Below are 122642 nucleotides of genomic sequence, written 5' to 3'. Positions count from 1 at the left end.
AATTAAAAACGGCTATAGCTGCTTTTGTTGGCAGTAATATTTTGTTTTATAATGAGGTAAAAGTTATTGATTGGAAATATATATACGAACATATACGCAAATTTATAAATGTACAGTTATGGAAAACATATTGCAATTAAACTTAGTCTTTTTTTTACTTTTTCGAATTTAGATGGAAAGTAGTTTTAATTTATTCAAACACCGAATGCAGAAAAAACTGCAAATATATTTAAACACTGTTTTCAAAGTTTCTGAAATTACTTTTCATTAAAAGTTATCATGCAGTTAGAAACGGAACGGGCGTTTTACATAAAAGTTTAATTAAACTTTACAAAAATGCTGCCAAACTCAAGACAGCTCGCAACCGTGCCAGCAACAGCATCAAGTGCGTTTCGGCGACCGATGGAAAATCAATGTGATTGCCTGCTAGAGCCCTTGTACGCGGAACTGCAAGTTTTGTGCTATATAGTGCCAATGTGAATGGTTCAATTTGGTTTCATGAAATTAAGTTAGCAGTAGTAGCGAAAGTTTTAACGACTATTAGTTTTTAGCATACCAGTACAAAAATTATGACCATATATGTCAGAAACACTTGTAATTATTGCATGTACCCAGCAAGTCGACATTTTTTACATAATTGGGCAAATGCTTTCGTTTAGCACTTTCTGCTCTGGAAATTTTCGTGTAATTGATGTTGTTTAACCGAAATCAAAGTTAGTAGCAGTATGCAGTTTAAGTGGTAGCCTATTGGATTTAATTGAATAAGCTTACTACATATTTAGTCCAAAACTGATTTCAATAATTTTGCATAGGTTTTTTTGCTAGTATTAGTAAGATATCTATGTCTGTAAAAATTTATTACAATTGGTTTATGACTTGAATGAAATAGTACAGTATATAGTTAGAGGTGACTTGGGTACAGTTTGTGGTGACTCAGTGCAATTCTGTGCATTATATCACCTGGTTATTACACCAGTTTTGTGCCCACATCATAAATCATGTTAGCATGTGATTAGTTTAGGTGTGTTTGATATACTCACATAAAAATTAACTTAATACGTTTCAATATGTAAAAAAGTACAAGATGATTTGCAACGTGACTAATATCTTGTAAACAATCGGTGTTACTACGAAAATGACGTTATTATTGACAATCATGAAAAAGTGTTTTTTTTTAAAAATGGTTTTTGAAGCTTTAATTTAGTTTTACAAACCCATGTGTTAATTTTAAATCAATAACTTGTTCGTTTCTGCATTTTTTGGTTTAACCCAGATGTTATATTTCATAACCCAGTTTTAAAATTCGTTTAAATATGCTGCATAAAAGTAACTGGACAGAAGTAACTACTGCCCCGTTCCAATCAACGACCAATTCAACTCAAGCGTTGAATGGAGATCCAGGCTTATGTATATTTGCTCAGGAAATTTCACTTGTGTTCAACGTGATTACTTTGATCGTTGGAATAATAATTATAAGTGGTAAGTACAATAATTCTAATAAATGAAAGTGTACAGGATTCAAAACAAAAGAGCAAGATGCCTAAATCAACTGTGTATTAAAACATTACAACTTAAAGCCAAACAGCTGGACCTAACTTTTTAAAATAACACAATAATATTTATAAGCGAACTGAACTGACTAAGCACATTTGAAATAAATCAAAGTTGCCTCCTAAAGTAGAAAAAAATCAAATAAATATGATTTAACAGACTTGCAATAAAAACAGGCAGTTCGACGGCAGATTTATTGCGAGCACAGCGCTAAAGATAAGGGAACAACAATCAAACAAACAAACAAAAAGACTTGATAAAAAAGTGTTAATTCCCAAAATCACAAAACCGATACGTGGCCAGGTTGTGCTCAATTAACTGTTTGAATTTTCTTTTAGGAAATATATTGGTGATTGCTGTTGTCCTTCGCTATCCCGCAAAAAAGTTTACTCCACTATATTGGTTTCTGGTGCATCTTGCAGTTGCAGACCTTAGTATCGGTTTGACCGTGTTCTTCTGGTATGGAATCGCCGAGATTTTACAGTTACCAGTCACTCTAACTGTGAAGGTACGTTTTAGTTAACTCTGCTGCAATGCTTTGCTTAATATTTGTTAAGTGTGACAGTTTTTATTTGTAAAGTAAACTTTGCGTGAATTTTCTTGCTAAGGGGCAAAACGGGGTACATTGTAAACCCATTGAATGACTTCTAAACAAAAGCAAAGCACAAAAAAATTATACATTGCGCGGAATTTACTACATTTGTATGCTGCCTAAATAGTATTGAATTTTCAATCGTATTCAAGTTTAAAAAGTCTTGAAAGGGATGAAACCTGCAAAAAATATACTTACATCATTTATATGGTGTTGAATTGCTATAAAAGTATGTCAGTTTTCCAAACAAGCACGTCATATCTCTGTAGTAAAGGTAGCAGGAAACTATAGACAATGCGTGGGAACTAAAAAGTGGAAAACACGCATTTACGTAGAATTATGCATGAAACAAGTAATACGTCATTGACAAAATCCCGCTGTGTTTCTATATATAAAGGTGTTTCCCCAAGGTTTGTCATAATATATATTTTGGGTTAAACAGTTTGTAACGTTTCGATTTTTACTCACTAAGCATTGTAACGTAACCTATTTGCATTGACAAATTACATTTATTTCTTTTTGCTCAATGTTGGTGTATTGTTACCTTACACAACTTTTTTTATAGTATAGCAGTAGCAAATTATGGTGCCCTATGGTATCTGCTTCAACGAGACAATCTTTGCAAGGACGTGAAAAGACATTGGGGGACGTTAAAAGTTTTTCGAACCTTTAATTTTTGACTTAAACGGGCTTCATTTTGGCCTGACTTTACTGTCGGCATTATTTGTGCCGCAATTTTATCAGTATTAGAACCTAATTGGGGCTTTATAAGATTAGGTTCAGGCCTTATGGGCCCACATACAACACATATGGGCCCACATACAACACATATGGGCCACCATACAACACATAAAATGGGCCCACAACAATTCTGTTGAAAACACGCATAGAAACGAATAATCAAAAGCAAAACAGTTTGCAGCAGTGAAATTTACTTGTTTTCAAGAGATTCTACTTGTAGATGTGTAATACCTCCTATTTGTAGACATGTAATCATAAATGACTCAACATAATTTTGTTTAGGTTTTTCTGTACGGGATAAGCATTGTGGCAGTAATGGCATCGTTCCAAGGATTAATGATGATTGCATTTGACCGTTACATGTTAATTCTCCACACTGTAAGGTAAGCACCACTGGATATCTAGTATGTTAGTGTTTTAGTTTTGTGATGTAATAAACTACAAGTCTTAAACATTATACAAATTAACTTATTCACTGTGCTCGTGTTGAAAATCGCCGGGCTAAAGTGTAATGATCAAAATTTTGTCAAATCTAAATCTTTCTTTCTAATCTTTCTTGAATTTTGTCAAATATTTACTATGTTAGTTTTAATGGGTATAATAGCCTTTTTATGACCTATAATTGGCCGCTGTAGCCAGTTTACATAAAGTTTTGTTGATCATTTCACGTTTGGCTGCTTCACGCAATCACATGTGATAGATACTGGCCACGTTTCCTTAAGCTTCTGGCGTTGACATTTTAGTCACAAGATTTTGTGTAAAATGGGGTTGGTCGGACCGAAAGTGCAAAATTGGGCTGTTGTCTCCCTAAAAAGGGTCAAACGTGTCTTTTTAAATCCCTGAAACAAACAACAAAATTCGAACTGCTAAATAAATTGCTGACCCTATAAAAATGAGTTTTGTTTTCATTTATGCAATAGTTCAACTTAATTGTATAAAAGTTAGGTTTAAAAATCTATCAGAACAAAATTGGTAAATTAAATTCTTGATTGTATCAATTAAATGCAGAACTGTTTTACCTAGCTTAACATAAAAGATAATGGTTGATTCCATTTTCCAAATTCGGACTTTTATACTATCAGCGCCGGTGTAGATATTAACTATAAAGAACACTAGACCAATATCTGTTAAAATCCGTTGTTTCGCAGATACAAATCGGTGATCACAAAACGACGAACCATTGCTGCAATTGTTTTCATGTGGGTTTTTCCCACAATTATCCAAGTTCTTGCACCAATGACAGGATGGTCATGTGTTGATCTATGCGACTGCAGGTATGAAAAACTAAAAAGACGGTCCACAGGTTACATAAAACAAATACAGCATATCGCCCAATCTTTTTATCATTACTGATTACCAGTAGATATGTATGGAATTAATAGTTTATTTTTCTTCTGTGCAAAGTATCTCTTTCAACCAAAAATAAAAAAGGGACAGGAATTTTGGTACTATAACCTAACCTATTCAGGAACGTAATTCAATTTTAAATCTTATCAAGGTAAAAACACGTTTTTTCCCGTGATAAACTTTTTGAAACGTGCTCTAATAATGTATATGAACACATATTGGCAACTTGCTTGTTATGTAACATTTTATGCAACGCGCAATTTCTTAGAATTTGATTTCCGGGTGTTTGTGCCAAAATGGTTCTTTTGAAATCCCCCAAGTATTAGCAACACATTCTTAGAGTTTAATAAAATTTCCAAGTGGAGTTTGATCCCAATTTCCCCCGAGTCAGTTAGATGAAATGACTTAGCGTTTTATTTTAAATGCGGTGTTGTCAACGCACGATAAACCGAAAAAGGAAATTGTTTTTGAGTTTCAATTAATTAACTTCTATTTCTTCTTTGTCTTGTGTGCAAAAACTCTTGCGTTATTCAGTCAGTTAAACGGAAGTGATTGCTATACCGTTTATAAACTTTGGTTTACTATTAAGAAACTACCATGTGGATAAATCCTGTGAAGCATAAACTATTGCAAAACATAGTACTTTATATGTGTTACTGTAATGTACAAAGCAAAAAATGTTAATTAAAAAATAAATTTGCTAAATTAACTAAAATAATTATTTGGCAACAAACAAAAACTCAATCTTTTTTCGATGCCCTATTGTCTGAGAGAAAAATGGGTATTATTTGCCAAGAAAATTTGACATAGATTGTGCAATGTCATAGTATTTATGCTTATAGATGTTTACCACTATTTGGAATAAAGACTTATGCAGTAATTTTTAAACAAAGCGTTTATTGTAATTCTAGAATCCACAACATCCGCCCGGATGACAAATACTGCTTCCATCCCTCTTGCTCCCAGATGCTCCCTCCAGTGAAAAAACTCCAGTTGTTTTTAGCCAGTCTCATCTCTTGTATTGCATTTGTTGTCACCGTCGCCCTTTACGCGGTCATGTTCTACGGAATTCACAAACAGTCCAAGAGAATGAGAAGCTCATTGGCCAGCAGCCGGAAATCATCATCTAGTGGAAGTCAGAATAACACTGTACTTACACCTACTACTCCAAGAGCAATGTCGCCGAATGTTGAAGGCGACACGCGACAAGCTGTAACTCCGTGTCGCGCGGCACCAGCAGCTGGATGGCGTGACAAGAAAAGCGACTCGCGGCATGTGTTTAAATTCGACGCTTTTAGCAACAGTTTAAGCCAGGAAAATTCCAATTCTGACGATGCCCCGCCAACTGAGAGCTCAAGCACTTCTGGAGATTTGGCCCCAACTTCTAACCCTAAACCTCCCCCGCCCACTCCAAAGACCCCAGGATTTAGTAACCCTGTTTTCTATCGTGCAAACGAACCCCCTACACCTACAACTCCACGTCCAAACATTTTAGATATCCCCAAAGCTAAACTCAGACCTAAAAAGCTGAATCTAAAGCAAAGTTCATCTAAACGCCGATCTATAACCCAAAACGTTATCAGCACTTTGCGAGGGTTATCAAGCAGAAAAAACAAACGAAACAGCGCCAACAGGCGGCGAGATGTACGGGTAATGAGGTCTATGTTCATAATTATGACCGTTTTTGTGGTGACAACTTGTCCACTTATGATGTTTATTCTTTATACATTTGTCAACAACGATCGGGAATTGAAAGAAATATTCAACGTTCTTTTGCAGGTACGGATAAAATGTAACAACACTTGTACTGCGACGGTAAAAGTGCATGCTGCAAGTACATCTTGAAAACAAAATGTCCAAAAATTAACAGTTTTGTAATTTTTTCTATTAAAAAACGGCCAATATGAATTGTATTGCTGCATGACTAAAACATCAACCTTATTTCTTTATGCAGATTACCACCCTTAATTCCCTTTTGAACCCATTCCTGTATTTCTCGCGAATTCCAGCGATGCGAAACAAGCTGAAAACGCTCCTGAACGCCCCCTACTGGCGCAACCAGTGGCGCGAAAGAGTGAGAAAACAAAGACCGAAATCCCCAAGACCTCCTCGGGAGCCGAGTGAAAGTTGGGAAAGTGGACAATCAGATTAAAGAGTATCTGTGCCTTGTGCAGTATTGCCCTGCAAGTCTTCGAAACAGACTTTGTAAATACGTTTAAAGAACCTACGAACGGTACTGAAACGTTGTTTAAAGGTTCTATTCAAATAAGGTCTGCGCATAGCATACTTATTTAAAACATATAAACAGTTAATGTTTTTTTGGCTTCACAACATTAGATTGGACATGAGAGTATGATTAGTTTTATCTGGCGTTTAAAATGGTTATGCAGTTTATTCTATTGCTTGACAATGACTGGAATACTCACAGTTAAACCAAAGCACCTTAATTGGTGCGTTTCTGCAATCTTGGTTGTAACTTTTGACACATGTGATGTAATTATATTTCAACGTCTAATTCGGCGAACTGCTCTTGTATTGTGTTTTGTTTTACAATTTTTAGTTGTCGTCTTCACTAATTTGTATTTACTACAATTACACTGAACGCAAAAACTAATGTGCTGTTTAGTGTATAAAAGCAAATTGTACAACCTATAAGTGCACAAAGTGGTTTATTTATTACAAATTAACGATTATAAATCACTCATAAAAAGCCGTTGCAATGCCTGAGAGTTCACAGTGAGTTATTATTTACATACAAAAGCAAAAGAAATTCCTTCAAAAAAATCAGTCATCTTTAAATTCCAAAACTCTTAAAACAAGAAACATTATCGAGGACTTTGACTTCTTTTCGATGCATTGGAACTCGGTCTTATACTGGATGAGCTTGAGTGTGGACGTCCGGAAGTGCTGATCATAGATCCGGACCTAGAAATGGGTGCTACAAATTTTTGGTCGTATTGGTCTCTTCCTTTGTAACCGTTCACATAACCGAACTGGGCGTCGATATATTCGAATTTCTCGTCAATTCCAAGTCCTTTGCCGTCTTCATCAAACCTGTTTACCACAAATTGACCTTTGTGTTAACTCAGACATCAAGTTAAACAACAGACATATTATGACAGAACAATATGCGTAAAAATCGCGCCATGGTTTAACCCAGAGTAACCTGGGGTTATTAATTGTTGTGGTGTAACTTTACAAATGTTTATTTTTTGTCTATTGGAGGTTCTTCTAACCATTTGTACATTTCTTGATGTGCTAACAGACGACAGTAACCACAATTAGCTTGTGACGCTTTTTAAGGATGGAAATAAGAAAATGGATGAAAGTAAGGAAAAATGAACGGATTTAATAGATATCATAGCTTTTCCAGGGCTCCAAAACTTGCTGTTTTGGAAACCAGATTTAAGTGAACTAGTTAATTAAATGTTTCTGTGGCGTTTTGTGCCTTGTAGTTGCCACGCCGGACATGCCCGAAGTTTTTGTGCTTCAAGCAAAACCCGCCTGCTGACATGAACAGGCTGCAAACGCAGTCAGTCACCATTGTATCTGAAGGATTTGTTAAAATGACAAGCCAGCAAAAAGTTCCGAAGATTGAATAAACTAATTGGCAACTACACTAAGCAAAGAGGTGAGCTATTCTATTCTGGTTCATCCTTATACATAAGCATACTTAAAAAAATAGCCGTTTGTGCATATTAGTTTAACTTTTTAATGATTTTACATTGTTCACAGAACACATATGTCTGTTGATGTTTGTTTATGCATGCATATGACCAAAGTCTTTGACTATTATTAGTTAGGTAGAAATAGTTATATTTTTCATGATGTGTTGATGGTCTGCTTTGGGGTTTAACCTGGCAATATTACTGACCAAAAAGCTAAAAACTAAGACTTGCTTTCATAGTTCAATGTATAAGCATGTATAGGTATGATCTGAATTAGGTTAGAACTTGAAGCATTTGTTGAAAAGTGTTATGTTTTTGAAATGTACGAAGTGTATTTGAACTTACCTCATTTTGTGAGCGGCTGGATACAAATTGTGATCAGTCATTCTGTCCACATTGCCAGTGCGCGAAACACCCTAAAAACAAACGTTTTTTTGCCATAGGCGTCACAAAATCAATTAGGCAACAGCAACAATGTGCATGTATGGCACCGTATTTATTAGATTGTAAGTCGCGGCTTATAAAGTTTTTACCCTACCGTTGGTACGGCTTGCAATCCAGGCCGGCTTTTATATCGAAGGCGGCTTACATTTTTATGTCATACTGATATTATTGCTTTTGTTTTATTTCTCGTTTTCTAAATTCTTTTGCATCTTAACCAACTACGCTCTGCTGCCTACGAATATTTGGGTGACTAACAATTGTTGAAAAATAGTTGCACTACGTAGCAACCATAAAGAAAGGCTTTTAAACAATAGTACCTTACGTCACAAAATACGGCTTACATGATATTTATCGACATTTAGGGCAAAAGTTTGTTTATTTGTTATGTAAAACTTGTCCATGCATAGTTTAGAGTAGGGGACGTGCACACGAACAAAAATTTAACACAGTGATATAAACTTACCGTTACGCCAACCAGCTCCGGAGCTTTCCCTATTACATTCTTGTAAACCACCTCCCGTCTTGATTTTTCGTCTTTCACTCGTTTGACCAACCGACGATCTGCTATCTCATTCAGACAATTGAGAAACATTTCAAACGTAATCAAGCGTTCGCCTTTTTGCCTACGTGAAAAAAATATCAAAGTGTTTGTTTGTACAGCATTCTCTTATCCTAAAAAGTTACAAAGTGGATAACGACCATAAACAAGCTATTATACCACATCGGATGATTAAACCACATTTTTGATGTGTTTCATTTGTTTGGTGCATTTGGGATTTGTGTAAGTTAGAACAGTGGTTTAAAGACTTATTTAATCAAGGTCAAACCCCTAATTTTTTTTACTACAAACAAAGCACAAATGACGTCATACTTGTGACGTGAAAAAATGACGTCTATGTCGCCAACCAGAACAGTCCGATTGTCAACAAAATCGCAATCCCGGCAAAGTTTCGCCCAGTTCTTGTTATTCATCTCCTTTCCTTCGCTGTTCACTTCACCGTACCTATAACGTAACAAAAGCTGCGTCATATTGACGTCATGACGTCATCAGTTGTTTATATAAAATTAAATTGAACCAAAATTGGACTTGCCAGTAATTGAAGCCTGTTTATTCGTGACGTCATTTTGTTGTATATTAGTGACGTCACGTATTTGAATGGTATGAAAATGTAACGCGTAAGTAGCGTCATTCTTGTCATGTGTGATGCTGTTACCTGGCGAATCGGTAGAAGGCGTTTTCCAGTGTTTCTATGATCGGGTCCGGTTTGGGTTTTTCTTTTTCCGGTTGCTCGACGCTAGAGGGCGGTCTAGGGGACGGAGATCTTTTCGGTCGCTTCGGTTTTTCATCAATGTTTTCGGTCACAATTCTAAAGCGCAGTGCAAGTCGCGATTGCATTTTGTTGCAAGACAATGAATATTACTTGCAGTAATTAGTTATTTCCTTGAGAAACATATTTTAGTCAAATGGTAACTTTTGAGCTTCTACTTACGTCGGTAAACGTTTTGGCTTTTCTGACTGTGTAGCAATATTGTTTCTTGATGTGGGTCGGCCTGTTATATTGAGAAATTGTGTGAATTTTTGTAAAAAATCAATTTTGGGTTTATACAATACTTTGTATTAATCTGAGCAAAAAAATTATAGCCAGTATATTTGTGTAAAACATCTACGTTTCGACAAGTGCTATTGTCATCATCAGGTCGTCAGAATTAAAAGCAACAAATAACATGCAACTAGGTGCCGCACAACGGTAAAAAAAGATTAAAACCGTGAATAGTGTACCTAACTTTTGTATTAAGTTTTTGACAATATGTGAGCTCGACTTACTTTCATCAGTTCCAACAGCCATCGAAGACATAGTTTTTCTCTTCGACTTTTTATTCTTTCTTGTGTTACTCTGAGTGCTGACGTTGGATCTTTTGGCGTCATCGTTGTCAGTGCCAACGCACACATCGACCATCTAAAGTTCAAACGAGTTTAAAATCACATAATATAACGTTTTTTTGGTTCGAATTTTTGGTACAGTATTGACAATCTTTCATTTAATAAATGAAGTAAAGTGGAACAGGTTGGCTTTAATTGCTTGTCGAAAATGGGACAATGCGTTTTAATGACTTCAGTACATCAATTCTTTCTATGTTGTGTGTACATACAAGCTTCCTGTGTACTTTAAAAGCCACTGTGAGCAAACTTGGATGTACACTGTTGTGTGGTAATTTTGCTCTCGTTTTAGGGCCGGGTTCGGCTTTAGATAAAATGAAAAATAAAACGTGTTTGATTCGGACCAGACTTTACATTCCCTCATTTGTGCGGCAATTTTACCAACTTTCGGGCATAAGACGGACTTTGTTCAAACAAAATCGGTTTAGGGCTTGTGCTTCCATGTTAGGGTCAGGCTGGGCACTTTTTTAAGCATCCTCACCACTCTCTTATGCACAATCTAGATTTTCTTGTCAACTGATAATTCCGACGTGGTGTGCTATTTCGAAAGCTCAAAACTCAGAGAAACATTTAATTCGAATATCTATAAGTTGTGTAAAATTAAAGTCGTATCCCAAACGCAAAAAAATCTCAGTTAAAAGATTCCCAACCAATGTAAGACATATCTCTCTACCTGAACTTGTTGTTGGTCTTGTATCGCATCAACACCCACGTCAGCGGTTCCCACACCAACACCGACGCTGATGCTCAGGTGTTCGTCATTGTTTGTTTGAGTCTCGTTTGTCACTGTGCGCAATATTATCAAGTCATAAATTGTGGAGTTTTATGACGGGCTACGTAAAGTTCAACTTCGAAACAAACTTTGCTCGCTATGGTTTATCACGTGTGCTGACGGAAATAGAGCTGTATTTACAACCTGCCCCGGACGAGCAGTTTATGATGTAGTTACAACCCTTATGGGTTACATGTAATTTGGTTGACATTCTGAAAAGGCCTAAAAATGAAACTAATTATATGGTTCAGTGAAGCGCAGGAGTGCAGAAGGGTTCACCGAACACAAGAAAACGTAAAAGTCGGTTGCAGTGTGGTTATGATTACACACCACCGTTTTGATACACTTTTGTTTTTAGAATTTTTTTATTACATTTGCGTCTTTAAAGGCAAACTTTTCATTTGGTCTCTGTAAATCGGCCCAAGTTACTCTTAACAGTTACATCAGACACAAACGTACATATCATTCAGCATGGGGGTTAAGGGTTCATTAGAGCGGGAAAGTTAAAGACCACTGGTCTAGTGTACAAAAAGTTTCGGCTTCGGCTTAATCGAAAATACGACAATATAAAAAGGTGATTATTTAACAATTCCTCACCATTTACTGTCGGTAAAGTTGAATGTGGTAGCGTAAAGTTTAATGGTTCCACATGACTGGTGTTCGTTGGCGACTGTTCCGATTCCGAATCTAGATCCGAATCAAAATCTCCCCCAACACCGGTAGTTACTTTGGCGGACCGCATCGCAAACGGACTTGGAATATTCCGTCTTTGCAACGTCGGGGTCACCAATGGTGAATACCTGGTCACTGTAGGAGATGAACGTTGTGTAACATAATCCAAAGCGCTGCGGTTTGTCAAAGGCGACCCTGATGATCCGGACTGAAAGGGTGATACATATGCTTTTGGTGTATTGGGATTTGAGTTTTTTCCTGAAAACGCTTGACTTGATGTGTTTGGTGTTTTGTAACCGGAATAGGTGGGAAATATAAGGGTTGACTGGTTTGCTGAATTGTTTTGGTTGTCGAAGGTGTTCACTGTTTCAGTTTCACGTATGGAGAAATCTTTTTCGCTGTAGACATGAAATAATAGGATTTGATTGGATAAATCAGTTTTGTCAGCATAAGGGCAGGTACAGGACATGACGTTCGAACATTGACAAACACAAAGTTTACATGGAAACAATGAGAATGGCGCCACAAATGAAGACAATCATTTGAATTATGACGTAAATTATTCGTTTCTCCTATTACACACTACAAAGAACATGTACTATTCAAATAGTATCTCCAAGATGCGAAAAAAACATATCGACTAAAGGTTTATGGCCTATGTTGACAATGCCCATTTGGTTTTCAACATAAATGATGCTATATTTGCACTTCACAATAGCGTTTTTAACAGTAAACAAACTAACGCACTGTTGGCATGTGGAAAAATATAGATTTTATCAGTCGATTTTACGACCACACAAAGCTTTTCAATGGTTGTTTACCTTTCTACCACGTTGGGTGGATCCAAGTGTCCTGTGTGCTCACCTACAGAGATAATACAAGATTGTTTGTCATCTTATCAGTAGAAACTATCTCCTAAACTTTAAACCTACTTTAAACCTATTGTCTAAAACCTGGTTCAAAATGCCAAATGAACCTTTGCTAAAACATCTTTTTACAAACGCATAGTTATCTGCATTTCCAATTAAGTATACGCTCAATTTTTAAACTTAAACACAGTCTTACAAAAGTAATAACTTATTTATGTAGTTATGTTTCTTCTTGAGTCTATACCCGAGCCGGTAACATTTTTGTCGTTATGCAATTGTTTGTGAAAGAAGTGATTACCCGTTGTTTTGCCAACTACTTCTGTTGCTACAAATCCATTGCTTTCCTTTACACCGCCATGTGTTGTGTCTTTTACAGCCACAACGCTCTTTTTGGAACAACAAACCCCCATGACCTATAACCTATGCAAGCTGTTATGTTTGGAAGATTTATTGATGACAATTACCTTTCTGCAATAAAGAGGTAGGTAATGTGATACGTCTTATTAACATAAGATAGCCCATGATTATAAAGGAGGTTAAATTAACCAAACAATATTATCTTTAATTGATACATCGACTGTTTGCCAACTCAATTGAAATGGTAATCACGTTAGGCTGCAAAAATTCTTGGTTTAAACAAAAATGTTTAAAATAACTAAGAAATTTAACAGTCGGAATAATAATTAGGGGGTACATTGGTTGTAACTTGTGTCTTTTCCTAGCGCTAAACTATGCCCTGAAAGAACTGTATTATATCTGCCAATGCAAACTTTTCTACCAATCACAATAAACAAACAAACAAATATGTATTCTAACTGACGTACACACATTGCAAAAACTTTTTGTAAGCTTCCTGCCGATTTAACCTAAAATTCTCGGTAATACCTAGCGAAGTATAAAATTCCGGCGGTCATTGAAGAAGCGCGGCAAAATAATATCGACCAAGTCGTGAATCAGTGCGTTCCAGAATACTGCGGCAAACAAACGCCTGTGTGACGTCACACTTAAAGGACGCCGTTTGTTGGTTGGTGGCAACCATTGCGTCATATCGCCAATATTTGGCCTCATTAAAGTGCTTTGGAGAATCACATCACATAAAAGCGGTTGTTTTTTTTCATAATGATCCTTTTCTAAATTATAGTTTTCAAGTCGATTTTGCAAACATAGGAAATGGATTATTTATGACGTTTATGACGCTACAATGACATTTGTCAAAAGAGAATGCGTTTTATGACTATTTTTGATGCGTTCATTTGTTTGTGGGAAGTGGAAATATAACTTTAGTGCGGAATTGATCACTGCGTCAGTTGACATAATATAGGTGTTCTTTATATCAGTGGTCAGCAACCGGCGGACCGCGACGAGAAGTTCGTTACCGGGCCGTATAGTTTTTAGGCATATACTTATAATTTTCTCGTGCATCCCGGGGATGATAAATTAATTTAGGCGTTTTTCTTGCTGAATATTAGAAGTTTTTTTAAAAGCCGGTCCGCGATAAAAAAATCTCACTTTCAAAAACGGTCCGCAGTGCAAAAAAGGTTGCCGACCCCTGCCTTATATGATCTGATGCTTTGGATATAGTTGACCAAAAGTTTGCTGTTTTTTGGGAAATTCTAAAACGTGACTGAAGCTGCAAAATCTATGAACATTGAACATAACTTATAATGGAAGGATCTCCCAGGGTTTTTCTGTATTGTTTGTTCGTGCTTTTGAATTGATATAATGTGGAAGTTTACGTAAAAAAGCAAGACCATTCAGATGACGGGATGTTATCCTAATTGAATTGAATTGAAAAATTTTCACAAGCAGAGCTGAAGGACAAATAAAAAATATTGGAAATTTTTTTCAATTGTCTGGAAAAAAAATTTTTGACGTTGACCTTAAGTTATGAGGAATTCAAAAGGAAGACTAAACATTGTGGTGCTACATAAGCGTTCCCACAGTCCGCTAACTATCAGCAAGTACAACTGTCGTCAACTACATCTACTATAGTCGTTTTCATCAACATTGTCAGTATGAACAAGCTGTACATAAGCTTACTAGTGGTGGCAACTTTGTTCTTGTCCGGCACAGAAGCTGGTTGGGGAAGTCATTTGGGTAGTTTTGTTCATAGCGCGTAAGTAAAAAGAAAACCTTGCTTGAATAAGATTTTTGTCTGAATTTAATACTTTTGCAGGTTAACAGGCGACGAATTACAAAGGGCCGGCCTGAATCGTAAGTAGATTTCTTTGAATAAATCAAAACCTTTTCCGGTAAAAAGCACATGTGTTTACTAAATAATAATTTTGATGTTTAAAGAATGTTTACTAAACGTACCACTTTGATCTGTAGCTATATTGGACGAAAAAATGCAAAAAGCGATGATTTTTGACATGTTGCTGGACGAGCTGTACAAACGTAACATGTAAAATGCTTGGTATGTCTTTTGATTTACTTTCTTTTTTCAGGAAAGCTTTATCGGGACTAAGTTGTGTATTTTTCAAAAAAACGACCCCAAAAGCAATTCCAAACAAATATTTTATTTGTGCAAATGAGTTTTTTGGTTGATTGTGAAAACACTGGTTTTATTAATGAATTATTTTAACATAGTCTACTTTGCCAAGTCTGGCACCAGTAATTTTTGTATAAAGGTGTTGGCGTTTGTAACTTTTTCCCTCAAAATTCCGATGTAAATTAAGCACATCCGCTGCAAAGTATCACTTTAAATGTAAACTATTGCTTAAACACTCGCTTATTTCTAGTTTCAGCAAAAATGGAATCGAAAACCGGAATCATGAACAGTATTTTCGTTTTCCACATTGCACGGAATAAATTCAGATAACAGCTATATTGTTGTGATTTTTCATTAGTTAACGGTTTAGGCCAGGGGTGCACGCACCCCCAAGGGGTGCGAGAACTGTTCCTAGGGGGTGCGGGGATGCTGAATCATTAAGTTTGGTTAGGTCTATTCAGTATAAATACAACAATCCAGGGGGTGCAAAAACTGGTTGGTGATTTGAAATAGGTGCAGCAAGGAAAAAGGTCAATAACCACTAGGCAGAAGAGCAAAACGTCAAAACAATCAATAAGCGTGGTAGTAAAAAAATGAACAAAATAACTTGAAGTGATAACATCCTGTTATCTGAATGGTCTTGCTTTTCAACGTAAATCCCCCAATAGATCAGTTCTGCAAAGATAATCACGAACACCCAATAGAGCAGTGGTTCCCAATCTTTTTGTCCTTAAACCTCAACGAAGTTTACGCTGAAAACCAAGACCACTTAGATCAGGGGTCGGCAATCTTTTTTGCACTGCGGACCGGTTATAAACCTAAAATTTTATCACAGACCGGCCTTCAAAAAAACTACAAATATTTAGCAATAAAAACGCAAAAATAGTGTTTCATCCCTGGAAGTACAATCAAAATATTAAAAGTATTCAACTTGAAAAAGTATACAGCCCGGTAGCAAACTCTTCGCGGACCGGCACACTAACAATGGTGAACGCTTGTGAACAAATCTTAATTAAGACGTTTGTGTACATCGGAGGTGTATAAGCGACCCGACCTGAATTGTTTGACAAAAATATTAGGCCCAAAAGGTTGGTAAAATTTCGGCACAAATAATGCAGAGTGTGAAGTCAGGCCCGAATCAAGTTCGTTTTATTTACACTTCAGACAAAACCTGACCCGAAATAACCGACCCCACTAACTCTGTTTTGCTTAATTCGGGCTATCTTCAAATTGTTTAGCCCATTTTATTGACTACCGGACTTACTGGTTCTTTCAACATCTTTGATTTGTGAACGTAAACACAACAACAATGTAGCTGCAATCTGAATTTATTCCGTTGATTGTGGAAAACGAAAACAACTATTTACAATTCCGATTTTCGATTCCAATATTGCTGAAACTAGAAACAATCGAGTATATTTAAAAGTAAGTATTAGTTCTATATTGACAAAAGTTGGTTGTTCGCATTTCAGAGGCGTTTATTTAAAACACACCAAACTGCGCTCAACTAAAACGTGATTCACAAACCATGTGTTCAGTGGTGGGATTCAGCCAGTTCGCACCGGTTCTATACAGAACCGTCTCACGAAATTTTATGAGATCAGCGAACCGGTTTGCATTACTCGTTACTGTCAATGGACTTTTTGTAAAAGAACCGGCTGAAAAATATGACTTTTGTGATAGAACCGACTGACAAAAAATCCCCCACCACTGCGTGTTGTTAAATATTTCAACCTATATGTTAAAACATGAACATGCTATGTTAAGTATTTCAAAGATCAAAATATTTTTTCAGTTTTAACTACTACCTGAAAAAGGAAATTAAATCAATAGACTTACCAAGAAATTTACGTGGTACGTTTGTACAGCTCGTCCAGTAACATGTCAAAAATCATCGCTTTTTGCATTGCTTCGTCCATTATAGCTACAGATGAAACACAGATTGTATTTTTTTTTCACCCAATGTTGTGTTTAGTGAACAATTTTTTAACTTCACTAATAATAGTCTTTACTTCAATAAAACAAATCGACTTACGATACATTTCATCTGATTTTCCTGACTCGCTGCCACCGCTTCCACCTTGCCTGAAAAAGTTAACAAAATCCACGAAAATCTTATTTTACAAATCTAATTTCATTCGATTTTTTTCTCTTTTTATTTCAAGCATAATTAAATCCATAACCAGCTGTTCTAAAATCTTTCATTTCAGAACAAATTTCTACTTACTTGCCATTTCTCAGTCTGCTAAAAAATCCCGCTTCTGTACTGGACAAAAACAAAGTTGCTACCACAAGTAGGCTGATGTAGAGCTTGTTCATACTGATAATTTTCACGAAGACGACTGGAGTAGATGTATATAACGATAGTTGTCTGCTGATATCTGACAGCTCGCTACAGAAACGCTTATATAGCACCACTCTGTTGGACTTCCTCTTGAATCTCTTGAAACTTTGGTTCAACAATAGGAATTGATTCTTTCAGACAATTGCCAGAAAAATTTAAGTGGCAAAAATTCAACAAAATTCCGTATTTGTCCTTGAACTATTTTTATTATAACCTCCTGTTATCTGAATGGTCCTGCTTTTCAAGGTAGATCACAATAGATCAATTCAAAAAACGTATGCACGAACACCCAATAGAACATCGATGAAAGAAGAAAACCCAGGCAAGTAATCCTTCCATTATATTCTTTCAAGTTCAGTTTCCAAGTTCATTGATTTTGCAGTCACGTTTTAGAATTTCCCCAAAAAACCTGCCAACTTTTAGTCGATCATATCCAAAGCTTTATCTAATTCAAAATACACCTAAATACTATAAAACCGATGCATTGATTTGTCCGCCAAATTACATTTTATTCTCATATCTTATAAGCAAATAAATACTTTAAATCAAACAAGGCCATAAAACGCGTTCTTTTTTGACAAATATCATTGTCGCGTCATAAAAAAATGGGCATCAACTTCCATTTTGCAAAATCTACCAGTTTAACAAGTTTGCAGGTTTTTTGGGAAATTCTAAAACGTGACTGCAAAATCAACTTGGAAACTTGAAAGAATATAATGGAAGGATTACTTCCCCGGGCTTTCTTCTTTCATCGATGTTCTATTGGGTGTTCGTGCATACGTTTTTTGAATTGATCTATTGTGATCTACGTTGAAAAGCAGGGTCATTCAGATAACAGGATGTTATAATAAAAGGAGTTCAAGGACAACTACGGAATTTTGTTGAATTTTTGCCACTTAAATTTTTCTGGCAATTGTCTGAACGAATTAATTCCTATTGTTTAACCAATGTTTCAAGAAATCCAAGAGGAAGTCTGAAAGAGTGGTGCTATATAAACGTTTCTGTAGCGAGCTGTTAGATATCAGCAGACAACTATCGGCATATACATCTACTCCAGTCGTCTTCGTGAAAATTATCAGTATGAACAAGCTCTACATCAGCCTACTTGTTGTAGCAACTTTGCTTTTGTCCAGTACAGAAGCGGGATTTTTTAGCAGACTGATAAATCACAAGTAAGTAGAAATTTGTTTTGAAATGATGTTTTAGAACCCTTGGTTATATGGATTTAATTGTGATTAAAATAAAAAGAGAAAAAAATCGAATGAAATTAGATTTGTAAAATAAGATTTTCGCGGATTTTGATCACTTTTCAGGCAAGGTGGAAGCGGTGGCAGCGAGCCAGGAAAATCAGATGAAATGTATCGTAAGTCGATTTGTTTCATTGAAATAAAAGCTGTAATTGGTGAAGTTAAAAAAGTTTACCAAACACAACATTTGGGTGAAAAAATAGAATCTGTGTTTCATCTGTAGCTATAATGGACGAAGCAATGGAAAAAGCGATGATTTTTGACATGTTACTGGACGAGCTGTACAAACGTACCATGTAAAATGCTTGGTAAGTCTATTGATTTAATTTCTTTTTTAGGAAAGAAATGAAACTAACAAGATTAATTTGATTTGACGCAGTATAACTTAGATGTTTAACAAAGCTTTATCGAAACTAAGTTGTGTATCTTTTAAACAAAAACAATTCCAAACAAATATTTTTATTTATGCAAATAAGTCTTTTAATTAGTTAATTCTGAAAACACTGGTTTTATTAATAGGTTATTTAAACATACTTTACCAAGTCTAGCACCGATATTTTTTTATTAAAGTGTTTGCGGAAGTAACATTTGCCCTCAAAGTTCCAACGTAAATTCAGCACATCAGTTGAAAAATATCACTTCACATAAGAACTATTGCTTAGGTTTAAACACTCGCTTATTTCTAGTTTCAGCAAAAATGGAATAGAAAACAGGAATCGTGAACAGTATTTTCGTTTTCCACATTGCACGGAATAAATTCAGATAACAGCTGCATTGTTGTGATGTTCATGTGTTTAGGCCAGATATGTCCAAGTTGCGGCCCCCGGTGTCATTTTAGAAGGCCCGCGGCTATTGTTTCAAATTTTGTTGCGTAGCCCCACCATAATTTTAATTAAGGTTTCGGGCTGTGATGACTTCACACAAAAGCTCCATGAATCTTACTTTGGAAAACAAAACCACGCTTTACAGCCGTATATTGGTGTTCTAATTCTTCGGTTAAAAACATAGCAAAAAAACGTTATTCCGTGGGCATCTTTACCTGGTAAAAATTCGCCCATTAAAAAAAGTATGGACACCCCTAGTTAAGGCAAAAAATGTCGAAAGAATCAATAAGCTTGGTAGTCAAAAAATGAACAAAAGATAACTCAAAGATGGTCGAAGGTAATCAAACTAGAGTTGTTAGTCGAGTCTGACTTTGGGGTTTGGGTTCAGGCTTTACTTTAAATCAATAAAAAATCCTGGCTGGATTCGGGCCTCACTTCACACTCTGCCTCATTTATGTCGCCATTTCACTAACTTTCGGGCCTAATGTGGGCTTCAGTTTTAAACAAATCGGTCCAGACTCGCTGTTACTTCTGACGCAAACAAACGTCTCGAGTTTCGGTTTCAAACGTTTTGCCATATTCAGTAAATATATATGTATAAAAAAAGCAGTTCTTCCACGAAAAAAACAAAGAAAATGACTGTTTTGCGTTTTTTTACACATGTTAAAAGCCAACGCGTACTTTTGAAAATGTATTTAGATCATATTTGCTATAGCGCGTTCAGCCATTGTGCAGAATAGTGGCCTTCACCTTTTTGCGCTCCATAACGTTTTCAACGTTGCGCAGCTATTTTGTCTTGGTAATATTGTTCAGTTGTATCGTTATGTTGTGTTCACTAAGCAAACTAAACTCAAATAAAATTTTTGTCACCATAGGCGCCGTTTAGGCGGTGGCGGGCGCGCCGCCACCTTGGGTTTTTAAAGCACGGTGGCGGCCCCCGTGGATATTTTGGTTAGTTTGTTGCTGTAACGTACGGAATATCGTCAAATCGGAAGACAATTTTGAACAATTTAGCTTTTAAACATACGTGCTGGCGATACAGCAGCAAAACGTGCCTCCAAACTGCAAACAGTTTTGGTTAGTGCCTAATTGTTTATGACGTCAAACAAACGTTGGGTCATTGTTGTGTGTAAATGTGTTGTAATAAATAGTTAACCTTGACAAAACATTTTCTTAAAATTGCTAAGCCAATGATAAACGTTACAGCAACGTGTTGAAAATGCCAACTTAAAATTATTTAAAACATCGATTGTGACGAACGTTGCATTCTATGGAAAGTTTGTGGCTTTCAATTTGAGTTCTTGTAGTTGCACGCATTAGTGACGTCATATTTTATGTCCGCCACCTTGCATTTTTGTAAAACTCGGCGCCTATGATTGTCACGCTTTCTGAAGATAACAAGGCAAAAACGTTGCAATTTTTTTGTCCATTTATTTCTATGCTCGGTGGGCAGGCAGTCCGCCGTCGAGCTGCCTGTTTTTTTTGCAAATTCGCTACAACCTCTTTGTAAGTAAAATTTACAAAATTGCTCACAAAAATTTCTATTTGTACAAAGATGTAAGACGCACTATATAAAATTAAAAAAGCATCGAACACAATAATTTTCGTTCAATTACAAACGTTTTAAATCTAAATGGAACAATATGTCTGTTTAAAAAGCATAATTTCACAAGTAACCAAAGCCACAACAGAACAAACAGCTTAAAATACAGTGGACCACTTCATATTGAACATTTCAGGTTGGCAAATAGGTTGTAAATTCAACGTGTATGTCTGCTTACTGATTGGAATAAGACAATAGTAAGATAAGGGCCTCTTTCTAATCGGTGTATATTTTAGCCCTAAACGCATTTATCTTTGATTAAAATATCTTATTGCAAGGTTGTCATTAGAGAGGAAATTTAATTGGCACAGGTAGATAACCAAAAAGGCAGGTTGCCTATAAACACACATGATCAAGCAAGCACATGGCACTCATTTACAAAAAAGCTAAAACAAATAAAGAATAAGTTGTTGGTTGCTGTGATACAAAGCTATTACTTTCCTTGGGAAATGGAACCAGTATGTTTCATGGCCAAGCCAAGTGCTCTCTGCAACATAAAACATGTTTTTAGATTTACCAAGCATATGCTGGTTGTTTGAATTCAAACATTTATTTAGCACATGTCAATTTCTGACCTAAAAGAGTCACTAAAGTAATATAAAACTCAAGTTGAAGTCAAATTAGTTGCATTAAAAAGCATTTACTATATACAACTCTTTGGATGGTGTTATTTAAGCAAATTTAGAGTTTATGTGGCTATACCAGCCTTAACTAGGGGTCATCTACCCCTGGCTTGCGTGTCTGGCTTGGCACACGGCATGATTTTTCATAGCACTCCAACCGATTTGCCTGTTTATGGTTATGTTGAAGTACAGTTTTTTAACATGCTATTGTCTTATAATCCAGCCTACACGCACAAAACACTCAGCTTTCTGCTTAATTAAGATCAACTGGCAAAAACCACTATGACCCACAAAAATATTGGCATGTAAAGCCATTGCCACGTGGAAATAAGTAAATCGGCAGGCGCCGCTTGAAAGGTTGCCAACCCTTGGGCCATACAATCTGGACAAAATACACAAACACAGTGGTTGTTTTTTCCTAAATACTTGAAGGCTCTATGTCTAGCTAAATATGTTTATACTCCTTAAGTAATTATACAAGTGTTTAAAATAGCAGGAGTAATTGGGTGTTTGAACTTACTGCTAATTGGGCATTCTGGTTTTGTTTTTTAGACTTTTCTGGAGGAGGTTCTTTCAATTCACTCCCCATCATTTCAATTTTCTGTTGGCATCGGTTTAACGAACTGGGTTGGTAGGTTTCGAGCTCATGATAGCTCAGATTAAGGCTGTTGATCTGAAAAGATTTTTATTTGTTAAAGGTTGCATTAAAACAGTGATCAGTTATCAGTTAAGTAGACTGCGTTTTACACATTTGTTTCATTTCACACGAGCAAACACTTTTTCCACTAGTAACACTTAAATTGCTTGAAATTCTTTGTACCCATTGTAATCAACAACTGACAAATACTAATAACAAAACACAAACCATCAATTACCATACTTAAATTTCCGAATTTACAAATACGCCCAAAAAGACTGTTTTTGACTAATTTTGACACAGTGTAGTGCCTTAAAATGTCAGCTTTCAACAAACTACTAAAACAAGTTTCCTACAATACGCTGGTTATGGATGCTCTTAACCAAAAAACATTCCAACTAACATTTGTAAAATGTTTTGCCTTTCGGTGTTGCCGAAGTGTAATGCAAAAAAAAATTAACTTACCCTTCCTCTCATAACTCGAATGCCTTCGCAAATTCGCTCAAGGGATTGTTCAGTAACTTTGCAGTAAAGAAGGTTGACTCTGTTGATCAAACGACCAACTCTCGATATGAACTGACCTAATGCATGAGAAGCACTGACAGTGGCTTGTACATCAACCAAGTCAATTTCATCAGCACAGTTTGCTGAGAAAAGGTCTTTGATGTCGCTTGAACATTCAAGCAAGTCGATCAAAACGTCCATCCAACCTATTAAAAAAAACCAATGTAAGCTGCAGGCAGTGCACACTGTTTTCACCTATAAGGTCTCATCAGTGCAGCTGGTGACAAGACATACGCAGTGTTGGCTAATGCAGCTATGTAACAGCACTCCAGTTTGTTGAGTAACAGACTGACAAACCATGCCTTACCATTACTGTTCGATGCCACAGCCCACAACTGAGTATAAATCACATAGGAAAGTTGTTCGTAATGGCCAAGAAACTGCAAGGTGATTTTAAAATATATAGGCTGTTGCTACCAGGCATAATATCAACAATATAATCGCCACAATAGCTCTGCAAAGTGATTTACAAATATATTGAGGTACCTAATTAGATTCATGTTACAATTCAATAAAAGTGATTATATTGGTATTTCAAAATAGCTTACGTGCATTTTGTCCCCTCTGTTTATCAATTGACACAGTCTCGAAAAAACCCAGCAGACAGTCACGAAAATGCCTTTGTTTCTCTGAAAATAGAACAAAGAATTTGTTAGTCAAGGCATGGGAAATTCAAACACCATTTAATTTTTTGTGATGACATTGCTGCATAACAAATTATACCCCACATCCCTATAATTTGGGTGGGTATATCATATGTAAGAAAACAAAGGGTGACCTAAAGTTAAAATTGATTGTTACAATGTGAATACGACGTCACCTTAGAATAAACAATACACACAATGGTATTTGGGTAATCCTTTCTGTTTTAATCGATTAAAAAAAAACTCAATAGGAATAAATTAAGTTAGTGTCATAACCTGACCTGTTTTGACCTTGCGTCCCTCACCGAGCAAAATCCCACACATAAACAGTCTGACCATTCCATAATAGTCAGTGGCCAGGTCTTTCATCACGGACTTAAACTCATCTAATGGCATGTACTTACAAATGTACAGGGCAGCAAACCACTCTTGGAATATATGATGAATAAATGTCATGATTTGTTTCCCATCAAACAGCCTACGTTTGGCAAAACCTGGATTACAAGCAATGGGCACTCCCAAATTGTGCATGACCTCCATATCAAGGCCCACTGCTTCAAAATGAGAAAGATGCAGTATAACTTCTTTTTCTTTCTGGGCAGTGTATGCCATTTTGCCAATTTGTTCAACAAGTGCCTCTATCGGTGGGCCAGTGTGGTCCAAGACGTAGCTAATATTCTTGGTGACTGATTCAAACACGCTTGTCACTGACATGACTTGTTTAAAACCGTCGTTCATTCCAACATAGGCAGTAATCTGCGCAATCAAGGGTGTGTTGCAAAGATCTACCAAATGAGGAGCAATGCCCTTTAAAACTGCCCACAACTGCTTATCTGCTCCATTCATGTAAAAGTAAAAAAATGTCTGAATTTCTGCAAAGGGAATCTGCTGAGAGAAAATTCTTGTATCTGGCATTAGTTCTTCAGGCATGGAAAAAGTGAAGTAGCACTCAGAGGTACAGACTAGCAGAGCATCGGGAAAAAACTTTTTGTAGCATAAATTTGTGATGATTTGCTGCATTGGAAGTTTGGCATAATAGGGAGCACTGATTGGTTTCACTTTGTCAATGGTTTTTCTGTCATAACCCTCAAGTACGATGGCAACTTTATCCTGATTGCGAAACACCCATTGAAATCCGTGTTCTCTTGTTTTCTCATCATACGTTTTTGCAACTTCGTCAATTATGAGCTGCTTTACTGAAAGATTCTGTGTGTAATCAAGGTGGAGAAGCCGCAAATGAAAAACCATCACTTTTCCTGTTATTACAGTTTGTGAAAGAGTGGACAACTTGCCAGTGCCAGGTGCACCAACTACAGCCAAAAACTTGTGTTGCTTAAGTGTTTTTACTTGGTCAATGTCATTTTTCGGGATTATTTTTGGTCTTTTCTGTGAGTCAGCTCTATTTTCATCATATTTTTCCATAATTTTGTTCTCAGCTTGGGCTCTTGCTTTGACTTTGTTGAACTGTTCGACAACCTCTTTTTCTCGTTCGGCCCTTTTCTTCATTAATCCGTCTAAATCACTTACTCCAAGACGTTGCATTTCTTCTTGCACATCTTGCAACATTCCAAGCAGGGCATTGTTACCTAAAAAGCATTACAATGTTTGGAAGGTTTTAACATGCAGAATAAAAGAATAGGAACATGAAAGTTTAGTGGTTTTAATTGGTGTTCATTTTTACAAAAAGATCCGGTTAACAGTCAAGTCCAAAAAGCGGGACAAAATTTCTGTGTAATTATTGTATGCTGTATCCCTCGTTTCAAGAAATAACTGAACAATGATATGTCTACAAAACTTTTTTGTGCCAACAGCAGTCATAAACTTTAACAGTACCACATATGTGGTTCTTAAATGCTTAACTTTACTTGTTAAAACTTACCACTACACCTTGCTGGCCCTTCAGATGTCCCAAGAGCATTCTGTAAAATAATAACAATATTTTTACAAACTTATTCTTAGCAAAGCAATCAAACCATCTCAATTTATGTTAATCTGCCTTTTCGAGGAGTGAACATTATTGAAAAACTGTTTACAAAATGCACTACTTCACACAAATTAAACCTTTTTTGATTCTTTCCCAAATTATAATGAACCAAATACACTAAAGACAGTAATTAGTTGTACATAAATCATTTCAAAAAAAAATACAAAAATATGTTATATTTTTTCTTTACCTCTCTTATTTCCATCTTTAGGCTTTTCTAAAGTTGCTAATTAACCGAAGTAAGGCTATACAAACAACTCAATTTGTTTCCTCGATTAGAAAATAGAATATTCAGCTTAACATTGAGCAGAAACAGAAATCTTGCCAAAATTCCGGAACTTGTTTTGTTTACTTTTCGACAAGGCCACTTAACAGCATGGAGAATGTTGAATGTTTACTTTAAAGCTGTACTTGCCTTGTAAATTTGAAACAGATTCTTCTCATCAAGTTGCAACACAAATCCTCTTTTTAACTTTAGATATACTTACATTTATTGTACTGGTATAATTTTATGCTAGGATTATTTAATCGCTGATTAGTTACCCCGACCACCTTCACAAGGTTGCAGGTTCGTATCCCGTCTTGACCACTGGTGTTGTACTTTTACGGGGTTCGAACCCAAAATGTGTGTTTTCCTGGGCAAAAAACTTTAATGAGTGGAACTTAATGGGCCACCAACAACACCAAGTCCAACTTTTTAAGAAGTATTAAACAGACTAAACCCTAACATCCTTGAGTTTTTTGTTTATTTTCGCTACGTTTCCACTGAACATATCTTTGCCACACAGCATGTAGGTAACGTTTATTGCAACAAAAATAACGAACCATGTTTGGTTTGTCAAACGTTGCAGGAAAAGAAATGCGTGACAAAAAACAAAATCAAATACAGTGTTTTTTATTTGCTTGTCGTCAAGACGTATAAAAGAGAAAAAACGAATGTGCTTACGGAACTGAAAATAGCAGCGTAAACATAACGGATCTTGATCAAGCAATTGTGTAGTCATATATTGCATTCAAGGCAAATTCGCACCCAAAACTGTTTTCTTAAAGTCTACAGTCTAGTAAAGTACACAATGGGCATACAAATTAGCTACGCATATATTACTTGGCAAGAGAAGATGTAAAAAACACTGTTTAACATCGTAACGAGCAACCTTTATTCAGTCAATCGACTTTTTAGCTGTTGAAATTTGTTGGCCTCAAAACTTTTCATCACGATTATTAGCACCAAGCTGGCTGTGTGGCCTGTATTACGCTTATTTAGTGGCGCACAATTCACAAAGGCACCAAGACAGCAAGGTAGTATCTTCAAGTTTGCGCAAACATTTGTGTCATGTCACGAGTTAACTAAGTTGTGAGTCCTGCATTCGTCGAGTATTTTATGAACGGAAAGCAGTTTCTCCAAACCAACCCGTAATTGATTTTGATCATTGTCGTTGTACACGCACTGTTGAACGAGTTCCGGGCGAAGACTGTAAACAAAAGGGTTTTGTTGAGTTCAAAATGACAAAAATAGCTACAACCAAGTTCATGGTGTTTAAAATGTGTCTTAGCATACACTCATGCGACTGCATTACAGATTTTCTTTTGCGGTGAAAATTGGCAAGTAATTGTAGTCTCCAAGATAGCCGAGTGGTTTCTAATCCTATCTTGGTCACTTGTATTTTCCCGCGTAAGACACTTTAAACAGCAATGTCAAAGCCACCATTATTTTAACTCTATCAGTTACAAAAAGTGTTAACAGACTGGCAATAAAATAGAAAGCCCCGAGGGCGGACTGATTATGAACACAACGCATTGAGGCAAACAAAACAAAAGCTCAGATTGAAAAAAAAAACATTCTGCTGGAACCAATCAGGCAACTCAATGCTAATCAGAAAAACAAAGAATCATTTTAAACTAATTACATACAAGTGTGTGAGCCTGTCCCTACTTTCTCCTTAACGCTAGATTGATATAAAAAATGATTTGCAATAATGTACAACTTACCATTCGACTTCTGTGCTGAGGGAAAATGCCTGACAAGTTGTCCACATGCTTTGTAATAAATCCAAACAGTGAGAAGGTGGCGGTTGGTGCCCCTGGCCATTACAGGCGTTGAGAATTCTGTAGCAAGGTAATAAAACAGTGTTGTAAATAAGTAGGACAACTGATTATCCTATCACATGATGTATGACTACATAAAGGTAGAGCCCAACGGTTGGTTAAGTTTTATTGTGCTGTTCACAAAATTGAACTCATTGCTGAGTCAGCAGCCCTTAGCACACGTAGTGATTTATAAGGCACACCAAACAATTTGCTAGTTTACATTCAAGTACTTTTTGATAAAATCTAAACCATTCATTACTTGATGTTTGTTTTTTGCTTATAGTTCAACCTATCTGCAAAATCTATCTGCATTTTGGTTGCAATTCAAATCAGCTGGCACAAACCACTATTACACAAAAGTTGGCACTGGAAGCCATTTTGACACAAGTAAATTGGCATGTGACATAAAAAAGTTAGGTGACATCAGCCAAAGAGTGTTCTGTTCACAGCCTAAACATTTATGCACAACTGCTAAATTTGATACAAAAACATACCTTTCCAAGGACAGATACAATCCTTCAATTAATTGCAAAAACAGAGGCAGCACTCCCATTGACATTTCCCTGCTTGGGATATCAACATCAATATTAGATGACATCATCTGTTCTTTAATCTCTGGAGGTGATTGGTTAAACAAACTTGATGTCATAAACGAGAGGCTTTTGAGAATGGCTACAGTATGACTGACAATACAAGTCCACACCTAAATGTTAAAAGGGGTTAATTTGATTCAATGCATAGTCAACAGCCCAGTTGATTGCATGATCCATTAAATTGCATGGGGAATTGTAAATCCAAATTCTAGCCATTTGTTAAATTTGATAACATTGTATTTATCTGTATATTAAAGCAGCAAAGTCATTACAAATTCACATCTAAACGACAGTTTCAGTAATGAATTAAAACCATCAATAGCATGGCTTAATCTGATGATCACTATTTGCCGCTTTCAACCAATATTCAGTTGGGTTAACTGTTTTAAAATTCATGCTGTATTTATTTGATTGTAATCCGCGGTTTTTCACCCTTCAGTTTGTGCGCTTACAGTCGAGGGTGGCTTTTTAGTATCATACCGATATTATTTCGACACCAATGCTTTTTGTTTTATTTCACATTCAAATACTTTTGCATGTTGTCTTTACACATCAACATACACTCTGTTGGGTATAATTAATTTTATGACTAACAATTGTTAACAAATAGTTGTACTCTGTAGCAACAGGAAGAAGTGTCATGAAATAATAGTTTCTATCATCACACCATGTGGCTTACACTATTTTTTGACACCTTAACATGCCGCTTACAATCGAGGACAGCTTATAATTGAGGGCGGTTTACAATCAAGCAAATACAGCATCTATGTAATCAACCATTTACGGTTCATTCAAAACAAAAATGTGTATACAAATCATATGTCAAACATATTTTCAAAACTAATAGGTATGACAATCTTATAACAATACCTGATCAAGCACTTGCCAAAACACTGTGTTGTTGATATCTTCACAATTTTCTGATGTCATATCACATGATGAAGGTATAGAGTCCACAGAACTCACAGTACTTGATACTTCATCTGTTAAAGCATTGTGAGATATCAAAAACTATACAAAACAATTCAAGAATTTTTTTCACCTTCGTATTGTGTAGCTTCTGTGCAAGGTTGAATAGTTGACAATATATCTGTGTCATTGTTTTTCTTTGGTTCACTCAGGTTCTACGCAGAAAAATAGTTCAATAGCCATGTTATGTATATTATCAGTGCCCATTATTATTAATATGAAGTATAAACTAAACTGTCAAAATTTCCTAAAGGTTAGAATAACAGCACAAAACATATGTCCTACCACTACAAACACAAAAAATGTTTTTTTACATATTTATACTTGGGCAAGGCTGTATTAGCAATTACTTTTATTTGCAGCAAGGTTGAATAAAGTTGTGTGCAAAATACTTTTTTCATGTGATATTAAACATAGTACCAATTCATTGCTTGTTGTAAAATAGTGAAATTGTAAGAGTCTACCTTTAATCGATCCTGCAGACACCTTAGAGAATGTTGAATTTTTTTATGAGGATTTCTTCGAGAAACTAATGCTGAAAGAAGTTGAACGGCTGAGGTAAGGAAGCTTGTTTCATGCTGGACTGATTGTGAGGTATCTGAAAATTAAAAATTAAAGTAATTTGTTGGTACTTTAAAAATAAAATTAATGAAGAAAATGATGCAAAATATAGTTGTCTTCTAGTAATACCAAATAGTAGTTAATAAAAATATACAAGTAAACTCTAAAAGTAAAACATTAAACACAAATTTAAAACTTAGTTTATTTTTGGTAATAAATGTAAGGTTTAAAAAAATATACCATATTTGGATTATGTTTATGGTGTGCAACCTCCGTACATATGTACACACTATTGTTAGGAATGTTACTGGCACAAAAATATGGTGTTAAAGCCATTAGAAATACAAATGTGAATGCCTTTTTTTTTTTTTTTGGTTGACAATGCTGCGGAATTGATTAACGCATCACAGTGCACAGATGCAAGACGATCAACTCCAATCATATTAAACACTGCGATCCAATGCTTTTTGATACAACGCAAAACATCTGAAACAAAAATACAACAATGACCTAATAATAATTTTTTAACAATGGCCTTATAAATTTTACATAGTTTTTAACAGACAAAATAACAATCATTCAGAAAACTTTTATTGGTAATTTTAATTTACATACAACAGTCAAAGTACTAAGCACTGTAATAACAAGCAATAATCGGTATGGTTTCTACAAGGTAAAAACCTATTTTTTATCAAACTGATGAACTAATTGATAAATTTTTCAAACAATATTTACGCTCCTACCCAAAAATGACCAAGGTGGTTTTATGTAGACAACTTCTTTCCATAGCTCTGCACCGAAAGCCATTTCCATTTCAGATTCAAGGACAGAAGACAAGGCAGTACATAGCATTTCCTTTGCTTGTGCTAATGTTGTTATCTCCGAACTATCATTGCTTGTATCATGAAAATCTTCTATTGTTTGTGATACAGGTTGTTTTTTTACATCTGAAGAGGTGTAAAATTTACCGTTTCGCTATCTTAGCTTATTTTGTATTATTGCTTACTGATATTTTTTGCTTGATCTACAAAGCATGAAGGGCTTTCTTGATTGTCAAAATGAGGATTTGGGTCTTTACAGATTGCAGATATGCCCTCTTTTAATGATTGAAAACATGAATATGTCCTAAAAAACAGAAGCATTACACAATTTCAACAATTAAACCACTAAACTTGTATTTTTTATGAAAAAAAATCAAATCTCCAAGCATATGTCCTTCATGGATAAAAAAGACAAGAATAAAAATTAGGGATATTGTTTGAAAACCTGAAATCGCTGACAAGAGCTTTATTGCATAGATTTTTGTCATGAGTATACAGAAACGTTGCATGTTGGCCTTTGAGACGCTTAAAAAAGTAGCAACATTGCAAAATTCTGTCATCATTGTTTTCTGGTGCTAAGCCCTCTAAATAAAAAAAATAACATTGTTATAAAAAACAAACAATAATGGTGAAATAAGTCATACCAACTATAGTAGCAGCTTCCATAATGGTCTGACCTCTAATGCCAAGCTTCTTGGATGAGAAGTGTCTACAAATATACAAACAAAATAAATATAGAGTAACAGTTATGTTTCTGATTATCAGTTAAGTATTTTTTTTACCTGTTTAACCATGCAACAGCTTTTCTAGCTTTTGGTAATGTGTTCTTGTTGCTTTTCAACCCATCTAGCTCCTGCAAAAAAAAAGAATGTTTCTGTTCACAATAATAACCAAAAAAAAAATCGCATATTTATGTAGTACCAACAGGATACATTTTGCACTTAAATTTAAGTTTTAACATGTAGGGGGGCGTTCAGTTCAGCAATAAGTCAAACGGGTCCAAAACTTACAGCATGTAACTTCCGATAGCAGTTTTTTATTTGCGCAAATTTAAATAAATTTTAACATCATTTTCTTCACCAAAATAAGGGAACAAACCAACTATAGAAATATCACAAAGACATTTGCAACTCACATACTTGCAATACACACACATAACAACATTTTCATTTTTGCTGCCTAGTGTAGTGTTCTGTACTAATCTGTACCGTTTAAAGCGTAGAATTAAAATTCATACAATACATACCTGGAGCACAACCCACGGTACAACAACAACTGCACGTCGAAAATGTCCTTCGGGCAGTGGATACCACTCAATAATATCATTGATATCTTGAAGGCCATTTTTATGCAGGAACACATTGGTATCCACAACAATAAAAATGATTGCTGATTGAGTTGGAAGACTTGAAACTGATTCGACTACAGCATCATCTAAATAACAACACTAATTGTGGGTTTCATGAGATTAAACAGAAATACAATGATAACACTAACCACTGCACATTGATATATCAGCCATTTCAACATCGTCTGAAATATTATGATTGATCTGAAACCAAAAAAGTGTATAATTGTTCTTGTAAATTATGGCAATCCAGAACTTTTGTATATTTTTTACCTTTTTAGGACTGGATTGTTCAGTTGGCATAGGAGCTTTAGGGGCTGGAGGTATGGGCTTGTTTTTTAAAACATTCAGCCTACTTTGTACCTGGGATTTTACTAAACTGAACTTAACCTTATCTTGCATTATTTTACCCTTCTTGATACTAGCTCCTTTGATGGCATAGGCTACACTGCTTAAATTGTTCACTTTATGGTCCCTTTTCTGACTTTTTGTAGGCACTTTGGGTGCTTTATTAATTGCAGTTTGTTTTTTGGAAGCAAGGTTGGGTCGCTTCGGTGAGGTCAGTGGCAAATTGTTCTTTGGTCCTTCGGCCTTTCTTTTGCTGCCTTTTGCACTGGTACAGGCAGTTTTAATTGATGGAATATTAATTTTTTTGCCTGACGTTGATGCTTGACCTACCAAACCTTTCTTTTTCGAAGGCTTTAAAAACTTTTCTGGCATCATTCTGTGTTTTGCAGCAACAATGGGAGTTTTTTTAACAGGTCCACATCCTAAAAACATAAAAGCAGTTTCAATTTGTTTATTTTTGGAGTAACACAAAATCCAGGTGATTCTACCTTTTGTAGGAACTTTGCCTGTAGTTTTTTCAGGTGATGGCTTCAATTTTGAAGCTGGTTTCAGTTTTGTTCTTGACTTACTTGATGAATCTACATGAACAAAATTTTTCTTCAAATAAAAACATTATTACACACTATTTTTTAAAATATTTTCCACTATGACTAAGATATATATTTTTAGTAAATTTTTGCATTACCTTCAGGATTTGGAAATGTCCATGATGACTTCCCACTAACAGTATTAAAGTAGAAAACACGATCCTTGTGTTTTGTAGAAAACTGAACAATCCAATTTTCGGGAAGATCTTTTTGTATTTTTCGTAACGCCTTGTCTTTTACAATGCCCTCCATGTCATTCTTCACTGATTTTTTCCCTTTGAGAACGTTTTTCTATTGGATGGCAACATACTTTCTAAACTGCAGCCGACTCAAGTCGTTGTTATTATTGATTATTGTGACGCAAACCAAGAAAGCTTTATTTTGGGGTATTCCCCTGTAAGCCATGTTTCACATAATTTTTATCAAACGTAAATATTACCTGATAAAAAGTAGTAAAACAACAAATGCTTTTCTGCATTAGCATTGTTTTTTTATTAAAAAGGGAGTAAACTTATATATGTCAAAAACAAGCGCTTTAAAAGGTTGTGGTGTATTTGACTTTTGCTGTTCAAAAAAAATTTTTTTTCAACTTAACTCAAATACCAAAACTAAACCCCAGTACTTATTTCAAAAGTAAAAAGGCAAATACCTTTTTAAAATAATTTGCTTTGAAAAATAAAAATGTTTCATAATAGGTGTGAAATAATGAAAAAAAGAGTTGTGTTGGAAAATATAAGCTGAAACATGTTTGTGGTAATCAGTTTGCTTTTTTCGCCTTCAATGCGAGCCGAATAAAATAAAATAATGCGCCACGCAATGACGCAAAGCGATTGACCGGTTTCTTATTTTCTACGTTGAAGTCGTTGAACTTGAAAGTTATGAGATGTGCTTTGTTACCGACCAGCAGAATGTGAGCCACTAAGTTTCCATATAAGTTTATCGACTGTTTCTTGTCGGAAAAGAGCAACAAAGATATTTGATAGAAGGTTCCAAGCTTTTCAAGTGAAAGAGCCAAAATCCGTGCAGTTTTTAAGAACAACAAAGAAAACAAGAAATCGGTACGATTTTAGTTTGTTGAACTTTCAAAAACTTGATGCTAATGATTTTCTATTTTAATCAAGTTAATATACTTTGTCAATAGTTAAAAACAATGTTTTTGTTGTTGACTAATTTGTTTGTTTGTTTTTACCTTCTGTGGGTGGGAAATGTGTGAATGCGTTTTGCTCACAATGAGTCTGCTGCTGAGCTACCTGTTTTTATTGCAAGCTATTTACTACAACCACTTTTTCACAAAAATGTTAAAAAGTGCTCATAAATAGTTAATTTGTATAGAGAGCCACTAATTGATATTTTCAAAAAGCATCAAACACGATAATGTTTGTTTCAATTAGAAACGATTTGAAATGAAATAAAAGTCTATTGTACCTTTTCTATTCAATTCGTTGGAAGATAGTTGGTGACTTTCATGTAGTTCAACCCGTTTAGTTTCACTGAGTTGGAGCAATGCTGCTCAAATTTTTTGCTTAGGGAAACAAAACTGACCAAGACAGATGTGAAACCCTCACTTTGTGAGCAGAAACCTCTTGGCCATCTTGGCAACGAATCTAAGAGCATTTCAAAAATTGCAATACAAATAAGTCTTCAATTTAACAATATGATTTGATCAAACATGTGCAAATATGACAGAGTGATAGTATGACATGTAAATTTTTGAAATGAAGAAAATAAATCCCAAAATTTTCTCCTTCTTTTTCGGAAATAGTTGTTTGCTGCGTTTAGACCCATATCAGAAAATAGGAAGGTATTTTTTATAGTTTTATAGTTCGTAGTTCTTTTCTAGCAACCAAGTAAAAAAATATGTAGCTTTACATAAAAATATTAATATACATTTTGAGTTCCTCAAAACTCTTAATTTTGTTCTTGTTGCAAGTTTTTATATTTATCGCAAGTACTAAATGTGCTACCAGTTTTTGTAATTTTCACACATCTTGTTTGTAACTATGTAATTGATCATGGATGTTTATTTAGAATTTTTTTGTAAGGGCTTGTAATTTACATTTTATAAATAGCACTTTAACTATTAAATATGTACTTTTACAGGTAAAAATGTTGGAAATCCCTCCATGGAAGGCAGAGTTGCTGGAGCGAAAAAAAGCAGCAAAAAAGAAGGCTGAGCAGGTTTGATATTTGTAACTTGTGTAAAATTTAGTAGATACAAATTTATTAAATGTACATTGAACTTAGTATATCTATATTAGTTTTGTTAACAAAAACCACCATTTAGTGCCTATTCTACATCACTTTATAGCGTCTGTATGTATGTCCTAATGTTCAGTAATACCATGCCCATAACAACTGGTTTAACAGTGTAATTTAAGAGTAATATGTACCTTCTGGGTCTCAAAGTTTGTAATATTAATACAAAGGTATCATTACAATCGCAACATATATGCTTTTATGTCCCACTACCAATTGACATGTATAAAAAGTTAGTTGGTAACCTGTTCAGCAGACTTACGGCCTAAATTATTCATCAAGTCTGGCAGGGAGTACACATTGGTGTGGTACACTTCATATTAGTCATCAAATATTTAGGTAGCCAGCATACGACCCGACCCGTTGGCCTACGTATTTGCTTCGACAACTGCACGATTTTGGAGCTTGTACTCATTTATTATCCGGTTGTTTGGCAACTTTACAGCTGTCAACAACTTCTGATATTAAACGTTGCTTCTGGGTTATTGCTGAATGGCCAGAGCGCTCGGCTTTGTACTTTACACGAACAATTACGTTCTGCGTTGTAACGGTGGCATATAAAAGCTTTCATATCTATCTATTGCAGTTTATCGGCACTCGTATAGTGCATCAATTGAATTTCGGGTCGACGGTACATTTTATCGGTATTATCTCTTTATCAAAGGTTTTTAATGCGATTAAACGGTCACGTCCATATGCTACATGCATTAGATATTTCCTATTACGGATTTAGTGACATTTCAAAATACCATACAGCATTTATTTAATAGGTCAACACTATTATTAACAGTATTAATATTTTTTTGCCGAAAATACTTTTGACATTTTTTAATTGCGCACTTTTTGCACATTATTAAACCACGCTAATTTTTTGCCTCGTACTAAATCCAACGTCAACTAAATAAAATTTGCAATAAAACGGTAACATGCTTTTGATATTTTCAACGGTGTAGTATGTGTGTATGTCCAGACACAAAATGTAAAGGTAACATATTGTCGGTGTAAATGTTTGAAACGCGAACAAAAAATATCACAAAAAGTGTGTACAATATTGTAAATGTTGCGTTTTGCTAAGTAATTCATTACAGTACTACATATCATGGTAACAATAACAGACTGGGCATGTAACGAAACAACGAGGCGTCCTTACTTGTAAGTGTACTTCAGTGATCGATTTTTCATAACCGGCTTCGACATATGCGTACAGCCCTCCGGCGATCGCTATGTTTTGACTACTTGTTGTTAGGATACGCGTTTAGATGGCCACTTGTGGTGCTATGGAGCAGGTTAGACGCCCTTTTACGTGATTGTTTTTGAGTCACAGTCATTTGTGCTATCCGTTGGCAGAAAACAATAACGCTTATGTGGCATTATTTATTGACGTTGTTGCAATTGCAGCACAAGCAAGTAACACATATTTGCTAACGTTGATGATATGCAGTGTTTGCATGCCATTGTACTTTACTATCTTATGTTCCTACCAACGTTTAACATTTTGGCATTGGGTGTTTAGTCCAAACGGAATTGTTCGATTATACGGTTTTTTTTTATCTTGTGTAGACTTGGACTAGATATTGGAAGCTTACTTTATTATGATGCAGTTTAATGCATATTATGTAGACACTTTCGGGCATTCTAGGTTACCTACGTTTCCCTTTAGAAAGAGAGGTTGGTTACCGCCCCTTTTTACCCTACCTGGAATGAAATAACTACGTTCGTTTTGACAAAATTATCAATGTTTTATTAGTTTCTGGAAAAAAAAAACGCTGTAATCAGGCGTTGGAAAAAAATGTCTTTCCTTCATAAACAAATAAAAAAATGAAAAAGTTGCAAGTGTAAGTATGAAGCGTTTCTGTAAAAGATACAAGTTGGTAGGGTATTGCCATAAACGGCGCAGAATATGTCAAGTCTGGTAATATCTACTTCCAATGGTACGCAGTACATTACATATTTCCACAAACAAATATATCGACTCGTAAAATATTGAACATATGACAACATAGTGATCATGTACGGCTATTTTTGTTCAATTCTTTCATTTATTTGCGAAAGTCGTAATGTATTTACCCAACGTTGCTAGTTTATTTCCGTTTGAACGCGTTGATTTCATATGATGTAGATATAGTCACAATTCTTGCTATGCGTATTTGCTTAGTTGTTTGTGCTTAAACAATCTCTCATAAGATTATATTGCCTTATGTAATGTTTGAGAAAATAACGTAGACTGGAGTAGGACAGCTTTAAAATGTGGACGTAAATGAAGCTTGTGTGATTTTTTGCTTCGAACGAACCTAAAACATGACAGTGAGTTTTTATAATTTACATTTTTGCATAATTTGTTGATTAGTTAGTACGTATCCGGTGGTGGGATTCAAATTTTTTGTCATCAGGTTCTATCACAAAAGTCATATTTTTCAGCCGGTTCTGTTACAAAAAGTCCATTGACAGTAACCAGTAATGCTAACCGGTTTGCTGATCTCATAAAATTTCATGAGACGGTTCTATAGAAAAGCTTTGTTTTTTTAACTTCTTAGTTTTGCTGCTTAGGTTTGAAATTCCAGCGATCGGCTCTAGAAAATTAGTACAAATATCTTACTATGTAGTGCTTACGTGAGACGGCAAATCATTATCAATCTTGCGTTGAATATCCATGGTCATATCATCGCTCCACTGAATATGAATGCAACTAAAATGCTTACACGTGAATAGAAACACTGCGATACTGCGTGGGTTGCTGGGGTGCGTCAGTAACAGGGACTTTTGTTTGAAATTTTTGCCATGACTGCATTAGTATTGATATAGGTGCTTTTGTATATTTGTTTTATCACTTTGTCAACGGCGGTTCCGTTGGTTACTATTTTGATTGTAGTTATTTGGGCCTTGATATTTCAACATGACTGAAGTTATTTTCAGAAACATTGCCCTTTCACACAAATTGTATTTAAACAAGGTTTCGTTGTTACTGTTGACGTTTTACACTTACCTTACACCCCCCAATGTATATGCAAATGTAAGTTTTTGTTGTGTATGTTGGCACAGTAATCTTCTTACACATAAAACAGCTTTCAGTTGGTCGTTTTGAGTATCAAATGGAGTTAAACATACTCACCTTATTAGCAATTTGAATAGTATTACTTGTAATATCGACTGAAACTACGTTAGACCACGTAATTTGTCCAACAGTTATCAGAGGTTAAACTTGTTTTTCTACTTCCTTGACATTAAGCTTGACACCAGATGAGCGAAGCGCTATTTTCCGTTCTTTAAATCTCTCGAAAGTCAAAAAGGGTTTGTTAATATACTGGCGCTTTTTGTGTTTTAAAACCGTTTTCATTTAAGTAAATCCTCCCTTAACTTTTTCGTTGTGGAGATTATGCAACCTTAAACCGTAACCTATTATTAAGTCAGTGGTGGTGGTCCATGATGACTTTTAGAGTAGTCCATAACACGCCTCCTATATATTTAATGTGAAGTTGGACAACCATTCAAACATTTATGTAACTCCACGAAAAATACGTTTCAAATAAACATATTTCAGATCAAAATTATTTATATCACAACACGAAATTCTGTTTTGAAGGTATGTGTTTATATAATGCCAAAATGCTTGTTGTATATGCTTCCTTCATACGTACTCCAAAATGGAATATTCCACGTTTTTGGGCTAGTGGTCCATAGCCTATGTTGAGAGCCACTGTTGTTAGATGTAGTCAACACTTCTTACTTCTTCGGTTTAAAGCTTGTCAGCAGATAACTGTAATCCGCGATTCGCCTTACCTTGGTCGGCACACCTTGGAAATCCCGCAAGAACACGAGGAAGCCTAACTTGTTACGTTTAATCGGAAACGCAAATAAGGAGAAACATGTGCCTGACTAAAGCACTAACATAGCTGAGAATGAACTTACGTTTCAATGTCTGACGCCGTAAGATAAGTTTAGGTTTGAATAGGCTAAATTTAAAAACCTATTTAAAAAAGTTGGTGGTGGGATTTTGCGCTGTCAACATTACAATGTATTTTTACGGAAACTTATAATTCCATTTTTATTCGTGTTCTAAAAATGCAAATAGGTGAATCTTTGTGTTCAAACCAGCGGGTGTAACTGATGTGGTACCTCATATCATTGATGATGGCATGAGCATTTGCCAGAACGTTTAAATAATAAAGCATGTCGCTTTTACGTCTATTTGGGCCGTTATTTTCATCATTAAACTTACTCAATATGGTAAATAGGTACAATGGCTGAAATGTTATCCCTATTGGTGCAATACACTTTAAATACAAAAGGTATTTTATGCACCATGGTTCTTAGTACCCCTTACTCAACAAGCCGACCCATAACGCAATTTAGACGTGGCTTTATGGTGCAATATACAAAAACTGAAGCTGTTTAATACCCCATGACCCCCTTATTCTTAGAACCTCTTGCTCAATCGAGGCGACCCATAACGCAATCTAGACGTGGCTTTGAGCCGTGAAACCACAGTAACAATGGAAAACAAACGGTGAACTGTAAAGCACCGTCACCCTTCAGCAGCTAGCAGCGATTCGGTTAAAATGTGTCGTTAGTCAGGTCTTCGCAACAGAACTAACCTGCTTTATTCATTGTGGGCGTTGTGGCCTGTTAGCAGGTTTAGAAAAACTTTGCTGCTCTGATTTAGCGTAGGCCGAACGGTGGTTACGTGTTGGGTAATGTTGTGAAGCGACCGACTCATCGATATAGCGTTTCCTTCCAGCTTCGGCCTGTTGTGTATGTATCTGTTCATTTCCTTATTGCTGAAGAACAGCAATTGTTTCTAAACTTCGTCTAACAAGGTGTCCTTAACCACCGCGCCGCTACAAATTCACTGTCGTTTTGAGGTATGTATTGTCTGCTAAGTGATAAGATACAGATTTGTAAACTGTGGTTTGAAGTAATAAACTTAGTTTTTAAATGTATGAATTTTTACGTGTTTTTGTTATTAAGTTGATGCTCAAAAATTGCCGTTTGTTTAAAACTTGTAGTTCAAGATGGCTGTTTTTACCCTGTTTTGTTTGTTATGCCTTTTTAACCGTAGTTAACTCATTGGAACACGGTATACGGATCTATTCAAGTTTAATGATAAAATAACGGCCTAAATAGACGTAAACATGCTTCATTGTTGAAACGTTTCGGCAAATGCTCATGTCATCATCAGTGATAAAGCATAACACAATGTGTTTTCATTGAGTAAGGCTAATTGATTTTATGTTCTTTTTAAAATGTAATTTTTATCAACAAACTGACCAAGTGCTTTTAATCTACAATTATTTACTTTTAACTGATATATTGTTCTAAAATAAATTTGTTACTTCAGACCCTAGACCGCTGTTATTGAGAGTTAAATGTCGCTTATAGCCGGCAGTTACAAGACCTGCGTTTCTCTCTTTTTGCTGTATATTCAAAACACTTGACTCTCTCTGCTGCAAAACAAGTTTTACTTCGTGCGAAAAATCGATTCAACTTGAGTCGTTGGTGTTTTGAAAGTTCTCGCGACGGCAGGTTAAAGACTTGGCCTCACGTTCAATTACAGTAGTTAGATGGCTCAGAACGCGTGTAGGCGATTTGATAGCTTTACTTTGAACAGCTTTACTTGTGTTTTGACGGTACAAGCCTCTGGGCATAACAGCTTGACCGCGATCTGCCGCTGTTTTGCTTTATTTCCTTGCCTAAGGTGGCGACAGTTGGCTTGGTCATAGTCTACCGTCGTGAACTAGTTGAAGAACAGCAACCTATCGAGTTAGAATAAAGGCTAATTTGGAAAATTTGGAGAGAAGTCAGGGGCCTAAATTACAGCCTTGCAAAAGAATGGTATGTATTGAAAAAATCCTTGTTTGGTTATTAGATGAGGTTCGGCTAAGTTTTCATAAGTATGTTGGTTATCCTGCCGAAGAGATTTGATTTTGAAATTTAGTAGTTGGTTGGGTCGTTCTCGTTGGCGGAGTTTTAGCTTGTTTTTTGTTTGACAACTACCAGTTTTTGGATTTTTGCTGCGAAACAAGTAATATTTAAAAAAAATATTTTACTAGTTTAGTTTAAAATTTGGCGAGAATGCGATAACAATAAATGTTTGGTCTTTAAATGGGCACTAGTTTTTAACAATTTTCTGAAATAATTGTTTTTTTTATCTTACTTTTAAACTTTAATATGAAGGTTTTAAAAGTTATGCAAGAGATACCTTTGATGATTTCTGTAGAAATATGTGTCTGTGATGTAGGCTACTAAGAGAACTTCAAATTTATAACACATCAATATCAGAAATAACTATAACATTGCCAGGTTCGATACGAAATTAACGATTTATTCGCAATAACCGCTAATTAAAATCTATTTCATTACGTGAAACGTATCTTAAGAATTGATTTTCAAAATTTGATCAAAGCCCTGGTAATTGTGACAACGCCTTTGGGACAACAGCTGCTTTGAAACGGGTTATAACTCCCACATAGATGCCATGCAGTGTGCCATAGCACAATGGTTCTTAGAAGGTAGGGATTGCATTATTGATGCTATGTTTTGCAAGAATTTACGAGAGTTTACACTTCATTGCTCAAAGGGGTGATTTTCTGGGACGAAATGCGGTTTCGTTCCTAAGAGCTTATTAAGCAAGAAAGCATTTTTTTCTGCTTGTACAGTGTAAGTTCCTATAAAGAGGCTTAGGTTATAGCAAATTTGGCGTTCGTATGCAGTGATGTGCAAATAACTTGATTAATTTCCAACTGTGTAAACTGCTAAAACATATCTTTGTCATAAACGTTTTCAATAAATTTGTGATTCATGACAAGGCGTTTAACAAAACATTTTTTTTTAGTTTATGATATAGTTATACGATACCAAAAGGTAAAGGCCCACTATTCGTTTTTGTAATGCACGTTTATAACGTACTCATAACATTTGTAAGCTGTTCGTTTTGTACAAAAGTTCTTTAGTTGTATGGAAGTGGCTACTGGCTACTTTATATTTGAACTATAGCCTAATATCTTCAAGTACTTTGGTAGTTTCTCAATAAACCATAACGTATAAAATAGAAAATCCGTAGAATTTTATGGATAACTTGTAGAGCAGGGATAAATTAATCGATGAAGTCTTGAAAGTAGCCGCCAATCGACGAAAGCAAATACTTTTCACTTCCTTTTCAAGTGCAGCGTAAGTACTTAATCCAAGTTCGGCGGGCCCGGCAATTCAGTGCAACAAGCTTCCATCGTAACTGCTATTGTTTCCGTTCATTCGGCAATACATGTTCAGCTTGTATCGACAGGTGCATGCGGCCAATTTCGTGTATTTTTATTGCAGCTACGTCACTGCTTACGTCACTGTCTGGTTTGTCACGTGGTAGTGCCATATAAAGGTCAAACACCGGTAGATGCCTTGAAATATGATTTGGTCAGGATTTAATAGGCTACTTGCCTATTTTTGTTTGTCGGCTATGAAACAATGTCAACCAAAGTTTTCAAGTTTTAAAATCCAAAACGTTTACTAATCGTATACAATCTGACGAAAATGTTAAACTTATTAGGTGACTATGGTGTTTCGTCCTGTTTTTACATTCACAATTATCAGTGGTGGGATTCAGCCGGTTCGCACCTGTTCTATAGAACCGTCTCACGAAATTTTATGAGATGAGCGAACCGGTTAGCATTACTGGTTACTGTCAATGGACTTTTTGTAACAGAATCGGCTGAAAAATATGACTTTTGTGATAGACCGGCTGAAAATGAATCCCACCATTGACAATTATGTCTAAAACTGTAAAAAAATATTTTAGGTTTCAAAACCAGGAGCGCAAGGGACAAAATATGTTTATATTTTTGCAAAACAGTCTACAAACAACACGTTCCTTGATCTTTTAATGAGTTGTTTACATGTACGAGCGATTGCAACAACAAACAATGTCATTAGAATATGACATTTCACACTATATGATGATCTCACTATACACATGACACATTGCCACGCCTATCTGATATGAACTTCGCAAGTTGTAAACTAAACAACGTTGTATTTTACCAAAGCAGGCCCAGAACCTTAAGTAGTGGCTAGTTCCTTATTGAAATAAAATTTACTACTAAAAATATGTTTCTTAGCTGAAATCTCAACAGCTGCCGTGCGTTCAGTTTTGTAATATTTGTTCACATCTGTCAAAAGGGCAAACAAACCATTTTGCGGTGTGTCTTCAGCTAAGCATGTGCAAACCAATGCTAAACATGTACGCAACCATATGGTGCGGGCGCGTGGCAAAATACAAAGCTTTCTCTTTCGTTTTTTATACACCTAATACGAAACAGCTGCTAGTGTCAAGGCCATATCGACAGCCATTGTCTTAGCAAGGTAGGTTTTTATTGTTTTTCTTAAACTGTTTTTCTAAATTGCGTTAAAATAATTCCGCGTGAAGTCATGGCAGTTTGAAGTGGACTCCTTTAAATTTGTTTTGAATAAATTTTCACAGGCAATTTCACCTTAATTGTTTAAAATTAGCTTACAGTGTGTTTTTGGGCTCAGCAGAATAGCACAGTAGGCGTAAAATGACAACAAAATTACTTTAATGGCGTCACTTTTACGGGGTGGCATTTGGGACGACAATTAACCCTACTTATAGCATTTAACGCTTTCGAGTCACACGAGTTTTGGAGTTATGCTTTTCCACTACTCAGTTTTCTGTGATAGTGCAAGCCCTTATCGAATAACAGAAGCTATATGTTTACGGCACAACACAAAATGTAATTCACTTGTGTTTTGTACTCGGTGTGGAATTAAGGTACAATGTCAGATTGGAAAGAAAAGCAAAGCTCATGTCCTACAGCTGTTCTTTTTACACCGGTGCGGAATATTTTAATTAATTTTTCTAGGTATTTGTGTTAAATTTAAATCATAAAGTAAACTGAGACCAGTTAAGCAAGCTGGCGTTTTTTTTTGCCCAAATTGTGCGGGTTTCTAAATCTAGTTGCGGATTTCGTTTTTCTTTGGCAAATTGCCTTTGAACTTTTTTTATCCATTTGAAACGCTTTTGAGCACTGATATGTATTTACAAAAGAGTCAAGGTAGAATACAGTATAATTGGACTTGACAAACTTTTTGGGTGGTTTTGAGGTTGGCAAAGACGGGGTTTTGGCGGTTTCCGACAATTTAAGCCGGGCAAATGTTTTGGGCTTTATAGCGGTTTTGAATTGGAGGTGCGGCCAATTTCGCTCGTATGCATTCTTACAAAATTCTTATGTCCGTGATTCTGTCAGCATTAACAACACATAAATAGCATTCTTAAATCGGCTATTGTTGTTAACAACCAGAAACAAAGAAAGTTGTATTCAATGTAAAAATCAACATAAGGTGCCTAGACAGAGACAGAAGTTAATTGTAGAGGCAGCTTGACGGCTTGCGTAATCTTCACATAATCACAGTCACAACTAAAGGCATCTTGACAGCTAGCGGGTTGTCTAACGAGGTGTCTCTGAAGACTAGCTTTCAATTAAAGTCGTTCCCTGCGCCAGGCCACAACAGGCGTCCACTTGGCGACTCACAGTTAGTGCGAATGATTCACTTTTAGCTGGCGGGGTAGAGGACGTCAATATGTAGATGATAAAAAGACCGTTTGCTTACCTTTGCGAGTTCAGTTACCTCGTGTTGTTGTGTCAAATTGATTGATGCTTATATGTGAGTGAGCGTGCTGTGCAAGTTTTTATGGTTATGGACTTGAATTACCTGTGACTGTTTCTGTTGTTGCTCGGTGCGTTTATGATTAAGAGGAGACTTTGACTGGCTTGAAGTGGGTGGTTTTTACTTGTTGTTTACCTATACTGGTTACTGGTTTCAAAGAGAAACTGGTGCAAATTGAGTGTAATTTCATACAAGGCTATCTTAAAACAATTTATTTAAATGTTTGAAAGTCGAAACAACAAGATATACAATCTTTGTGGGGCCACAAAATACGCAATCTACGCAATACGCAATCTACGCAAGTTATACGCAATCTACTAACAAAAACTAACTAAAATATTGACGGTTAGTGCTATTAGGGTCAGGGTGAGGGTTTGTGATACAATTAACTTTATAATTTAATTTCAGATGCCTTTCAGGTCTAATTTTCTCTATAAGTGTTAACATGCGGTACCATACAGTGTTTAGTACCACTCTCAACACATATGAGAATATTAAGCCCAAACTGGACATCTAAAACTAAATTATAGTGTTAATTTTATTATAAACCCTCACCCAGACCCTAAAAGCCCTAACCGTCAACATTTTTTAAAGGTTGCATACGTTTTATAAGTAGATTGCGTAGATTGCGTATTTTAGAGGAGCCCATCTTTGTGCATTGTTTTCATACGGGCCTGCTAGGCTGTTATGAGGGGCCTTTATTGGATAAAATATGCACTGAAAAGGATAAAAAAATGCTTTTAGGTATTTGACAATGGATTTTACTGTTTCAGATCCCGGAATGGAAACGAGAACTGCTCAAGAGGCTCCAAAACAAAGCGGAGTCTGCTAAACATAAAATGGAAGAAGATGAAAAACAGAAAGGACAAACTGTTTTAAATGAGCATATTATGAAAGTAAGTGCTTTGTCTTTCCATAGGCTTAATCTTAATCTATTTTTTTTATACATTTTAAGTCATTGATTCATTTCTAAACTTAGGCTGTTTGCCACTTTTATACATTTTTCCATTTCTATTTTTTCATTTTTAAAAACAAATTGTTTTTTTGTGGTCAACTGAGAGTATACAAGAGTACAAAAAGATGTGAAAAACAACATTCTTTATTGTTCAAACGTTCCGGCAAATGCTCATGCCATCATCAGTAATATTATTTTTCTTATTCCTAAAAAAATATTTTTGCAGGTGTCTGATAATATTTTTGTGAGACAAGAAAGACACCGAAAAATGTCAGCGAGCAGTAACATTTCTACGAAGTCTACAACCCCTTCTACTCCGTCACCCACCAAAGAATTTGCACCCACTGGTTTTCATGTTATCAAAAAGGAAAACATTGTTATCATTGAAAAGGATGCATCTGTTGAAGGGGTGGGTCATATTGTTTTAAAAAGGTTACTTTTGGATCTTTTTTGAATGGTCTGTGCAACTGTAATGTAATCTTAAGGATGGTGGTTCACATCCAGCTCTGATTCCCTATGTTTTCCAGAGTTAAAGGGTTTAAATGTTATAATTCAAAATGTTTTGAATGCTCCCAACAAACTGGAGTGCCGTTGGATGGCTACACTAGCCAATGCGGCCGATCTCTCGTTACCAGCTGCACTGATGAGACCTTATAGGTCGAAATTTATTGGCTCTATGCTTTTACATTCAAAATGTTTTGTTAGGCCACAATCATAAAAATAATTACATTTCCGGCCTATTGAAGGAATCAGCTGGTCACCAAGCATTTTTATGTGGCAAGGCACAGGCTAGAAAAATGAAAAATATAGCCTGTGGTGGGATTCGAACACACAACAGGAGTCTTTCCTGGCCTTCCATGGGCCTGGTGTACTATGATTTCTACACGAGTGTGTCATGATCACTGATCTGCATGGACGCTTTAGGGCTGATTCGTAGTTATAAATTAATGTTTAAGTCGGCCATGATAAAAATTTGATGTGTTTTGCTGACAGTACATACACCTTTAACTTAACAAATGGGTTTGGTGTTTCACTTTAGGATGGTGCTGAAAAAACTAAAGAAGAAGACAAGGAAATGCCTGAAAGTGGAATTGTGAATCGATTGAAGGACAAATTTGTGGAGGACAAACATGAAAAACCAGGTTATGTTCGTGCCCAGAGCTCTGACAATGTATTTGATGCAGGTAGGAAAGATTTTAAAAATATTTCAGTGGCTTTTACCAAATATTATTCATTTGTGTAAAAGCATTAAGCCATTTCATCGCAATTAAGCTGCAAATAGTCCAGACTGTTCAACTTATAGGGACTTATCGCTGCAGCTGGTGACAAGGTATTGTGTAGGCAAGTGTATATAGCCACCCTACAAACTGATTAGGCATGTCCTACCTAATCTATTCATCAGCTACATGGATAAGACTATATAGGTGGAAACAGTGTGCACTGCCTGGAGTTATCTTTGTGTCATGAAAAGAATTTAAAGTGTCCACTAACTTTTGTCCAGAACAATGGTATATGTTGTTTATATTTTTTGGTTGGGCCTGAAATCTATGCTTACAACTTTTTCACACAATTCCATTCTCACAGTTAGACAAGATAGCAAGCCCGTTGACAGCGAAAACATCGTCCCAGTAACTTCAACATCACCTTATCATCGGACATACTCTGTACCAACCAAACCTTCAACCACCCAACATGCACCAAAACTTGCTAAGACAGGGAAACCAAAGTCTCTGGACTTCTACACACCAAGATCATTCACTCCTCGTCACGAAATTCGCCATGTATCATCACCCACTAAAAAAGTAACAGCTCCTGTACTTCAGCCAAAGAACACATTCGAGGAGGCTGCAAACCAGAAAAGTGTTGACATATCAAGTTTACACTCGTCTGGATCTCCAAAGCGACAAGGCGCGCCAAAAATTGCAGCAAAAAGTAAACAAGTCCAGGCGCCTGTTACAAACGTTGGTTACTCTGTTGATTTGCATTCCAGCAGCCGGGAGCCATCAAATGATCTTCCTGTTAGTGATGTGGACCATATTCAAATCATGGAGACACAAACAGGACAAGAAGTGAATAAACTGGTAAATGATGCTTCAAAAGCAGAAGACACTGTTGAGACAACTAGTCCTTACAAGGTTAAGGAGTATAAACCTGTGACAAAAACACCATCATTTGACAAAGAAAATGTCCCAAGTGAAGACATTGCACCGATTGCCCCACCAAGGTCAAAAACCACATCTAGAGGCAACAGTAGTTACAGAAGTTCTGCCCCTATGAAGAGTCCTGCTACTGAAAGCTCAAAAGTGGATGTAAACCAGAATCAAAATGAATTCAAAATTATTGATCTTGGTCGAACATCGATTGACGAATCACAACTTAAGAGCAAAGGTGCCATCGCTGCCAATGAGATTATGAAGAATAATAAAACTATTAGGATTATCCCAAAAGCAAAATCATATAATGAAAATTCTTCAGTAAAACCTGCCGTGGAAATTAAAAATACCAGTATAGAACCAACATCTGATAAAACCAAAAGCGTTCCAGCTAAGAACGATCTTGCAAAGGAAACAAAAATAGTAGAAACACCACCAACAGTAGATGTGATAAAACCTGCAGTAACAAACAGTCAGCCAGTGCCTTCAAAGCGGGTTGAGAATAATAAAACACTACCCGTGTCATCAGTTGATGATGTCATCATCAAGGAGGTTACCTCACCAAAGAACAATTATGTAAGAAGCTCTGTCGCAAATGGCACTGTTTCAAAGCCACAATCTGCAAAATCAGAAACCACAAAAGTTCCCGCAGCGGAAGTAAAACTAAAAACTGCTGAAGTTCAACCAAAAAATAACTTTACTGTGAACAAATCTACTGCACCCTCAGTACAGGATCTGCTGGGGTCCCGTCGTGGGGGACCACGGGGTAAAATTACAGGGGGTAACAGTTTTGTTTTTGATCCAAGCAAGTTTAAAAAGTCGTCTGCTCCATCAATTTCTTCACAAACACCAAAGGTTAGTTGTGAATTAAACTATGTTTTGCACTGTATTTCACTTATAGTAAAAGTGATTATGTTAAAAAGCTGATAAATTTTCTGATACATCTAAGTAGCATCATATTTTTTTCTTTGAAAGTTAATAACTCGTGTTAAGACTGAAAAAAAAACAGTACCTAATATGACACATGTTTAATATGATTGTCAGTAAGCATGTAACCATAACAAAAACAATTTTATATTGAACTTTTTTCAATTTTAATATGGGTGCTCTTTCTTAAGGTAAATTGTACAAATTGTCTAAATATAAAAAAGCCACCGTTTTGTTCTTTTTGTTAAGTTTCTTGATCTGCTAATATATACTGTTACCTTTTTTACACAGAAATCAGATGCTATAAGCTTACCAAACACAATAGTGATTAAACCAAATCAAAATTCATCAAATGCTGGTGCAACTGTGGAAGATGGCAATGTGCAAACAAAAGGAAAACGTAAACTCACTGTCGACCAGATTCAAGTGATAGGAGGTTATGTCAAGTTGGAACATTGTTGTTTATCGAAAAAGAGACAGAAAAATGTGGTAGGAGTGTAAAAATATAGTTTACACTACAGACAAATAATGTTTGTGTACATTAGATTTTTTAGACTTAAGTTTTGTTAATTGTGATGATTTTAGGTTTGTACCGTTTTTGCACAAAACAAATGCATTTTTGTTTTGTTTTCAAACTAGGACAGACAATTTCGGTTAACTGCATATTTTGTTTTATTGCATACTTACTCTTAAACTGTAAACCACTATTTTACAAAAAAATCTGGCTAATTTAATGTTTCAGACAATATCAAGAAAATAATGATTGTCCATTCTATTAAACAGAACCATTAGTAAGACAATACCCTTGGATGTTTACTAAAGACTTATTTTTACATTTACATGGCAGAATATTTTTCTACATTACATAACAGTCTGTTTGATTCTGTTTGTTTTCTATGTAGTCAACACATGTGGTCTTCAAGCAAGAGAAATTAGAATCAGTGTACGAGTATCCGTCAGAAAGATCCCTCCTACGTGAAGATCATGAGTTGTCCATGAAACCACAGTCGACTCTGAATAAGCTGCCTGGCTCTGGAAGTAAGTTGGTTCAATTTGTTTCATATATGACAAAGTTTTTTTATGGTTGGTCAATTATGGTTGATCATTGCAACAGCTGTATAAACTGTTGCTGTAAGGCATAATATATTAAGTAAATGATGCTCTTCTGGCAAATATATTGTTTTTACCAACGTTTTAAGCCTCAGTAACTGTTGGGCTTATTAGATTTTGATTTAAATAGAAGGCATTAAAAACCACTATGTATGCACCTTGTATTTGTGGCCTACAATTTGTCTATATTTACGTCCAGTGTTTTTTTAAGGTGTTTTGGGTCTCCAGCGGTTTCCCAAAATTTGCCAGTAGCCTAATAAATAATTCATTTAAGCAAATATGGCTATTTTTTGGTATTTAAATGAAACACTTGCGGTCTCTTAAAACTACTTAGCGGTCACCCAAACCAAACCTTAAAAAAAACCTGTTTATGTCAACTTAAAATTCATTTTTTTTTCTTCACAAAAAGATTGCTTACTTTCAATTAGAAAAAAAATAGTTGTAAAATAGTGTTTCTTCAGACAATAAACATTTGTCAGTAAAGTTCGACAACGAAACCTAGTGTAAAAAGATCTCCAACGTTTTCATTAGTCTCCTCAAACCCTGTATTTGATTTAAACAGAAGACAGTCAACTCGGAAAATACACTCCCAAGTATTTGCTCTCGATGAAAGAAAACTTAAAAGTTGACGATGATGATGACTCAGCAGAAAAACCTGCTGTATCGACAGTCAATGGTTTGTCTGATGCTACTCCGCTGGATGACGCAGCAACTTTTAGTTCCAACGACTCATCAGATATTTTGTTTTAGTTCCCCCTTGTATTTTCATGTTTTGCTGAGATACACATTTTTTTATTAGTTCGCTGATCAGTTTGTAGACATTTAGTATTTACTAGTTACTGGATAATTCTTGTACTGATTAAATGATATTGTGCAACTATACTTATTTTACTTTTCGTTAGTTACTTATTTTACTTGGTGATTATCAAACTTTTGAAGACCTTTGTTTGTTTGTTGTGCTAGGAGCATAATCTTTTTCAATCCTTCTGTTGTTTATATTTACGCAGCCATTATAAGTTTACTGACAAGTTTTTACATGGTAAATGATATCCATTGTGATTGGTCTGACTATTTTCAAACTTAAATCCCTAAAGACAGATTCAAAGCAAGAGTTATCTCTTCTAGCACTACCTAGTGGTTCACTAATGACGCAAATCATAACCATCTTTCCTTTTGATCAATCATAGTTAAGATACGAATGCAGTTCATTAGAACATCTAAATTTATTTGCACATTCCACAAACCTGAAAAACCTTATTAGACCCAATGTACAGCCATTTTACGTCGCAAACAGTCTGTACTATATTCAGATACATCATAGGATCTGTTTTTAAGATATCTATGTGCATTTTAGCCATGAGGTTCAGTGTTACCATGTTTAATCTGCATTTTTCTTGTGCCCTTAATCAGAAGCAATTGTTTTCGATGCACTGTGCTCATATGAGAATGATGACCTTCTGTGTTCTTCCTTCACGTGCATATCTCATATCACCAACCTTGTGAATAGCTAATTCATATGATGTGATATCTTCCGTAACTGAATGTCTATCATCAGTTATGCAGATTACTCATCTTTTTTAAGCCGTTATAACTTGTCATGTTTTTTTACACCTGTATACATTGTTACACTATTAAGAAACATCTCGCAAAAAGTGTACAAAATTGTTTGTACCAAATTTTAAGCAACTTTTATAAAATAACAAGTCTATGGTTCTGTAACAATAAGTCACATATATGCTTGCTCATTCAGTTTCTTTAAAGTGCAGAATTCATATTTTCAATCTGTAGCAAGCTTGATAGCCAGTGGTGGGATTCATCAGATTTGACCGGTTCTATAGAACCATCTCACAAAGTTTTCAGCGAACCGGTTAGCATTACTGGTTACTGTCAAAGGACTTTTTGTAACAGGCTGGAAAATATGACTTTTGTGATAGAACCCGCTGACAAAAAAATTGAATCCCACCACTGTTTATAGCTATATGAATGCTGACCTAGCAATTGTGAGTTTCTAAATCGTAGATTCTGTGTAAGAATGCATCATGTTAGCGTGGAAATACCACATACAATTGTGCAATCTGTCAAACATAATCAACTTTTTTGTTTGTGAAATAAAATTAGTTTGCCGCTAACATTGTGCATCATGCTTCATGAAATTTGTCAGTAAAACTGCATATGCAATACAGACCAATCTGGTTAATCAGAAATCCATTTAATTGCATCAAAAATCCCAACCAAAGCCATAGGTAATTGCAAAAAAAAGCTTTGCTTATGCATTTAACTGGATTCTTCTGTACTCAAGTAACTTAAAAACACCAATGCACGGACTACAATAAAAATGGCAGTTTAATTTTCAACCCTTCACCGAAGCGCAGAACAAATGTATACACAAAGTTTAACTTACAATGCAATATCATAGCAGTTAGTTATAATATCGCTTAAATTGAGTTTATTTTGCTTGGTGAAAGAACACATAGCAACACAATTGCACTAAGACAGCCACCAAGTTGGAATTAGCTGTCCATTGTTAAAATGTTATGGAGGGCACAATTGGTAGGAGAGTAAGTTTGGTGCACTGTAAATAAATCACGAGTGAGGGGTAAGCGTTGCTGGGACCAGGCAAGGGGAACACTAAAGCCAACCACCCATGTTAGGGAAAGAGGGCAGAACAAGGACATGATATTGATTGCAAATACACAAAATAAAAACAAACTTAGTACTTTTTAATCAGAATTAAAAAATGGCTTATGAATTAAAACAGTTTAGACTGAAACTAATGTCGCGTTGGGTTGTATGTAACATACAGCTAGAAAATTTTAACCACATTTTCAAGGTTGTCACTTAGTTCCAAAGTTTCCTTATGACTTTTTCTAAAACCTTTTTCCCATTGCCGGACAGTTGAAGTCCACTGATCCACAGTATTTTCACCATTTTTATCACTCTGTCCATTCTTGCAAGGTGATTTAAGGCAAATGAGGACTTCATTAAGATCTGGGCTGCATTTTTTGTGGTAGATATCGGTAAAAACTTCACAGATTCTTTCTGTCACATTGTTTTTGGTATTCTGATCGCGTGACAACATGTTCAAAAGGAGACAACCTGTTAAAATAATACAAATTTATTTGGTTTTTCAAATTTCTATGTCCAGGAATCGCACTTTTACCAACGTTTGGAAGAGCTTTATAAATTGCCAGTGGGTCTCTATAAATGTGATATCATGCATGGCAGCAAGAGCTTATACATTATTTGGGTTTTGTTATCTGGTTTCGGGGACAAGTTCTTTCAAAACAGGTGGAATGGGTGCTTAATTGTGAAAATAAGTCATTACCCAATAAAACAAACACATCACATCTTAAACCAGTAGCTTTTAAAGTGGACATCACCAGCTCATTGAAAGCCTCACAACTAGTTGGGAATGCGGTTCGAACAAACATATGGTATATTAATGTGCAACAAGCAATTTTGTCAAATGTTTCTTTAACACAACTACTTCTCACATAAAACCCAATGTTGCCGGTAAAATGGGTTTGTCATAAGTTTCTTCTATTATTACTGAGCTATGTTTGTCTGTTTTATTGTTATCCGGAATAGTCTGCAGGTAAAGCCTTATTGTGTTATGCTGACAATGTGTCCACCTTCGCCCTGTCTGTTTTATAGCAAATCTGTTATCATTTTTTCTTAAGAGAGGCCTAATTTAGTTAATCCATCAGTCACCAATAGGCTGCTCAAAGAAAACATCAGAGGTTAAGACAGGATTAGATCCCACAACCTTGTAACTGTTAGGCCATTGAGCAACCACTCTGCTCTCTTGGAGACTGTTTAAATTACCAGTTGTTGAGACAGGTATTTCGAGAAAACATTTTGAAATTGCTGGTTTAAACAAATATGGTTACCCAAGCATTCACAACAGACATTTTATTAAATTAAATACATGTTTTTACCTTTTTCTTTCAGCACAGCTGCCATGTTTCTTATCATTTTAAGTTCCACAAATGGTTCTGCTGGACACTGCAGACTTTTTGTCTTGTCGTTACAGTTTGCATCAAGAATTAATACATCAAACAGCTCTGAAAATTTTAAAATTACAAGATAAAAGTTAAACGGTGAAAATAACGGCCCCCATCTACAAACGGGTGTAACTGATGTGGCCGTTCATATCACTGATGATGGCATGAGCATTTGCCGAAACGTTTGAAAAACTAGAATGGTGGCTTTCTGATATACTTCCATTTTATATATTCTATACGATATTTACCAATTTACTATACACATCATTTGATCTACACATATGATTGTTTTTGTAAACAAAAACTAATGGGTCCCCACACGCGTGTTTGTGCGGATTTACGGTAAACAAATGTTGCGGTGATTTTTAAATTCTTAAGAACAAATTTTTAGAAAGCGTTAACCCAACAATGAAAAATTTTGTTGTATTTTTTTGCACTATTATTGTCGTATAATTACAAAAGCATTAAAAAAGAACGAAACAAATACTTTCAATTTAATCTCTTGCTTTGACCCAGATATTGTCGTCCAAGGTCGGGTTTTAAACACAATTTTTTTCTAGAAAGCTGTAACAGTTGTGTTACAGACAATTAAAATACGATTTGCTGCAAGTGTATACATAACTTTTCATTTAACTTTGTTTCGCAAAACGAGTTTTTCATTTAACTTTGTTTCGCAAAACGAGTACCATTGACCTGTAGTAACCTTTAGGGTGCACACACCAAACGACTGTTTGACCTTTTGACACCGTTTTCAATAGCACGCCGTCCTTGGTGTTCAACAACACCGTTTGACCTAATTTATATACGCCTTGAGTATTTGATTAAAAAAAAAAAAAAAAACGCTACGTTATGGCGAAAGAAAGTTCTGAACTGTGTTAGTAATACCTACTAATTGACCTTAAGTAACCCGTGGTCATGCAGCGGCCAACCTAACAACGAGCATTTAAAAAACTTTTATCTTGCAAAAAAGTCAAGTTTATTTTTTCATATTTAGTTTGTTTAACAAAGTTTTGCTTGACATTATACGAAACCGAAGCACGCTTATTAGGTTTAAATCGCGTCATATGTGTGAAACCTTTGCCAAAACTGAAAATGTGAGTGATAACTTAATAAAACGACATGCATTGCTGTGCAAAACAGCTGATTTCTAATCACCGAAACGACGTCTCGTAAAACGTCTGTCCGACGTCAAGCTGAGCCCTCCCGCTCTGCCCTATTATTCGTAAACGTACTCTCTTGGGACTTCTGCCTACAGTGTCTTTCTTGACCAAACGAGCGTTAGACACATTTACGTTTCGGGGGTCTGTGGGTGTGTCGCTGGGTCATTCGGGGTCAAACTTCAGGTGGATCAAGTTCAGATTAATATCTAACATATGTCCAAATTTGAATAAATTTGAAGCACTCTTTCTTTACTAAACGACCGTTACAAACCAGCGTTAAAAATTTTACGTTTCGGGGGCCTGTGGGTGAACCGCTGGGTAATTTGGGGTCAAACTTCTGGTTGACCAAGTTTGAATTAATATCTAACATATGTCCAAATTTCAATAAATTTGAAGTACGCTTTCTTCACTAAACGAGCGTTACAGACCAGCGTTAAAAATTTTACGTTTCGGGGGCCTGTGGGTGAACCGCTGGGTAATTTGGGGTCAAACTTCACGTGGACCAAGTTTGGATTAATATCTAACATATGTCCAAATTTGAATAAATTTGAAGCACTCTTTCTTGACCAAACGAGCGTTACAAACCAGCGTTAGACAGAAAAAAGAAAAAAGAAAAAAGAAAAAAGAAAAAAAGAAAAAAAAAATACGGACAAAAACAATATGTGTCCCCTTCAGGGAAGGGGACCCATAATAAAGCATGTCGTTTTTACTAGTGATGCACCGAAGTTTCGGTTGGCCGAAACATTTCGGCCGAAACCGCTGTTTTCCAATATTTCGGTTTCGGCCCGAACTTTTTTGAAAATTCGGCCGAAACCGAACTTTTTTATTGCATGGAATTGAGGCCTTAAAATTTCATTTACGCCCACACGAAACATCATTAATTAACTTTTTGTTGTATCTATGAAATACCAGCCACGTTGTCTGCAAAATATTAGATGTTTAGCAAAGTTTACCCATTGTGAAAGTGATTTTAGTTTGTCAAAATTGAGTTCACTCGCATCAATAACACAAGGTTCAGTCGAAACCATCCACAAAACGGGGATTTTAGGTTCGGCCTGATTCGGCCGAAATTATTCGGCCTCATGGCCGAATATTCGGTTTCGGCCCGAACCTTTTTAGGCGGGTTCGGTGCATCACTAGTTTTTACATCTATTTGGGCCATTATTTTACCATTAAACTTATGAACAAATCCGTATAGTGTTCCAATTCCAAAGATAATACTGTTAATGATAAAAGTTAAAATCTTGGACTCAAGTTTACGATGTATAAAGAAACATCTGAAATGATAACATAATTAAAAAACATTACACCCAAAATACCTGGGTTTTCAGATGTGTTTGAATCTACAAGTTTTTTGAGAAACACGAGTCCGTCTTCAACTTGAATATTTACTCTTGATTTGTAACGATCAGAGCCCAGACCAAACCACTTGGAAGCTACTTCAGCAACGCCTTCATAAAATGGTATGAGTGTTATGCATTAAATCATGATTCACCAATTGTATGCCATTCAGTATTTTGCACTTTATAACTTTTTAATATTGCCCAGCTATTTCTGGCTTGGTTCGCTCATTACAATAGTGGCTATGTCACAGTACACCAGGCCTATTAAAGGCGTTGTACAGAATCAGCTGGTCTCTCAAGCATTCCCACATTGCAAGGCACAGGCTATAAATATCTAGCATGCGGTGGGATTCGAACCCACGACAAAGTCTTTCCGGGACTCGCGCTCTACCAACTGAGCTACACAGGCTCAGTGGAGAAACCGCCGAAAGTCGAATCACAAGCACCAGTGCCTGCCTTGTATGCTGCACATGTCAGCTTCATAGTAGGGGATTGACAGTTCGACCGAATATGTATGCCGTGATCGCTGGTCTGCATCGATGCTTCAGGGCTGATCCCAGTATGAATATGTTCATCTTAATTGTGGCTGTGTGTTTGTTTTTCTGTTTTATTTTTATCGTTGGTGTGCGGCCATCGAATAAATGCGTTATGCTCACAAAGAGTCCGCTATCAAATCTGTCCAACCACCTTTAATTTGATTTTTTGACTAATACAGTTAATGACTTCAAATAGTTCAACCGATCAGGAAACACTGGGTTTGAACAATGTCGCTTAAGTTACACGCTCAGGGAAACACAAGAGAGACAGGATTAGAACTCACAACTGTGTGAAGTTGTGAACTCAACTGACCTGGATCCAGCTCAATAGCAGTGATTTGGCAGTTCTGAAATACATGCAAGAGATGACAGCAAAGGGTGCCTCCTCCAAGACCAATAACCAACACTTTAAATTTGTCATTCAGAGTGCTTCTGTAAGAAAAGATCATAAGTAAATGAATACGCCTGGCTTACTGTACTAAACAATAGAGATAAGCCCAGCTGAGTCACAATCCAAGAACAAAATTGACTGTTTTGTAAAACGTGTTAGATGGTGAAAAAATGCATACTTGCGGGGCCTGTACAGCTTAATACACTGCTGGTGACGTAAGTGGCATTAAAAGCTACAAAACTAGTGTGGATTTAGGAATGTTTGTGACATCACAATGCATCGAGCATTAACATGAGATGCTTGGTGTTTAACCAAACAGAACATTCGCTGTTTTGGCCATCCCTACCAAACAAACTTAAAAGTGAAAATTTCCACAACAAAGTGAGTGGAATTCAATTGTTTTCAAGCCTTAAGACAACATAAGTCCAATCATAAGAGATGTTGTTCTTACATGGTGCTTGCAAGGGTGGCAACAATAATTCGTTGGTAAATTGATGCTAGATGTATTGGGTTTGGAACCATTGCATTTTCATTTGAGGTGCTTTTCTGTTTAGGAGATTTCTTTCCACTCTGTTTAGTGTCTGTTGATAAAGATACTAAACGTTAAGTTGATGATACCTAAAGTTTTGTCTTTTCAATTTTATTTGTAACAAATTTCCCACACAAAGCAAAAAATATATACTCCTGAAGGAAAATTGACCCTGAAACGTATTTAGCATGTCTTACATGTAAAAAAACACGATTATTTTTTTAAATTTAACTTTGCAAAGCAACTAAAACTTTTTAAACCCTTTTTTAAAGCTTAAATTTTGCAAAATAAAACCTGAAAAGGGCTTACAAGGTTTTTTCATGAGTTCAACAACACTTTGGACACAAGTGCCTTGATTTTCGAAGATAAGTTGTCGAAACCATTTGTTTTCATCACCAATATAATCTTCAACAATGAATGACCCACAAAATTTAGACTTGCATCGGTGTCTGACATGCCTTTCACCAATGTTATCTCCGCCAATTGACAAAAATGGGACCTTAATATATATTTACAAGCATAACTGTTTAAAAAATCAACATGGATTGGTTATAATCAGGGTTAAAAACATCCAAAGTTAAAAATAAAGACAGTCAGGAAAAGATTATGAATTTTACCAATTTGAAAACAAACACTTTTCGGAAAAATATTTGTATTTAAGCCACTGATTTTAAATGTAGTTGATTTTCGTTTACAGGGAGGCCACAAGCTGTATTCATGGGGGCATGGATGCTCAATAGAAACATCGACCAAAAGTCAGTGAGCCATTATATTTTATAAAGCGCAAAACTGAGAGCCTGTTTTGCAAATATTTTATTTTATAATTTAATTGGGCATTCACACGGTCCATAAAAGGCTGAGAACCACTGGTATAGAATCAAGGTTTTCATCCGCATTTTACTTTGGTAAAATATTTAATAATCTTGTTTAAAATTTTAATTATTTCATTCCGGCATTTTTTTTAGTTGCAATACCAATTTGTGACAATTTGAAATGACAAATACATTTTCAGTTAACAAGCAAAAACAATACAAGCAGTCATGTAATAGTTTATCAAAAACACCTAAAATTAAACTACTAGAATCACAGTACTTTGTATTCTGTAGGCAGCTTAGCAGGGGCCAGTTCCATTACTCTTGAAGATAATTCAGTCTGAATTCCATTCATACCATCAGCATATACATGATCCCTACTAAGAGCAACAATTGCAAGTCGTTTAAACTTTGCACTTTCAGCTACTTGTTGTCGACCTGTGTACAAATTTAAAAGGTAACCAATGGTCAAAATCTACAATTCAAAAGCAGTACAGATTAAACCAGTCTATCACATAATCGAGTTAGTTACATAAACATAAATCCTAAACAGAGGTAGTTTATTGGAAAATCATCTTACTTGCATAAAAAAGTTGTAAAATATTGGTTAAGCGAACAACCAGATTCATTGCTAAAGTATTATTCTTTTTCACTTAACCATAAGGCTACATCTTGTATTATAAATCTCAAGTAAATTTAAGAGTATTACAATGCCCCATTAAATCCCTTACAATCAAATTTTTTAAAATCAAACTACAATCAAGAATTTTAAAAATTGTCAAAATACATAATTGCCAAAGATTTTCAAGTTCATGTCAGGTGTTCCTACATTTTTTTTAATAAGCATTATCAAAAATGAAGCATATATATATATGCCTTTAAGTTTTTCTATGCAAACCAAATCAAACTCTATTTATATTATAAAGCTCTTACCTTCATGGGTGGCAAATAACCATTCTGTTTCCCTTCCATGAGGAATAATAAAAATACCAAATTTTAGTGAATGCTTAAACGTAGTCAAGTCAATCACATAAATTCGATATCGTGGGATGTTTACTTGTTCTGTATAAAAATATCACATTGGACACATCGGAAAAAAATGGCACAAAAAGTAAATAAACCTTATACGTACCGCTTGTAAATAATTCAATGGGTGGCATGTCATCTTTTGCGTCATTGCTTGCTAATGTATTGCGAATCATGGCATAATATTGTTGTGCTTTGATGAAGTCTGCAACCTCATCCTACAAGAAATAATTGTCATGTTTTTATTATGTGACAAACGACAAGATATCAAATAGCATTTTTTGGAATCAAATTCATCAAATTATTATTTGAAAAAACAACAAGATTATAACTTAAAAAAGAATAACTCAATGCTTCATAACACACAAACTTAAAACAACAGCTGTTCTTATCAATATGATCTCTAATGTTTTGTAAACAAATATATCAATCAAATAATGCTAAGCAAAAATTTGTGTTTCAAATATTTGAAAAATAAAAGTGCAATTCTAGTTTTGGTCCAATGAAATTATTACGTTATCTTTAGCAAGCTATTATTTAGCAAAACTTCTCTTCTTTAGTGTTAGCAGTTGAATACCTCTGAACTTAACCTGGTAGGTTTGACACTGTCTTCCAAACAAACTTCCAAAATCTTCATAGGCATCTTTTGGAACTTTGTAAAAATGAATGCAAACACTGGCATCTTATTGCTAACGTCATCTGTACTGCTATCAGTCCAAACCTGTGTCACAAAAAGCAATAAATAAACGTCATACACATCTTTTGTTTTATTGTGACATTTTTCAAATGATAGTTTTTAACTGATGTTTTTTATCAGTGTCAGTAACAAAAATGACTATATCACCTCAGTATTACATAGTTGTCTTTGTCGTAATTATTCAATGTTTAAATACACAACTGTTTCAGAATATGACATAATACAAAAAATTAATTGATTATAACAGTACAACCACCAATCTTACTTTATGAATTCTAACCAACCAATTCCTGCTTGGAAAATAGTCCAGCATTTTTTTCATGATGTGATCCTGAGCCAATGAAATACAAATGTATCGACCCGCATTTTTTAGGACTCGTCCTATTTCTTCGAACATCTCATCAATCTGTTTGCTCATCTCATCCCCACTCATCATGGCATCCAGTGTCCCCTGAAAAGTCATCATTGCAAAGTGTTTATATGTTTTATTATAGGTTATGCTCACAATTGTGGAGTTGGCGACTCTAATCAAGTTTAACCTTGGCCTCTATGGCTTGCTATGTGCCTGCTGAAATTGGTCTTGAACGCGAACTTATAGGTCTTTTGCAGACTAAGCTAATGTTGCATTTAGATTTATTTATACAGTACCTTGTCAATCACTACACTAAAGCTTTCATTTTCAAACTGCATCTTGGTGATGTCCATTTCAAGCCAATGCATTTGATCTCTTCCCTTGTTGCGATCTTGCATCTGCAACACAAACATAAGGGCAGGTTAGGAATGTTATTACTATGAACTGTAAGTTGTTAAAACACAGTCCAATAGTACAAATGGTCAAAATGTTGCCAAATGTATTTTTTAAACAACACTAATAGCATGCCCTTAACAAGTTACTATCCCAAACAATAGAACAAACTTAACACAACCCTAAAACATACTATTTTTGATATTTCACTGGAACCAAATAAAATTGCCATTTTAGGTTTGTTTTTATACTGCATGCAATTTATGCACATATATTGTTGAAAACATTTATATATATTGTTCAAAATATTTTACCTGCTTGATAACTGTTTTGCTGATATCAATGTTGGTAATTTTCTGACATCCAGTATCGTACATTTGTTCACTGAGGTTTGAGTTTCCACAACCAACAACCAGAACATCATCTAAAAAAATACGTATTTCTACTTTAAATCCAAATAACAATGATATTGTTTAAACTCAGTGGTGGGATTCAAATTTTTTTCAGCCTGTTCTACCACAAAAGTCAGATTTTTCATCCGGTTGAGTTACAAAAAGTCCATTGACAGTACAACCAGTAATGCTATCTGGTTCGCTGATGTCATAAAATTTCATGAGACGGTTCTATAGAACCGGTGCCAATCGGCTGAATCCCACCACCGTTTAAACTTATTTCTTACTTTTAAGTACAAAAAGCAACCATTTTTCACCCCTAATTATATACAGACAAATACAGTTTGTAAACCACAACACCTGAAATCAAAAATATGAGTTTTATTTAAAAGTAATAGTTCAGTGCCAAACGACTGATTATAACAAAAAAGTGTGAATTTTATTTGGTGGCAACAAAACAATTTTAAGCCTGCAAAAAGGTCTTCAACACTTTAAGTAACATACCTTTTGGCTTGACATATCTGTTTAATATTCCACACAGTTCGAAGTAATTTCCATACCACTCAAAGGAATTGACTCTCTTTTTAAAGAATGTTTCCCAGTAGTTAACACTGCTGAAATCCGAGTGGTATTTAGGAAGCAAGTTCATATTTCTTTAAGAAAACTTCAAGTTTCTTCCAAAAATAACTTAAATTGTTTACATGAACGTCATCAAACAATCACACGTGGTTTGTATTTTTGAACTTTGTTGTATTTTGTACTACGTTGAAGTACAGCTTTAAAACGCACCAACTTTGAAGTGTATTTGCCCAAATTTATTACAATTAGTCTAGAATGAACAAAAACACTTTATTATTATGGTTAGGCTTCAATTTTCGAGCAGAGTATACCAATTTACAAAACAAAAAATATTTTTTTAACCCATTTCGCTACAACGAAATAATGTACCTGGGACTTTCCCTTAATGGGACCCCTGCTAAAAAATCTGGAGTTTTTTACCGCTTGTTTTGTATCTAAGAAAATCGTTTCAACTGTGTTTTAATTCTGAACTGCTTTCAAGTCCAACCCGAAAGAAATTATGAATTTTTCGTTTGGCGCCAAAACAACAGGTGGCTTCAGGTAATTATCAGTAAAATTTTGCCGAAAAGACTGCAGTTATTGTTAACATACCATAAAAGTGCCATTTTGACAAAAAAGTACATGGACTACAAATTAAAATATTGCATAAGTATCTAATAATGAACTTGTGAATAATATATATTTACTTGTAGCTTTTATATCGTTAGTTCGTATAAAACTGATTTTTGTTTGTAAAATTTCAACATTTGTTACTATTTATTAATTTAGTTTTGGAAGCAATACAGCATCCACAGCTGGTTCTAGCTTTAGCTTTGGTGCTGCACAACCTGCAAGTTCTGCACCAGCATCCAGTGGTTTTGCAGTCGGAGGTATTGTGTCTTTTTCTTATTTACATGGTTGTTTGCAGTTTTTACAACCAGCAATTTTGTGCAGGTCAAACAACAGCAGCAAGTTCAGGATTTGGAACTCAGCAATTGTCTTTTAATTCTCAGGCCGCTCCATCAACTGGTTTTGGAGGTTAGTGTAACAATATGCATGTTAAAATAACAATTTAGCGTAAAATCACTTTGTCTTGGTGTCACTATTGTAAGCAATAAGATTCTGTCTGTATAAGCAAATGTTTGCATCATTTAGTTGCACTGTACAGAATGTTATATTAAAGATAATATGCAAAATATCTGGTAAATTTAGAGTTTGATCAGACATTTCTGACTAAAATGTGGATTTAGCCACTTTAACTGTTAAGGATGTTCAAAATAAAATGACTATTTACTTTGCTTTGTATTACTTCAGTTTGCTCTGTAGTAGGCCTCAGCAAACCAAGTTCTACTCCAGTTGTAAATTCAGCAGCTCCTGGCGGTTTTGCATTTGGGTCTGGCACTCCAGGTACTTTCACATAGTATATATATAGTAAGAATTGATCAGTATAAACATGCTACTATGAAGCTGACATGTGCAGCATACAAGGCAGGCAACGACGCTTGTGATTTAACTTACGGCAGATTTTCTACTGAGCCTGCGTAGCTCAGTTGGTAGAGCGCGAGTCTTGGAGCCTACGCCTTGCTATATAGTGGTAAATGCCTGGTGACTGGCTAATTCAATATGGCACCTTTAATGGGCCTAGCGTACTGTGAGCAGCAAGTGAAAATTCAATTTTAAAAATTTAATCAGGGATACAGAAATCTCTGTGTCAACCTTTCACAAAATTAGATTTACCAATAATTATGTTGTTTTAGCACAATCTACTGCCCCAGGTTCGGGTTTTTCACTTGGAAATGCTCAACAAACGTCTGTTCAACAGTCTGGTTTCTCATTTCCACAATCAACAGCTGCAGCTACAACTGCTAGCTCCTTCGGTTTCGGTGCAGCTAAGCCTGGTTTCGGAACCACGCCAGCAGCATCCACAGCTGCACCGGGATTCGGCTTTGGAGCTACAACTCCTAGCCTTGCAACAGGTTTTGGTTCAGCAGCAAAGACCCCAGCATCTGCATTCAGCTTGAACAGTTCAACAAGTGCTGTTGCGTCTTCAGCTCCTGGTAGCTTTAGTTTTGGAGCCGCAGCAAGCACTCCTGCACAGGCCAAGCCAATCGGTGTTGCCTTTGGAACTGCGGCAACAACAGCACAGTCTGCTGGATTTTCACTGAATACAGCCACTACATCAGCTGCCCCACCTGCCTTTGGAAGTCTCGGTCAAACTTCAGCTTCTGGTGGTTTGTCGTTTGGAACACCAGCTAAAAACCCACCAGCATTTGGCTCAACTCCTGCTGAAACTACAAAAACTGGCGGATTTGGATTACCTGCCACTGCAGCAAGTAAGCTAACATTCTATCTTAGTTATTAGCATGTCAATTAGTTCTGAATCTAGTACATATATTTACTAGGGTTTAAACGGAGCATTCAAACTTGTTTGTTTGGTCAAATTAGTACAATTCATGCCCACATATTTGTGTACAAAATTGGTTTGTACTATTTGAACCAAATTATTGCAAATTAGAGATAGACCAGTATGTTTGTAAGGCGGATACTGGTACATAATGGGACCAATATATAACTAATATTAAAAGCTGATGCCGTATTTGCAAAAATGCCAAACATTTATATCTTTATGCGAAAACTTTTGCTTAAAATGCGAAAATTAGGTGATTGTGTGACATAGTACGACTACGAAACAAATGTAGTTTAAATGGGCATGCTTTGGCATATGAATAAAGATACATAACCTTGTAAAAATGGATTTAACGAAAGGTTTTTGCTTTTGATATCATGTGTTATTTCAGCTGCTTCAGGAGGATTCAGTTTGGGAGGTGCTACTTCTACATCCACAGGCACTGGATTCAAGTTGGGTGGCTTACTAGCGTCTTCCAGTGGAGGTATATATTTGTCGTACAGAAACATCTGTTTTCAAAATATCAAACATTTTGTTTTTAATTGGTTCTAGTTTCAACGGCAACTACAACAACTGCTACATCTGCGTTTGGTGGCTCAGGTCAGGTTCATGTAATATATTTTTTATATTTTTAACTAAAATATTTTAACAAACTATTGATATCAGTGTATCATAATATACAAAAATGCCCTATTTTAGCAATGTTTAAATACATTGTAACGTATAATTATTTTTTTTAATTTAACATGACAATTTTCAAAAGTCCCGAAGCCAGTAATAACTACACAGTAATGACATGTTCTTTCAAATATAGTTGAACTCAACCATTAGGATTTTTGGTTGCGTTTTGACCATCACATTTACATGTAATAATTTTTTTTTAATTCTATAAAAGCACAGTCCATTTTTCTTGTCTTTGAATTGTTAGTGTTGTCACACATCTGGTGAAAACTAGTAACATGACTGACTGTTTTTGTAGGTTTCAAGCTAGGTGGAACGAGTCTTACTTCACAAACATTAGGCACACCAGCTCAAACTACAACAACCAGCGCAGCTCCTACTCTTGGAGGTACCTATTATTTTTTTTAACCAAACAGAAAAACATGCATTGCAATTGCTTAGTGAGTTTTAACTGCCTGTAAAACTTTCAACTGTGTGCTAACGACAAAAAATCTTACTTATCATCAAGGTTTTCAATATTTTACATATGTTGTATATTTTTTGCTACATTGTTTTGTTATTTTTATATATTTACTAAGCGAAATATAATAAACTTTACTATGAAACTAATATTATCAATTTGGTCTTGTTTCTAAGCGTGTTGCGTATAGTCAATAGTGATGGGACGATACCAGGTTTTGAAGCGAGTACCGATACCGAGTACGAGTACCACATGTATATACCTTCGATACCGAGTACGATTACCGAGTACTTAGGTGTAGTGTTGTACTTAGTTGTATATCACTGGCTAATTTATCTGCCATGGTCGGGGTACAGGCGTGCACACACACATGCCGAAAAATGTAATCTCCACGTGATAGCGAAAAAGATATACGTAAACTGGCAGAACTTTTTTCCAATTTTGTGCTGTCCGAAGCAAATATTGGCATAAAGTTGCCCGTATTCTTATGGTGTAAATCGGCCTTTGGTACTCGCACGTTGGTATCGAAAACTGAGGCAAAATATTTCGATACCGAGTACGAGTATCGATACCACTGAAATCGTTCGATACCGAGTACCGGGTACCCGTCCCATCACTAATAGTCAAACCAAATGTTTTAACACAGGTCTTTTAAACACTGGATCAAGCTCACTAGCTCCATCTGCTGGTGGATTTAGTTTGAATAAACCAACTCCAGCACCCGCGGTCCCGTCCACAGGTCCAACTGCAGTTTCAGCATCATCAAGTCTTCCTACTCTACGTACATTAACCCTTTAATATATTTGCATTTGGTTCGTGTTCTGGAAAATCACTAGAGACAATAGCTGTAATTTTGTGGTTTGTTTGTTAAATTTTTGATCTTGGGGGGTGGTACAAAACTTGAATATTTTATATTCACTACGAGCCCACCTACAAACGGTATCCTTCGTAGTATGAAACTGTTACTTTACTAAAACTATGTGCTGAATTATGTGGCTGGACAAAAGTTTACCACAGTTTAAATTATTATGGGTCCCCTTCCCTGAAGGGGACACATATTGTTTTTGTCTATATTTTTTTTTTCTTTTTTTCTTTTTTCTTTTTTTCTTTTTTCTTTTTTCTTTTTTTCTTTCTAACGCAGATTTGTTCCCACGTTTTGGTCAACAAAGAATGGTTCAATCTTTTTCAAATTTACACACATTGTAGATATTGGTCTAAAGATGGTCCATGTAAATTTTGACCCCGTTTGATCCCTCGGTTCACCCACAGCCCCCCAAAACGTGAAATTTTTAGCGCGGCTATTGTTCCCACGTTTTGGTCAAGAAAGAATGGTTCAAACTTTTTCAAATTTACACACATTACAGATATTGGTCTAAAGATGGTCCATGTTAATTTTGACCCCGTATGACCCAGAGGTTCACCCACAGGCCCCCGAAACGTAAATGTGTCTAACGCTCGTTTGGTCAAGAAAGACACTGTAGGCAGAAGTACCAAGAGAGTAACTCACTGGTTTACGATAGCGGGAGGGCTCAGCTTGACGTCGGACAGATGTTTTACGAGACGTCGTTTCAGTGATTAGCAATCAGCTGTTTTGCACAGCAATGCTATTTCGTTTTATTAAGTTATCACTCACATTTTTAGTTTTGGCGAAGGTTTTACACCTATGACGTGATTTAAACCTAATAACCATGCTTCGGTTTTGTATATGTCAAGAAAAACTTTGTTAATCAAAGTTAAGATGAAAAAATTAACTTGACTTTATTGCCAAATAAATATTTTTTAAATGCTCGTTGTCAGGTTGGCCGCCGCATGATCACGGGTTACTTAAGGTCAACTAGTCGGTATTACAAATACAGCTCAGAACTTTCTTCATAACTTAGCGTTTTTTTGACATTTAATTTAGGAGTCAATACTCAAGGCATGTATAAAATAGGCTTAACAGTATTGTTGAACACGAATGACGGCGAGCTTTTGAAAACGGTGTCAAAAGGTCAAACAGTCGTTTGGCGTGTGCACCCTGAGAGGTTACTACAGGTCAATGGTACTCGTTTTGCAAAACAAAGTTAAATGAAAAACAATTTGTTATGTATACACTTGTAGCAAGTTGCTTTTTAATTTAAAATCTCTGCAAAACAACTGTTACAGCTTTCTAAAAAAAATGTGTTCAAAACCCGACCTTGGAGGACTATATCAGGGTCAAAGCAAGAGATTAGATTTAAGTCTTTGTTACGTTTTTTTAATGTTTTTGTAATTACATGACAATAATAGTGCAAAAAGAATACGAACAATTTTTGTTGTTGTTGGGTTAATGCTTTCTAAAAATTTGTCCTTAAGAATCTAAAAATCACCGCAACATTTGTTTACTGTAAATCCGCACAAACGCGCGTGTGGGGACCCATTAGTTTTTGTTTACAAAAACAATCATATGTGTAGATCAAATGATGTGTATAGTAAATTGGTAAATATCGTTTAGAATATATAAAATGGAAGTATATCAGAAAGCCACTCTTCTAGTTATCAACAACTTTAATTCGTTAAATCATTATTGATAAAGTAGATGAGTAAACCAAGAAGCTTGACTGCTATAGAGCTTTATTAGTAAATGGGTACATAAGTGTTTTAAAAATTACTTTAACACAGGGGTCACCAAACTACGGTCCGCGGGCCGGATCTGGCCCTCGAGGTTATTTCATCCGGCCCGCGAACACTTTTTTGGTTTGCCAAATCGTATTGACAACTTTGTAGCATTAAAAAATTAATCTACTACTTAAAAAAGTTTTCCTGTTGCAATGTGTAGAATTGATATTACCTAGTCGCATAGGATTATAACGCCCAGGATTGATTCAATACCAGTTTGGTACGTCACAGACATGACCGCAAGTGTTAATTGTGCGCAAACAATTCCCTTCTTTTGTTACTTGTGACGTCACATACGCGCATTGATCTAGAGACGAGACTTACTGTACAAGCTAACAGTCGCATCACCAGATTTTTAATGGGATTGTAGAAAGACCATATCTCGGCGCCTTATAAAATTCGCACCGTGGGCTAAGTTTGGAAAGACGGCGCTAGGGAATGTGAACTATCAGCCCGCAGTGAAAAAAGTTTGGTGACCCCTGCTTTAACAGATAATAACAGCAAAGATTGTTAAAAACATTGCCGTAAATTGACCTAATAAACAAAAGCTCTTTTTTGCTCCAAGTATTTTAAACTTAAAATTAGAATCATTCAGCTTAGTGCTTGGTGTATGAAGACTATAATGAACCTTATGGCAGTAGATTTAAGTTCACGATAAACATTTTACTATTTAGACATGCATGTATTTTTCATGAACTTTTTTGATCAAGATTTTTTTACAATTTAAAAAGCTTCTTGGAATTGTATCTTAAGACCTCTATACGTGAAATCAACATTCTTACCTTCTATTAACTCCAAACTAGGTACAGCAACTGCGCAGACTACTGCATCCACTGGTTTTCAACTTGGTGGTTCATCTGGTCTTAAACTACCGACAGCCGCTTCAGCTTCAACGAGTGGCAGCAAAGCCGGTGATCTAGTTGTGCCAAGTGGATTTAAGTTGAACACAGGAAGCACGACAACAACAGCTGCAACAACAGCAACAGCAGGTAAAATGATGATTTTAATTAAAAATGTGAAAACCTTTGTCAGCTAAATCAATTTGTGCTGTGTTAACTATTACCATCAATCAGGGGTCGGCAACCTTTTAGCGAGACATGCCAATTTTCTTGTTGTTTTCTTGAGGTAATGACTTCACATGCCAACATTTTTCTGCCTAATAGTGGTTTGAGCCAGCTAACATCAATACAAAATAAAAGGAAGACAGATTTGTGCATGTATTCTGAAATTTGAGACTATTAAACAGTCCATAACAGACATGTGTTTAAAGTTGATATCATTATTGGCGGCGTTTTTTTTGTTTTTTATCCGATAGATAAACCTAATAGAAAAGCCACACTTATATCTAATAGCTAAATTTTGATTTTTCCATTTTTGTGTGTTTTGAGGTCTTATTTTTCACTTTAGCAAGCAGCGCCAGTACTATCAGTACAACTGCCCAAACTCCATCACTCCGATACAAAGACCTAGAAACGAAGATTAACAAATGGACATCAGAGCTGCAACAACAAGAACAACTTTTTCTTACACAAGCTACACAAGTTAATGCTTGGAACAAATTCCTGATTGATAATTCTGAAAAGGTAAAAGTAAAGGTTTGCGCCTAAGATCTGCATAAGTTACAACTGGTTTAAATGACTTTTTTACTTTGACAATAGAAAAAAGTTGATCCGTATCAAATTGGAGCCTTTTTTCACATTGAAGATACATTTGTCTGATGGGTACATCAAATTATTAAAAAAAGTGTTTAGTAGTTCTCTCATAGTATCACTTTTTGCTCATTATAATCAATTTTTTGCTTGCAAGCAGTTTTCTTGTGTTCACTGTTCACAAGTTTGTAATTCTAATCTTGTCTCTGCCATAAGTGTTTCCCTGAGCGAGAAACTTCAAGCAGCATTGGTTTAACCCAGTGAACCCTAAGGGCTGAACAAAATTGAAGTTACCAATTCCTAAAGTCCAAAAAAAATTAAAAAATGAATTAACTGACTTGCAATAAAAACATGCAGCTCAATGGCAGACTTATTGTAAGCATAACACATTCAGACGTTGCCCATCCAACAAGGACAAAAGTGAAATAAAACAAGCAAACAAAAATACGGTGAAGACTTAATTTCACCAATCCCCATTTAAAAACCATTACCCAAACTTGCATCCATTTGCCCACAAAGCCAAAACCATTTTTGTTGTGTTTATTTCACAGATTACTTTGCTTAACAACGATTTCGAGCGCGTACAATGCGACCAGGAGAGATTAAAACAGGAGTTGGATTTTGTAAAGACGCAACAGCAAGAGGTGCAAGATCTACTTCGTCCTCTTGAGGAGGCGACACGTCAGCAGCTAGCATCCACTTCTATACATACTCATCACGCTGACATGGAGAGGGAAAGAACGTACGTCATACTAGGATATACTGAAAGTGGAATGGTTCCATACAGAACTACAAGGGCTACTTTAAAATAGATAATCTTGTAATGAAATGATATTACGCCAGGCTCATTGAGGGCGCCATACTAGGGTTTCTCAAATTTGCCACTTTGGCTTATCCCGGGATTCCGGGACAAAAACAACCTCAATCCCGGGATATCCCGGGATTTTATTCGATTTTTGTTAAATTTATAATATTAGTTTGTTTGTTTCATTTTTATTTCTAGTGGGCCGGCAAAGCATCAATGCAATATGTTCAGAAGGCCACCGTAGAGCAGCCTGTTATTTTCTAAGTTAATTGAATATTTTTTTAAGTTGAAATCAGTTTTCAAATTAGTCAGTTGGTAAGTCCAATTTAGTTCAACCCATCAGGTTCCAGCTACTGAGATAGGATTAGAACCCACAACCTTGTGACATACGTCGATGGCGCTATAACCACACCGCCGTCTTGGGATTTTACAAATTGCCAGATTTTTACCAACTGGAGAGCTATAGCGCGAATTTGACTAACTGGGTTCTATAACGTGGGTTCTAACACTGTTGTAATGTTCGCAACAGCAGAACTATTTATCATTCCTGTTTGAATTGTTGCAAGAAACCTCGGTGAACACTTTAATTCACGGAAACCCAGTGTTCACGGAAAGAAAAAATCCCGGGATAGAATTTTTTGCTAAAATTGTCCGGGATTCCCGGGATCCCGGGAGAGAAACCCTACGCCATACCGAATCAGTCGGTTATAAGCATTCACCACCATATGGCATGGCATAGGCTTGAAATTGTAGCCGGCGGTGGGATTCGAACCCACGACAGGAGTCTTTCCGGCACTCGTGCTCCCCCAACTGAAATACACAAGCTTAGTGGACAGCCCGTCGAAAGTCGAATCACAAGCACCGTTGCCTGCCTGGTATTCTGCACATGTCAGCTTCGGAAACTGGCTTCTAAACGTCTCTGTTTTAGACATGAGAAACACATATGTTAAAAATGTGCCATACACTAAAAGTAAATGAAAAGCAACTGTTTTTTTTTTCAGATATAACCTTGCTGAAAATGTGGATGGACAGTTGAAACGGATGGTGCAGGATTTGCGAGAAGTTATCGACCATGTAAACGCGAGTAGCACTCCATCTGATGCTACTGACCCGGTAAGTGTTGTATTAAAGCATATTCGTTGCAGTATAGTTTCCAATAATCCAAACTATTCATATCCCCCCTTTTAGTAGTCTAAGGTTTGACTGTCTTGGAATATATGAAGCAAATGTAACACTTCACTGAGTTGAGTTAAGTTTATTTCGAATGGTAAACTACAACATTGCAACACAATAACAAAACGAAGAGCTTAAATATTTAACTTAAAATAATGTTTAGAATTTACTACAACCACGCATAAAACCACGATTAAACCGATTTCAGTTAAAAATTTCACCTAATTGCGACAAAACTTGAGGTACAAATGATTTGAGCTTTGACTAATCGAAAACGGTTAATCCTGATTTTGATCCAATCTTTACTAATTTTTGGTCCAAACGGGTCCGGATTAACCGAGGTTAACTGTACTTCACCTACATTATCGTAGGTATAATCTTAGCAATAAGAGGCAATTTGTGACAAGTTAAAAATGCATCATAAATATTTTTTTTTGCTTTTAGGTGAACCAAATTTCGAAGATCCTCTCCGCTCACATGGACTCGCTGCAGTGGCTTGACACGAACTCTGTCGCCCTCCAGCGGAAACTCGACGAGCTCACCAAGCAAGTTACGACACGCAAGGTGGAGCAAGAGAGCCGGTTAAGATTGGCTTTTGACTGAAAAAAACTTTCGAAGTCACACCTTGTTGGCTAAAAGAAATACATATCACTGCCACGATATTGAACCTTTAATTAGGTTCCAAACTTTTCTGTCAATGCTGTAATACATAGTGTTACCCATGTTATGAAGTCCATTGTCTACCTTGGCTAAGATTTGGATTCCATAGGCACTGATTCTTCACTATTTTAGCTATTTTTAGCTTAAACTTCCATGTTTCATAGCAGCCTGGTTGGTTACTCAATAAGTTTCACCGAAAATGCATTTGGTGTTAGTTCGTAACCGTGTAAAATTTAAAAGTCATAAATGAATGTGAACTCTTAACCCACCGAACACTCTCTCACTCCAACACGAGTTCATAATGTGTTTCAACACTCAAAAGCTCTCTTTACGTTGTCCATTAAATGTAACAGGTCATAATATTTTTTCCTGATTTTTTATACGATTAGTGTAAGAGGTTCATGGCAAGGCTTACCTATAGTATTGACCATTTTCCTAGTTTCTGTTTCGTTTGCATCTGAAAGTGGAGAAATTTGATTATAACGAGCGTAAAAAATGGGTTGCACGACTCTTTTGAGGTTGTCCATACGTTTTGTTCAATTTCTTTTTTGTACAGAAACAAATACATTTGCGAAATAGCACCCTATACTTTTGCATGTTTTATCTGCTAGTGGGCGCTACTGAGTAAATAATGACGGCTTGGCACATGTTTCTGATAAAAGTTTAATTAGTCCGGACAATTAGTACAGAATGGACAAGCCCAATAATTTCTCTTTATAATCAATGGTATTATTTTGGTTGCTTTACTTGTGAAATTAGCTTTGTTTAAAAGACGGTAATGTCAACAAAATGCACGTGAAATGGTAATCCTGTTTTTGAACCATTCTTATTTTATATACGGACTTTGCTTTTGCTATATTTCGTAAAATCACATTAAAAACAATTTTTAATAGGTTTTTGAAAGCCTAGTACATGACATTCCCAAATTTTTTTTACCATTTCAATTTTATCACAAGCTGAGCTAAATATAGTCAACACAACAAATGAACTCTGAAAATTTTAGTGACCCACACACCAGGATATATTGCTGGGAATGTTAGCACACACGTACAACCACAGGTTTTAAAGCATCCTAAATCAAGGCAGCTATGAGTCAGCCACACAAACTCACATGATTTACACTCAATGTTTTGACCTGAGCACACTGACGCTAATGCAATTAGTTTGGAGACCGATATAACCGAATATGTTGGCGTGATTTACTGATTAAGGCTCCTTATGTACACAATGATCCGTGATTGCGACTCTTTTTTTGAGTAGGGAGCTAGAACAAGAAAGACATTCTTAGTCAGTGCTGTGTCGCGCCGTGGTCCTTGTGTTTGTGAAGTAAGCTACTAATTAAGCAAAAGGTAAATATTACAAAGGTCACAAATTGTCGACTACCTTTTTCGGTTTGCAACAAACACTCAAATTGGCAAAGTTATAAAAAGCTTTCATCGTTCGCAAAACTTTCCACTATATTTTTTTCTGCTCCGTATTCTGAACTGCGTTGCATGCGGCCGTGTCTTACAGAGGTTATTTGACTGATACGCCAGGAGTGTATTTAATAGTGGACCATAGTGCTATTTTGCGTTATACTGGTCAATGCAAAATCTCAAGCTTTAAATCTGCACATCAGAGTTGTCGGGCTTGGGTTTCTTTTAAAAAAAACGGGCTTGATTCGGGCCTGACTTTACGCATATTTTTGAACAAATTTAATTAGCTAAGTAGCCAGTTATTGGTCCTGACCTAATGTCAAACAGCCCTAAAGCGCCTTGTTCAAGACCAATTGTCTATTGTGTTTGTTGTCTTGGTCTTTCCTACGGCTTTAATGTATAGGCCTGTCAATCAAACTTTCGGGCCTAAACGGGCTTCTCAAAAACGATTCGGGTTCGGGCTCCAATTCGAGGCCCGTTTACAATTCTGCTGCACATAGTTATGTTAAGTTTCAAAACCAGTATTGTTCATTTGTGGACTCCATTGTTCTAAAACCTTTTGTATTTTATCTTTTCGCGTGGTTTCGCCGAGAAAATAGTTTTGTTTTACTTATGAGACTTATTGGGTAGCGGCTACACTGATTTTTACAATTTACATCTTCATTTTCATATTTTTGTAAACAATATATTGGGGCCCTCAAAATTTGATTACATCCAGGGAAAAAACTTATTATAAACCTCGGTTAATCCGGACCAGTTGGGACCAATAAAATTGCCCGGATTAGCCGAAGATTCAGATTAAACGATGTCGATTAGTTCAAGACTTACCACAATACAAATCATTTGTACCTCGAACCTGTCAAAATTGGGCGAAGATCCGGATTATCCAAATCCTGTTTAACCGTGGTTTACTGTATTTCAATTGAGTGGTAACCCCAAATCACTGAACAAACGCTGCGAATTTTTAGTTGCGTTACGATTCCGTACCTCTTTGGAAAATAAGAATTGAAACCGTTACAAATCCGAAATATTTTTGTTCCTAGAAAATTTAGTTTTTAAAAAGAGTTGGCTTCCAATTGCGAACTGAAGGGAGGAATTATAAATTAGCTCCCAAAAATTCAATCATGTCGGAGAAAGAAAAAGAAGGTAAGAATAAGAAACTGCTGGTTGTATTAACGATTACATTTTGAAAGAAATGTCAATTAAATAACATATACTCATAAAAATTCACCTAACGCTATGCGTGTAGGCTACATGAAATGTGGAATCGCCTATAAACACCATCATTTTACTGCTATATTCTAACAGCATGGTTAGCGTTAAGTTTGACAATTGTGTTTCATCTAATTAGTATGGAACCTCTTTGAACTAATAATCGTACTTTTTTTTTAAAGGCATTTTCACATTACAGTTTTTATATTCGTTATATTATTTATGATACATAAGCACAAAAATGTGTTGCGAAAACTTATTCTTATCTAGTGCTCTTAAAAATTAATTAATCTTTGGTTCTGTGTAGGCATAGCTTTGTTAAGTTACTTTAACAATATTGTTGAAACCTTTACTCGCTTTAGTTAAGTCTTTTGACCCAATGCTAATTAGACCCTAAAACAGTGGCACCAGTAACTATATAAACTTGGTTAATACCAATAAACTGAACAGAACACAACGATACAAAATAATAATGCACAACGGGCCGGGCGCACTAAAATGTTTGTTTGGGGGATCTCCCGTACATCCCGTGTTTTCGTTTAATTTTGTGCTGATGAAATATCTTATCTGTGTTTTTTTCAGGTGAGAGACGTCGCTCAAGTAGCGAGATTTCCCAGCTTGAGGAATACAGACCAACTGTAAGTAAATTGCAAATTGGTTATATTGTCAGCCGGTTCTATCACAAAAGTCATGTTTTTCAGCCGGTTCTGTTACAAAAAGTCCATTGACAGTTGCCAGTAATGCTATCCGGTTCTCATAAAATTACGTGAGACGGCTCTATAGAACCGGTGCGAACCGGCTGAATCCCACCACTGGTTAAATTGGCCAAAAAAGTTGTCCTTGACTTGTACGACATACGATTGACCCAAACAATATATGAACTCCAATAAAATTAAAAGATTTAAATCTAGTAGTTGGTTAATTTTAAATGCACTGTTACATTGACATTTAGTTTTTGTCAAAAAGTATGGGGCATGGCACAACAGACCGCAAAGCTATAAAATTGCAAGAATATTGCGTTTAAAAATACATTTAGGTGCAATTATACGTTTAAACCACACTGGTGACACAATTTAACACAACATCACAACTCCGTGCTGCAGTTACTTTCACTAAATTGTTTTGCGGATTTTTTCGGGTATTTCATGAAACCAGTTGTTTAGCAGGATATGCTAGCTCCGGTACTGCTTGTCGCGCATTGTTAGTTAAGCGCAAAGTTACCAGTAAGCAAATACGCAGTTAGGAAAAGTATCACGTAATGCCTCATAATTTTAAACGCAAAACCGGTTAAGATGAAAATAAATTTAATATTTCAATCAGCCCTGAAGCGTCTATGCAGACCAGTGATCACGGCATACTAATACCTAAATCATAGTACGCCAGGCCTTTTGAAGGCGTTATACTGAATCAGTCGGTCACTAAGATTTCCCACATATGGCAAAATCAGCTTTTAACAGTGTACTATGATCATACATAATAAAGTGTCAGCGACTCAGCGTTAGTACGAAATGCAAGCATTTACATTTGAAAAGGAAAAGTTTGTTATTTATTGCAAAACAGTTATTTGCTGTCATACAGTTATTTACATTTCTATTTCAATAGAGTTAATTGTCGCATAAGCGTAAAGTCATGACATTACCGCATATACATAAACTAGTTTGCATACAAATTTCAGTTTACTAACAAAACACAACAGCCTATATTGTGTTCTAAAAACACAACAGCCCATATTGTGTTAAAGTAGTTAAACAGGCTCAACGAATCTGCTTTAAATACCAGCCAATAATCGGACGAACGCATTTAAACCAATTGTTGTGGAGAGCTTCACGGCAGCATAGAAGGCTGGTCTTGTTCCTGCCTGAAGGGAAACAATTGCACCGCGACGATTTTCTCTCCAGCAGATTGAAAGCACAGGCCATTATACTTGTGTCTCCAGTCTACGCGCAGCATTAGACAGGCTATGATCAAAACAGCTGGTAGTTTTTGTGTTGTGTGATGAGTAGACATGGCCGATATGCTGGTAAAGAGGGTGAACCTTTACTAAAGGCAGATGAATGTGAAAAGGTCGAAGTTGAGGAATATGAACAGGTATATATAAGTTAATCTAGCTCTGGCATGAAAAATGACTAATATATGGCATGTTAAGTATGCGTAATGTAGCGTTTTGTTGCATTGGCGCATTTCACTGCATTCACTTGCACACAAGGTCTAATAAAGTCAGCACTTGTGTAGCAGCATAGCTATCTTGTCCAACAATCTATCCTGTTATTCACATGCAGTTATGTCAATTCTAAAATTAACTGGTCTGGCACCTGACTTATAACGCTTGAGCGATTTCCAGTGGCAATTTTGTAAATACTTCAACGGCCTGTCTGGGGGCACTTCATGCTGACATAGCAGACATTTAAAAACATAATACTACGCGTAAATTGTATTTTTAGTAGCTACCTCGCAAGGTATGGTCATTTTGTCACCTGTATTTGTCTCTAATTAGATATAAGTCCGTTTATGACCTCATTAAAATTCTAAGTAATAAGTATTCTAGGGAATTTGAGGCGGATGTTATACATGTAATTCAAGTCGTGTTCCATTATGGGATTGTCCGCCATCTTTTTTCTATGCAAACGTATCTTAAAAGTCTGGTTTACACGTCTTGTGACAAGAATGATGAATTATATTAGCATGTGACACTGACCGAAAATTGCACAAATGGCACGTTAGAGCCAAGTGTCTGTTATATCTGCACGTTTTTAGACAATACAATATTTACAGATGTGTTTTGATGCTATATTTAGGTTTTAAACGCAACTTACAAATGTTCAGTTCCTTTATATGTGCCTTAAAAGTTGTATTTGCTTTGCAGAAAGGATTTCCAAAATGCATTTTCTTCATTCTCGGAAACGAATTCTGCGAACGCTATTCCTACTATGGGATGCGAAGTAAGGATATTTTTTATTTTCCTAAAGTTTTACTAAAAAAACGTTTCATGCCTAAACGCTTCGACAAATGCTCGCATGTGGTTTCCAGATGTCTGGAATTTCCTGGACATATCCGGTATTTCGTCGCGAAATCTTTGACCGGAAATAATTTTCAAACAATTGTCCGGAATTTTAGCTTCTGGTGACCGAACCTACATTAGCTCTGGAAAATGTTTTTTTCTTGGGCACTTAAAAGTTACGTTTTAACTGTTTTCCGTGTGGTTTTCGATGCACGATGTTGCCTACATACATGCGAAACAACTAATCAGCATGAATTTAAGGGGAATTAGGTGTTTTTGCTTCTTGAAAGCTAACAAAACCCTGCTATAATGAACGAATCGCTCCAAAATTATGTCTATTAGCTTTTTGTGAACTTGTAAAACTTATCAAGAAACAAAGTTGGTTTTCATTTCTGTATAAACATAGTAAGGTACCTGAAGGTATGTAGGCCCGGAAGGTAATAAGGCCCACTGCTAATATTTTTTTATGTGCCAGAAAAATTGCTTTCGTTTAGATGTAATTTTAAAATATATATGTCCTTTAAATGATTTACAAAGTTTTGGACCTGCAAGTTATATGTAATTGTTATCATGACCAATCCAAATTAAGAAGGGTTTATTTTCAACTTTTTATTATTTTTTGTTAAAATTGGTAGCAAAAATGAAAAGGTTGTGTTGTCGAAATGAAAACTTATTGAGATATATTAGTAATGGGGTCATTTTAGTTTAATTGGAGCATTATCCGATCTGGAAAAAAGAATTACTTCAAATAAATTTTATTACGGTTTTGTTTATCAGCCATTGCTTGCAATAAGGCCCAACGATAATTTGTTATTTTCTCAAGTCTCTTTTATAGTAAAAGCGACTAATATGCACAAAATTTGCTTTTTTGCTTTCTCAGGGAGATAAAAAGTCCAAATAAGATGTTTGTGGAAGTAATCTTTCATTTAGTATTTTAGGTTGTCAAATGTCGACGGGTCGTTTATTCTTTTTTAGTACCTTCAGATTAACAGTTATATATGTCTTAGTTAACAGTATATGTGTAATATGAGTTAATAACGTTGCTTGTTTGAACTTTTATTTGACTGAAGCAAAGTACAAATGAGTCTGATTGGTTTCTAGACTATTTTTAAAAACATGAAAATGTTGGGCTTTATTAACAGCATAGGTTTGTATTAAGGCCCAAGTTTTAATTTTTTTTAAACTGTTATCCTACAAAAACAAAACTTGCAAACGTCCTCAAAATCTAATGGATGTTTAATATCAACCTCCGCAACAATCATGCCGAATTTGGCCTGGAACGGTTAAATGGTTTTTCAGTTATACGCAATAGTTTTTTAATGGGCCTTGTTAGCTGCAGGTACCTTATATAACGCATTATAACCTAAGTTTAGCAGATCTAGCAGGTATGATATAACTCTAAATACATTCAAGTCGAATTTAAGCTAGTTTTTTAAAGCAACTATTAAACTAGATGTGCGTCGTTGGTAAAATAGTGTGCTTGTATTCCGCGGACATGCAGGCAGTGGTAAGTAACGACTTTTATGAAATATTGAGACCCCAAACCCACTTTACCATTGTTTACCAGTTTAGCTAAAAATATACAATGAAACCCAAAAAGTTATCACAAACGGTTTAAAATCCCCTGTATGGTTTTAAACCAGAGTTTAATTTTGTTTTCGTTTTTAGCGATTTTGGTGCTGTACCTGAAGTATTACTTGAAATGGGACGATGACACTGCTACAGCAGTCTACCACGCATTCACTGTACTGGCCTACCTCTTTCCATTGCTCGGTGCTGTGGTGGCAGACAGTTGGTGGGGGAAATACAAGTAAGTATATTGTCTTCAAAACCGCGCCTTGTTTTGGTTTCTTGATTTTGAAAGCAGGCCACAAAAAAAAAATTAAACCCAGAAATTTAATTAATATTCGGAAGTGGTATTCTATGGCCCAGCTGTAGACTATTAAGCTTATTTGATAACAGTTGTACTTCTAAACACTCTATACTTAATTATTTTTTTAATTTTTTTTTAATTATTTTATGATTAATGTATGCCCTATATTAGTTAGCGTTCATGCAACATTTTTCACAGGCTTTGTTTAAACGTATGTTGTCCGAAATTTACCCAATCTGCTTTTTTCCCAGCACGATATTATGGCTTTCTATTGTTTACTCGATTGGAATGGTCCTTAATACAATGGGAGCTATTGGCCCAATCGGAGATCTGACTGTTCATGCGTAAGTGTATTGTGTGTTCGCTATGGTTAAATGCCGCATGTAGTATAACCAGGGTTGCCATCGACTTGAAACCAAAAATAAGGACAACCGAAAAAATATTTTTTGTACGAAACAAAACAAACGTTTTTGAACAAATCTTTGCATTTATACGAGCCGTGACATATCATATGCTATATTTTGGTAGAAACAATCTGTTTCAGCCACTCCTGGTTCGTAGAAAATACTTCGTGCATCCCACAACAGCTCAGGTCAAGGTTTACTTTTACTTGTAGCAGGGATTTGACCAGTAATTGTTGAAAATAAGACAAAAGAAGGACTCAAGTCAAAAATAAGGACATTTCTTAGAAATAAGGACAATGAACTTTTTTAAGACATAGCCCTTCAAAATTAGGACAAGAAATAACGACGGTATGGCAACCCTGCCTATAACTCTAGTTGATATAGCTTATAGTTTATACACCTAACGTATACGAAACATGTCGAACAACGTGTATTTGACGATCTTTAGTAACTAAGTAAACCAATTTAGGTTATGTCTTAATACATGTCCAAAACAATGCAAAGCAATAGCGTCTTATACAATTGTTATCCCAAGTTACGCAGTTACTAGTTTAGTCTCTAGTGTACTTGGTCAAAACCATCGGGTTTAACTAATTGTGTATTTGAACAGTGTGCTGTCGTCCATTGGTTTACTGGTCATAGCTATTGGAACGGGTGGAATAAAACCTTGCGTTTCTGCGTTCGGTGGAGATCAATTTGAGGCCGAGCAGGTCAGAACTATGTTAAATATGATTCGGCCTTTATTTCTGATTATCGTTTAAGGCAAAGCAAAGCCATTTGTTCTGTTTTGGAGGACAGATTCTGAAACGTAAATATGTGAGTTTGAATTTTAGGTTCGGGTTTAAGTTTGGATAAAACTGGCTTGATTCGGGCCTGACTTTACGTGCCGCAATTTTACCAACTTCAGGGCCGAATTAAGGCTTTGTTTTGGCAACAAAATAGGTTCAGGTTCGGGCCTGCTTACAACAGAACTTGAATCTTATTGCTAAAAATCAAAACGGCTGTTTGTTTAAGATAATAATAACAAAATTATTCCAACTTGAAAACTGCCAGCCATTCTTCCGTGTTCTTTTATAAACAATGCGGGCAAATTCGGAAAACCTAAATAGTAGTTTCATAACATTGCATGAAATTTTACAGGAAAACTACAGGCGTCGATTTTTCTCCCTGTTTTATTTTGCAATTAACGCGGGAAGTCTGGTTTCGACGTTTGTTTCACCGCTCATCCGAGGTAAGACAATTTATATGATTTCTATCGCCTGACTGAAACAGCGGTCTTATTGTTCTCTGAAATAAAATTAATGTCAATGACAATCTTGAAAGCACTGCTATTTCGCACCGATAATGTCAATTTGCAGATAGTGTTTCCAAACCATTAGGCATCTGGGTATAGGGCAATAATTTTTGAATAGAACCAGTGGTGGGATTCAGCCGGTTCGCATCGGTTCTATAGAACCGTCTCACGACGTTTTATGAGATCAACGAACCGGTGGTTACTATCAATGGACTTTTTGTAACAGAACCGGCGGAAAAACATGACTTTTGTGATAGAACCGGCAGACCCAAAAAATGAATCCCACCAGTGAATTGAACCTCAATTTTTTAATGGTCTCATCCAGTATGATTTTAGATGTAAGAAAATGTGGTTAATTGTGTTCAACAAAAAGGTTACCACAATAGTTGCGTCCAAACAATACTGGTATAAGGATAACTTGTCGTGTTGGTATTTTAACGGGTTGCGGGATTTTTACTAAAGTTTTTTGGCCTTGTAATAAAATAAGATTTGTCAAACACTGAAAAAGTGGTTTGAATGTAAGCATTTTTTCTCAGGTTATAACTTCGTTTCTTTGTGTGACAGATGAAGTGAAATGCTTTGGTGATGACTGCTATGCACTTGCGTTCGGAATTCCAGCTATTCTTATGGTTGTTGCAATCTGTAAGTCAAAGTTTTGCACAAGAAATTTTTTAAACCTTTCTTACAACGCCATAATGTTTTCTCTCGTACGTGTTTTTTTATTTTTGCCCAACGTGCTTGTTTTCCAAACATTTTTTTAGAAACTTAGTGAAAATATTTGAAATTTCCGTTTACTGAAAGTCGGTTTGCAAAACAATAAATGACCGTTTTCCTAGCACGAAAAAGCCTACTGGCTCGTGGCTCCTTATTAAAATAATCTGGAAATTTGTATCTTTAAACCTGTGCTAGCTAACGGCGCGATTTAGTGTGTTTCGCCGTTAAGATTTTTTCTCTCTTTTATAGTCTTGTTCCTAATTGGGACTCCCTGGTACAAACGAGTCATGCCCTCGGACAAAATTTTCTTCATGGCCTCCAAATGCGTCTGGGTAAGAAATTATCAATTTTTTACTTTGTGCTAGGTTGCATTCGTTCATTACCAAAAGTTTATGACTTTTTGCACCAAACTTTACAAAAAAACTTTGTTGGGAGGATGATACAGCTACAGCAGTTTACCACGCATTTGCTGTACTGGCATAACGATTTCCATTGCTTCGTGCTGTTCACAATATTGCATTTAACAAAGTTCGTCTTTTTCGCACCAAACTTTCCAAAAAGCCTTGTTAAAATAAATGCACAAAACATGTATCTTCACCTAATTGCATGAAATGTTTATGTTAAGGCTGCATGGAAGAACCGCTGGAATACACCACGTAAACAAAGAAATAAAGAACACTGGATGGATTACGCTGACGATGGAACCAATGTAAGTTACTTTATTTTTACCGGGTCCCTATTCCCGTTCTAACCATAAATTTCTGGTTCCACAAATATAACATAATTATGTCAAGGGGTAAATCGTTCATATTAGAAATAAATATACAAGTTGCGTCTACTTTATAAGTTAGTTGCAGACAGTGCACACTGTTTCGACCTATAAGATGTCATCAGTGCAGCTGGTGACAAGACATGTCAATATACACTAGTATTAAAACGAAAAATACAACTAACGTTTAAGTTTTAATGGCATTTTGCTCGGATCTATTCATCCACAAACTTACACTAGTTTTTGTAAATTTACCAGCAAATTTTCCTGACAAACATATAAGAAAGCGAACGCTAAAAAACTGGCAATTAATGCACAACACATATAGGCTGATCCCTTGTAAGAAATATGCATTCGCAATTGTAAATACATGGATCATGTGCTAATTCGGCATTACAACTTACCACCCAAAATTCTCTGTTTTTTACAGTCAACACTCGTTCGTGATTTGAAATATGTCTTCCGTGTTTTGTTCCTATACATTCCTCTTCCGGTTTTCTGGGCTCTCTTTGATCAACAAGGATCTCGTTGGACTCTTCAAGCAGTCAGGATGGATGGCTACGTAGTACGTAAATCAGATTAGCATTGTTAGGTTACTTAAGGTCAAGTGGGTACTTAAGGTCAAGTCATTGACGTTGATAACAGCTATCGCAGGAATTAAGTTAATTATTACTTGACTTTAGCGGTTTTGCAACGCCTCCTGATTGAGTTTACTTTATCTTGAAGGGTTTACGCTTGTTGTGCAGAGATATTTGTTTTTTGTTTTGCAGGGTTCACTACGAATTCTGCCGGATCAAATGCAAATCTGCAACCCATTGTTTATTGTTTGTATGATTCCACTCTTTGAAGCTACTCTTTATCCCTGCTTGCGCCACTTCAATATTAACTTCAGGTAAACTTACCAAACATAAATAAGTAACAATATACATATCAAATGTGCCAGTTGGACCGGGCCTTTTGGGTTCGGGCTTAGGTTTAAACAAAACAGGTTTGATTCGGGCTTGACTACCTCGGCATCATTTGTGCCGCAATTACAACAACTTTCGTGCGTAATTCAGTCTTCGTTTTACTTGTTAGAGTCGGGCTTCGGGCTTGTACGTTATGGCTCGGGCCCCAGTTTTAATCTCGCATAAAACTTAAAGATAATATAAATTCTACATCAGTTTGGCCAGTTTATATGCCCTACGTACATGCTTTGGTAATCAGTTTCAATTTATGTCATTTATAATAATATGTCGTATTAACTAGTAAAAATTGCATTACTTCTTTTGCAACGATTATGCATTCATTTTGAATTTACCGACCTTAAATTTTTGTTCTGTTAAAATACTTGTGACAAATTGTTTCAATCAATACTGTTTATGTTATAACAGCCTCAACATTCCGGACTTAAAAAAACGTGTATTTTTTTCCTGGAAACGTTTTTTAACAATGGAACGTTTTTTCAACATGATAACACTGCTAGTCTTAAAAACCGTTGTGCAAAGCAAAATACCACAGGCTTCCTGGAACTTTCATGAATTGACAGGTTGATTTTAGCTTGTCAGCTAGAAAATGTAATTTGATCCATATTTCCTTTCAGTCCACTTCGCCGTATGACACTTGGAATGATTCTTGCTGGTTTGTCTTTCGTCGTTGCTGCTCTGATCCAAATGAAAATTGATGTAAGTGGCATTGTTCCTCGGTTTAGTGAAGTAACCGTATTGTTTAAAGTTTAAACCAAGGGTCGGAAACCTTTTTTTGCACTGTGGACCGGTTTGAAACATACATTTTTATCATGGACCGGCGTTTTAAAAACACAAACGTTTAGCACTGAACTAATTAATTAAAGTATTTGGAACTTTGATTCAATGTGAACCTTAAGAAAGTTTTATGCGGCCCGGTAATAAACCTCCCGGACCGGTGGTTGCCGACCAGTAATTTAAACCAGTCTTCTGCAAGGCAACCTTTATCGACAAATTCCTCGCCTAAACATTTAAAACATTTTTCCTCCCTAATACACTACATAGTAGATGCTAAACCATACAAAGATCATTTAGAATTGGTCTTTTACCAACTTCACAAGTTATATTCCCAGAGCTTAAGTGTTTATTTACAAACCACATGTAAAAATTAAAGTAAATTCCTTTGTTTAAGTTTTAAAAGTTTTTTATTGGTAGGAATTCCTCCCCGATTTTTTTAAATTAACTGCAATTTACGTTGAAGACCATCATAACCGCTACCCCGTGTTATTACTCAAAAACACATACTTTCGTATTTGTTTGAGATTTGCATAAAATTATAAAGTTATGGAATTTTGCATAGGTTTAGCACACTAACTACATATGTTACGGTCACTAAAAGAAGCTTAATTAAAATCAAAACTATCAATTCAGTTACATAAAACCTGAACGTTTGTGGAAAAGTCCGGGTAATTTATTAAAGCACTTCATTGCAACTCTAAAAGCAATTTTGGGTTAGCGCTTGTGCTCATTAACTTGACAATACAATTCCCTCCATTTTAGGTGAATTTGACCCAATTCCCAGAAGGCAACGGACAAACCAGTTTACGTGTAATAAATGCTGGTAATTGTGATCTTACTGTGCAATCTGACATTTACCCTGAATGGATGGGAGACATGGAAGGAAGTGGGGGAGTTGTTATCGGTCCAGGAAATGTAAGTTTACAATCGTTTCTTTTGCTTTCTCTTAGGACTTAACCTGGGTTCGATCGAAGGTATTTTGAGGTACAAAAACTCGGCAATCGTTTTGTTCAAACTATAGGAGTTATAAGCTTATTGGTAGATTGTCAGTGGTGGGATTCAAATTGTTTTTCAGCCGGTTCTATCACAAAAGTCATATTTTTTAGCCGGTTCTGTTACGAAAAGTCCATTGACAGTAACCAGTAATGCTAACCGGCTCGCTGATCTCATAAAATTTCGTGAGACGGTTCTATAGAACCGGTCCGAACCGGCTGAATCCCACCACTGTATATAGTAGCAATTTTTATTTGCTAGCTGACAAAACATTGGAAGGTTGTAACTAGGTTGAATTTGACGTAACAAAGAACACTGTGCGCATTGTTCGTAAGCAGCAAAACAACTAATCTTTGTTGGCAGCAAAAACGTCAAAAGCACAAAATGATTTAGAAACTTAGTAGCCAAGTTGGGGTTCGACCAAGGCTGAAGAATGTCGTAGGGGTTGAGCCGTTACGAACCACTGTCCTAGGAATTTCCCATGTTTAGTATACTTTCCTTGCCTAACAAACACCTATAAATCATTCTTTCTTGGCATATCATATTTCATTATGCCTGTTTTTCTTTTTTCCTTTGGTTTTTACCTTTGGTATTGACACACTTTTACATGTATTTTTGTGTATTCACATTTTTGCGGGTTTCTCACTGAGCCTGTGTAGCTTAGAGCGCGAGTCCCGGAAAGACTCCCGTCGTGGGTTCGAATCCCACCGTAGGCTAGATTTTTCTACCCTGTCTTTGCCATTTTCGGTATAACGCCTTCAATGGGCCTGGCGTACTATGATTCATACATGAGTGTGCCGTGATGGCTGGTCTGCGTGGACGCTTCAGGGCTGATCGCAGTATATAAATGTATTCATCCTTAATTAGCTCATAGTTGTGGAGTTTAAAATGTAAATTTTGTCCCCGCAGGATATTAGGCTTTACAATTCAAGCCTACAATAATAAAGAAAAACACAAAATAGTGCAATAAATTGATAATAAATTTGCTCTTAAACCTAAGGATTCTTTTCCATTTTATAGACCACATATTAACCAAACTGTGTGTACGTTGCATTACTGAAACCCAGATTTCCATTATTATATACCTAGCAATTTTTCTTATTGTTTTCTGTTACTATTTTTCATTTTAATTTTCTTTTTATTTCAGGCGAGTGACACCAAAGAAGAAATTATCAAGCCAGGAACGTTTTCGATTAATTACGATTGCCCCGGTAAACCTGGTCTAATGACATCACAGGTAATTACCCTCATTGGAAAAGAAGCCATGGATTTTGTCGTCAGCGAATCATCAGTTACCGAGTTCAAGGACCTACTTGTAAGTTTGTTGGCTGTTTTCTCATAGGTTGCAAAAATCTGTAAATAGCTTTTTTCTTCTAACAGTTTTGCCGTTAGTCTGTCTTCTTAACTATGCTTTTTGTACAAATTTTGTACTTTTTTGGGAGTTTTAGTTTTGTAATATGGTGAAAGTTACACTGTTGACACCCTATCAAAACTGAAACACACAAAACCATTAGCAGTGTTGCCCCTAAAAAAAGACTGTAATAATCTGACTACTCCTTGAAATACACTATTATGTTTTATATGTCATGAAAAAGTTCTGTTACTTTGCAGAGCCATCATCCGACTGAAAAATCGGACAGCGGAAAAGCATCAGTTGGGTAAGTCCCTTATACGCAACTAGCCAGGGTTGCAGGCTGGGCCGGACTTTTCGGGCCGGGTTTCGGGCTTGGCTTTCTTAAAAAAACGGGCTTGTTTCGGGCCGGACTTTACACTCTGTAGCAGCCAGTTGCTGGACCTGACCTAATGTCAAACAGCCCTAAAACGCCTTGTTCAAGACCATTGTCTATTGTGTTGTTGTCTTGGTCTTTTCTGAGGCTTTAATGTATGCGCCTGTTAATCAAACTTTCGGGCCTAAACGGACTTCTCAAAAACGATTTGGGTTAGGGCCGGGTTCGGGCTCTAATTTCAGACCCGTTTACAACTCTGGTGTAACCACAAAAAATAGTAATTTAACTGTGAAAAGTTATTGTTGAAGGGCTGATTGCATTTAACACTTTGGGCAAATACTATTTTTGGTTCGACAGAATAATCAACACATTGAATGAACCGGTTACTGTTGAATTTACTGGTGAGGATAAATCGATAAAGACCTTACCGGTTGCAATTAACCAGAGACAAGAGCTTGAACAACTTAACAAAGGAAGGTAAAACCTTGAAGGCAGAATTTTGTTAAAGTAACAATGACAAAAATACAACGAAAATTACAGAATTTTATTAGTAATATATATTCTGTATAAAGCAATGCAAATTGCTACCAAGTCATGTTATTTTGACAGTTACGCACTTCTATATCTCTACCTAGCCTGTTACAAAAGTTTGCAGTTTATTTCTACTGTTGAAAACGTTCTTTGCTTTATGCCGAAAAAGAATTTTTAATTAGTGTTTTTAATTAAACTTAATTAGTGTGCAAGACGACATGGATTTGCTAAACCAACTATCTTGCAACTTGAGCGGTAGAGTCGTCTTGGCTTAAGGTGTTTTTCGTTGTTTTTTAGGTACTCAATGAAAGTAATAACAAATGGAACGATCAAGTATTCGAAAGTCTTTGAATACACTGTTGCTACTGGAGGTCTATACACTGTTGTGATTCGCCAACTAACTTACGGTGATGTAATGTCGGTAGGTGAAATCGTTTTTTAGATAAAATTCTTATTCATTCCCACAATACTTCTCGGCGCCCGAGTTTAACACAAATTTGAATTGGTATTTATTTACTCGAACGGAGTCGAGACTACTTTATTGCGTAACTCAACGAAATCAGTTCTTTGATCTTTAACTAAGTTTATCAATTCGGTGACTCGAAGGGGGGCGAGTCTTAAATGTTGGACTCGAGTACATTAAATACGTAACTCGAACAGGGTCAAGTTTTTGGCCTAGGCTCGGTTACATCTATTGCGTGACTCAAGACAAATCGAGTACCAGTCGAGTCAATTGAATTTCAATTAAGTTTTTGTCATTTTTCCGAAAACGAGGCTGTAACCCGATTTAACTCATAACATCACTTCATAATAAGACAATGAGAACAAGCTCTATGTAAACCTGGCTTATTGTGCAGGTCGATGACTTTACAATGGATTTCTATACCGATATCTACGAAAATGACGTTAATATTTTCTGGATGATTCCACAATATTTCATCATCACATTGGGCGAAGTTTTCCTTTCTGTTACCGGTCTCGAGTTTTCATATTCTCAGGTAAAATGATCATGATTTATTATTGTTGTTATTGTTTGCTTTCTATTTGTTGGAGCGTTTTTGCTGTCTTTTGATTTTTCTATCAGCTTGTCGACAACATTGGGTCATGTTTTGTACTGTTTTGTTTTAACAATCAAAAAAGATCACATAAACTGTTAACGATAATCTATCAAACAAAATATGTTGATATTAACAAGTCAAATTAGAAGAATGTAATAAACAACATTATACTATTACCAAATTTTCAGAAAATGATTTTTTGGAACTGTTCTGTCGCATATTATTGTCTTTTTGTAATAGACTAAAGCTAATCGTTAAAATTTATTAACTTAGATTTTTCCCCTTTTTAGTCTCCACCCAGCATGAAATCTATTCTTCAATCGTTTTGGCTTTTAACCGTATCCATTGGTAACATCATTGTGCTGATTATCGCCGAAGCTCGTTTGATTCCGAACCAGGTAGGTACACAAAACAACACCTACTCACTCTAGACACAGAATAAACATTTAAGTCCATGACCTTGGTGACGCCATGTGCACAAACTTGCTTTGCACTGTTGAATGTGGTTTTTGGCTTCACGTACACGATTTTTACCACCAAACACAAATTTGTTTTCGGTAATTGTTATTTGTCTATAACTGCTCAAAATTCGCAACGACCAAATCGATTAACGTTATTCTTTCACTTGATGAGCTAAATTAGCGTAGGATAAATTGGATGGTAATGTAAGGATATACTTGGTTGTCAGTTAGGTTTCTTTTTGGTAACCATATAACATCGCTTTTTAGTAAATCATTTTTGGAATCCACAACACAATACGTTTTGCATTTTGAATGGTATGAAAGGCAGTTAGTGTGCATAATTTACAAGTATTTGTAGTTAATAGACACTCGATTCGATATACGTACATGTAAATTATATAGTAGTGTTTGCTATAGACTAACTTTAGGGTACTTCATAGTATTAGTATATAAACAGCGTTCTTGTATGTTAATTGAGGCCATACGGTCGTTTTCTAAATTTTCGCACCGCTGCTTGGTTTACCCTACGAGGACGTATCGGTGTTTGCAGATTAACTTAACGTAAAACTTACAACGACTGTGTTTCTTATCGGTTCAATGGCGTAAGATCTGTATAGTTAACTATGTCGTCTTAAACAAACAGTTACGAGGATAAACTACTGCGCAAACGACCGTAAATATCGTAATCAGAGATGTAGACAAAGACCGTGGAACTCCACAAGGTTTCATTTTGGGCCTATTTAAAATTTAAGTGGTCGATTTTGCAACGTACTTACAATAAAAGTCGGCCGTTTTAACGGACTTTAACCTATTTTATTGTCAAACAACAATGTTAAAGTTTCTTTGATTTCCAAGGGGCTTGCCAGTATAGGTTCAGATTTCAGATTAACATATGTATAATAACAAAAAAACTATAATTCGATTGTTAAATTTAGTGAAATAACAAACTTATACGTTGGTACGGCATAGTTGCGTTCATTTTTAGTGTTTCTTTTTGTGTAAACCCAATCAAAACTTTTAAAGGCTGACGAGTACTTCCTATTTGCTGGCCTCATCGGTATTGCCGCTATTGCGTTTATCATCCTGTCAATAAGATACGAATATGTCGACGAATCGGAATTTGCCGAAGATGACGAAGATCAGCAAAAGCTGGCCGAACACACTTTCTCCGAAAAACCTGAAAACGGCGCCAACGGTACCGGTGCAGTCAGCAATGGAAAAGAAAACGCCGGCTTCGAACACGAATCTGGTTTTTAGATGGTAAAAGATTGTTTTTAACTTGGTCTTCGAACCAAGGATGGCCAATGCGAGTTTCAATTGCATCCTAATCGTACTGATAAAATCCTCATGTTCTATTTCGTGACGTCACTACTTGACCTCAAGTGTGACGTCATAGTTTTTCGCCATTGTACTGTTTGTTGTTCTTATTTTGGATTAAAGTTACTGTACTTAACGGGTTCTTGGTTTTATGTTTGGAAGTTGGCCGACCATGGAAATCATACTTTTCGCACGATTTCTATGCTACGGGTTTTATTCGCGGAATTGTTTTGTCTGCATTTTTTAATTACGCCAGTGTTTTAAAATTTTGTGTAATATTGATTTTAGTCCTGCACTGTATATATTTTTCGGTTTTCGGATAAAGATTTACGATATTCAAAGGGTTGTGTCAAAGTTACAATGTGATAATAAAGTTTTATTCCACCGTTTGCCATTTTACCAAGTTTAGTGCAGGATTTTTTTGTCAAAACCTTACCGCACGTGCTTTTACTTGGCACAGATACATCATGGTTTATATGTTTTAATGCTTAGGACTGTTTAGTCTTTCAATTTAACGGAACTTGATTAAGTTATTCTTGCACACTACCTGTTATTGCCACTGAACAAAGGTCGCTGCACCGGAGGTAAAAGCAGTGCTTGCGTAAGCAGGGCAAATATTGGCTTTACTGCATCTTTATGAGAAGCCAACTGGGCTAATGTTTTACTTAAGGCTGCGAAAGGCACCGCAAAGCCCAAGCAACGCAAAAACTTGAAAACCCAGCACCGTGCAAGAAAAAAGAGATAAAGCCTCTTTGTTATGCATTGTTTGCACATTGTGATTCTTTCTTCAACACTTTGCCTAATTTAGTAGAAGCTAAGTGCCAAATATGCGGTTGCAGCCTGATAAAATGTGCCATGCACCGTTAAAGTCTTTCTAGATAGGTAATATTATTTAGGGGTTGGCAAAACAACCTAAATTTACTTTTGCAGCGCTATATACTTGGCCACTTTTGAAATCAAGTTTCCCAAAATGATACATGCATAAACTAACTACATCAAATAAAGCATTTTTGACACTTTTAATGCTCTGTGGTCAAGTAGTTTATCACATATCTCTATGGGTAATATTTTACTTATTATGCAATAAATAAAGACAAATACCAACCAACATCATAAACGTCTTCCATTATTTAGCCAGGCTGTTTTTAACTCCATTAGCGAACTTTGCTCCTATGCTAGGCAAGACCCAGCTTGACTGGGCTGTTGTCAAGGTAACGGTGTGACCAGCAAATATTTGTGACTCTCGCATTGTTTTACGAGAGCTGATTTACAGCTGAGAATACAGTGGTAATTACCTTTGGATGTGGTTTAAACTCGTAAACCTTATTAATAGCAGATATTTAGTCTTGGATAAAAAGTCACTTTGCACGTTTTGTAACTTGTAAATTGTAGAACATTTTGCACTTTTTGCAAATGTACAATTCACCCAAGGTATTTGTCCATTAATTGGTTAAAACTGGCGTGTATTTGACATTAGTTTGACAAATATAACACTGGTGTGAACATTGCACTGGTAAAAGCTTTCAAATGCTTTATCTGCCATTGCTTCCAAGAAAGAAAATAAAAAAAAAACATTACCAAGGCAACTTTTAAAAAAGCAAAAATTGTGTGCTCATATCTTTAGTGTTTCAACAAGATTAGTTGACCCAGTAAGTTTACTCTTGCAATAAATCATTATCCTCCTGTTTACCTGTTTGTCAGAGCACCTCGTGCCTGCGCAAAAAAATAACACTACGACTCCATGCAAGATTTAATTTACAGTTTTTCAGCAATACCTTCTGTTCAAACAAAGTGTTAATCAGCATGTCACATGCACTAAACAGCGTTTGAAGGGCTTGCATTTTTTGCGGTATCATGGTGGTTCAATGACCCCTATACCAAAGGTCATCTTAATGACATGGCAATTTCATGACACAAACACACTTGTGGAAAAAAATGAGTTGCCTTGTGATGACTAAATTGCTTTCGGTTGAGACCTGAGGAACACTGCACCCAAAAGCCGTTTTATTAGTTTATAACGTTGTTAAAGCTTGAAGGTTTTGAACCATTACTACCTCTTTGTTTGCGTTTTGGTTTGCTTAAGACTTAATCCTTGAACACTTGTTGCGCTTTTATGGTTTACCAAACGACGTATTTTGCGTTCCGTGTTGCCTTAGATTCTATGACTTAGAAAGTTCTGGTGTATATTACGACACAGTTCAATTTGCTGAACCATCCCTAAACCATCGTCAAAGCAAATTTTATTCTGAATTTAGATTTACTTTTTACCCTTTAAGGTGTTACATTCCAGTTTTTTTAAAAAACTTCTTTTTACCCAATCTTAACATTAAACACCCAAACGTGCGGAAAAATATCACGCTAAAAATACTAAAAATACCAATGTCAAATGAAACGACAGTTTGTATAAAACAAGTATTTTATTTTAAATTGTACTGAAACCATTTAGTTTTTATTTTTATTTTGCTCAATATACGGTGTCGAAATAGTTCTTCGTGTATTCGGTTGTTAAGTCAATATAGCTTGGTGACAATTCTAGTGTAAAGCAAGGTCTACATAAACAAAACGTTTATATGTTTTTTTTTATTGACTTTGGTGCAAAGATATACAAAGAAAAGGAGTGCGTTTACTGAACTGATTGTGAACTGTTTGCTGTGAAAATTGCTTTACGCATAACGAGCGGAATTGTGCAATAGGATAAATATTTGTTTAACAAGGGAGGCAACATTACTGAGCAAGCTTGTTTGGAAACCTTTGACGCATTTTGAGTAAGAATGTTTACCATAATTGTTTGATCAACAACCGAATCGCAAGTATTAAGCCTGTTTATAAAAATGTGACAAGAACATGAGATAATTTTATGAATCATGATTAATATAATGTCGAGTCATTGTTTTTTGCCATTTGTGAACCTAATTAGAGGTTATCGCCAATTAGACTATTCCATTGCAAATGGTAGCAACCTTGCGAGTGGGACAAAATATTGCGTTAGTTTTGCATTGAAGGATACCTTTTCTTGCTAAACAGATTTTCAAAGTCCCCAAAAGCGATTTCCCAAATATTTACATGGGGCATTTAAACAAGGGTGTTGAAATAAGTCATTTCAATTTGCGGTAACCTTTTCAACCTATTGTAAGTCCCTATTTACACTGTGCAAAACTTTCATTATCCAAACGCATAGGTTTTGTTCCTGCATGGCGAGGTAAAACGCTGTAACGGGCCACAAACACGATCTGCAAATTTTTCCTGTTTTTACGACTTTTACGAGCGATGGGCTAGAATATAAACTCGTTTCGACGTGTTATTGCAAGCCAGTCGCAGAAAAACACTTTATATGTTGGACATGCTGCTGAGTGACATATGTATATGGAATCCCGCCTATTTGAACAAGTCTTGTTTAGTTGGCAATTTACAAGCCTTAAGCTAAACGAGCTGTATACAGTAGAACAGCAATTTGCTATACAGTATTATGTGCTTTAAGTGTTACATCATATAAAACAGTATGAAAAGCAACATGACTACGCTATGCCCCTTTGGAAGCCTTTGGAAACATCATGCAAAGATACTTATGGCCTAAATATGTTTATTTTGTTTGTCTTTTAAAGGGGTTCGTTGTTGATTGTGTGTTTCTTCTAACTTGGTGAAAGAATAGCATTGCTTGAATATTCCACCATGTCTTCAGAAGATGAAAAGAAAGATTCTGTGTCATCCGCTTCAAGCAGTGATGTTTCGGGTAAATATTAAATCCTTGAAGTGATACCTTTATGAAACGCTCTAAACTTGAATACAACAAACAGTGTTTTAACGATGCGCAACCCCAAGGCGCTTTATGATACGATTCGATTAGGTTTCAATTGATTTAGCTTGCTAAAATAAAACATTGCGCCACACGTACACTTAAACGATCATATCAAGCTGAAATAGCTGCGATCAGTTGAAACATTATAGAACGCAAAAATGCTGGGCACAATTTGTGGATAAAGTCTGGACTAGCAACAGCAGCACCGAACCTTCATCAGTTTTTGTACGCAGTATAGCGACAAAGATAATTTGGCCAAGTTCTTAATTCATTTTTCACGGAGTTATGACCTAAAGAACTCTCATGAGAAAGAAGTCCGTTTGGTCAAAATATGGGACAAGCCAGTCAGGACTTTCGGGGACCACGTGGCCGAGTTATTAAAATCTTTCTTTTATGGGGTTTTAACCCAGAACACTCCCGGGGACGAATCCCGATCAGGGTTTTATGTCTGCATATGGGTCAGGCGCGCCCTGGACCATTCGGCCAAGTTCTTTAAATCTGACAAAAAATACCATATTTTAAATAAATACTGCTACCGTGCGGATATTCATTTTAAGACGACTTGACACTTGACATCAAATCAAATACTTTGTCTCGAACAAGGAATTATTCGGTTGTTAAGTCATTACAGCTTGTCTATGTGGAGTTTCAAAACAGTATCAACACGAAATTAACGAAACTTGAAAAACGATTTTATTTGGGTAAAATTTTATGATAGGCGTCAACCTAGATGCACGTGCAAAGCTGTTATTGCACGTTATATAACCAACACGTGAAAAAATTTAGTGCCACAAAAGGAACACAATGTAAGTAGTTTCGGATCAGTAGCCTAATTGAAATTCTTTTTTTACAGTTTCAGAAACAAAGGGCAAATTAAGCGAAGTTGATACAAAAAGTACAGAAAGCTTAACGTGGTCTGTAAGTAAAAGATCATTTTTTCTTGAACCTGTCTGTGACATTATTTTAGAATAAAACTGTTGCTTAAACATTTCCTTTTTTAGGAAGCCTGGCGTCAATACCCAAAGCACGTCACCCTTATTGTCGGCAATGAGTTTTGTGAGCGGTTCTCTTACTATGGCATGAGATGTAAGTGTTATTGATGATTAAAGGTTTATTCTACAATTAAAGGTTGCAAGTTCCTTATGCGATTAAAATTTTTTTTATTTTAAAATTAAACGACAAGGACTTGGAGACATTTTTCTCGCGACAGTTTATCGCGTGTCGCGTAACTTCCACAACTTCAAATGGCGCGAAATCAAAATGCTAAAATTGGCGCTGCTTAAACATGTTTGTTTTCTGCTCGATTCTGTATGATTCGACTACCTTTATAATGTATTTTACACCTAGCCGTTCTTCTGCTTTACTTCCGAAACTACTTGCATTGGGACGATGACACTGCAACCGCCATATACCATGCCTTCACGGTGTTGGTGTACCTCTTTCCGTTGATGGGAGCCGTTATCGCCGATTCCTACTGGGGAAAATACAAGACCATTCTCTACTTGTCGGTTGTTTACATTCTGGGGCATGCCGTGAAGACTGTAGGATCGATACCTTATGTACCATCGCAAACTGCTCATGTGTAAGTTATGTTAGGAAACTGAAAAAAAAAAAAATCACCTTACATTGTCAATTGTAGTTTGCACCAATCGGTTAAAAGTATATTTAGTTATTTTTCATCAACAATAGACAATTTTTGGTGGCATTTGCAATTATTTTAGCTGTTTGCAGAACGTTTTACCTTTTTGAACAGAATTGGTCTTGTTTTAAATCTGCAATAACAAATTTAAGTTTTGTTGAACTTATGCACCCTGTTTGTAGTGTTCTTTCCATGATTGGGTTGTTTCTAATTGCTGTTGGCTCTGGTGGGATTAAACCCTGTGTTTCAGCATTTGGTGGTGATCAGTTTCAACCTGAGCAGGTAACACCATCAAGTAAAAATCAGGATTTAAGTTACTGCACTAATCTCATACTTTTTGTTACTGTTTTACAACCTTTTTTATTTAATAAATCACAAGAATGAAACTACTTGCTAGTTGCTGACTTGTATAATGGTCATGACCCAGTGTGATTTAATAACTGTAACAAGATTGACTGCAGACTTATGTATATTATTTCCATGCTCTCAAAGTTTTGTTTTAAAGCTGATTACAAGGACAATGCATGATGCCTTTTGGCTTAATAAATAAGCTCTCCAAATATATAAGCTATTGCTGCCAGACATATCAAGTTTATACAGCCCTTTTGGCAAGCATTTTTTATTTCGATGTTTGATGTTTCGACATCCTATACATGTCACCCTCATCAGGGTAAATAACAGTGCTGTCAACTGACTTTAGTTTATGACGGGGTTTTCCATACATTTCATGTGTACATAAATTGCAAGGTCAGCCTATTGCCAATAATGCAACAAATATTTCAGACCTACATCAGAAAACAATTCTTCTCACTCTTCTACTTTGCTATCAATGCTGGAAGTCTGATATCAACCTTCGTGACACCAATTTTCCGTGCTGATGTCAACTGCTATCCTGGGGAAACAGACCCAATCTTCGATGAATGCTATGCATTGGCATTTGGTGTACCAGGGGCTCTAATGGTTGTTGCTCTAAGTGAGTGAAATTTTAGTTGTTGTTCATATCATGCATTTTTAACAATAGTTACTACCTCAAAAACATTTCGAGATAATGTTTAAGAAATGTAACAAAAATTGTGAACTGTAAACACTACCAGTAAACTGAAGCTTTAGTACATTTAAATCAGTTTGTGTTTTTCATTTTGCAATGTAATATAAATAATATCGATTTAGCTGAATTGGTGGCATCCTCAGTTCTAAGCAAGGGATAAAAAATAAAATAAAAACAATCCATAACTTGAACTGTCTGCACACGTTTGTTCAGGACGATTTCTGTAAAAGCACAGTTTTGTAAAAACTACTGTTATACTGACAAGACTAACATTTACAGACAGATTCAGTTAATCGCATAATCTGAGTAATTGCATAAAAAAAGCATATTGCTTATGAATTAAGGTTTATTGTGTTGCATTGCATATGTTTGCTTAATCCTATTGACTGGTAATACATTGACTTTACCTTTTTTTTAGTTTTGTTTGTGATTGGTACTCGCTGGTACACAATGTATCCACCAGAGGGCAGTATTGTTCCTCGTGTTTGCAAATGTGTCTACTCTGCTTGCAAGAATCGATGGAACACACCGAGCAGTGAAAGAAACAAAGACCATTGGTTGGAATATTCAACTTCCTCTGTAAGTGGTAACTTACGTTTTAGAATTTAATTGTTTTCACTACAAATCACTACTTTTTGGCAGAATCTTGGTTTGTCATAAGGAAGAACAACAAAGTATAGCCAATGCCATAGATTAAACATTTCTTTTTTTTGCAATAATTAAAGTCTGCTGTACAACCACTACATTCTGTGAACTTCTAAGTACATCAACTGTTCTTTACAATTATATGTTTTTTGTAGAAAAAGTTGATTCGAGACACAAAGTATGTGTTTCGTGTGATGATTCTGTTCATCCCTCTTCCTGCCTTTTGGGCTCTTTTTGATCAACAAGGGTCAAGATGGACTTTACAAGCGATTCAAACCAATGGACATTTGGTAAACACATCTATAATTAATAAACTATATTTTGTTATTTATATTTTGTATAGCAATGTAAGCTGCAGACAGTGCACAGTTTGTCAACCTACAAGGTCTCGTTAGTGCAGCTGTGACAAGACATTGGCCTGTAACTCCTAAATAGCTGGAGTGCTATAGCCTGGCTATACCAATCTATAGCACCAATGTTTTGTCACTAGCTGCATCCATATAATCCAGGGTGATTCGTGCGGGCTACATAGTTTCATGCCATAGCGCTGTCTTATCAAACGTACCCCGCGAGGCGATTTTTATTGGGGCGTCAAGAGATGGTCTTTCACAATTGTACAGTTGGTCTCATCTTACGAGCAATGCTTGTATATTACGTCATAAGTAACAAAATAAGGCAATTGTTTGCGCACAATTAACACTTGTAGTCTTGTTTGTGACGTAACAAACCGGCTTTGGATCAATCTTGCGCGTTGTAATCCTATGAAACTAGATAATATCAATTCTACATATAGCGACAGGAAAACTTTTGTAAGGAGTAGATTAATTTTTAAATGTTACAAAGTTATCAATACGATTTGGCAAACCAAAAAATGTGGTCGCTTGCCGGATGAAGTGACCGGATCCGGCCCGCTGGCTATAATTTGGTGACCCCTGATATAATCTAAAAATTTAAAATAAGGTGCAATTGTAGCAGCTGTTTTAACAGTGTATTAGCACGTTGCAGTTAATATATTTTTGAAATCTAAAATGATATGTAAAAAGAAAAAAAAATTGAAATTTTATTTTTCATAGTATTTCATTACTTTTTTAAACAAAAAATAAAACAATTTATACTTTAAACAGGGCACATTGCTTATTAAACCTGACCAAGTTGAAGTTTTAAATCCTTTGTTCATCGTCATTTTGATTCCTATCTTTGAATCAACTCTCTATCCTGCACTGCGATACTTCAAAATTCCATTCCCTCCACTTCGACGAATGACTGTTGGTCTGATTTTGGCTGGAACTTCATTTATCGCTGCTGCAATTCTTCAAATTGAAATTGATGTGAGTGCTTTTGAAATTGTTTCTTGACTCACTGGCTGCTTCGGAAATTGGGAAGACATTTCGGGCATCAATATAAAATTTACTAATCTTGGTGTGGTTTATTGCAGAGATTTCCTGTTTTTTTCCAAGTTTCTTGTTTCATGTTTACACTTATGGATTTGAAGTTTAACTTACTATGTTCTTTTACCACACTGATCTCCCATATCCCAAAAAGAGTTGGAATTACTTATAATTATTTCCAAATATAAAATTAATATATTTTAACTTTCAAGTAAGTTAAGCCCAGATTGAGATCCTCTGGTCCTGTGATTAAATACGTATCTTGTCTTTTACCCTTGTCTGCACTGTAAACTGATAACAAATAAATAATTTTACAGAAAACTCTTACACCTTTACCACCAAGTAACCAATATGGTGTTCGAATTATCAATGCAGGTTCTTGCAACCTTTCAGTCACCAATGGAGGACAGTCTACAATTGTACCAATGAAATCGGTGAGTTATATTTTTTGCCTCATGAGAGCAGTCCGCTAACCACTAGTGGTTCACAATTACCTTTGAAAAGTGGGCTCAAAACTAGCCAAATGTTACAAATATAAAAAAGGGGGCGCCAAGCAATTTTGAGGGAGCACCAAGATGCAACCCAATGCATCATATAAACCAGTGGTTCACAAACTTTTTTATTGTCGGGGCTAAATGGTAGTTTTAAGTGTGTAGGGAGCCACAAAAAAGCGAAACCTTGAGAAAATCCCTACAAATAGCAATGTTCGGTGGTTTTCTGAGATCTGGTGAAAGCCGCAAAATAAGTTGTTGGGAGCGGCATGCGTCCCTGAGAGCCGCATTTGAGAATAACTGGTATAAACAAAAGTTCAGTTTCCTAAGACTTCTGTTTAGCATAGTACCTCACATGACAGTTAGATTCAGAATTAGCACAACAGCATTCACGATTAAGAACTGCTGTGCTAGTAGAATCCCTGAATTCTCCATGAGTTTTTTGTTGTAATCTGGGTTGGATTGCTGCTGAAATAAATGAAGCTCATGCTTACAGCATTGAGGAACTAGGTACACAACGCATACTTTTTATACCAATTTTTAATGATGTTGCATGTACCAACATACTTCATTTTCCAACAAATACTACCTTGGCTTCTATAAATGTAAATATTAGCCGTAATACAACAATACAACAACTCAGGTTTTGCTTGCTATGCTGGCCACTTGCTCACTCTTCAGGCAAAAGTCAATTTTTTTAATACGGCCCGGTTTCAGTCCGCAACGAGTGTGTTACCAGGCTGTAGAATTTTTCAGGTTAAATGTTTTGAAACATTTTTCCCATGTATTTTGGGGATGATAAACTTATTTAGATGTTTTCATTGCTAAACATTTGTGGTTTTTGAAAACCGGTCTGTGATAAAATTTCAGTTTCAAAAACATTCCGCAGCAGAAAAAATGTTGCCGGCCCCTGTTTTAATAGATCAAATTTGGTTCTGGCCTAACTATAGACTACTTTTAAGTGCTCAATTTTTGCTTTGTCTTAAAACAGATTATGATGTCAAATAAAAATGTACCGCGCTTTGAATATTTTTGCTCAGTATTGAACTACATAAACATAAATCAATCAAGTTACAGTTTTACAAAGAAAACTTTGGAACTAACCTAAAAAAATAACTTTTCTACTTTCTTAGGCAAGCGAAATTGATTTTTTTAAATTCAACACTGACACCGAGTATGAATATGCATGTGAAGGTATCACAGCAACAAATTTTTTTAACGTTGCAAGTCCGGCAAGTAAAGAAGAAGTGTTGGAGTTCACTATTACAGATGGCAATTACATTGAGGTAAGCAAAGTGCTCATTGCCTAAACTAGGATGGTCCAAGACTAAGAGAAGAAATTGCCACATTAAGGTGTGGTAAATACTTTGTGGGCCGCACAGGAGAAACTTTTTTGTATAATGCGACTAAATTTTGTTTCTGATAGACTTCGTGTATCTGCTTGCACTCAGTTACTACTTAAACTTCCTGTAAGTGCAGATGTTTGCAACAAAGAGAAAAAAAAATGTTTTTTACTATTTGTTTAAAATCATAACATTTGACCATATGCATCATTTTGTAGCTGTTATCAATAAAGGTTACACTAAAAATATTTCATTAGGAGTCTGACATGTTAAAAAATAAAGTGTGGCATTTGAATTGTATTAAACTTTGAAAGCATTTGTAAAGCATCAGTTCAAGTAGGTTGCATTTTGGAGTTAAAAACTCTTTGCTAACTAGATTTTACTTGTCAAGTTCTTTGCATGAACGGCTTATTCATGCTTTGAATTTGAAAATATAAAGTAAACAAAAGCAAAATTGTGTACAGATTAAGAAATATTGCTACAGGCACAAGTTGTTTATGTTTTGCCAAAACCATAGTATTTTCAACCAACAGACCCAAATGATAACGCATAAGACTGAAGATGGTGGGGGAAGATTTAGTATTCTGAATTTACGGAATGACAATGTCACAGCCACTGTTACTGCAAATGATCGACTGTTTTTTGAGGATCGACCTATTGTCGCTCTACCTAACCAGAGATCTGAAGAAATAGATGTCCCCTACGGAGAGTATGAAAATGTTTATTTCATTTTTTTTAATAAGAAAGTGATTTAGCAGTATGGGTTCTATGCAAATATGTTAAAATAATTTTCCTTTTTTTCATTTTTATTACATTTTGGCAGTTGGTAATTTCAATTTAATTTCATTTTACTGTTAATATCATTCCTAAAACTTGTCTGTATGAGCTAAACCTTGTCAGAGCTTTTTTATGCAAACATGCTTACTGATCTTACAACCTGATTTTTTAAGGCTTGACCTGTTGAAATATTTTTCCCCATCATAAAGTATTCATCAATTTTTTCTGAGGGACTAAATAATTTTTTTACCTAATAAGACAATTTGTCTTAGACAAATGTTTCTTTACCCAAGTTATATTTGAATGCAAATAGCTTTAACAGTGTTTATGTCTTATGATTCCTCTTGAGTTCTTTTTGATTTTGGTTTAAAGGCAAACATTTATGTAAGTCATATTATTTTATGTATTAAGAGCAACAGTTCACTTGGAGTATGGGGATGGAACATCAGGAGAATATTATTTATACTTGGATGTTGGCGGGGTCTATAGCGTAGTGTTGCAAGAAATAGAAGCAGATTCATTTGATGTGAGTAATTAACCATAAATTGTAACAAAAAAATTTAAACTTTTACACTTAAAGATATTACAGAATTTTCTTTCCAAAACTTACTCGCAAAATATTTGCCTTGGTTTGGGATGAGCACGTTACTCGGTATCAATGGTATCGAATGATTTCAGTGGCATCGATACTCGGTATCGAAATATTTTGTCCCAGTTTTCGATACCAACGTTCGCTACTGAAGGCCGGTTTACACTATATGAATACTGGCTACTTTTTGCCAATATTTGCTTCAGACAGAACAAAATCAGAAAAAGTTTTGCCATGTTAGGTATAGTTTTTTTCGCTATCATGTGGAAATCACATTTTTCCACATGCTTCTGTGTGTGTCTGTGCGCGCATGTACCCCAGCCATGGCAGATAAATTAGCTAGTGATATACAACTAGTACAACAATATATTTGTACTCGGTAATCCATATCGAAGGTATATACACCGAAGGAACTCTGTATCGGTACTCGCTTTAAAATCTAGTATCGTCCTAGTAATTTATTTGAGAAGTATTAAAAGAATGGGTTTTGGCCTTGTGGTAATCATATACATAAAGTTATGTTTTTACCAGTATTTGAATTTACTGATACTTTGTAGACCCTAGATCTCAATCCAAGTGTCATAAGTGTTGCATGGATGGTTCCTCAGTTTGTTCTCATCACAATTGGTGAAGTTTTCCTCTCAATTACTGGCCTTGAGTTTTCCTATACTCAGGTAAGTTTTTTATTTAAGTCCCACAATTTTTTGTCAAAGATTTAGCCAAGCAATATACCATCAAAGTGACCCAATGATTTAAAATACATTTTTACAAGGCCTGAGCATGATGTAATCAAGGTTAAAACTGTAAACTATGTTGTTTTTGAAAATAATAATTTTCTATTTTTTCAACCACCTCATAAAATTGTTCTCTAAAACTGACTTAATATGGCAGTCGAGTTGATGCTTTTGTGAATTTTTGACTGAAATCTCTGTTACTCAGGCCACTGTTATCCAACAGTATATGTGGGTTTTGACACAAAGTTGAATGCCTGTAAAATATTTTGGGCTCCCCTTTGACAAAAATATGGTACAAGTACCATTAAATACTTTATCATTATTTGTACCACCAAGCCTGCGTAGCTCAGTTGGTAGAGTGCCAGACCCGAACAGGGTCCTTTCATGGGTTCAAATTCGACTGTAGGCTAGATTTTTTTAGTTTATGCCTTGCCATATGTGGAAATGCTTGGGAGACTGGCTTGATCTGTATTCTGTATAGTGCCTACAAAAGTCCCGGCAGACTATGAAACTATGATCAAAGTCTGTCATGATTGCTGGTCTAAACTCTAAAAGTCTATATCAGTGATTCTCAAACTTTTTTATTGTCGGGGCCAAATGGTATTTTTTTAAGTGTGTGGGGAGCCGCAAAAAAATGAAACTTTGAGAAAATCACTAAAGATTATTACTTTGAAAGCTAAAATAGCAATGTATGGTGGTTTTCTGAGGTCTGGTGCGAGCCGCAAAATAAGTTGTTGGGAGCCGCATGCGGCCCCGAAAACCGAGTTTGAGAACCACTGGTCTAAATGAACACATCCAGGCTTGTCTTAGCAGTTAGCTCACCCACAATAAAACACCACTGGATTCATTAATATAACTCCTTTGTTGTTCAACCTTACAGGCCCCTCCAAGTATGAAATCTGTTCTTACCAGTATCTGGCTCTTCACTGTGTCACTTGGTAACATTATAGTTCTGATTGTGGCTGAAGCACAGGGTTTTGAGAAGGCTTCTGACGAGTTTTTCTTCTTTGCCGGGCTTATTTTTGTTGCTGCAATCCTCTTTATGTTTCTTGCATACCGGTAAGTGAAGAGAAAGATGTATATAAGCTGTTGCTGCCAGGCATAATATCAACTTTGTAGAGCTATTTTGGCGTTTTTTTATGCCAAAAAATAAAAATGCAATTGCCAGAAGAGCTCTATAAAGTAAAAACAAACATGGAATAAAAGTGGAAACCGTTTTTTTTACTTTTGGGTATTTATTTTTTAGGCGTTTACCACAGAGATATAAATTAATTTATGGAATGAGTTGAGTTTGAATGACCATCTTTGGCTAAACAAACAGAAATTAAACATGTTTCGAGATGTTTTTGTTTGTGTTGTTTACTATGCACTACAGATTGGCACTTTTGCAAATAACTTTAGGCATAAACGTAACAAACTTACGCTAGGCTTCTAGGCTGTAATTCAATTTAAACCTATTTACTACATCGGATATTCATAATAGAGTTACGTAGTTCATTTTTTAATACGATGCTTTTGAAAATCTTGTTCAAAAACGATTTCAAAACCCATACAAAATTCAAATCATCTTAAAATGGCGTTAAAATCTCGTGTATCTTAGGTACATCCCCGTAGATGAGAACGAGTTTGCCGAAGAAATTCTGATCGAGCAGGAAAAAGTCCGCAAGAGGGCAGAAGAGTACCGGATGAAAAAACTCGGTATGGGTGAAGGTGTTCCTGAAAACAACTACGATCCACCTGCGACCAACGGAGGCGTCGACAATGACGCTTGTGACGTCATAGTAGAACATCCCAACAAACCTGAAGACTCCTACGAGAACCAGACCCGTTTCTAATTTCTTTTTCAATGGTTAATTACTGGTTTAACAAACACGGTTTAAACTGATAGGAGCAGACGGATCCGGTTAATAACAATCTGGATATTAGGGTCTTTCATGTATTTGCGGGAAATCATAACCTTTGCTTATCATTTTTGAGAAAATTAGCTGATTGAACGCAATTCACTTAATCGGGACAGAAGAGCGATTAACCGGATTCGTCTGTATGTATATTATCCAGGAGGAGAGTTTAAATTTTCAAAAAATATGTAGTTCTAGTCGCACCTTTACGATCATAAGTATGGCGTTTTTCCCTTTTCAAATAGAATTTCTATATCTACTGTTGTTGGAATGACTGTAACGCTCTTACGTCATATCAATTTATGGCATTGTTGAAGTTTTTTGCCACGATGCTTTTGAAACCACTTTTTTAATTGAAATTTAAGTATTTTGTGATATTTACTGAAATAAATTCTTGAAGTACGCGTACCTAAACAAAGTAGAGCGAAGAGATATTTTCGAAAACATCTAGCATTATTCTAAATGAGTGATTTTTAACTGATGTTCCGCTGAACGCTAGTGTTTCGTCAAAGATTATCAGGTTTTTCGCAAGAAATTTATACGTTTGATCAGTGTTTTTTTTAAGGTGTTTTGGGGGACCGTTTCGGTTTTCTCCAGCGGTTTCCCAAAATTTGCCAGTAGCCTAATAAATAATTCGTTTAAGCAAATATGGCTATTTTTTGGTATTTAAATGAAACACTTGCGGTCTCTTAAAACTACTTAGCGGTCACCCAAACCAAACCTTAAAAAAAACCTGCGTTTGATTAGCATTCCATGGAATACCGGTCGATATATATCACCCTACAACGGGACGTTAATAGCTTTTATTTTATGTAAGAGAATTCTCAACTATCAAGCAGTTTAAATGTGTCATCGGGATTTGCTTGTTTTTTTGTTGTGTATAATATTAAGACTTCTTGTGTCATAATAAAATTTCGTTTCGTGTTACCGCAAGATTATTTTAAAGCATGAATTGTCCCGTGGCTCAAAAAAGGTTGAAAAATACTTTATAAATGTTTTATCCAAAAAAATATTCTACAATTAACTCTATTCCAGCGGTTCCCAACCTGTGGGTCGCCAGAAACTAACACATGGTTCCCAACTTATTTTAGGCCATGGACCACTAGCGCCAATAAAACAAACTCATGGGCGACTTTATTGTTGAGAAAATCCACAGTCAATTTTAATTAGAGCCTACTAATTTTATGCTTGGGGTCACCGCAATTTGGCAAATGTTATCAAGGGGTCACCAGAAAGATTGGGAAACGCTGCTCTATTCAGTTTTCTGGTAAACACAAGTTTATCCCCTGATAATTTACTGCACTAATATGCGCCCAAATGAAAGAAAATTACTTTTTCGTTTGTTCGCGCACATTTGGCGTTTATTCAAAGATACAATGTGATGTTTATTCCCTTCGCAGCCTTTCCCTTTAAAAAAACGAAGAAAAATCCGGTTTTCGCGGGAATATTCCAGTTTCAAACCGGTTATGACCGGTTTCTGCCTCCTACCGAACCTCCAAACCGGTTTAAACCGGTTTTCAAAATTGAAAATTTTGACCCGATTTTTGAAAAAACCCTAAGGCTATAGCCTTTCCGTTTTTTCGACTTTTGGGGGTCAAAAAATCGAAAAAAAATCCGGTTTTCGATGGGTTTTCGCGGGAATATTCCAGTTTCAAACCGGTTGTGACCGGTTTCTGCCTCCTACCGAACCTCCAAACCGGTTTAAACCGGTTTTCAAAATCGAAAATTTTGACCCGATTTTTGAAAAAACCCTAAGGCTATAGCCTTTCCGTTTTTTCGACTTTTGGGGGTCAAAAAATCGAAGAAAAATCCGGTTTTAAGTGGGTTTTCGCGGGAATATTCCAGTTTCAAACCGGTTATGACCGGTTTCTGCCTCCTACCGAACCTCCAAACCGGTTTAAACCGGTTTTCAAAATTGAAAATTTTGACCCGATTTTTGGAAAAACCTAAGGCTATAGCTTTTCCGTTTTTTCGACTTTTGGGGGTCAAAAAATCGAAGAAAAATCCGGTTTTCGGTGGGTTTTCGCGGGAATATTCCAGTTTCAAACCGGTTGTGACCGGTTTCTGCCTCCTACCGAACCTCCAAACCGGTTTAAACCGGTTTTCAAAATCGAAAATTTTGACCCGATTTTTGAAAAAACCTAAGGCTATAGCCTTTCCGTTTTTTCGACTTTTGGGGGTCAAAAAATCGAAGAAAAATCCGGTTTTCGGTGGGTTTTCGCGGGAATATTCCAGTTTCAAACCGGTTATGACCGGTTTCTGCCTCCTACCGAACCTCCAAACCGGTTTAAACCGGTTTTCGAAATCGAAAATTTTGACCCGATTTTTGAAAAAACCCTAAGGCTATAGCCTTTCCGTTTTTTCGACTTTTGGGGGTCAAAAAATCGAAGAAAAATCCGGTTTTCGGTGGGTTTTCGCGGGAATATTCCAGTTTCAAACCGGTTATGACCGGTTTCTGCCTCCTACCGAACCTCCAAACCGGTTTAAACCGGTTTTCAAAATTGAAAATTTTGACCCGATTTTTGAAAAAACCCTAAGGCTATAGCCTTTCCGTTTTTTCGACTTTTGGGGGTCAAAAAATCGAAAAAAAATCCGGTTTTCGATGGGTTTTCGCGGGAATATTCCAGTTTCAAACCGGTTGTGACCGGTTTCTGCCTCCTACCGAACCTCCAAACCGGTTTAAACCGGTTTTCAAAATCGAAAATTTTGACCCGATTTTTGAAAAAACCCTAAGGCTATAGCCTTTCCGTTTTTTCGACTTTTGGGGGTCAAAAAATCGAAGAAAAATCCGGTTTTCGGTGGGTTTTCGCGGGAATATTCCAGTTTCAAACCGGTTATGACCGGTTTCTGCCTCCTACCGAACCTCCAAACCGGTTTAAACCGGTTTTCAAAATTGAAAATTTTGACCCGATTTTTGAAAAAACCCTAAGGCTATAGCCTTTCCGTTTTTTCGACTTTTGGGGGTCAAAAAATCGAAAAAAAATCCGGTTTTCGATGGGTTTTGGCGGGAATATTCCAGTTTCAAACCGGTTGTGACCGGTTTCTGCCTCCTACCGAACCTCCAAACCGGTTTAAACCGGTTTTCAAAATCGAAAATTTTGACCCGATTTTTGAAAAAACCCTAAGGCTATAGCCTTTCCGTTTTTTCGACTTTTGGGGGTCAAAAAATCGAAGAAAAATCCGGTTTTCGGTGGGTTTTCGCGGGAATATTCCAGTTTCAAACCGGTTGTGACCGGTTTCTGCCTCCTACCGAACCTCCAAACCGGTTTAAACCGGTTTTCAAAATCGAAAATTTTGACCCGATTTTTGAAAAAACCTAAGGCTATAGCCTTTCCGTTTTTTCGACTTTTGGGGGTCAAAAAATCGAAGAAAAATCCGGTTTTCGGTGGGTTTTCGCGGGAATATTCCAGTTTCAAACCGGTTATGACCGGTTTCTGCCTCCTACCGAACCTCCAAACCGGTTTAAACCGGTTTTCGAAATCGAAAATTTTGACCCGATTTTTGAAAAAACCCTAAGGCTATAGCCTTTCCGTTTTTTCGACTTTTGGGGGTCAAAAAATCGAAGAAAAATCCGGTTTTCGGTGGGTTTTCGCGGGAATATTCCAGTTTCAAACCGGTTATGACCGGTTTCTGCCTCCTACCGAACCTCCAAACCGGTTTAAACCGGTTTTCAAAATCGAAAATTTTGACCCGATTTTTGAAAAAACCCTAAGACTATAGCCTTTCCGTTTTTCGACTTTTGGGGGTCAAAAAATCGAAGAAAAATCCGGTTTTCGGTGGGTTTTCGCGGGAATATTCCAGTTTCAAACCGGTTATGACCGGTTTCTGCCTCCTACCGAACCTCCAAACCGGTTTAAACCGGTTTTCAAAATTGAAAATTTTGACCCGATTTTTGAAAAAACCCTAAGGCTATAGCTTTTCCGTTTTTTCGACTTTTGGGGGTCAAAAAATCGAAAAAAAATCCGGTTTTCGGTGGGTTTTCGCGGGAATATTCCAGTTTCAAACCGGTTATGACCGGTTTCTGCCTCCTACCGAACCTCCAAACCGGTTTAAACCGGTTTTCAAAATTGAAAATTTTGACCCGATTTTTGGAAAAACCTAAGGCTATAGCTTTTCCGTTTTTTCGACTTTTGGGGGTCAAAAAATCGAAGAAAAATCCGGTTTTCGGTGGGTTTTCGCGGGAATATTCCAGTTTCAAACCGGTTATGACCGGTTTCTGCCTCCTACCGAACCTCCAAACCGGTTTAAACCGGTTTTCAAAATCGAAAATTTTGACCCGATTTTTGAAAAAACCCTAAGACTATAGCCTTTCCGTTTTTCGACTTTTGGGGGTCAAAAAATCGAAGAAAAATCCGGTTTTAAGTGGGTTTTCGCGGGAATATTCCAGTTTCAAACCGGTTATGACCGGTTTCTGCCTCCTACCGAACCTCCAAACCGGTTTAAACCGGTTTTCAAAATTGAAAATTTTGACCCGATTTTTGAAAAAACCCTAAGGCTATAGCCTTTCCGTTTTTTCGACTTTTGGGGGTCAAAAAATCGAAGAAAAATCCGGTTTTCGGTGGGTTTTCGCGGGAATATTCCAGTTTCAAACCGGTTGTGACCGGTTTCTGCCTCCTACCGAACCTCCAAACCGGTTTAAACCGGTTTTCAAAATCGAAAATTTTGACCCGATTTTTGAAAAAACCCTAAGGCTATAGCCTTTCCGTTTTTTCGACTTTTGGGGGTCAAAAAATCGAAGAAAAATCCGGTTTTCGGTGGGTTTTCGTGGGAATATTCCAGTTTCAAACCGGTTATGACCGGTTTCTGCCTCCTACCGAACCTCCAAACCGGTTTAAACCGGTTTTCAAAATTGAAAATTTTGACCCGATTTTTGGAAAAACCTAAGGCTATAGCTTTTCCGTTTTTTCGACTTTTGGGGGTCAAAAAATCGAAGAAAAATCCGGTTTTAAGTGGGTTTTCGCGGGAATATTCCAGTTTCAAACCGGTTATGACCGGTTTCTGCCTCCTACCGAACCTCCAAACCGGTTTAAACCGGTTTTCAAAATTGAAAATTTTGACCCGATTTTTGAAAAAAACCTAAGGCTACTGCCTTTCCGTTTTTTCGACTTTTGGGGGTCAAAAAATCGAAAAAAAATCCGGTTTTCGGTGGGTTTTCGCGGGAATATTCCAGTTTCAAACCGGTTGTGACCGGTTTCTGCCTCCTACCGAACCTCCAAACCGGTTTAAACCGGTTTTCAAAATCGAAAATTTTGACCCGATTTTTGAAAAAACCCTAAGGCTATAGCCTTTCCGTTTTTTCGACTTTTGGGGGTCAAAAAATCGAAGAAAAATCCGGTTTTCGGTGGGTTTTCGCGGGAATATTCCAGTTTCAAACCGGTTATGACCGGTTTCTGCCTCCTACCGAACCTCCAAACCGGTTTAAACCGGTTTTCAAAATTGAAAATTTTGACCCGATTTTTGGAAAAACCTAAGGCTATAGCTTTTCCGTTTTTTCGACTTTTGGGGGTCAAAAAATCGAAGAAAAATCCGGTTTTCGGTGGGTTTTCACGGGAATATTCCAGTTTCAAACCGGTTGTGACCGGTTTCTGCCTCCTACCGAACCTCCAAACCGGTTTAAACCGGTTTTCAAAATCGAAAATTTTGACCCGATTTTTGAAAAAACCTAAGGCTATAGCCTTTCCGTTTTTTCGACTTTTGGGGGTCAAAAAATCGAAGAAAAATCCGGTTTTCGGTGGGTTTTCGCGGGAATATTCCAGTTTCAAACCGGTTATGACCGGTTTCTGCCTCCTACCGAACCTCCAAACCGGTTTAAACCGGTTTTCGAAATCGAAAATTTTGACCCGATTTTTGAAAAAACCCTAAGGCTATAGCCTTTCCGTTTTTTCGACTTTTGGGGGTCAAAAAATCGAAGAAAAATCCGGTTTTAAGTGGGTTTTCGCGGGAATATTCCAGTTTCAAACCGGTTATGACCGGTTTCTGCCTCCTACCGAACCTCCAAACCGGTTTAAACCGGTTTTCGAAATCGAAAATTTTGACCCGATTTTTGAAAAAACCCTAAGGCTATAGCCTTTCCGTTTTTTCGACTTTTGGGGGTCAAAAAATCAAAGAAAAATCCGGTTTTCGGTGGGTTTTCGCGGGAATATTCCAGTTTCAAACCGGTTATGACCGGTTTCTGCCTCCTACCGAACCTCCAAACCGGTTTAAACCGGTTTTCAAAATCGAAAATTTTGACCCGATTTTTGAAAAAACCCTAAGACTGTAGCCTTTCCGTTTTTTCGACTTTTGGGGGTCAAAAAATCGAAAAAAAATCCGGTTTTAAGTGGGTTTTCGCGGGAATATTCCAGTTTCAAACCGGTTATGACCGGTTTCTGCCTCCTACCGAACCTCCAAACCGGTTTAAACCGGTTTTCAAAATTGAAAATTTTGACCCGATTTTTGAAAAAAACCTAAGGGTATAGCCTTTCCGTTTTTTCGACTTTTGGGGGTCAAAAAATCGAAGAAAAATCCGGTTTTCGGTGGGTTTTCGGGGGAATATTCCAGTTTCAAACCGGTTGTGACCGGTTTCTGCCTCCTACCGAACCTCCAAACCGGTTTAAACCGGTTTTCAAAATCGAAAATTTTGACCCGATTTTTGAAAAAACCCTAAGACTATAGCCTTTCCGTTTTTTCGACTTTTGGGGGTCAAAAAATCGAAGAAAAATCCGGTTTTAAGTGGGTTTTCGCGGGAATATTCCAGTTTCAAACCGGTTATGACCGGTTTCTGCCTCCTACCGAACCTCCAAACCGGTTTAAACCGGTTTTCAAAATTGAAAATTTTGACCCGATTTTTGAAAAAAACCTAAGGGTATAGCCTTTCCGTTTTTTCGACTTTTGGGGGTCAAAAAATCGAAGAAAAATCCGGTTTTCGGTGGGTTTTCGCGGGAATATTCCAGTTTCAAACCGGTTGTGACCGGTTTCTGCCTCCTACCGAACCTCCAAACCGGTTTAAACCGGTTTTCAAAATCGAAAATTTTGACCCGATTTTTGAAAAAACCCTAAGACTATAGCCTTTCCGTTTTTTCGACTTTTGGGGGTCAAAAAATCGAAGAAAAATCCGGTTTTCGGTGGGTTTTCGCGGGAATATTCCAGTTTCAAACCGGTTATGACCGGTTTCTGCCTCCTACCGAACCTCCAAACCGGTTTAAACCGGTTTTCAAAATTGAAAATTTTGACCCGATTTTTGAAAAAAACCTAAGGGTATAGCCTTTCCGTTTTTTCGACTTTTGGGGGTCAAAAAATCGAAGAAAAATCCGGTTTTCGGTGGGTTTTCGCGGGAATATTCCAGTTTCAAACCGGTTGTGACCGGTTTCTGCCTCCTACCGAACCTCCAAACCGGTTTAAACCGGTTTTCAAAATCGAAAATTTTGACCCGATTTTTGAAAAAACCCTAAGACTATAGCCTTTCCGTTTTTTCGACTTTTGGGGGTCAAAAAATCGAAGAAAAATCCGGTTTTAAGTGGGTTTTCGCGGGAATATTCCAGTTTCAAACCGGTTATGACCGGTTTCTGCCTCCTACCGAACCTCCAAACCGGTTTAAACCGGTTTTCAAAATTGAAAATTTTGACCCGATTTTTGAAAAAAACCTAAGGCTACAGCCTTTCCGTTTTTTCGACTTTTGGGGGTCAAAAAATCGAAAAAAAATCCGGTTTTCGGTGGGTTTTCGCGGGAATATTCCAGTTTCAAACCGGTTGTGACCGGTTTCTGCCTCCTACCGAACCTCCAAACCGGTTTAAACCGGTTTTCAAAATCGAAAATTTTGACCCGATTTTTGAAAAAACCCTAAGGCTATAGCCTTTCCGTTTTTTCGACTTTTAGGGGTCAAAAAATCGAAGAAAAATCCGGTTTTCGGTGGGTTTTCGCGGGAATATTCCAGTTTCAAACCGGTTATGACCGGTTTCTGCCTCCTACCGAACCTCCAAACCGGTTTAAACCGGTTTTCAAAATTGAAAATTTTGACCCGATTTTTGGAAAAACCTAAGGCTATAGCTTTTCCGTTTTTTCGACTTTTGGGGGTCAAAAAAATCGAAGAAAAATCCGGTTTTCGGTGGGTTTTCGCGGGAATATTCCAGTTTCAAACCGGTTATGACCGGTTTCTGCCTCCTACCGAACCTCCAAACCGGTTTAAACCGGTTTTCGAAATCGAAAATTTTGACCCGATTTTTGAAAAAACCCTAAGGCTATAGCCTTTCCGTTTTTTCGACTTTTGGGGGTCAAAAAATCGAAGAAAAATCCGGTTTTCGGTGGGTTTTCGCGGGAATATTCCAGTTTCAAACCGGTTATGACCGGTTTCTGCCTCCTACCGAACCTCCAAACCGGTTTAAACCGGTTTTCGAAATCGAAAATTTTGACCCGATTTTTGAAAAAACCCTAAGGCTATAGCCTTTCCGTTTTTTCGACTTTTGGGGGTCAAAAAATCAAAGAAAAATCCGGTTTTCGGTGGGTTTTCGCGGGAATATTCCAGTTTCAAACCGGTTATGACCGGTTTCTGCCTCCTACCGAACCTCCAAACCGGTTTAAACCGGTTTTCAAAATCGAAAATTTTGACCCGATTTTTGAAAAAACCCTAAGACTGTAGCCTTTCCGTTTTTTCGACTTTTGGGGGTCAAAAAATCGAAGAAAAATCCGGTTTTCGGTGGGTTTTCGCGGGAATATTCCAGTTTCAAACCGGTTATGACCGGTTTCTGCCTCCTACCGAACCTCCAAACCGGTTTAAACCGGTTTTCAAAATTGAAAATTTTGACCCGATTTTTGAAAAAAACCTAAGGGTATAGCCTTTCCGTTTTTTCGACTTTTGGGGGTCAAAAAATCGAAGAAAAATCCGGTTTTAAGTGGGTTTTCGCGGGAATATTCCAGTTTCAAACCGGTTATGACCGGTTTCTGCCTCCTACCGAACCTCCAAACCGGTTTAAACCGGTTTTCAAAATTGAAAATTTTGACCCGATTTTTGAAAAAAACCCTAAGGCTACAGCCTTTCCGTTTTTTCGACTTTTGGGGGTCAAAAAATCGAAAAAAAATCCGGTTTTCGGTGGGTTTTCGCGGGAATATTCCAGTTTCAAACCGGTTGTGACCGGTTTCTGCCTCCTACCGAACCTCCAAACCGGTTTAAACCGGTTTTCAAAATCGAAAATTTTGACCCGATTTTTGAAAAAACCCTAAGGCTATAGCCTTTCCGTTTTTTCGACTTTTAGGGGTCAAAAAATCGAAGAAAAATCCGGTTTTCGGTGGGTTTTCGCGGGAATATTCCAGTTTCAAACCGGTTATGACCGGTTTCTGCCTCCTACCGAACCTCCAAACCGGTTTAAACCGGTTTTCAAAATTGAAAATTTTGACCCGATTTTTGGAAAAACCTAAGGCTATAGCTTTTCCGTTTTTTCGACTTTTGGGGGTCAAAAAAATCGAAGAAAAATCCGGTTTTCGGTGGGTTTTCGCGGGAATATTCCAGTTTCAAACCGGTTATGACCGGTTTCTGCCTCCTACCGAACCTCCAAACCGGTTTAAACCGGTTTTCGAAATCGAAAATTTTGACCCGATTTTTGAAAAAACCCTAAGGCTATAGCCTTTCCGTTTTTTCGACTTTTGGGGGTCAAAAAATCGAAGAAAAATCCGGTTTTCGGTGGGTTTTCGCGGGAATATTCCAGTTTCAAACCGGTTATGACCGGTTTCTGCCTCCTACCGAACCTCCAAACCGGTTTAAACCGGTTTTCGAAATCGAAAATTTTGACCCGATTTTTGAAAAAACCCTAAGGCTATAGCCTTTCCGTTTTTTCGACTTTTGGGGGTCAAAAAATCAAAGAAAAATCCGGTTTTCGGTGGGTTTTCGCGGGAATATTCCAGTTTCAAACCGGTTATGACCGGTTTCTGCCTCCTACCGAACCTCCAAACCGGTTTAAACCGGTTTTCAAAATCGAAAATTTTGACCCGATTTTTGAAAAAACCCTAAGACTGTAGCCTTTCCGTTTTTTCGACTTTTGGGGGTCAAAAAATCGAAGAAAAATCCGGTTTTCGGTGGGTTTTCGCGGGAATATTCCAGTTTCAAACCGGTTATGACCGGTTTCTGCCTCCTACCGAACCTCCAAACCGGTTTAAACCGGTTTTCAAAATTGAAAATTTTGACCCGATTTTTGAAAAAAACCTAAGGGTATAGCCTTTCCGTTTTTTCGACTTTTGGGGGTCAAAAAATCGAAGAAAAATCCGGTTTTCGGTGGGTTTTCGCGGGAATATTCCAGTTTCAAACCGGTTATGACCGGTTTCTGCCTCCTACCGAACCTCCAAACCGGTTTAAACCGGTTTTCGAAATCGAAAATTTTGACCCGATTTTTGAAAAAACCCTAAGGCTATAGCCTTTCCGTTTTTTCGACTTTTGGGGGTCAAAAAATCGAAGAAAAATCCGGTTTTCGGTGGGTTTTCGCGGGAATATTCCAGTTTCAAACCGGTTATGACCGGTTTCTGCCTCCTACCGAACCTCCAAACCGGTTTAAACCGGTTTTCGAAATCGAAAATTTTGACCCGATTTTTGAAAAAACCCTAAGGCTATAGCCTTTCCGTTTTTTCGACTTTTGGGGGTCAAAAAATCAAAGAAAAATCCGGTTTTCGGTGGGTTTTCGCGGGAATATTCCAGTTTCAAACCGGTTATGACCGGTTTCTGCCTCCTACCGAACCTCCAAACCGGTTTAAACCGGTTTTCAAAATCGAAAATTTTGACCCGATTTTTGAAAAAACCCTAAGACTGTAGCCTTTCCGTTTTTTCGACTTTTGGGGGTCAAAAAATCGAAGAAAAATCCGGTTTTCGGTGGGTTTTCGCGGGAATATTCCAGTTTCAAACCGGTTATGACCGGTTTCTGCCTCCTACCGAACCTCCAAACCGGTTTAAACCGGTTTTCAAAATTGAAAATTTTGACCCGATTTTTGAAAAAAACCTAAGGGTATAGCCTTTCCGTTTTTTCGACTTTTGGGGGTCAAAAAATCGAAGAAAAATCCGGTTTTCGGTGGGTTTTCGCGGGAATATTCCAGTTTCAAACCGGTTGTGACCGGTTTCTGCCTCCTACCGAACCTCCAAACCGGTTTAAACCGGTTTTCAAAATCGAAAATTTTGACCCGATTTTTGAAAAAACCCTAAGACTATAGCCTTTCCGTTTTTTCGACTTTTGGGGGTCAAAAAATCGAAGAAAAATCCGGTTTTCGGTGGATTTTCGCGGGAATATTCCAGTTTCAAACCGGTTGTGACCGGTTTCTGCCTCCTACCGAACCTCCAAACCGGTTTAAACCGGTTTTCAAAATCGAAAATTTTGACCCGATTTTTGAAAAAACCCTAAGGCTATAGCCTTTCCGTTTTTCGACTTTTGGGGTCAAAAAATCGAAGAAAAATCCGGTTTTCGGTGGGTTTTCGCGGGAATATTCCAGTTTCAAACCGGTTATGACCGGTTTCTGCCTCCTACCGAACCTCCAAACCGGTTTAAACCGGTTTTCAAAATCGAAAATTTTGACCCGATTTTTGAAAAAACCCTAAGGCTATAGCCTTTCCGTTTTTTCGACTTTTGGGGGTCAAAAAATCGAAGAAAAATCCGGTTTTCGGTGGGTTTTCGCGGGAATATTCCAGTTTCAAACCGGTTGTGACCGGTTTCTGCCTCCTACCGAACCTCCAAACCGGTTTAAACCGGTTTTCGAAATCGAAAATTTTGACCCGATTTTTGAAAAAACCCTAAGACTATAGCCTTTCCGTTTTTCCGACTTTTGGGGGTCAAAAAATCGAAGAAAAATCCGGTTTTCGGTGGGTTTTCGCGGGAATATTCCAGTTTCAAACCGGTTGTGACCGGTTTCTGCCTCCTACCGAACCTCCAAACCGGTTTAAACCGGTTTTCAAAATTGAAAATTTTGACCCGATTTTTGAAAAAACCCTAAGGCTATAGCCTTTCCGTTTTTCGACTTTTGGGGTCAAAAAATCGAAGAAAAATCCGGTTTTCGGTGGGTTTTCGCGGGAATATTCCAGTTTCAAACCGGTTATGACCGGTTTCTGCCTCCTACCGAACCTCCAAACCGGTTTAAACCGGTTTTCAAAATTGAAAATTTTGACCCGATTTTTGAAAAAACCCTAAGGCTATAGCCTTTCCGTTTTTTCGACTTTTGGGGGTCAAAAAATCGAAGAAAAATCCGGTTTTCGGTGGGTTTTCGCGGGAATATTCCAGTTTCAAACCGGTTGTGACCGGTTTCTGCCTCCTACCGAACCTCCAAACCGGTTTAAACCGGTTTTCGAAATCGAAAATTTTGACCCGATTTTTGAAAAAACCCTAAGGCTATAGCCTTTCCGTTTTTTCGACTTTTGGGGGTCAAAAAATCGAAGAAAAATCCGGTTTTCGGTGGGTTTTCGCGGGAATATTCCACTTTCCAACCGGTTGTGACCGGTTTCTGCCTCCTACCGAACCTCCAAACCGGTTTAAACCGGTTTTCAAAATCGAAAATTTTGACCCGATTTTTGAAAAAACCCTAAGACTATAGCCTTTCCGTTTTTCCGACTTTTGGGGGTCAAAAAATCGAAGAAAAATCCGGTTTTCGGTGGGTTTTCGCGGGAATATTCCAGTTTCAAACCGGTTGTGACCGGTTTCTGCCTCCTACCGAACCTCCAAACCGGTTTAAACCGGTTTTCAAAATTGAAAATTTTGACCCGATTTTTGAAAAAACCCTAAGGCTATAGCCTTTCCGTTTTTTCGACTTTTGGGGGTCAAAAAATCGAAGAAAAATCCGGTTTTCGGTGGGTTTTCGCGGGAATATTCCAGTTTCAAACCGGTTGTGACCGGTTTCTGCCTCCTACCGAACCTCCAAACCGGTTTAAACCGGTTTTCAAAATCGAAAATTTTGACCCGATTTTTGAAAAAACCCTAAGGCTATAGCCTTTCCGTTTTTCGACTTTTGGGGGTCAAAAAATCGAAGAAAAATCCGGTTTTCGGTGGGTTTTCGCGGGAATATTCCAGTTTCAAACCGGTTGTGACCGGTTTCCGCCTCCTACCAAACCTCCAAACCGGTTCAAACCGGTTTTCAAAATCGAAACTTTTGACCCGATTTTTGAAAAAACCCTAAGGCTATAGCCTTTCCGTTTTTTCGACTTTTGGGGGTCAAAAAATCGAAGAAAAATCCGGTTTTCGGTGGGTTTTCGCGGGAATATTCCACTTTCCAACCGGTTGTGACCGGTTTCTGCCTCCTACCGAACCTCCAAACCGGTTTAAACCGGTTTTCAAAATCGAAAATTTTGACCCGATTTTTGAAAAAACCCTAAGACTATAGCCTTTCCGTTTTTCCGACTTTTGGGGGTCAAAAAATCGAAGAAAAATCCGGTTTTCGGTGGGTTTTCGCGGGAATATTCCAGTTTCAAACCGGTTGTGACCGGTTTCTGCCTCCTACCGAACCTCCAAACCGGTTTAAACCGGTTTTCAAAATTGAAAATTTTGACCCGATTTTTGAAAAAACCCTAAGGCTATAGCCTTTCCGTTTTTTCGACTTTTGGGGGTCAAAAAATCGAAGAAAAATCCGGTTTTCGGTGGGTTTTCGCGGGAATATTCCAGTTTCAAACCGGTTGTGACCGGTTTCTGCCTCCTACCGAACCTCCAAACCGGTTTAAACCGGTTTTCAAAATCGAAAATTTTGACCCGATTTTTGAAAAAACCCTAAGGCTATAGCCTTTCCGTTTTTCGACTTTTGGGGGTCAAAAAATCGAAGAAAAATCCGGTTTTCGGTGGGTTTTCGCGGGAATATTCCAGTTTCAAACCGGTTGTGACCGGTTTCCGCCTCCTACCAAACCTCCAAACCGGTTCAAACCGGTTTTCAAATTCGAAACTTTTGACCCGATTTTTGAAAAAACCCTAAGGCTATAGCCTTTCCGTTTTTTCGACTTTTGGGGGTCAAAAAATCGAAGAAAAATCCGGTTTTCGGTGGGTTTTCGCGGGAATATTCCAGTTTCAAACCGGTTGTGACCGGTTTCTGCCTCCTACCGAACCTCCAAACCGGTTTAAACCGGTTTTCAAAATCGAAAATTTTTACCCGATTTTTGAAAAAACCCTAAGACTATAGCCTTTCCGTTTTTTCGACTTTTGGGGGTCAAAAAATCGAAGAAAAATCCGGTTTTCGGTGGGTTTTCGCGGGAATATTCCACTTTCCAACCGGTTGTGACCGGTTTCTGCCTCCTACCGAACCTCCAAACCGGTTTAAACCGGTTTTCAAAATCGAAAATTTTGACCCGATTTTTGAAAAAACCCTAAGACTATAGCCTTTCCGTTTTTCCGACTTTTGGGGGTCAAAAAATCGAAGAAAAATCCGGTTTTCGATGGGTTTTCGCGGGAATATTCCAGTTTCAAACCGGTTGTGACCGGTTTCTGCCTCCTACCGAACCTCCAAACCGGTTTAAACCGGTTTTCAAAATTGAAAATTTTGACCCGATTTTTGAAAAAACCCTAAGACTATAGCCTTTCCGTTTTTCCGACTTTTGGGGGTCAAAAAATCGAAGAAAAATCCGGTTTTCGGTGGGTTTTCGCGGGAATATTCCAGTTTCAAACCGGTTGTGACCGGTTTCTGCCTCCTACCGAACCTCCAAACCGGTTTAAACCGGTTTTCAAAATTGAAAATTTTGACCCGATTTTTGAAAAAACCCTAAGGCTATAGCCTTTCCGTTTTTCGACTTTTGGGGGTCAAAAAATCGAAGAAAAATCCGGTTTTCGGTGGGTTTTCGCGGGAATATTCCAGTTTCAAACCGGTTGTGACCGGTTTCCGCCTCCTACCAAACCTCCAAACCGGTTCAAACCGGTTTTCAAAATCGAAACTTTTGACCCGATTTTTGAAAAAACCCTAAGGCTATAGCCTTTCCGTTTTTTCGACTTTTGGGGGTCAAAAAATCGAAGAAAAATCCGGTTTTCGGTGGGTTTTCGCGGGAATATTCCAGTTTCAAACCGGTTGTGACCGGTTTCTGCCTCCTACCGAACCTCCAAACCGGTTTAAACCGGTTTTCAAAATCGAAAATTTTTACCCGATTTTTGAAAAAACCCTAAGACTATAGCCTTTCCGTTTTTTCGACTTTTGGGGGTCAAAAAATCGAAGAAAAATCCGGTTTTCGGTGGGTTTTCGCGGGAATATTCCACTTTCCAACCGGTTGTGACCGGTTTCTGCCTCCTACCGAACCTCCAAACCGGTTTAAACCGGTTTTCAAAATCGAAAATTTTGACCCGATTTTTGAAAAAACCCTAAGACTATAGCCTTTCCGTTTTTCGACTTTTGGGGTCAAAAAATCGAAGAAAAATCCGGTTTTAGGTGGGTTTTCGCGGGAATATTCCAGTTTCAAACCGGTTATGACCGGTTTCTGCCTCCTACCGAACCTCCAAACCGGTTTAAACCGGTTTTCAAAATCGAAAATTTTGACCCGATTTTTGAAAAAACCCTAAGGCTATAGCCTTTCCGTTTTTTCGACTTTTGGGGGTGAAAAAATCGAAGAAAAATCCGGTTTTCGGTGGGTTTTCGCGGGAATATTCCAGTTTCAAACCGGTTATGACCGGTTTCTGCCCCCATACCGAACCTCCAAACCGGTTCAAACCGGTTTTCAAAATCGAAAATTTTGACCCGATTTTTGAAAAAACCCTAAGGCTATAGCCTTTCCGTTTTTTCGACTTTTGGGGGTCAAAAAATCGAAGAAAAATCCGGTTTTCGGTGGGTTTTCGCGGAAATATTCCAGTTTCAAACCGGTTGTGACCGGTTTCTGCCTCCTACCGAACCTCCAAACCGGTTTAAACCGGTTTTCAAAATCGAAAATTTTGACCCGATTTTTGAAAAAACCCTAAGACTATAGCCTTTCCGTTTTTTCGACTTTTGGGGGTCAAAAAATCGAAGAAAAATCCGGTTTTCGGTGGGTTTTCGCGGGAATATTCCAGTTTCAAACCGGTTATGACCGGTTTCTGCCTCCTACCGAACCTCCAAACCGGTTTAAACCGGTTTTCAAAATCGAAAATTTTGACCCGATTTTTGAAAAAACCCTAAGGCTATAGCCTTTCCGTTTTTTCGACTTTTGGGGGTCAAAAAATCGAAGAAAAATCCGGTTTTCGGTGGGTTTTCGCGGGAATATTCCAGTTTCAAACCGGTTATGACCGGTTTCTGCCCCCATACCGAACCTCCAAACCGGTTCAAACCGGTTCAAACCGGTTTTCAAAATCGAAAATTTTGACCCGATTTTTGAAAAAACCCTAAGGCTATAGCCTTTCCGTTTTTTCGACTTTTGGGGGTCAAAAAATCGAAGAAAAATCCGGTTTTCGGTGGGTTTTCGCGGAAATATTCCAGTTTCAAACCGGTTGTGACCGGTTTCTGCCTCCTACCGAACCTCCAAACCGGTTTAAACCGGTTTTCAAAATCGAAAATTTTGACCCGATTTTTGAAAAAACCCTAAGACTATAGCCTTTCCGTTTTTTCGACTTTTGGGGGTCAAAAAATCGAAGAAAAATCCGGTTTTCGGTGGGTTTTCGCGGGAATATTCCAGTTTCAAACCGGTTATGACCGGTTTCTGCCTCCTACCGAACCTCCAAACCGGTTTAAACCGGTTTTCAAAATCGAAAATTTTGACCCGATTTTTGAAAAAACCCTAAGACTATAGCCTTTCCGTTTTTTCGACTTTTGGGGGTCAAAAAATCGAAGAAAAATCCGGTTTTAAGTGGGTTTTCGCGGGAATATTCCAGTTTCAAACCGGTTGTGACCGGTTTCCGCCTCCTACCAAACCTCCAAACCGGTTCAAACCGGTTTTCAAAATCGAAACTTTTGACCCGATTTTTGAAAAAACCCTAAGGCTATAGCTATTCCGTTTTTTCGACTTTTGGGGGTTAAAAAATCGAAGAAAAATCCGGTTTTCGGTGGGTTTTCGCGGGAATATTCCAGTTTCAAACCGGTTGTGACCGGTTTCTGCCTCCTACCGAACCTCCAAACCGGTTTAAACCGGTTTTCAAAATCGAAAATTTTGACCCGATTTTTGAAAAAACCCTAAGACTATAGCCTTTCCGTTTTTTCGACTTTTGGGGGTCAAAAAATCGAAGAAAAATCCGGTTTTCGGTGGGTTTTCGCGGGAATATTCCACTTTCCAACCGGTTGTGACCGGTTTCTGCCTCCTACCGAACCTCCAAACCGGT

The 122642-nt window shown here is 36.7% G+C and overlaps 9 protein-coding genes and 3 long non-coding RNA genes across 18 annotated transcripts; 8 read left to right on the top strand and 4 right to left on the bottom strand.

Annotated features, from left to right (window-relative positions):
* Positions 1 to 1313: 1313 nt before the first annotated feature.
* On the top strand, positions 1314 to 6383 carry LOC145205601 (uncharacterized). The gene is made up of 6 exons (XM_080078334.1): positions 1314 to 1479; positions 1890 to 2059; positions 3167 to 3267; positions 4033 to 4158; positions 5143 to 6010; positions 6186 to 6383. Exons 1-6 carry the CDS (start codon positions 1314 to 1316, stop codon positions 6381 to 6383), a joined length of 1629 nt encoding a protein of 542 aa, XP_079934460.1.
* A 563-nt stretch (positions 6384 to 6946) lies between these two features.
* On the bottom strand, positions 6947 to 13005 carry LOC145205600 (uncharacterized). The gene is made up of 11 exons (XM_080078333.1): positions 12894 to 13005; positions 12548 to 12590; positions 11659 to 12124; positions 10956 to 11105; positions 10169 to 10301; positions 9834 to 9894; positions 9558 to 9710; positions 9215 to 9346; positions 8807 to 8966; positions 8245 to 8315; positions 6947 to 7285 (listed from the first exon to the last, which is right to left on the bottom strand). Exons 1-11 carry the CDS (start codon positions 13003 to 13005, stop codon positions 7057 to 7059), a joined length of 1710 nt encoding a protein of 569 aa, XP_079934459.1. The 3' UTR covers positions 6947 to 7056.
* LOC145204545 (uncharacterized) lies at positions 7667 to 15402 on the top strand. 2 transcript variants are annotated; one of them, XR_013853499.1, is made up of 5 exons: positions 7667 to 7862; positions 12972 to 13076; positions 14772 to 14809; positions 14927 to 15011; positions 15337 to 15402. It is a non-coding gene; the product is annotated as an uncharacterized LOC145204545 (long non-coding RNA). The 2 variants fall into 2 exon arrangements; XR_013853498.1 differs by lacking the exons at positions 7667 to 7862; positions 12972 to 13076 and adding an exon at positions 14421 to 14711.
* A 3011-nt stretch (positions 15403 to 18413) lies between these two features.
* Positions 18414 to 19499, top strand: LOC145204544 (uncharacterized). The gene is made up of 4 exons (XR_013853497.1): positions 18414 to 18602; positions 18744 to 18793; positions 18901 to 18985; positions 19364 to 19499. It is a non-coding gene; the product is annotated as an uncharacterized LOC145204544 (long non-coding RNA).
* Positions 19500 to 21026: 1527 nt separating this feature from the next.
* On the bottom strand, positions 21027 to 26160 carry LOC145204543 (uncharacterized). The gene is made up of 7 exons (XM_080077139.1): positions 25747 to 26160; positions 25452 to 25491; positions 23854 to 25158; positions 23477 to 23557; positions 22830 to 23074; positions 22248 to 22400; positions 21027 to 21591 (listed from the first exon to the last, which is right to left on the bottom strand). The coding sequence occupies exons 1-7, from the start codon at positions 25759 to 25761 to the stop codon at positions 21538 to 21540; spliced, it is 1893 nt and encodes a 630-aa protein (XP_079933265.1). The 5' UTR covers positions 25762 to 26160; the 3' UTR covers positions 21027 to 21537.
* Positions 26161 to 26343: 183 nt separating this feature from the next.
* LOC145204539 (uncharacterized) lies at positions 26344 to 33235 on the bottom strand. The gene is made up of 17 exons (XM_080077129.1): positions 32970 to 33235; positions 32773 to 32862; positions 32210 to 32706; positions 32086 to 32140; positions 31835 to 32022; positions 31371 to 31441; positions 31233 to 31297; positions 31034 to 31172; positions 30774 to 30892; positions 30511 to 30714; positions 30125 to 30253; positions 29671 to 29804; positions 29280 to 29361; positions 29108 to 29220; positions 28139 to 28347; positions 27546 to 27662; positions 26344 to 27028 (listed from the first exon to the last, which is right to left on the bottom strand). Exons 1-17 carry the CDS (start codon positions 33121 to 33123, stop codon positions 26893 to 26895), a joined length of 2502 nt encoding a protein of 833 aa, XP_079933255.1. The 5' UTR covers positions 33124 to 33235; the 3' UTR covers positions 26344 to 26892.
* Positions 33236 to 33661: 426 nt separating this feature from the next.
* On the top strand, positions 33662 to 52070 carry LOC145204540 (uncharacterized). 4 transcript variants are annotated; one of them, XM_080077130.1, is made up of 9 exons: positions 33662 to 33929; positions 34972 to 35049; positions 45570 to 45692; positions 45978 to 46160; positions 46791 to 46935; positions 47336 to 48759; positions 49123 to 49320; positions 49734 to 49869; positions 50504 to 52070. In XM_080077130.1, the coding sequence occupies exons 2-9, from the start codon at positions 34978 to 34980 to the stop codon at positions 50689 to 50691; spliced, it is 2469 nt and encodes an 822-aa protein (XP_079933256.1). In that variant the 5' UTR covers positions 33662 to 33929; positions 34972 to 34977; the 3' UTR covers positions 50692 to 52070. The 4 variants fall into 4 exon arrangements, with proteins under 4 accessions (XP_079933256.1, XP_079933257.1, XP_079933260.1 ...); XM_080077131.1 differs by lacking the exons at positions 33662 to 33929; positions 34972 to 35049 and adding an exon at positions 40815 to 40956; XM_080077134.1 differs by lacking the exons at positions 33662 to 33929; positions 34972 to 35049 and adding an exon at positions 43537 to 44793.
* Positions 52071 to 52266: 196 nt separating this feature from the next.
* LOC145204542 (eEF1A lysine and N-terminal methyltransferase-like) lies at positions 52267 to 62434 on the bottom strand. Its single transcript, XM_080077138.1, has 14 exons — positions 62081 to 62434; positions 61499 to 61608; positions 61088 to 61189; positions 60705 to 60890; positions 60320 to 60463; positions 59849 to 59960; positions 59650 to 59778; positions 58997 to 59154; positions 58214 to 58403; positions 57827 to 57956; positions 57298 to 57416; positions 56425 to 56556; positions 53880 to 54005; positions 52267 to 53037 (listed from the first exon to the last, which is right to left on the bottom strand). The coding sequence occupies exons 1-14, from the start codon at positions 62223 to 62225 to the stop codon at positions 52745 to 52747; spliced, it is 2076 nt and encodes a 691-aa protein (XP_079933264.1). The 5' UTR covers positions 62226 to 62434; the 3' UTR covers positions 52267 to 52744.
* A 121-nt stretch (positions 62435 to 62555) lies between these two features.
* LOC145204541 (uncharacterized) lies at positions 62556 to 73192 on the top strand. Of its 3 annotated transcripts, none has more exons than XM_080077135.1 (14): positions 62556 to 62695; positions 62924 to 63024; positions 63089 to 63172; positions 63449 to 63541; positions 63892 to 64467; positions 64933 to 65025; positions 65094 to 65141; positions 65521 to 65610; positions 66329 to 66463; positions 69123 to 69308; positions 69727 to 69902; positions 70520 to 70710; positions 71775 to 71886; positions 72391 to 73192. In XM_080077135.1, the coding sequence occupies exons 1-14, from the start codon at positions 62655 to 62657 to the stop codon at positions 72547 to 72549; spliced, it is 2085 nt and encodes a 694-aa protein (XP_079933261.1). In that variant the 5' UTR covers positions 62556 to 62654; the 3' UTR covers positions 72550 to 73192. The 3 variants fall into 3 exon arrangements, with proteins under 3 accessions (XP_079933261.1, XP_079933263.1, XP_079933262.1); XM_080077137.1 differs by having other exon boundaries at positions 62557 to 62695; positions 63464 to 63541; XM_080077136.1 differs by having other exon boundaries at positions 62557 to 62695; positions 63461 to 63541.
* Positions 73193 to 75072: 1880 nt separating this feature from the next.
* LOC145205417 (uncharacterized) lies at positions 75073 to 75967 on the top strand. Its single transcript, XR_013853649.1, has 2 exons — positions 75073 to 75167; positions 75816 to 75967. It is a non-coding gene; the product is annotated as an uncharacterized LOC145205417 (long non-coding RNA).
* Positions 75968 to 77030: 1063 nt separating this feature from the next.
* On the top strand, positions 77031 to 91503 carry LOC145204065 (solute carrier family 15 member 1-like). The gene is made up of 20 exons (XM_080076478.1): positions 77031 to 77321; positions 78097 to 78172; positions 79900 to 80041; positions 80356 to 80448; positions 81119 to 81218; positions 81649 to 81739; positions 82367 to 82444; positions 82766 to 82848; positions 83142 to 83225; positions 83716 to 83850; positions 84056 to 84177; positions 84868 to 84949; positions 85790 to 85942; positions 87168 to 87335; positions 87632 to 87678; positions 88105 to 88224; positions 88576 to 88699; positions 89136 to 89276; positions 89627 to 89734; positions 90821 to 91503. The coding sequence occupies exons 1-20, from the start codon at positions 77229 to 77231 to the stop codon at positions 91052 to 91054; spliced, it is 2274 nt and encodes a 757-aa protein (XP_079932604.1). The 5' UTR covers positions 77031 to 77228; the 3' UTR covers positions 91055 to 91503.
* A 3240-nt stretch (positions 91504 to 94743) lies between these two features.
* On the top strand, positions 94744 to 105870 carry LOC145204063 (solute carrier family 15 member 2-like). The gene is made up of 16 exons (XM_080076477.1): positions 94744 to 94844; positions 95764 to 95828; positions 95912 to 95996; positions 96258 to 96492; positions 96732 to 96831; positions 97333 to 97522; positions 98016 to 98176; positions 98398 to 98532; positions 99367 to 99570; positions 99948 to 100064; positions 101255 to 101407; positions 101998 to 102173; positions 102653 to 102767; positions 103388 to 103504; positions 104445 to 104623; positions 105165 to 105870. Exons 1-16 carry the CDS (start codon positions 94784 to 94786, stop codon positions 105397 to 105399), a joined length of 2328 nt encoding a protein of 775 aa, XP_079932603.1. The 5' UTR covers positions 94744 to 94783; the 3' UTR covers positions 105400 to 105870.
* Positions 105871 to 122642: the final 16772 nt, after the last annotated feature.

This window comes from Phallusia mammillata, chromosome 8 (genome assembly GCF_965637545.1).
Source record: "Phallusia mammillata chromosome 8, kaPhaMamm4.hap1.1, whole genome shotgun sequence".
NCBI lineage: Eukaryota > Metazoa > Chordata > Ascidiacea > Phlebobranchia > Ascidiidae > Phallusia > Phallusia mammillata.
The sequence above is the reverse complement of the archived record's forward strand: the minus strand, read 5'-3'. Positions and strand labels throughout refer to the sequence as shown.

Excerpts from the sequence above, each read along its gene's own strand:
- LOC145204543 (XM_080077139.1), bottom strand. Across the intron at positions 23,558-23,853 it reads GGGACGCAAGGTCAAAACAG|AGAAACAAAGGCATTTTCGT; the intron begins GTCAGGTTATGA and ends TTCTATTTTCAG. Across the intron at positions 23,075-23,476 it reads ACAGAGGGGACAAAATGCAC|GTTGGATGGACGTTTTGATC; the intron begins GTAAGCTATTTT and ends TTTTTTTAATAG.
- LOC145204542 (XM_080077138.1), bottom strand. The coding sequence starts at position 62,225 with ATGAACTTGCTTCCTAAATACCACTCGGATTTCAGCAGTGTTAACTAC. Across the intron at positions 61,609-62,080 it reads CAGATATGTCAAGCCAAAAG|ATGATGTTCTGGTTGTTGGT; the intron begins GTATGTTACTTA and ends GTATTTTTTTAG. Across the intron at positions 60,891-61,087 it reads TTAGTGTAGTGATTGACAAG|GGGACACTGGATGCCATGAT; the intron begins GTACTGTATAAA and ends ATGACTTTTCAG.
- LOC145204539 (XM_080077129.1), bottom strand. The coding sequence starts at position 33,123 with ATGGAGGGCATTGTAAAAGACAAGGCGTTACGAAAAATACAAAAAGAT. Across the intron at positions 29,805-30,124 it reads AACCAAAAAAAAAAAAAAAG|ATACCTCACAATCAGTCCAG; the intron begins GCATTCACATTT and ends TTTAATTTTCAG. Across the intron at positions 28,348-29,107 it reads TTTGGCAAGTGCTTGATCAG|GTGTGGACTTGTATTGTCAG; the intron begins GTATTGTTATAA and ends TTTAACATTTAG.
- LOC145205600 (XM_080078333.1), bottom strand. The coding sequence starts at position 13,005 with ATGGGGGTTTGTTGTTCCAAAAAGAGCGTTGTGGCTGTAAAAGACACA. Across the intron at positions 12,591-12,893 it reads AGTAGTTGGCAAAACAACGG|GTGAGCACACAGGACACTTG; the intron begins GTAATCACTTCT and ends TTATCTCTGTAG. Across the intron at positions 12,125-12,547 it reads CCACCCAACGTGGTAGAAAG|CGAAAAAGATTTCTCCATAC; the intron begins GTAAACAACCAT and ends TCATGTCTACAG.
- LOC145205601 (XM_080078334.1), top strand. The coding sequence starts at position 1,314 with ATGCTGCATAAAAGTAACTGGACAGAAGTAACTACTGCCCCGTTCCAA. Across the intron at positions 2,060-3,166 it reads CAGTCACTCTAACTGTGAAG|GTTTTTCTGTACGGGATAAG; the intron begins GTACGTTTTAGT and ends AATTTTGTTTAG. Across the intron at positions 6,011-6,185 it reads TATTCAACGTTCTTTTGCAG|ATTACCACCCTTAATTCCCT; the intron begins GTACGGATAAAA and ends TTCTTTATGCAG.
- LOC145204540 (XM_080077130.1), top strand. The coding sequence starts at position 34,978 with ATGTTGGAAATCCCTCCATGGAAGGCAGAGTTGCTGGAGCGAAAAAAA. Across the intron at positions 46,161-46,790 it reads AGGATGCATCTGTTGAAGGG|GATGGTGCTGAAAAAACTAA; the intron begins GTGGGTCATATT and ends GTTTCACTTTAG. Across the intron at positions 46,936-47,335 it reads TGACAATGTATTTGATGCAG|TTAGACAAGATAGCAAGCCC; the intron begins GTAGGAAAGATT and ends CCATTCTCACAG.
- LOC145204063 (XM_080076477.1), top strand. The coding sequence starts at position 94,784 with ATGTCTTCAGAAGATGAAAAGAAAGATTCTGTGTCATCCGCTTCAAGC. Across the intron at positions 102,768-103,387 it reads TAGAAGCAGATTCATTTGAT|ACCCTAGATCTCAATCCAAG; the intron begins GTGAGTAATTAA and ends GATACTTTGTAG. Across the intron at positions 103,505-104,444 it reads TTGAGTTTTCCTATACTCAG|GCCCCTCCAAGTATGAAATC; the intron begins GTAAGTTTTTTA and ends TCAACCTTACAG.
- LOC145204065 (XM_080076478.1), top strand. The coding sequence starts at position 77,229 with ATGAGTAGACATGGCCGATATGCTGGTAAAGAGGGTGAACCTTTACTA. Across the intron at positions 78,173-79,899 it reads TTCCTACTATGGGATGCGAA|CGATTTTGGTGCTGTACCTG; the intron begins GTAAGGATATTT and ends TTTCGTTTTTAG. Across the intron at positions 85,943-87,167 it reads TTGTTATCGGTCCAGGAAAT|GCGAGTGACACCAAAGAAGA; the intron begins GTAAGTTTACAA and ends TTTTTATTTCAG.
- LOC145204541 (XM_080077135.1), top strand. The coding sequence starts at position 62,655 with ATGAATTTTTCGTTTGGCGCCAAAACAACAGGTGGCTTCAG. Across the intron at positions 63,025-63,088 it reads CAGTGGTTTTGCAGTCGGAG|GTCAAACAACAGCAGCAAGT; the intron begins GTATTGTGTCTT and ends AATTTTGTGCAG. Across the intron at positions 65,142-65,520 it reads ATCTGCGTTTGGTGGCTCAG|GTTTCAAGCTAGGTGGAACG; the intron begins GTCAGGTTCATG and ends CTGTTTTTGTAG.